We start from the raw sequence: 144,179 nt of genomic DNA, 5'->3' as shown, positions 1-144,179 counted from the left end.
AGGGGAATGACATGTCCTTATTTTCCATCCCTGTTCATTTGTGACAGGTGCCATTCCAAGTAACTTGCAAAATAAATTCTGAAAATTGTATGGAATATGTCTAGGATATCTTTTTCATGAAATAAAAAGTTCTCTGTGTCATGAATGGTGAAAGAGAAGAGGATCTATGGAAACTATAAACTTGTAAAGAAACTATCTTCTATGTTGATGAATTTTGTTTCCAAGTGTTTCACAAGACAACAATGGGGTGATCAGGAAGACCACCCAGGTGGATTCATATCAGAGAACTTACACATAGCAAACTGACTGGGGAATAACAATGGACTTTGAACACTTCAGTGGCAAAACCTTCTCTTGATGGTGAAAAGAATAAACTAGATTTTTAATCTAATACAGAGAGGTTTAACCTGAAATTCGACTCCTAGTAATAAATCCAAAACAACTGAAAGCAGAAACTCAAACAGATATTTGTACACCCATATTCACAGCAGCATTATTCACAATAGCCAAAAGGTGGAAACAACCCAAATGTCCATCAATGGATGAATGGATTACAAAATGTGGTATATACACATAATAGGATATTATTCAGCCATAAAAAGAATGAAATTTTTATATATGCTACAACATAGCTGGACCTTAAAAATATCATGTTTAGTAAAATAAGCCAGACACAGAAAGACAAATATTGCATGATTTCACTTATGTGAGGTGCCTAGCTAGAACTGGCAAATTCATAGACAGAAAGTATAATGGAAGTTAACAAGGGCTGGGGCGTGAAGAAAAGTTACTGTTTAATGGATACAGAGTTTTTATTCAGGAAGATGAAAATGTTTTGGATATAGATAGTAATGATAGTTATACAACACTGTCAATCTATTTAATGCCACTGAATTATGCACTTACAAACGGTTAAAGTGATAAATATTATGTTGTATATATTATACCATAATGTGTTTTAAAAAAGAAATTTTATCAATATCACCATAAAAAGATTTAGAGTCTATATAATGTGGAGACAGTTAAGCTAGGACTATAAATTACAACAAAATGAGGTATTACAGGAGTTTTCAAACGTTTTAAAATTAATGGAGGGGCGCCTGGGTGGCTCAGTCGTTAAGCGTCTGCCTTCGGCTCAGGTCATGATCCCAGGGTCCTGGGATCGAGCCCTGCATTGGGCTCCCTACTCCGTGGGAAGCCTGCTTCTCCCTCTCCCACTCCCCCTGCTTGTGTTCCCTCTCTCGCTGTGTCTCTGTCAAATAAATAAAATCTTTAAAAAATTAAATTAAATTAATGGACGCTTGAAGAATCTTCTGGAAGCTATGAAACCCCTCTCTAAGGGAAAAAAAAAACACACTGTTGTGTACAATTTGAGGGACAGGGATTATGTACTTCCACGACACCAGTCACAGGAGACTCAACAAGAGTCTAATGCCCCCTACTGAGGATGTCAGTTGCCTTTCACTGAAGGAAGGGAAATCTCACTGGCATGGTATCGCCAACTTCAGCTGCAGGTCTAGAAAAACTCTGAAATCACAGATGGAATAACAGAACAGAAGGACACCATTATCAGTCCAAAAGCTCATGGACCCATGAGAGCAATTTCAGTATTGTCTAAACTAAATGCCTTTCTAACAACCTCAGATCACGAATGGTGAATGGTAATACAAAGGATAAAGAATTAAACAGTATGACTTCACTCATTAAAATATAGAGTCATGTTAATAAGCTATTGCATTCATCTTTTGGGTTTTGTTTTTTGTGTTTTGTGTTTTTTAAGGAAAACTTAATAACATCCTTTCTGAATGAAAAGAGGTTTTTGTATCCGGTTGTAATTTGGAAAGGAACAACTAAAATTATACATTTCAGAGAAATAAACACCCTTTCATTACTGGTCACAAAGTTCTATTTTTACATTACTAGTTAAGGCTTACTATTCTCTCTGAAATTTCTTGTACTGGCAGCACTTTTATGCATTTAGTAAAAATTGGTACTTCATAATCCTGGGATGTAAAGTGTAACAAATTCAAAAAGTTTTAAATAATAATTTTGTTTGTTTCTAGCTCTCAGTGATTAAATATTCAGCTTCGATGTTCTATGTTGACTTATTCTCAACAAATTCAAATAATAAAAGCATTTAAGTGCAAACTATTGCTACCGCATTTCTAATAAAGGTATAAATCAGCACCTACCGATGAAAAGAACAAGAAAAAGAATAATGAAAAGCCATGTGAATTGTGTATTTAAACTTTTAAGATAAATACTGGATCCCTTTGAGATTTTTGTGAATATAGAGTGCCACAAAGTCAAATGACACATGTAATTAAGTCTAACTTAGTAATAGTCCTTGACCATTCCCAAATCTAAATATAATTCAGTGTTTTATTCTAAGTTCATATTCATCCTACCATATAATCTAACAAATTCAGCCTGACAGAGTTTTCCATAACGACATCCCCCCCTTAGGCACAACATCCCATTTTCATTGCCCTGCTGATCTCATTTCCTCTTATCTGTATTTAAGACTTTCCCTCCTGAATTAAAACAAAGGCCATAGGAAAGATGGGCTAAGAAACACTTTTAAGGCTTTCCACCACACTCTGTTTAGAATTCAGTCGGTGTATAGTCAACCAAGATTTACTCTATTTCCACAAGAGTAATGCTTTTTACTGTGGTGATAACTAGAAATAAATGTGATTATTTAAAGATTTGTTTAAACCCTTTTAAATTTATATCTTTTTTTTAGATTTTTATTTTTTTTATTTATTTGAGAGAGAGAGCGAATGAGAGATAGAGAAAATGAGAGGGAAGAGGGTCAGAGGGAGAAGCAGACTCCCCGCCGAGCAGGGAGCCCGACGCGGGACTCGATCCTGGGACTCCAGGATCATGACCTGAGATGAAGGCAGTTGCCCAACCAACTGAGCCACCCAGGTGCCCTAAATTTATATCTTTTTTATAAGCCATAATTGTACTATGGTCTATAAATCTTTGGATAATTTGATAAGTGGTACAATTGAGCAGCATGCTCCAAAAGGTAGCATGTGTATTGCCACTGATGTGCAAGATGATTTTACATGGGCAATTGTTAGATTTTTATAATAGTTATATTTTTATTTTTATGTTTTTCTCATATCTATTGCAAATAACACTGCATCTCCATTTATAGCAGAAATAGAACGTTTCCTTTTTGAATAGTTTTATTTAAGTTAAGAATGGATATGTGTGAAAGAAAGCTATTAAGTAAAGATTACAGGTACACTGTTACAGCAAAAATTGGGAAAACGGTACAAAAGAGGAATATACACTGTATGGAGGCATAAGGAAAGGAATAATCAACTGTGCTTGAGCCCAAAATGAATTCCCTTCGAGGGAATTCCCTAAGAGGACAAGAAAAGAGGAAAAGCATTCCAGAAAAAGGGGACTATGTACAAAGACTCTGACATGAGCTCTACCTTTGGTATATGTGAGCGCTGGTGGGTTCATGTGGCTGGTGGGGATGAATGAAAGCCTGTGAGGCAGAGAGGCAGCAAGGTAGCAAATAACAAAAGACCTACTTTGCTGTCCTAAAATTAATATGCACTTTTAAATTAATGTAGAAAATGGGAATCCACTGACGGATTTTAAGTGAGAAGTAACAGGCTGATTTGTGTTGTAAAAGAGAGCTTGGAATCCAGAGAAAGGCAAGGAGACCATGAGAGAGATTTGTTAGACAGCACTGTGGAGGCATAAAGGAAAAGATCAGGAGACCACACTCAAACTACATATTCCAGTTATAAGATAAACAAGTCACGGGAATGGAAAGTACAGCAAAGGGAATATAGTCAATGAAATACTATTGTGTGGTGACCCCTTGTCATGGTGAGCATGGTGTAATGTATGTAAGGTCGATTCAGTACGCTATACACCTGAAACTAATACAACATATTTCAACTATATTTCAATAAGAAAAAAAACTACACACAAAATATTTCTGAATGACAAGGGTAACATAAAAATCCTTAAAAGGCAAGTGGTAGAGTAGAAGGAAAACCTTTTAACATCATCCCAGAAAAGGTTCATATGCTTAATACATAAAGAGCAACCCCAACTCAATAGAAATTATTTAAATTTTATTACATCATGAAAAAATCATGAGAACAGGTAATTCACATAAAACATGTTTCAATTCACATAAAAAACAGAAAAGCCTGACCAATGTATGAAAACACTGAAAGTTATTGATGATCATGAAAATATGACTTTAAGAGAATGAAGTACAGCATTTTGCCTATCAGATTGTTAAAAACTGATAATATTTAGAGTTAGAGTGCGCATAAAAGAACACTTCCATATAATGTCATATAATGTGGAACAAATAAACTGATGCAGGGAATATACCATCAATAGGTAAATGGTTTGTCTTACTCAAAGTAATTTACAGTCTTAAAATTATATTCACAAAATCTGTAAAAGAAGAAAAACGGGGATGTTAATATGGTCAGTGCCTAACCCAACCAACAGAATGTGTACCACATTTATGAAAAACACAACTCACTACTTCCCTCCTCCACAAAATAATAAATAAATTCCAGTAACTGATCTAATGTAGTGGAGGTGGTCAGGGAAAACAGAGGAGAAATCTGAGATATTTAAGAGAGTAAATTTATAGATTTTAGTGACCTGGTATGTGGGAGGTAACAAGAGGAAAGAATACATTACTGTTCCATTTTGGGCAGTTCGGTGGTATCATTCCCTCAGATAAGAAACACAAAAGAATCTTTGAGAATAAAGATAATTAGTTCATTTTGGGACCTGATAGTTTTGAGGAACCAATGGTATACTCAAATGAAAATATCCAATAAGACTTTTGAATATTTGAGTCTGGATCTCAGGAGAGTATCCAGGCTGATGATGTATTTTTCAGAGTCAGCAGGAGATGGTGAAACCCTGGCTTTGGTGAAATTACCAGGAATTTATGTATCATGAACAGAGGAGAACCAAGACAGGAGCTTTGAGAATACCAGTGAGTGAAGGGAGAACAGAGGAAGGAAGGACACTGCTATGGTTTGAATATTTGTGTCCCCCCAAGTTCAAACATTGAATCCTAACCCCCAAAGGTGATGGTGTTAGGAGGTGGGGTCTTTGAGAGGTGATTGGGTCATGAGGGTGGAGCCTTCTTGAATGGAATTAGCACGTTTATAAGAAACCCCACAGAGATCCCAGCATCTTCTACCATTTGAGGACAAAGCAAGAAGGTAAATGCTATGGATCAGGAAGAAGACTCTCAACAGAGTGCAACAGTGCCAGCACCTTGATCTTGGACCTCTAGCCTCCAGGACTGTGAGAAATAAGTTTCTGTGTTTATAAGCCCAGTCTAAGATATTTTATTGTAGTAGCCCAAACAGACCAAGACACACACCATGGAGGTGTTTGAGGGGTGACTTCTTGGACCCACACCCAGGCTCAGACAGAAAGCTTGTCCTTCCCTCAACCAACTGGCCTGGATACCAAGGCCTCAGTTCTGCCACCCCGGTGGCCAAGTGGGAGCCTAAGTCTGTGCCTACCAGCCCCTCATCACTGCTAGAAAAACGGTGTAAGTGAAGGTGAGCCAATGCATCTTCTTTGTCTGAGTTGGGGAATGTATCCTTGGTTCCAGAGGAAGAAAGAACACTGTTCCTAAGGAAAAGTCTTGGAGCTAGCAGCCACATGGGCTCTTGGCCCACAGACACCTTCTCCCCTGGATCCAGACACAACGAACCTGGCAGGGAAATAGTCATGTCTTTTTTCTCATATATTATTGAGCGATCTACGCCCTTTTGCATATACACACAAAAATAATCGTATTAGTCCAATTGGATTAGTCCAATGCATATCATTTGTAAGCCTCCTGAGAAAAGATGGAGAATACTTTCCTTTGTCTTCAGAAAATCTGATTGAAGCAGATCATACATATGTTTACAAAGGATAAAGAGCCAGATTAATTTAAGTAGGTAAAGCTACAGGGAACATTAGTCACACACATCATTCATTAACAAAAGCCATCTGAAAAAAATAGAATAAAAAATCATCAATGGCTAGCTGAAATTCAGTAAGATATACTCTGATCCATACTCTTTACTTAGCAAATCTCAAGGTAAACTTATTTATAAAATCAAATCTTATTCTGCTATCCTTTCACAGAAAATCTCAGGGTAGATTTAGTTATAAAAATCAGTCTAGTGAAAGAAAAAATAATTAAACATATTGAAAATTAAGTATAAGTTTAGAAAGTATGAAGTAGTATGAGTAACAGAAATGAAATCAAATATTTTGACCACTCTTTATCTATTCTTTTTTTCCTGTTCTTAAAAATAAAAACCAATTTTTTATGGATCCCCAATTCATTATTTGCTGTTAAGTAAAACCGAAAAATTAACGTGTCGGCATGAAAACCAGTGTCTCACCTAGCTCTTTTAATAAATTCTAGTAAAAACCATAACTATGGAATCTTGAATTTGCTGGGTCTTTGGGTAGGACTCTAAAATCTTTTATAACACAGGGATATTTGTTGTAATGTTCTTTATTATAATGGTACTTAACATATGTTTCAATTCTTCATGAAAAATAAGATTATTCTTTACCTAGGAACATACTGAAATTCCATGACTAATTAATTATACATTATTTTTTCTCAGAACACAGATACAGAATATTTTAACCCCGCTGAACCCAAGAACCCCTGCAATACTGCTAAATTTCAAGAAGGGAAGACAATGGATTTTCATCTATGCTGGATGACATTTAAAATGTCTGTGTCCTCTCTGCCTTCCAAATACATATGGCTCACAACATGAAAGAAAGGAATCAGAAAAGAAATAAAGAGTAAGGGGAAAAAATTGAGGCCGGATGACAGGCTCATTAAAATGTGCAGAAAGCATCTCTGACTCCCTCGAGAAAGCTGTTATCGTGCAATAATCACATTGACGAACATGGAAAGAGTGGACTCCGGCAGGGGCCTTATATTGCACCCAAGAAGTTGGTGATTATATCCTGGAAATGTGACCCCCGTGAAAGCCTGGCTGCTTTGTTGCTTAATAGAGTTCACAGAAAATGCTTGTCTCCAAAATGAGATTTCTCCCCCATTCACTGTGCAGCCAGGGAGTCTTGACAGGATGAGCAGGGGGCCATTTCTCCTAATCAAGGTGGGGGGGGAGGGGGAGGGTGGCGCGAGAACCCCTGGGGGCAGAAGATTGTAAGCAATCAAGCTCAACGTTGCAGGGAAGAGCTCTTGCCTTCTGCTCAGTTGTCAAGTGGTCATAAAGGAAGGGTTAAGGAAGCTGCTAGAATTTGGCAGACATAAGGGATAATAGGTTAGATGGACCCATTTTTCTTAGCAATTATCCCATTTCCATCTCTGAGGCTAGGAGAAATATTCTCTTGCTGCCTAAGCAGCCTATCTATGTATACTGCTTAGCTCTAATTAGAATCTTTGTTAGTCTTTCCATTTTCTCACCCTGTTAATTCAAAAATCTTAGGTATATTTTAATCTGAAGGCACTGAATGGAACGTTTTCCCTCAATGCAGCTGGAATGTGAGACAATGGGAAGGACAATGCGGCGGGGGGGGGGGGGGGTAGTGAAAGGAAATAGTATGGTCGGGGCCACAGGTGAGGGAGGCCTTTGGAAAACCCCAACTCTGGGTTTGTAAACAGGGACGCATTCCCACATCATGATGACTTCTGGTTTAAACACGATTTTTTTTTTTTAATGAAAAGGCAAATAGCAAAAAAATGTGTACTTTGTGATTCCTTTAATATTTGCTAATGTATATACTTGTATGTTTTCTTTACATATGAATGTAAATGCATTAAAAAAACCCAGAAAATTATACTCTGCTATTAATGGTAACTATTTCTAGGGTGTCAGTGGGATTAGAGGGCAAGAGTGAAAAGAGACCAACTCTTTAATCATGAACACAGTTCTTCAATGTTTGGAATATTCCCACAGGAATGCATTCATGTGTTATCTGTGTAAACTAATAAGTACTTTTCAAAAGACAGGGGGGTGGGGAATGTGGTTGGTCTATGATTAGATCTGGACATGGATGTGGAATAAAATTTTATCATAAATTCAAGGATTTCCAGACACAACTATAACCGAAGGATATTCTAAAATGAATATTCACACCAGGGAGGTTCTGTCCCCATCAAAATGTTCTTCGAAGTTAGGTCAGAGACCGCCAAGTGCTTGAAGGTCACAGGTCTTAGATATGTGTTTATCAAAATAATGTCTTCCTTGGAATCCCCCAAAATGTTCCTGACACAGTATTACAAGAGTTCTTCAAATGGTTCCTATCTCTGTAAGTAACATGACAACCCCACCAAAGTGTGAAAATTAAGGCCCAACCTTAACATACTGATTGAGTTACCACCAGAACTGGTGTGATCTCCCTGTTGTGGGGGCACACCCTATGTATTAGAGATTGAAAAAAAGAAAGTAAATTGAAATGTCATGTTTTTTTCATACCGAAACGTTTACAAGCCTAAGGACTGGCACAATATGGTGTAGTTCAGGACACATCCTGGGAATTCGGGAACAGCTCACTTCCTAACATAAGACTAAAAACTGCCTAACAAATCTCATATAACACTTGGAAATGCAAGCCAAGAAGCCAAATGAAAATATTTTTGATTGTGGGTTTTCAGCCTGAGCTCTGGTTTTAGTGCACCCTGGAGTCAGTAACTTCCCCCAAATGTTTCTGTTTGTTAGAGGTAGGCTTGCTTCGATGCAGTGATGTGGGGTTGGGTGGCAAATGAGTCAGGAAATGTTCAAAATGAAAGTCAGGCATTCAGTCACTCACATCATCCTCTCTCCAATTTCAAGAGGCTGGTTCATACCATGCCACGTGCAGCTTCTAGAACAGAGGGCCAAATTGGCCCAAATGTCTAAAATCCTTTTAGTTGAATCCATTATACTAATATCTGACAATTATGAACTAAGTCTCATTTAACATGCTTGGACGCTCTCTCTTAAAAGGCAATAATTACTGAAAAGAGTGAGTTGTATAAACCTGTTTCCCAGCACGTTGGTTGACAAGACACCCCACTGGTTATAATGCAACCATCAAGCAGAGCTTTTTATATTTAATGTTGAACAAATTATCCTTCATAAATGGCAGATTGAGGATTCTCACTGTCAATCTTGCTTTCCATCCAGCTACATTTCCATTTCACAGAACATCTTGAATCTAGCTGAGGGAGGTCCCTAAAAATATAGAGCAAAAATAAATGCACAAGGAAGAAGTCTAATAAGAACCTCTCTGCTAAGTCAATAACGGTTAGGTATTTTTTGGTGAAAACTCCCTCAAAGGGTGACTTCCAAAACCCTGCGATCAGTGTGTGCCTCTGCATCCACGGCAAGAATATCAAGAGGAATAGGGTTGGGAAGACTTGTGTTTGCGCCATATGAAGTGCCTTACATTGCAAAAATATATAGAATATAAAGCTGCAAGGCATTGTTAAAAGTCATCTAATCTGACCCACTGTGGAAATTTCCATTCAAATGGAAATTTAAACTCCATGGGATTACTCTTCATAATGGGTCATTCAAGGTCTCCTGAAAGGAATCCTTTGCATTGCTGGGCAGCTCATTCCCCAAGTTCTTAATCATGAGCCACAACCTATAGACTTTTTTTCTATTTTTTTCATATTAAAAATATAATGTATTATTTGTTTCAGGGGTACAGGTCTGTGATTCGTCAGTCTTATATAATACCCAGTGCTCATTACAACACATACCCTCCCCAATGTCCATCACCCAGTTACCCCATCCCTCATCCCCCTCCGCTCTAGCAATCCTGTTTGTTTCCTAAGATTAATAGTCTCTTATGGTTTGTCTCCCTCTCTGGTTTCATCTTGTTTCATTTTTATTTCTACGCATTTCCCCCTCCAGAGAAAGATCTGATTTTGCACCACAAACCTTCCCTGCTAAAATATAAAATTGTATGATCCCCCTTAAAAATGTTTTAAATCATGACATCACTTTATGAGGAATAAGATAAAAAGTAATTTTAAATGACTCTTCCATTTTATATGAGGATATTATTAAACATTCTGTTAGAAAGTTTGTTTTATTATAATCAGGAATACAGAGCAAACATGCAAAGATAAACTTATTTTTCCCTATTTATCAAGTTCTATAAATAATGTAATTTACTTTAATCATGCGAAAAAATGCATTCAAGTTATTCTGTACGTAGTTTCCAAAAGAATGCATCTTGAACTGAAGATTAAATTTTAAGTATCTGTTTTAATATCAAGAATATTGTTTACTAGGCACTGGAGATGAAGAATATGAAGAATGTAGAATGATGAAGAATCAGTCTCCACCCCATAGATGTTGATTCGGTTGTTCAAGAATGATGCTCTACTGCTGATATCTTGTGAAATCTACTCAAAGGATTTTATTGCAGATCAAGTTGACAACCACCAGTCATTGGTGATAAGGTCACTCTGAATGAAATGCAGGTTAAAACTGTTCACCCACAAGACATTTGAAATACCTATACCTGACAAAGAACACATAACGCGAGTATACAAAGAACGATTACAGACTTTTTTTAAAGAAGGAAACCCCATTAAAAATGTGCAAAATCTTGGACAGGCACTTCATAAAAGAGAATATCCAAATGACAAATTAAAAAAAGGTCTTTGTTTTCATTAGTCATCACAGGAATGCAAATTAAACACATTGTAATACCAGACACCAGACACCCACCAGAATGGCTCACATGAGCAAGCCAGACAATATCAAGTCTTGTCTAGGATGAAGAGCAACTGGAATTCTCCTATGCTGCCAATGGCAGTGTAACTAGGTATAAATTCTTTGACAGATGGTTTGGCAGCATCAGCTAAACCTGAATATATCTATACCCAGAGGCAGTTCCTCTTCTAGGTACACTACATTCAAAAGAAATATGTACATATCTTCACCATAAGACATGTAGAAGAATATTATTCTACTATTCATACTAGTCAAAAACTGGAAACAACCAAGTCCCTCAGCTGTAGAAAGGCTAAATAAACTAAAATATATTCACACAAAGGGATACTATATAGCAACAGGAATGCAAAAACTATTGCTACCTCCCAAAATATAAATAAATCTCACAATGTTGAGCCCAAGTAAGGTACAAAATGAATATAATCTGTATGATTCAATTTTATGAAATGCAAAAACAGGCAAAGTGAATCAACAGTGTTAGAAGTCAGATAGTAGTTAAGTCTGGGGAGAGATAGTGACTAGAAGTGAGCATAAAGGGGCTTCTGAGATGTTGGGGTGTTTTTTGGGGGGGCTGGTCACCTGAGTTTGTTCACTTTTTGGAAACTGACACTAATGATCTTATACTTTCGGAATGTAGTCATATTTCAAAAATTTTTAAAAATTACTCAACATCAAAAATAATAGGGGCACCTGGGTGGCTCAGTCGGTTGAGCATCCAAATCTTGGTTTTGGCTCAGGTCATGATCTCAGGATTCTGGGATCAAGCCCCGTGATGGGCTCCACGCTCAGTGTGGAGTCTGCTCCAGAGTCCCTCTCCCTCCTCATCTGTCCCTCCCCTGCTTGCACACGCACACTCTCTTTCTTTCTTCCCCCCACCACCTCTCTAAAATAAATAAATAAATAAAATCCTAAAAAAATAGTAATCTCTTATTAGGACAGCATTTTGTAATTTGCAAGCTGTTTTCACATGTTGTCCCATTCAATTCTCTCTTTAATTAACTGACTCATTTATTCACCAAAATTTATTATATCTCATATGTGCAAGGGGCTGTGCTAGGTGGTGCAAGCAATACAAAGCCTACTAAGACATGGTTATTGGCCTCTAGGAGCTTACAGGACTAAAAATTTGAAGAGAAATACATTGTGAGGCAAAATTAGCAGCAATAGTTTATCGTCTCCTACATACTAGGCACTATGTATTACCTACATTCTCTCACATTTAACAACTTCAAAAAAATATTCTAATATTGTATTTATTTTCTTCTGTAAAGATTTAGTACTGTATGAAGGAAACTATAATGAGATTTTCTGGGAAAAGAAAAGAAATTTGCTTCCAGAGTCCATGTCTAGAGGGGCAAATATAAAGTATAAGCATGCTGACCTGCTCTCTTCAGTGATTTCACCAACTAGTTCAGAGGACCAGAGGATGAATTAAATTGATTCACAGGCACAGAAATATAACTACAAATTCCATGCCAATATTTGTTTCCTTTATTTCACATGGCAACATCTAAGAGGGACTGTGTATTAATTTAAATTTATTTCCTAAAACCTAAGAAACTTAAACATTTCAAATAAAGTACCAGTCTGAAAAAAATATGAGCAAAGCCTTAATGGTGGACTGTGAGGGTAAGTTGGCATAAGTATTTCCAAGAAAAGTTTAATGCTTCCATTTCATAGAATGTGGGCTTTACAAATGAACAAATCTCCCATGAGTTCATGTCTAGGAATATATGTGACACTTCATATCAGTGACATAGCATGATAAATAGCACTTTTGAGAGCATGTGAATATATCTTACAGGATTAATCCTGTACAACCTATGGAATTTTACAGATTCCCAATTCAGTAGCTTTTGTTTGACATTTAAGTTTTTTTTTTAAATTTGTTCCATGGTAACATTTTGTTGACTTTATCCATATTTGGTCCATTCTCAAAATAGACATCTTTCATTATTGGCTTAGTCCAACACCTTGAAACAGAATGGCAGCCAATAAATCTCACCATATGAAATTATCTGCTGTAACTAAATCATTCACTCAAACTTTATTGTGTCATGTTGCAGGTGCTGTGTTCCAGGCCCTGTGCTAGGCACAGAGAAAGCAGCTGAGTAACTGTAGGCCACTCTATAGGAGCAGGGCAGCTTGGAGTGGTCATACCTTGGAATACTCATACCTGTGAAGAATGAACACAATGTTCCAGGCACTGTGCTTAGCACTAGGTGTTATAAGAATGAATGAGACAAGGCTCCTACCTCAGAAAAGCTCACAGTCCTTGGAAGTGAGAAGCATATAAGTGCACATGCTGGAGGATAAGTATATCCTAAAAGAGGTATGAACTGAATGCTATGGCTGGAGAGGAAGCCACGTGTTCTGCATTATAAAAATCAGAAAGTTTCAAAGAAGCAATAGATGAGTTGGTGGTGAAGGCAAGGAAACTACATATGAAAAGTATAGAGGAATCATCCACTCCCTCTTTCCAAGTTCCTATTTCAATTCATAAATTGGGACTTCAATCCTCTTAGAGATCTTGGGAAGATTCCTTTGATCTCTCACTCATTCCACCCTAGATGAAACCAGAGATGATGGGATTGATAAGACTGGGGAGCCTCAGTTCATGTGCTTACTTCCCACAGGCAGCAACAATATTCCACCAAGGTATGCCAGCTCCAGGTTTCCCGGGCCCCTGTAGGAGGCCTGCAATTATCCAGCTGCTTCATCCATGACCAGCTAGGTAGGCTCAGGACACTGGATCCAAGCTGCCTCTTCCTAGTTTGCTTTACTCATACTAAAGTTGATTTATTGATCCTTGCCTCCTATGACTCTTCAGTTGTTTCAGAATCTAGAAAGGAGAATTGATCTCCTCTTCAAATGACTCTCAAATCCCAATACAAAGGTATTTCATTGTTTCTGAGTTTGATGTGTAACAAAAATGGTGGGAAATGGATAGAGGAAATGATGGGGAACATAGAATTGGAGAGGGAGTTGGAAAACGGATTGTGAGGGATAGTTTATATCATGGCAAGGAAAATTTACTTTATCTTGTTAGCAATTAGGAGACTACAGGAATCCTCAAGCAAGGTAATAAGAGGATCAGATTTCTTTTGAACATATTAACTCTAGTAGTAAAATGATGGATTAGTAACAGTTCCAATATACTGTTTATGATGACATAGAGTCAATGAGTTATTGGTATGCTATACAGCACAACCTCTAAGCATAAGAAAGACTTGAGTTTAAATTCCTACTCTGCAGTTAGCTATGTAACCTTGGCCCAGCTTTCAATTTAAGTTTAATCACCGTCTATGTGGACAGTACCTAGCTCATAGTGTTGATTGGAAGGTTAATTAAATGAAAAATTAGATGCATACAGTAAGCAATGAATAATGTTGGTTTTTATTAGTCCTCTAAGATTTGAGATCCTCGTTGTCATATCCAATGTACAACATCTAGGGTAATAATTGGTGCGGCAGTGCTTCTCAACTTCAGCCCATGTTGTCCATCAAAATGAATAAAGAAACTTTGGAAAGTATTTATGCTGAGGCCACACCACACAAGATTCTGATTCAGTCGGAGGGCCCAAGCACCTGCATATACTGTAGGTTCCACAAGTAATTCTCATGCACAGCCACAATTAAGAATACTTATTTAGGGGCGCCTGGGTGGCTCAGTTGGTTAAGTGACTGCCTTCGGCTCAGATCATGATCCTGGAGTCCCGGGATCGAGTCCCGCATCGGGCTCCCTGCTCAGCAGGGAGTCTGCTTCTCCCTCTGACCCTCCCCCCTCTCATGTGCTCTCTCTCTCTCTCTCTCTCTCTCTCTCTCTCTCATTCTCTCTCTCAAATAAATAAATAAAATCTTTAAAAAAAGAATACTTATTTAGTATATCATAGATTAAACATTACTTTCAGATTCATTAGAATGTATGCTTTGCTTATATATCATAAATAACATAGTAGTTAACTTGGAGTTTATAAATCTCTGTGCTTCAGTTTCCAAAGTCACAATATGAAGAAATAGGAATAGCATTCTTATATAGAGCCGGGACTTTACCTAAAGATAATAATGCATGCATCTAAGACCAGGAAAGCCAAGGTATATTCAAATGAAGGGATTCAGGTGAAGTGATAAAAAAAAAAAAAAGCAACCATATTGCTTAGTCCATAATTCAAACACACAAATAAGTTAGAGGTCAGACATTGCAGTAAGTCAGAAACCAAGAAGAAAAGGAAAAATCAATGCCTGCAAGGGAGGTCAGAGCAAACAGCAGGTGAGTGCAGAGACAAGAAGATATAGAAGAACTGAAGATTCCCAAAGCTGGAAGGCAAGGCAAAAGGAACTCAGGCAGGTCAACAGGAACCAGGTGACCTACAAGTAAAAAGAGAAGAAAAGATGCCAGGTACCAACAAAAAGGAGAGTTTGATTTTAAGGCAACCTCCAGTCCCTGGCAGGAAGGCTTTTATACTTTCTGCTGCAATACGAACCAGTCTAGGACTGTAGGTGGAAGCAAGTAAATGCATAAAAACAGAGGAGGTGAAGCTTCTAGGGGAGCAGGAACAGCACAAGATCTCTGGTGAATAATACTAGATAACTACAAAGATATAAAAATACTCACAAACAATATTTGTATTAAGTACTACTAAAACATGATTTTATATTCAAAAAACTGTGACAAATGACTGAAAAATATGAAAAAGAGTAATGTGACTTAAAAAGAAAAATGAAACACAAAGAGTAACTTCTTTCATCCATTCATTCATTCATTCAGCTGAATATCAATTACTGAATGCCTTCAATTGTCAAGCCCTGTGCTAGGCACTGGATATCAGGACAAAAACAGAGTCTCCAAGGATCTTACTGTCTAGCAGGAGTAACAAAGAATTATTACAGTGTGATGCATGAAGTCCTATGAGAGAGTTAACATTAGGGTGCCAGGAAAGACATCCCAAGGAGAAGCTTTGAAAAGTTCACAGGAATTAGAGAGAATGTAATCTCCTGTGAATGAGTAGCACAAGCAAGGACAAGCTGGCAAGAGAGGGCAAGGCATGTTTGAAGATTCAGAAGTAATTCAATATGGCTAGAGCATATGTTGTGAGGTTGGGAAAGCTGCGGCTGGAGAGACAGACTGGGGACCTCTAAATGAAAGGCCACAGTAAAATATTTGTATTTTATCCAAAATATAATACTCTCTGACTTCTAATAATTTTATGTAATATATTCAAGTATCTGCAACAGAAAATGGAACATGAAGTAGAAAACCAAATAACACATATGAATTCAGACATGCAATTATCCATGCATTGTCAGATAAGGATTCTGGTTAAGAATGAGCTGGTTCAGACCAGTTCTAAAAATACAAGGGAGCCCCTCTTTAGGGATTTAGCTCCAAATGTTTACATCAAAATTTATTTTGTCTGTTCCAGGATTTGGTATTTAAAAAATCATCTTAAAATCTATAAAGATTACATCAAGGTCTATAGACAAATCTAACTTTATTACATATGAATTTTTTAAAAATAAATATAAACTTACAACATCTCTGAAAATGAAGGAAGGGTAGAATAAAGAGTGATCACATCAAACAAGAAGGAAGTGTTGATTTAAATACAAAGTGGTTAGAGATTCCTGTTTTTTGGTAGCCATACACTCTCAACCATTTGAGGATATGATGTCAGTGTAGGGAGCAGTCCCAGTGAAGACCTTAAGGAAATTTATTTAGGGATTTTATACCTTTTTCTACCCAAATATCCACCAAATCAATTTTTTTCCTATTCTTAGCTTGGTGGAAATAATATACCACTCAGTGGTTTCAAAATATTACAAATTTAAGATGTGCAAATTCCACTGGGCTCCCTGCCCTGACCAGCACATCTTAGCCAACTCCCTTTCTCATTTCCCTCAGCAGCTGTGCCAAACACATCTTTGCCTAAGTTTTCTTACTCACTTGCAGCAAACTTCCTTGTTACTACTCACTGGATGTAGGAACTGAGTAGGAGAGGTTACACACACAGTTGACTGACGATTGTGAGATCAGTGGACAGCCAAGAAAACACCCACATTTAAGAGGTAACTGGATGATGGTCTTAGAGAGGACTGAAAAGAAGAGGACAAAAAATTAGGAGGTGACCAGAGGTTGTGGCATTACGAAATTCAAACAGAATCAAAGGCCACTGAGAGGTCAAATATGTTAAGGGCCAAAGAGTCCACTGAGTATGGCAATACAATGATCATGGTAAGTAGTGACTTTATTTCAAATAATTTCAGTGGGGTGACAAGAATTGAAAACAGGTTGTAGTGGGCTGAACAGCAAATGAGAGTGTTAAAGAGGAAAAAGCAAGTGCATACTACTCTTTCAAGAGGGTCGTCTGTGAAATAGGGATGTGTCATGACTGATATAGAGGGCTGGAGGACGAAAGGAAGGTTTCATCGTGGCTATGGCACTGGTGGTGATGCTGGTGGGGTAGTGGAGGAGGTGGCAGAAGGGATGGTACTGATGACAGATATGAAGGTGGTGGTGGTCTCGGAGGTGATGAAGATGGTAGTGGTGGCAGAGACAGAGAAGGTGCTGGTGAAGATGCTGGTGGGAGGTGCTGGTTTAAGTGATGGTACAGGAGGTGATGGTGGTGGTAGTGGTGATTGTAGAAATGGAAATAGTAGTTTTAAATAAAGAGAGTACTTGAGCATGTTTATCCACTAAGGTGAAAGAACCAGTAAGAGAAAGAGAATAAAGAAAAAAAAAAAGGATGGAGTAGGTCCCAAAGGAAAATAGACAAGGAGGTTAGAGCACAGGTGGAAGAACCGAACTGCAACACCATCTTCCATGGTTAAGGTTGCCATAATGAACTGCCTGCAGCTCTCCAAGTGTGTCATGGACTTGTATGCTGCGCTGCCTTTATACTGGAGATATTCCCTTAGCCTAGAACATCCTTTCTACCTCTTGTCCTCTCTATATTCTATTTTTTCTTAAAAAAATAGAAAAAAAAAGTCTTCCAGGAAGACTTTTCTAATCCACTCCCCAGTTTCATAGGATGCCTGTTCTCTGGGCTTCCATAATACACACTCATGGTCCATCACAGGACTTTTCATAACATGTTGTAATCATTTTAATCTCCAGTAGAATTTAAGATCCATGAAAGCAAACATTGTGTTTCATTAGACTTTCATTTATGAATTCAACAAAATTGACATAGCACTACTACTACTAATAAAAATCTATTGAGCTCTGACCAAATGCCAAGCAATAGAGAATGAATTTCAACCCACCTGCTTTTGTGAATAAAGTTTTATTGGAACACAGCCACACCCATTCATTTTTATATTGTCTATGGCTGCTTTCTCACTACATTGGCAAATTGAGTAGTTGAGACAGAGAATATATGGTCTACAGAGCCTAAAATTTCATTATCTGACCCTTTACAGAAAGTTTTCCAGCCCCTGGTTTAACAAATAGAAATACAATAGTAAATCAACCCTGTGTCATAGGAATCTATACTTCAGTGGGAGACACAAGCAATTATCATGCAATGTTACATGTATTTTGATAGTAGAAATTAAAATTGCTATTGGAGCACTTATGTTTTAATCCAAACTTTGCAGGATCAGGGTTTTTGCACTAGCACTGGCTGGCATACTAGTAGATGCTCTATAAGTGAACTGATTTTTGTTGAAGGGAAGAATTCATTCAGGACATGAAATACTTGAGCAAGATGCTAAGAGATAAGAGTTGAGACACTCTTCCAAAAGACTACTGGTATTTCTACTACAGGGAACTAAACCCTCAATTATCACATTGTAAAGCCTAAATTATCCAAATCTTTCAGACTTGGATCCTGTTCCAAAGAGGTGAGACTCCAGCTGGGGCCCCCCCAAGCAATAAAATAAAAAATCTGATTCTGGTGTCCAGTCTGCAGGGCTGACTGTAACACTTGCTAACGGCTGGGAGAACTATGTAGTCTTTATATTGTTCTTTCAACTTCTTTCCCAAGACTTTATTGTGTCTTTTTAATGTTAAAGCCTAGCTAAAAAGATGACCTTAATATCCTCTTGTTTCTCTTTATTTTACATATACACATACACTCACAGTCTTATGTTATACTCAACATTGTTTCACAAATAATACATACATCTATACATATACACACACAATACATATATACACACAGCCCACACATCTTTCATACATATAATGGAATCTCATATCTCTAAAAAAATATGTGCAGAACTCAAATCTAATGCATCCATACTTATATATAAATTTATCCTACATCAGAGATGGCAAATAGGTTCTACTGAAAGGTCAGTGACAATTAATCACAGAGGCTGCACTAGGTTGAGAAAGTTTGGGAGGCAACTTCTGAGCACATAAGAAGTAGAGGACTATAATTCTTCAGTGACACTGGTCTTGGATACCAGAGGTGAAATGGTGGACATGAGTCAACTTATTTGCCACCGCTGACACTTAAGGATGTCATATTCATAAAGTTCTTAAATATACTCTTGCCCCAAGCTTACCACATGTAAATGGACAGTGACTGGCTCTCCCAAGAACTGAGACAGGTGGAAAAGTTCTTGATGGGGATGACCTTGATGGAGAAAATAAGAATAATAATAACTTACTTCTGCAAAGCACTTTACTGATTTCAAAGTATCCTCATGGGTGTTATCTCATTGAATCTCTGCAATTTTCTTTATTTATAGATTACAAAGCCCAAGTCAGTAGAGCTCAGCAGTTGCTCATTCATGGTCATGTGGAAATTTTGGCAGAAACTTAACACAGAAGGTTTGACTCCCAGCTGTGATACTTTCAGGGACAAAAGGCAGCATCCCAGGTAATTGGAGGTAGCACACTGCTCTGAGGTAAGAGTGAGCAGGTGTTACCACACATTATTTTACTCATTCATGTAGTCAACATGTAGTCTTACTGTATGCAGGACACAATCACGAAGATTATGAGAGTGGTTTGAAAAGTTATGACAAGATGTTCTGAAGAAAAAATGTTATATACAAGGCAAGAACTTACTACAACATTACAAGTGTTAAAACAAATAGTCAATTAATAAATACATATCTATCACCTCCCATGGGCCAGGCACCGTGCTAGGTGCCAGAGATACAAATAAGAACAAAAAAGTCCCTAATGTGGGGTGTCTTGATGGCTCAGTTGGTTAAGCATCTGCCTTCGGTTCAGGTCAAGATCGCAGAACCCTGGGATTGAGCCCCGCATCAGGCTCCCTGCTCATCGGGGAGCCTGCTTCTCCCCCTCTCTCTGCCCCTCCCCCTGCTTGTTCTCTCTCTCTCTCTCTCTCTCTCTCTATATATATATATATATATATATATATATATGGAAAATAAATAAATAAATAAAATCTTTTTAAAAAAAATCCCTAATGCTAAGGAGCTCACAGGCATTTTTTTCTTAGTTCCCTAAATTAATTCCCATTCTAATAATTTGATTTCCATACAAATCACCTGTGTTAATGTGTTAAACCTGAGAATTTTTGTCAAGTGGGCTCCAAAAACCTGAACTTTTAATAAGTTCCAAAATATCCCTGATGCAAGTACTATTCACTATGAAATTCATTACTAACCCTTCCAAAGAGCCACATAGGCCGCATAAAATGTAGGAACCTGGTTTCTGGTCTGCTAGTCTCCAAAAGAATGAATACCTGAGGCGTTCTTCCATCCAGGCCTCCATGTTCAGTGCCAGTTTGAAATATTCTGTATGCTGAAAACATGAATTCCATAAACCTCATCAAGTTGCTGATGATGTTCTATATCTGCTCCTGTATCTCTATCTATGCAGGTGTATATAAGCATACTGTGCAAAATACACTGGTGCTTTAACATAGTTCAATAGCTTTTGAATAACCTTTCTAACTATAGCTGAATGAAAATAAAATGCCCCAACCACAACCCTATGCTCCTATATGCATCATCAGCAAGCTGGGGGCTACCCTAATCTTTTCAGACCCATATCTTAGACACTTGCTAATTTGTTACATATTTTCCCCTTACAAATTATCTTGATTCCCTACTGTCCTGATTTACCTTGCATAAAATTGTTGAAGACATTCATTTTAATTTGATATAAACCTACTCCCTTGCATGAAATCATGGCACTGTGCATGAGTATCCATATTTTTAGCAAACAATTACATCATGTGGCCATATGATGTAATACTATAAAGCTGTTAAAATAATTGTGTAGCAGAATAATAGACAGAATTATGAATGATATTCTGTGGAAAAATTAAGTTGCAGAATAAGAAATCTCACTTTAACATAAAATACATATACATATATCATACATATGTGTACATATAAAACACATATATTCTTTAAGGGGCGCCTGGGTGGCTCAGTCTTTTAAACATCTGCCATGGCTCAGCATAATGTTAAAGTCATGATCTCAGGGTCCGGGGATCGAGCCCCACGTCGGGTTCCCTGCTTGGTTGGGAGCCTGCTTCTCCCTCTCCCTCTCACCCTCCCTCTCCCTCTGCCCCTCCCCCCAACCTCCTCCCCCTCCTTGCGCACATGTGCTGTCTCAAATAAATAAATAGAATCATTTTAAAAAATTAAAATAAAAAAATAAAATACATGTATTCCTTGAAAACGTAGGAATATTTCTCATAATGGCTACCTCAGATAATAAGATAATAAGTGATTATTATTTTTCTGGGTTTTTTGCATTTATATATTTTCTTAAATTTTCTACAATGTGCTACTTTGTGATCAGAAAAAGGTATTATTTAGCAAGACAGTATATTCAGTATGCTTCTATTCTTTTTTAAAAGTTATGCAAGAATAACATGCACACAAATATTATTAGTATTTATCTTTGAGTGAGAGATTACAAATGATTTTTTTCTTCTTGGTGCCTTTCTTCATTTTTAATTTTCTATAACATGCATGTATGGTTTTACTTTTAAAAGTAAAACAGAACTACAAAAAAATCCAGAGCTGGATTAACAGAAATTATCCTCAAAAGGTAGAACGTTAAGTCATTGTAAAACCTGGATATTTGGGGGCATTATGGGCCTTTTCTTATTACAGACTTCACCTTGAGAAACACTTTACCTGAAATCTATCATCTCTAGCCTCATTATTTCTTCCTCTAAAAGAATTTTTACCCAAAAACAACTTCCTTTGGCACATTATAGCAACTGTTACCAGTATAATAAATACAGAATATTGTGAAAGCAACGAAAGATAAATTTTCTAACACCCCATAAAAATTTAAAAATAAGCAAAAATAGGCTATCAAAAGAATTTTGATAAGAAAATCTAAATTGAGTGATGGTTTTATGTATATATCTTAAAATAGAAATATGAAGCCATCATCATGTAAGTTCAGCTCAGAAGTTGGGATTATTTGGACACCTAACACACTACTGAAAACCCATTTCTGCAGGGGAGCTGGTAGCCTCATCACAACAGTTCCTGAAACGGATTTGAGGCACACATTTGGGCCTTAATAAAAGGAGTAACAGTGTGGTCATGAACACTTTCATTTTAAAATGGGAGACATGACTCTAGCCTCAAAATGAGAAAAGATTCCCTATCCCCTTTGACAGAACACTGTTGGCTATGGTAACAGCCCACTTGCCTATGGCTGAGCAGCTTTGGATGGCTTTGAGCGGACAAGCGAAGACATGTTTGAATCACCTTGCTCACACAGCAACCTGACCAAAAAGCCCTTTACATAAAAACAAATTATCCACTTTTTTTTTTTTTTTTTTTTTAACCCCATGGCTTGGAGGCAGTCTATGTGGTGAAGACTCTCAAATGTGTATCTCCAGCTTGGACCTCTCCTTTGAGCTCAGACTTCCATTCCACAGCTCCATGTGGAGGCCTGATCACTATTTGACATTTCATATGCCCAAAACAGAATTAATCATTTCTCCCATCTCCATCACAACCACATCCTGCCCCATCCACTCAGTTATTCAGATCAGAAACCTTGGAATCATTACCACACTGCCTATTTTAACTTCTTTTAAACATTTGTCAGTGCCTGTTTGTTCACATACCTTTCATCAGACTCTCTCCATTAGAGTATCAGTTCTTTCAGGGAAGGAATGCAATCTGTTCTGTTCACCACTACATTCCCAGCATCTAAAATAGTGTCTGACATACAGTAGGTACTCAATACCATTTACCACCTCTGTGACTCATGGACCTCCTTTTCTCCATCAGTAAAGTATACTAAGATTAACTACTTCTTAAGAAAAGTGTAAAATTAAATTAAATGATGTAAATTTGTGCCAGGTATACAGTATACACTCAGCAAATGAGAACTCCTCCTCACCCTGGTAACTTGGAGGAGTAACATATCAATCTAATCACACTTTCACAAACAAGCCTTAAGGAAATGGAAAGAGAAAAAGGAAAACTAAAATAGGTCGAGAATAGAGTATTGGATAAAGGTTGCAAATTACTAAATTAATTATAGACAGGTACTAGCTGTACATATTTTGATAAAAGCAGCAAAAAACTAGACTTCAAATATTCTTAGCACAAGAAAATTACACTTTAGGCCCTGAAAAGAAAAGCTTGCATTTCTTTGTCAATACTTTAACTGAATTCATTTTCCTATAACTTGGGAGTTTCTTGTGGGACCATGTGGCTTCTGGGCACCCATTGAATTCTCCCACCTGTGAGCTGGTTATTTAATATCCTCAGGTCTAGAGAAATAAAAGAATTTTCTCTAGTCTATTTTTTTTAAAGATTTTATTTATTTATTCATAAGAGACAGACAGACAGAGAGGCAGAGGGAGAAGCAGGCTCCCCGCTGAGCAGGGAGCCCGATACGGGACTCGATCCCAGGACCCTGGGATCATGACCCAAGTCGAAGGCAGACGCTTAACCATCTGAGCCACCCAGGTGCCCGAATTTTCTCTAGTCTAATCCAAATCTAGAATCTAGGAAAAAACAACTGGGTAAGGAAGACGATTTTTTTTAGTAGCCATGAAGAATGCCCTGGCTTGCAAACATATGAGTTTTGAGAAGGACTTTTGTGCCAGACAAAAGAAACAGAGAACTCAAGAACTGAAAAGCATGATTAATGCAACATCTCAAAGGCTGCATTAGATTATCTTTTAAAATCTCTTTGATCTCCAAGACTCTATAAACCTCCCCGTTTAAACCTTCCTTTTAAAATGAATTCTACAGTTTCTACAATTATCCTTTATTCTTGCAGTATGTCCGGGAAAGCTTGAGTTCAGTAGTTGGTGCTTGATAACTGTCTAGAGATATTTCCTGTGTTTTTACCCTCAGAGGGTCATCTTACAGAAGATGCATTATAGAGGGATGTATACTGATAATGAGTAGAAACTAAGCTCCTATGGACAAGCACCTCATTTTGTTCCACGGCAGCCCGTACTAGGCCCATTCTGATGAAAACCATTCCTGAAAGGATTTTCCTCTCTCTTCTTCCCACCTTCCAGTCCCCTTGAGACTCCCCACTTAGAAACTCCACATCAGTACCATATCCACCCTTCCCTCTTCCCCACTTTCCCACCCTTTGTCCCCACTCTCCATCATTCCATTTTACCTCACATGTGTGTACACACACACACTCCCTAAGGCTTCAGAATAAAAATTTAATAACTTTTCCGTCCAAATAGGTGGGAATCCCTGTTTTAAAGGAGGTTGTAAACCTGCAAGGGCATGAGACTGGTTATCTTTAACTCAATAGTCCTATATTTCCATGGCACCTTCCAGGCACTTCTCTTTTTAGCTTCACAACAATCTTGTAAAGAACTAAGAGGGATTCAATGGGAAGAATGCAGGAATGTCTGATGCAGAAGGCCTGGAAGCCTGGATTATGAGGAGAAGGAAGAGAAAAAAACAAATTTCTAGGATACTGTCCCAAAAGACCATAAGCCATCAGGTGAAGAATATGCTGGTACAGACAGCAGTTTTGACAAGAAGCGGCAGATTTATCTTTGTTGCAGGTCGAAGGAGGCTTACACCACTGATAGGACCTTAAATGGAGGTGAAGAGGGTGGGGTCACAGGGTACAAACTACCATCTAGTAAAGTCAAGATTTGGCGAAAGAAGAATTTCTGCTTTGATGGGGTTCCATGATGTTACGAAGCTTCATTTTTCAAGAAGAAGGGGCTTTCCAAGACTTAGAAAATATAAGAGAGAAGGAATCTTAAAGTCTGAGCCTTATGATCCGACAGAAATAGAAGATAAACCAAAGGAAAATGAGCTGAGACAACAGAATAAAATGTTTCATGCATTTCACGTTTGCCAAGTAATGTGAGACTGCGTTTCAACTGTATAGAGTTCTCTCACACAGAAATAGAAGGCTGTTCCACTTTAAACTGCGTGTGTGCTAAACTCTAGTGAAAATGGTGAGAAAGGGAGCCAGGGAAAGGAGAAAGCAGTCAGGGTAAGGACCACCGGGATGGTACTCTCCAGAAGCACTCTTCTGTGAAGAAAGCTCCCTTCAGGGGTAAAAATGAAGACTGATCTAAGAGTAAGTAAATAAGGTAACAAGAAACTCACCAAGAAAAGCCCTTAGCCAAACTGAGGGGCTGCCCTTTGACCCTCAGCTATGGCAGGACAGAATGATGAAATCAGTTTGATCATGAGACTCTTCAGTAAACTGAATGTTCTGGATGGGGCTACATGGGGCTCTGGCAATTCTGAGTAAAGTGTCTCCCCACCAATTTCTTCAAACCTACCTTCCCAGAAAAACAGGTAGAGGGGCTGATGAATTAGTTTTGCATTTGTACTAACAAATTAAAACGGTTTTCTTCCCAGTCTTTAAGGTTTCCTTCAACCTTACCTAAAGTCAATACAAATTATATCTATCTTGCACTTGTTATTAAAGATGTCTGGAGTGTTATTAAAAAAAAAAAAAAAAACCCAGACGCTATTACCACCTTAGAGTTAGAAAGTGAATAGCCACGTTTATCCCCAGAATCAGGAAGTTCAACAGAGACACCTTGTTTAGAAGAGGCGTCCAAGGTCACTGGTGAAGTCGGAAAGAGCTTGTGGCTTCAGGTAAGTCTTCGTCCCCAGTTTTGAGCAGTGTCTCCTTAGCTGTCCCCAGACGACAGGCTGTGGTCGCGAGAGGGACTTTCCCAGAGAGAGACTGTCCTAAAGGGCAGCTCGGGTCCACGCTGCGGTTTTCAATGGTTTGCATCTCCTCACGGGGACAGGGAATGGTTTCCTGGGGTGGGTGAAGACCGCGAGGCGGACGCCAGCCCCGGCTCGCAGCTGATCTGGGATCCCGGCGGGCGCGAGAAGGAGGTTGTGCAAGCAGACCCTCCGGCCCTCAGCCGTTTCCCTCAAGCCGCGGGAACCCGGGCCTCTACAGTGCGCCGTCCCCGCCCCAAGTGGCTCCGGGACAGAGGTGCGACACAATCCGCTCGTCTCTGGAGCCCCGGACGGAGCCCGCAGGTCGCGAACCCCGGAAGCAGGCCCCGTGCGCCCCCGGCGCGCGGCCCTCACGACGCTCACGTCCCGGCGCCCCACCTCCCGGCGCCGACCCTTTTGGTCCCCGCCCTTCTCCTCGCGACGTCCGCAGCTCCTGCGGCTGCCGAACCCGCTCCTGAGGCCCAGGGGCCGCGGACACCGAGAGCGCGGGCGGCCAAGGCACCACGTGTCCCGCCCAGGCTGGCGCGGGCAGAGCGGGCCGGGCCCGGCTCCTGGAGCCTGAGCGCCCGCCGGCGGCGGCGCCGGGCCGCGTGCGCACCCGACCCCGGCCCAGCCGGGCCCCGGCCTCCCGGGCGCGCGTGGATGCCTCCTCCTGGATGGCGCGATGGGCCCCTTCTGGAAGAGAGAGGGTAAGAGCGGGCGTCTTTGCGGGGTCCAGTGTCAGCACCCGCGGGCACAGGAGGGCGACTAGCCCTCTTGGGTCCAAGGAGAGCGGAGAAGGATACTCCAGACCAGCGTGGGTGAGGTGGGGTATCAAGATGCTCGGGGGGCCCACAGAAGGAGGTCTTGGAAGATGGGGACTCTCAGCAGAATAGAGGTGACAGTGTCCCAGGTTGACTGGTCATTGAGGTGGTTGGGCTAGATTCCTTGTCACAGCAGGCAAGGCTGACCAGGCCATAGGTTTTGGATCTCCCTTTACTAATTGTCCTCCGGAGTTGAGCTTGGAAATGGTGCCTTTTGATAAGGAAGGTTCAGTAAAGAATTGGTGTTACCGAAAAAGAAAGCAAGCCTCGGTAGATCTCTCCAAAGACGTGGATGGCCCAAAGTCCCCAGACGACACTTTTCAAGTTTCTGCTTCCTTGGGGATTTTTCATACAGATTATTCGAGGTGAAGAGGGAGGACCGAATTTTCTTCAGTATGTTGTTGAAGGGCTCAGCTGATGCGCTCAAAACGTCCTCAAACAGGGTGGCATCAACAGGTGCGAATTAAGATGAATAAATTGTAGACAAAGAGATCGGTAAGCTTAAAATGGTGCATGGGAAGAGATTCTTAAAGCTTTAAATGGAAGGAGTCACTTGGGAAAAACTGCTTTTCCTGTTGTTTTTATCCTGTTCTATAGTGTGGAGCAAGGAGTGATCTCTAAGAAAGCCGGAAACTCCACTGCTAAGTTCTTTGCAGGTCCTCTGGCACTGACCCCAGACCCTGGGCAGCAGAAGCAAAGAGCTGCTTGTGTCTCAATCTCCTTTCTCAGAAAAGGGCTAAATGTGAACCCCAAGGTCCAGAATCTTCAACTTAAAGTTTCTGCTGCAGCACTGCCCACCCAGATGCATGGCTAGGCACATTTTAGGGATGTTTGCTTCATTTTCTCCAAAGGGTGCCCTTGGGAGCAAAGGGAGTCAAGTAATCCCAGTGCCAAGTTTTCTCCACCTGTACCTTTGGAAGAACAGTAGCCCCTGTCCGCTTGAGAGATGGGTCCAAGTCAGATCATGTTTTTATTTGCTTCAGATTTTAGAGCAGCAGTATATTTTCATAATGCAGCTTTTGGTTACTTAAGTTGTTTGACAATGACATTATTTTAATGCAGAATACATTTAAATACATTCAGTCCTTATTGATCTCCACATATTTAAATACTTTCTTAACTTGCTTTGCATTTAATAATCTTTAAAGTAATATCATGATTGAGAACAATAATTACAGGAGTTGTTAAATGCTGGTGCCCTAAAAAAAAAAAAAAATTAGAGTCCAAACCCATTTTTACAGATGAGTTACTGAGACTAGAGAGTGAGTTGTCCAAGGACATGAATTAGCCAGTGGCAAACTTAGAACCAGCCACCTCCTAACACCCAGTCCTGCGGTTTTCCCATATTTTAGTAAAAATATGTAAGGGCTAAGCATAAATGAGTAATTTTATAAACTAGTGATTGGCAGGTCTTAGAGATGGGGTGAAGAGGTCTGTGATTTTAAAGACGTGTCATGAAGGAGATCTTTGGGATGATGGAATAGCTGTGTATCTTGACTGTGATGATAGTTATATGAATCTGCACGTGTGATAAAATATCAGTTACGCACACACATTGGACTAATGTCAGCCTCCTAGATTTCATATTATACTGTCGTTATGTAAAATACAGTCATTGGGGGAAACTGAGTGAAGGATATATGGACTTCTATACTATCTTAGCAACTTCCTATGAATCTATAATTATCTCAAAATAAAAAGTCGCTTTTTAAAGTAATTTTGTAAGTACTTCAAAATCCAACATTGACTATTTTGTTAACTCTGAGTGGTACACAAAATACCTTGCTTTGCTGTATATGCTATTTTAAGTATGTGATAACAAACTAATGCCTGCATGTTTGCTCATTTGATATTTTAAAAAACATGTGCACTCCTAAGGTATATCTGCTCACGCTAGGTTATCAGTATATCCTGGAGATACTAAACAGCATCTTCGCAAGAGATAGCAATTTGAGGTAATTTACTTAAGATTTTGGAAAATAGAAGAAAGTGTCTCCTTTAAATAGTTATTGTGCTAATATAACAGTCAGGTGTTTTTCTTTCATTTTTTTTTTTTTTTTGCATGAAAATACTGAGGTCTTAGGTCTACAGTTGGTCTTTCCTCTTCTTAGCAGGATGTTTTCTGTGTTTCAGGTGATTAAATGGATAGATATCACTACGCAGAAGTGATGGGAGGACATAGGCTTCCTTTAGAAAGAAACTGTTAGTCGTAATGACTTTATTCTTTACGAGAATTTAGGAATGTAAATTTATTAAAATATTTGAAAAGTTTTTTGTGGATTTTTAGAGCTCCCTCATCAATTCCAGGGTGAGGTTTCTCTTATAGGGTTCACCACCAATGGCAAAAGCCCTAGAACACATTCCAAAGGAGATGGAAAACTAAATCTTTGGTGGTCCTGTAGACTGAGGTCCTTGTAGATCATGGCAAAGGAAAGGAAGTTTCTTGTATACACACTTCTGACCAAAGAAATATCATTCTCTGAGGTGCCTGAGTAGCTCACTTGGTTGAGCGACCGATTCTTGATTTCAGCTCAGTTCATGATCTCGGGTCGTGAGCTCGAGCCCTGCATAGGGCTCAGGGGGGAGTCTGCCTGAGATTCTCTCTCTGTCCCTCCCTCTGCCCCTCCCCCTGTGCATGCTGACTCGTGCTCTCTCTCTCAAATAAATAAATCTTAAAAAAAAAAAGAAAGAACTATCATTCTCCGTGAGAGGAGGAAATATTTCCAGAACTTCAGTTACTCTAGTACACTTCACAATTTCTACCATTTCTAAATACAAATTGTACTACTATTTACTTATTTACCAAAATTTATATTGACACACTGTTTTTTGTTGTTTTTTTTTTTTTTTTACTTAGCCTTCATCTAGGGAATAATATCCATGAAATACCAAGTTTTATGTGTTAGTTATATTTCTTCCAACACATACAAATAAATGTAAAGATTTGAAAGAGACCTATCCATGAACCACTTAAAATCATCCTGGGTACCACCAGTGGTACACTCAGGACGCAGGAGCACTATACAGTGGCAAAGCTTCAGGAGTCACTCAGGTAGTAGTGAGGGAGGCAAGCCCAGCTCCACAGAGCAGCTCGTGATCAGTGGTATAATGGAGAGAGAACTAGGTTGCTTCCACAGCCTAGGAGCCATTTCAAAAATGGCCTATTATCCCTTCTAGAAAAAACAATTTTCATTAAGCTTTTTAAATAATATACTATTCCTAAAAGTACTCTCATTCTTTATTGGAGTGAAGCATCTCAGCAAGTATATTTATAAAGCTCTGTAGAAACTAAAAGCAATATTTGGTTTTTCTTTCTATAATTTATGGTAATGACTTTACAGGTTGTCTCTCGGGCTTAATCACCAAGTCGTATGAATGTGGGCTTTTTCAGTCTCTCTCAGAGTAGGTTAACTCAGTTTACATGAACTATAAGGCATTTGGTTTGGCATAGAAATCCCCTTGAAAAACATCATGGATGAAAAAACCTTTGCATTCTTCAAGTGAATTCTAAAAACTATATGAGAAAAGAAGGGTAGATGAGTATGAAAGGACCAAAACAGCATTCCTAAAAATGCTTTTAAGGAGCTTTAACTCCTTGGGCTTCTGCTGGTTCCAAAATGAATTTTACAGCCATCAAACTTAAGTGAGAATATCCACTCATCAAAAGAGAAGACAGGAGCGCCTGGCTGGCTGAGTTGGTGGAGCATGCAGCTCTTGATTTCCGGGTTGTGGGTTTGAGCCCCCCCGTTGAATGCAGAGATTACTTAAAACTAAAATCTTAAAAAAAAAAAGGAAAAGACAAACATTTACTGTAACAACATGTGGCTTACAAAGGCATTCTTCAGAGCTGTGATTCCTTTTTATTTAAATAATCTATTTGCAAGCATTAAAAGGATTGGTTGCTTTGTTTTTAACTTTGTTTCTCAAGAAATATTAGCATGCCTCATGGACAGTTGAAAAATATCTTCCTAGACCTTACCTACCACAAAATCCATATTTGAGAGAAAAAAAAATGTTCATTTTTTGACTATGATGGAATTGATATAAGGGGAAATTAACTGAGTCACAACCTAAATCCCCCAGTTATTTCTGACCTTTGTTTCAAAAAAATCTAAGTTATTTACAAAATCAAATCGGATTATTTTTAATACATGGTAATTTCAAGAAATATTTTCTTGGGGTGTCTGGTTGGCTCAGTAGGTGGAGCACGTGACTCTTGATCTCGGATGTAGGTTCAAGCCCCACGTTGGGTGTAGAGATTACTTAAAAAAAATAATCTTTAAAAAAATATTTTCTTTATCCTATTATCAATACAAATAGAAAAGCAAGAAGTTGGATGAGGACAGAATCATTCATAGGTCTATCACTAGACCACCTCATTTTGGAATTATAGTTGGCCACAGCCTGAAGAGATTTAAAAACAAAGACAAGATGTTTTTCCTTAAGGAGGATGATACTGTTGTTGGAACAATCACTGCCAGGTGACAGATGATTTCATCCTCTTCTCTAACTTATTTAAGTTTTTGAAAAGCTAATCAAAGATAATGGAGGACGTTGGGGCTGCTGAGTCAGCAAAGTATTCAACATGTTGGTGCATGTGGCATACAACTATGTATATATACATACCTGTTGACTCTGTATTCCATCTGGTTTAGCATTTTGCCCCAGCAAAGTGTCAATTGTGTAATGAATATTTTATAAAGAAAATGTAAATGAATGAATAAATGCATTAGGTAACAACACCTATTTGTCACAGTGTAATGTGCTGTTCACCCAAAGTAACTTCATGTCCTATGCTAAATGCATAGGAAATCTCCAGTATAAAGTCAGCCCACAGGGTGCCTGGGTGGCTCAGTTGGTTAAGTGACTGCCTTCGGCTTGGGTCATGATCCCGGAGTTCCAGGATCGAGTCCCACGTCGGGCTCCCTGCTCAGCAGGGAGTCTGCTTCTCCCTCTGACGCTATCCCCTCTTGGGCTCTCTCTCTCACTCTTTCTCTCTCTCAAATAAATAAATAAAATCTTAAAAAATAAATAAAATAAAGTTAGTCTACAAAGAGCACATTTATAGAGTGCTTATATAATTTAATGTCCATACCGGGAAAATATAGAATGCAGACTCCACAGAACAGAGATTTTTGTTTCTATTGTATTCCCAGCACCTAGAGCAATGCTTGGCAATATTAGGTTTTTAATAAATATTTTCAAACGAATGAGTGAATAAAAGAATACATGTATATATATATACACATAAGCATATTTACATTTATGAGAAATTATTAGCATTAAATTCAAAATTCAGCTCTAGGTTATTTTTCCATATGATCTTGTGAGTTGCCAAATTGTGGTTAAGGTGAATTCTTCTAGGATAAGGGCCGTCCATTTCATCATTGGAAAGATCTAATTATCCCTATATTGAGATTAAATTTGAACTCAACTAATTGGAATGTCTTTATTGTCACCCAACCAGAAATTCTTAATAATGCTATCATGCGAAACCTGCCAGATTCCTCACTGAGGTCCATATGTTTTGCCACGTGTCCCAAGTTGGCAGTTTATGCGCCAGATTCAGTCTGCAGATACATTTCGTTTTGTTTTAAAAACCAGGGGAGTATTCACTAATAAAAAGTTGCAGTTAGAATTTTTCTTAATCAAGAGGCTTTACAAAGAAATCCCTTATTTCTGGTTTCCCTGGAAAATAAATAATAAAGTTAGAGCTGAGTAGTGGTAGCTGAGCACAATCTCTTTTCTTCACAGTGCCCATTACCATTCTACTTGATAGTACACTGGGCCATTTAGCTTATTTGTGTTAATTACTTTGACTAAATAAGCTTCTAAGTTTGTGACTTCTGTCCTAACTATTTCTCAGGTTTACTAGTCTTAACCCCATCAAAACAAAACAAAAAAATGAAGCTAGGCTTGCCCCAGTTTGGAGCCCAAGCTGATTTCTAAGTAATACATTTGCTGTCCTAAGAGCTCATAGACCATCTTTTAATTAATTTGTGCCAGAATATTGCCTGATTTTTTTTAAAGATTTTATTTATTTATTTGACAGAGAGAGCGAGAGAGCACAAGCAGGGGGAGCAGTAGAAGGAGAGGGAGAAGCAGGCTTCCCGCTGAGCAAGGAGCCTGATGCAGGGCTCAATGCGGGGCTCAATCCCAGGACCCTGGGATCATGACCCAAGCTGAAGGCAGACTCTTAACTGTCTGAGCCACCCAGGCGCCCCTATTGCCTGATGTTTCATTCAGTCTCACCAATGTTTTAGAGACTGTTTAATTTTTGAAACTCAGAACTATATGCTTCTTTTCTAAATTTGTACCCTTTTGGCATCTCTCCCTATCTCCAAGATTCTTAAAAGACATTAATAGTGTTACCATAATCCTGTTTGTAAAAGGTGAAATTATAAAGCCTAGGACATAATTTGTCTGTCAAATGAACTAAATACCTTCAGAGAAACTAGTAACATCACTTGGCCTGAGCTTTAGTCTCCTTTGCCAAGTTTTATTCTATCCTTTTTAGTTTGGAGATCATTTGACATGATAGAGAAGTAGAAGAGTAGGTACAAAGTTCTATTTTCTCTTAGTCACCTATTATTAATAAATGAACTGCAACAAGTAATGATTTTATACTTTTCTTTCTCCAAGCGTAATTGAAATGAATATTGTTTTCATTCTTAATATTTTTGGAAGTCAGAGTTCAAAATTAGATTCTGGTCCTCCTGAACCATAGTTTTGCTGTACCAGATGTTCTTGGACCAGAGCTGTGGATTTTTCAATTTTTCACATTAATAATAGTACTTATTATCATAATATCTAACTCGGATTTTAAATTAATTAAACACCATTATTTTGTGTGATGCATGGTGAGATTACAAAATAATGTATATATAAAAATACATACCAAAATATCCTGAAAAAACACTCCAAAGTTGAATTTGTAAGATGAATACAGAAGGGGGAGAAAGTGACAAGTTATCTACTTGTCTGAAACTATGGAATAAAATATTAACTTAATCTCAGAAGTGCACATATTTTCTTATTCCCTGAAGAAAACTGCAAACCTTTGGTGACCCAACCAAAGACAGTTACCTGAGTTTAAAACCATAAAAGCCAATTTAAGTTCAACTTACTAATAGTGAGCATTTCTTTCCCAAGGGCATAGCTGACATCTTTTGTAGTACAAATGAAGAATGGGGTAGAAGGTAATATTAACCTGTCCTCTCCCTTCTTCCTTGATTTCACCTGTGCCCAGGGAAACTCAATTCATAATTTCTTCAATTTCACACCATTAATACACATTAAGTTAACTCTAAAAGGTAGAGTATAATAGTCTGAGTGAGTAGGAGCCATTAAACCTAATGACACTTAAATGCATTTATCACAGTGATGCATGTCTTTAGGAAGGCCATTATGTTTTTCCGTAAGATAGAAGGGGTTTGAAAGTATAAACTTTATATTATCTAGCTGAACATTCTTTTGTATTCATTTGATCCTTAAAACATATTAAGATGGAAGATGGCTACTATAAAGTTATTTCTTACATTTTAACCTAAGGGGAACGTTTCCTGTAGGTCTCAAGAGTAAGGCTGAGTGCTTTGGGTCCTTTGTCCATGGTGCTGAAATTGGCTCTTCCCTCGGTGGCCCCACTACAGGGTCAGATAGAGCAGGGGCGGGGTAAGGGGGGTAATTGATGTTTGTCCCAATTAATGACTTATAAGAATACAAATAAGGATTAGAAATTAATGTATTGTTCAACTTTATAATCAGCTTAGCAAGAAAATTTGCACACACGTCAAGTTTGTGTATTTGAATAATGTGCAACGTGGAGGCTGAAATAGCAAATATTTGTTTTTAACCCATTTGAAATACAGCTTGGGAATTTTCGTCATTTTGCTCCTACATGTCCTTATTCATTAAGATATACCAACATCAGTAATATTTAACAGTTGTCAATTTCTATTTGTTTTCCCAACACTCTTCATTTTGGCTTTTCTTAGGCCCTATTATAATAATAATGCTTTCTCGTTGATTTGCTTTATATTCTTCCAGTACAATGAAAAACAGCATTAATCACGGATCTGTACTTCTGAAACAAATAATGCAATATATGTTAAGAAAAAAAAAAGAAGAAGAAGATAGCAGGAGGGGAAGAATGAAGGGGAGTAAGTCGGAGGGGGAGACGAACCATGAGAGACCATGGACTCTGAAAAACAAACTGAGGGTTCTAGAGGGGAGGGGGGTAGAGGGATGGGTTAGCCTGGTGATGGGTATTAAAGAGGGCACATTCTGCGTGGAGCAGTGGGTGTTATGCACAAACAATGAATCATGGAACACTACATCAAAAATTAATGATGTAATGTATGGTGATTAACATAACAATAAAAAATTATTAAAAAAAGAAAAACAGCATTAAAAATTATGTGAAATTAAACTTCTTACTTTAAACATATGTTAACACATGAATAAGGTACACTGTTAGGTTTTGTTTCCTCTTCATGGCCTTAACTTTCTTAAAACCTTTTTTTATCCCATTATGCTATGCCTTGATCTATATTTCACTGTCCTAAGGAGATTTTTTTCTTTTTACACTACCTGCTTTTATCTGCCAGTAAAAATTTTGCACACCAAGGAGAAGAAAGAGGTAAAAAAATTCAGAGGCACATCTTTTGCTTCCTTGGTGGACATTTACAAAAAGTGGGAAATTTCTTTTCTCAATGTCCCCAGTATATCTTTTAAGGAGATCAGGTAACGTTCATGTTACCACAGATTTCCAACTGTTCAGATTTACTAGTCCACAAGGGAGGTTCCATCTCTTGGACTTATTTTTTCCTCCTCAGGATATTTAAACTGGAATCTTTGTCAGACTACATTGGCATTCCCTGAATAAGCAGGAATATAGAGTGCAACTTTAGCATTAGCATCTGCCTAGAACAAAGGGAGGTGACCAGAAGCACCACCTGCCAGTCTCTAGTTTCCCTTTCGGGGGTAGCCACAGTCATTTTAATTCTTGCATTCATTTAAACAAGTCTCCAACCATTGGCTCCAGAACTGAAGCCTGATATAGCTCTTTATATTTGCCTGAGCCAGTGATTTTTTTTATTACTTCCCCTTCTCAGTAGGTAAGTTTGCTTTTGGTGATGAGGGAGGAATATTGGTTTTGTGAAGGGGTTATATTTTTGTCAGAGATTTGTCATAAAAATTAAGGAAGATGTGGTTAACTAAACCACATTTTATAAAATGTCACTGATTTTTCCAGAAAAGTCTAGTTTTGGAGATGGAAGGCATCAGGAGGAAATTTAAGTTTCCAAGTGAGCATTTAAACAGCAAAGATTTATATCTTGATTTATGATTACTGCAAAAAAATTACAAATCATGTATTATAAAAATTTAATTTGTCATTTTGGTAGAAGGTAGCATTCCTTTTATCAAGCCATATAAAGCCATACTTCTGTGTTATTCACTACGAGTATCTCTGATCTGGTTGACAAGGAGAGAACTGCTAACTACAGTGGCATTTGGCCATTCCCACACTTGCCAACTAGATAGCTGTTGAGTGAGTAATTGAGTTTCAGTGAGTTTCTATCCACGGTTTATTCCAGACTTGATAATTTTATACTGCAGGCTTTGCTTTAGAGTGTAACTGAAAAATAATGCTCTTGATCTAGAAGCATTTTAATTAAACTAATTTGAGTGTGATTTGTTAGTTGTTTAGAGGTTGTTCAAATCGAATGCTTCTGAAGCCTATGAGACTTTATACATGCACAAATTAGGACTAAAATGTCCTCTCTGCTGTTAAGTAGAAGTGCTGTATTATTTATTGCTAAACTATCTAGTATGTAGATTTTCAAAAGTAGCTGCCATGAACTTAATAGTCTAGTTTACAAGTTGATGGAGACTCTTGCAGGTGAAACTGGGTTTAAATATAGCTCCTTTCTTAGGGGCTCTGATCCATGTTGAGTGGATGGAGCCATTAAGTGGATGCCAGTTGAACTCCCACCTCAGCAAGGGGGAAAAGGGTTGTTGCCTGCTGCCCTATGGCAGCTTTCTCTCCATTAAGGTGTATACTGTTTTTGCAGAAGTTCAGAAAGCTATCCCAAAGTGATGGTTATTATTGTTAGTAGCCGAGGGATCTCATTGCTAACTAATAACAGAGAGATGTCCCTAATTCCCACACTCACCTGGTGCCCCCAAACTCATCTTATTTGAGGTCACATGGGTGAAAGAGCAAAGCAATTGTAAAAGAACAGTGCCCTTGTTGTGGATGGAAACTAAGAGCAATGTTTTCTAACCTTACCTTCACATTACAATCACATGATGGGTCCCAGGCATCAATATTTTTAGTTTCCCAGGTAATTCTAAGGTTTAGTCAAGGTTGAGAACCACTGCCTTAGAAAGAATTATTTCCCTGCATAATTTTTACACGTCCTTTCCAGCTGCTCTCCCCTCTACCCCAGACAACAATATCAGTTACTAGAGTGGGTTATCTACTTGTGAGAGAAGTAGGGAAGTATCAAGATTAATCCAGCAATCTTGAGTTGCAAGGAATGATGAATGAAATTCATAGGGGGGGCAAACATATTTAGCTTTAGGGGCACCTGGTTGGCTCAGTTGGTTAAGCATCTGCCTTTGGTCAGGTCATGATCTCAGGGTCCTGGGATGGAACCTGCATCAGCCTCCCTGCTCAGTGGAGAACCTGCTTCTCCCTCTGCCTCTGCCCCTCTCCCCTGCTCATTCTCTCGCTCTCTCTCTCGCTCTCCCTCTATGTCAAATAAATAAAATCTTTAAAAAAAACGTATTTAGCTTTAAGATGTAAAGCAAGATGTTTTATCTAAATGCTGATGTATATGGAGTCAGGTATGGAAAAGTAAAATGTAAAAGGGTGTTTAATTTTACTTTTCTATATCTCAACATATCTATAACTAAATATAAAAAGTAGTGTTTGAATTATTCAGCAATGCTTATCACACTTCTCCTGTCCCTGAGACTTGTCTCATCCTGAAGTTTGGGCAACACCGGAGCCAGTTTCCTCATCTAGATCAAATGGCTAGATTACTACTTTACTTAGAGAGTTACTCTAAGGGTTAATGGGATAATGCATGTTAAGATGTCTAGCATGATACCTGATGCACAGTTAATGCTTGATCTAAGTTAGTTTTCCCCTTCCTTCTTCAGCCAATTAATTTTAACATTAAAATAATCCAGGTTAACCTTCAGGCAAGGGGTATGAACAAGCTATTATGTCCCATATATTACGTTAATTCCTCCTTTGTTTTTTAAAATGGATTAATTCGGAGCTTTGCCTGGAATATGATGTGTATTTCTTTGTAATTCATTTCAAAATAATTTAAGAAATTCAAAGTAACTAAGAAATCATGCAGAATATGCAAGATTAATTAATTTGCCTAAATGTTAAGAGAAATGACTAAAAAAAATCCTTATTTTTAAATGCTGCAGAAATCATTTAAAATTGAGTTGTCTCATTGTTAATTGAAAAGTTGTCAGGGATTAATTTGTAGATATTATCTTTAAAGTGTCTTAAGATCTTTTAGTTTTATGAACATTCTCATTTATTGACACAAGTTCTTTAAAAAGCTTCCAACTCAAATCTTAACTCATTTATATATACCACTTGCTTCTTTCCAACCAAATATATATTTCTTGCTCTTTTTTTATCTCCCTTAACAGAGAGAGAATGAGAGAGAGAGAGAGAGAGATTTTTCCACAATGTACACTCTAGGATCTTAGCCAGTTTAAATGTTGATAACTGCTGCCAAAGCAATCCACTGAATGCCAAATTGACACGTTCTTAATTATACAAAAACTCCCATTCCCTGTTGGGTGCCATGTCCAAGCTCAATTTATTAAGAAAATATTTAAATCATTTTTAGTCAGACAACCTCTGGACATCAAGCTATAAATCTCAATACAGAAATTACTTATGCTTTTTCTATTTCAGTTGAATTCTTGCTAATTTATATTTTGTGTGTAAAAAACCTGATGCTGTGCCGTGAACTTGGAGTTAGGCAGCTCCCATTGATATTGAGACCCCAGATTCTGAATTGCTCAACTACAGTTTATGAAATGCACAGCAACCTTAAAATTACTTGTGTTTGTTATGTTCTTTCTAATAATGATAATCAACTACATGATAATTTATTAATGTCAGCAAATGTTTTCCTGAGAAAATAACTGAGAATCTATATCAAGTATGTGCAGAAGTGAGGTGCAGGAAAAGGTGCTTCTAAAATTCATTTTTATTTCTTTGTTTTCTTTTTAATATTTCATTTATTACTGAGATTAGATGATTCAGGGAAAATATAATCTGATATTAAGGAAAAAAATTTCCATTCCTCTTCTTAAATTACATAGTATATTTTAGCACCCACTTTATTAGTTCATTTTGACTTTATAAATGAGTTTTTCAAAAGGTTTACACTAATAACTCCTTTTTAATTCAAGCAGAGGAGGAACACAGTATGCTCATTTTTATGATGAAATATTTATAAAGTACCCACACCATCTTCAGTGCATATTAATTAACTCACAGGCCTAAACAAGAAGAATGAGTCCATTTTATAGAAGGAAAATAAATGACATTAGTCCTTCCAAAATACATGAGAGATTGTTGTATTTTCATATTTCTGAAACACATAGAACAAAACTAGTTTGAAACTTTTCAAATGCTGTAATTACTCAAAGTATTTTAGGGTAAAGTGCTGTTGGCCTAATTGATGTGGCCAAAAATTAAATTCCAGTGGAACAGGAACACACTGGAGCATTGCTGTAAGAATATATCTAGGAAAGCCCTCTGCTGTCTTCTTGAGCTTCCCTCCAGCCCCCACTGAAAGAGACCCTTGAGGTTTAGGCTGAGTGTACTCCTCAGAGGACACATCTGAGAGAATTCTCCATGTGTATATATTCCTTCTATCTCTAATGCTATGAATAATGAATAAGAAGCTTATGAAATATGCACTCACATAGACTTCCTCTCTTTTTTAAAAAAAAAATACTATGCCATACCCATAATGAGGAGAAAACCTAAGAAACCTGAGATAAAATTTATCTTGAACTTATATGACTTCACCATAAAGAATGGTTTTCTGCATATAAATTTGAATCCACTCTATCAAAAAGAATTGTTATGGGGGGGAAAAAACCCAACACTACCTATTTGAAATCAGGAATTTCATGCCTAATTACTATGCTATGAATTGCAAAGAGCAAGTAGCTTCATCTAGATTTATAATTTGAGAGGTGTTATCTCAGTCAGTCCTTTAAAAAGAACCTGTAGATTCTTTTATCCCTTAGAACACAAAGAGGAACAATTCTGTATTGAGATTCCCTTTGATACCTACATAAACTAAACCAAACTCTCTCTCTTTCTCTATGTCTCTCTTCCCCCCATCTCTCTCTCTCTGTCTCTCTTTCCTTTCCTTAGAGAAAAATAGAAACAAAGAAAATTATGTTATACCCAGGATGATATTATATATAAGAAAGGGAAGGAGGGAAGGAGGAAGGGAGAAGAAAAGGAAGGAAGGAATCAGTGTTGTTTGGTAAAAACTGATATCCTGGCAGAGATAAGGCAAATGTTTTTTAATTTAAAATATTATTTGAAGATATATTTAGGGGCACCTTGGTGGCTCAGTCAGTTAAGCATCAGACTCTTTATTTTGGCGCAGGTCATGATCTCAGGGTCTGGGATCCAGCCCCAAGTCAGGGTCCCTACTCAGAGGGGAACCTGCTTGTCTCCCTCTTCCTCTGCCCCACCCACTCTCTCTCTCAAATAAATAAATCTTTTAAAAAAAGATATATTTAAACACTGATGATAGACGTGAACCACCATTTATATACTCATTCAGTAGTACTCACAAAACCAAAAGATAATTACACAATAGACTCCTTTAAAACAGTATTGTAGGAAAAACATCATCATAAGGGTCAAAAGGCATTTAGAAATTAAATGAGCCAGTATACATGGAAATGATTAATTAAGATATATAAGATTAACTAAGATATATAAGATAATGTGTTTAAAGTTGTATTTTTCTGGGATTCTCTTTTTGTAAACATGAAGTCTGAATTTTAAAATTTCTTTAAAGCAAAATGTTACCTTTTTCATGTTCAGTTTTGATGTTTTTATTGGTACATTGGTGCAAACATACATATGTCATAGATAATAACAATATAATTTCTACATCATGGAAATTAATGTATTTATTAGAATTCTGTTCAAAATTCTATTATCCCTAATCTTTCCTTCATTTGGCCTAAGCCCATTAATTCTTTACATTTATATTGCAAATAAAAGTACCTGTGATGAACAGTCCATCATTATTAAGGACTTGGACAGCATAAGCGTGCATGAATTTCCCATGTTTTACACGTGTAACTAGAATCCAGTCTCAGTCAATAGTACTTACAAAAAGACAGTTGAAATCAAGGCATAAGCACTGATTTAAGCTAACAAATGCATGTCCTTCATATAGAAACTTTAAAATCAATGGATGTGGTCTTCTCTGTTATGAATGTATGGTCTCTGGCTGCCTTGCAGTCTCTGGAACAGGTTGGGGAAGAGGAGTGGGATGGGGAGAGAATAACCCCAAAGAAACTTTTCATTGGTAGAATTTCAAACTCGCGCTCCAGAAATCAAAACATAGTGTTTGAATAAAAACCTCACATGGTATTAAATCAGAAATGACAATAAGATGTTTTCCACTTGAAATTCAACACATTGATATGTTTTATATAATAATACTCTATGAATGTAATTGACTGAATCAGATTTTACAGGTATTTATGCCAGGGCCAATAATTATCATCAATCTCAGAGACCAGTTGCTTTATAGAGAAATTAAATAAGTCAGGGAAATAAGCCTGCATTTCTCCTGCCTGGTAAAAATTTTGCTGTTTTCAATGTCTCCCCTTTCATACGCACTCAAATATTTGACATGTGGTTGGATCTCAGTCCATTTGTACCTAAAATCTAATGTAATTGAGTTAAATACACATATTTATTATTTCCTCACAAAATACACATAATCAAAATGAAGGGGAATTTCAAGTTATAAATTATTGAGCTTGAGCTACCAGCACAGTCTTTTTCACTGTGACTCTTTTGAAGGACTCTCCTATTTGAAAATAAAACATTTATCATTTAGTGTTGCCCTGACTCAGTCATCTTGAGAACCTCTAAAATATATTCATCTCTGCCAGCAATGGTCTGAAAGACCAGGATACTATTTTGCTGTTTAAAATGATACCTTGAAGAATATGTGTTTTGGCTTCACTTTTCTTGTCAAAAATTATGGCGTGATACCCCCTCAAAATCACTCTTATCCCCTATTCTCCTCACACTTGTACATACCTGCAAAAGGGGCATGATCACACTGACTGCTGGGTTGAAGTTTGAAAGAAAGCATGCAAGGTAAATAACAGCAACAACAATAATAATAAAATTCAAGTTATCTTTGAAAATTATTTAAATTGTTCATAAGTTCACTATTCATCCAATTTCCTTCTAGCCTCAGAACAAGTCACTTTCCGTTAGTTAAAAACCAGGTGAATGTTGGCTTATAATTAGAACCCTCGTATAAAAGCATTTGTATCTCTAAACACTAGAAACGCATGTGGCTCAGTGAGATGTGAGAATGAGAAAAATAACAGATTCACATCTCTTATTTAAAAAACAATATTTTTCTACAGTTTGATACCATTTTTATAAAGCTCAAAAACAAGTAATATTAAACGACATATTGTTTATATTTTTAGGCCTAAATTGACTCCCAGGCCTAAGCTGGAAAATGCTTCACTATTAAAAATCTCCCTCTCTCCCTCTCTATCAAATTGAATAGTTGAATTTGATTAATTTAAATGAGAATACGACAAGACTTGACTGTTTTGCCAAAAAGTCCATTAGCCTTCTGGAATTATAAGGCTTATGGTGTCAGGCCAGCTCTCATTAAGAGTTGCCCAGGAAGCAGCAACACACACACAATGAACTTGAGCCTTGGCATTAAAAAGAGGTGAATTTGAATGCCATTTCTACCAGGTACATCAGTTTGGACAAGTTACTTCAACAATTCAAGCTTCAGTTTCCTTAATTATCAGATGTAGGTCATAATACCCACCTCAAGCCACTATTAAGGGTTAAATGAGAGAATTTTCATTAAGCCTACTACAATGTCTACCAATAAATGGTAGCTATTGATATTATCAGTGATTAGGAGGGTTCTTTAAGGTTGGGTTTTTTTTTTTTTAACTATTACTTTTTTTTTTTTTTAACAAACCAGCAGAGGGTAGTAGAGAACAAATAGTTTGTATACATTGTTCCAGGTGCTGTCTCTATGAAATTACCATGTTTTTGTCCTCATAATATATCTGCCTGTCTGTTCTGTCATTTCAAAGTAAATGTAAAAGCTTGAAAACATGAAATATGTTTTTACTATTCTTAAATAGCCAAATTTTACATATGACAAGGAATAGGCTGTACTCTAAGATGCTTCATTCCTGAACTATTTTAAAGGAGATAGAGAAATATACATCTTGCTTTGAAGTGTTTTATTCATACATGGTATTTTATGTAGTTGGAAATGTTTTAGGTACTAATTAAAACATGAATTACTGCATCTTCTTTGTGGTACTACTGAAGAATACCAAATTGATGGTAGTGAAGTTTTAGTGCTCTTCTTGTTTATTTAAGGAGTACAGGTCATAATAAAAACAATTTCAATATACACCCTTGAAATATATCTAAGGAGTTTTAAGCTGCTACATTTTTTCACTGTTGCACATAGCAATTGATTATATATGAAAGTCAACATATCATAATGATATATATATACCAATATGATATTATGAAGATATACCAATTCCTGGTAAAAATGAGGTTGGGTATTTAAATTTAAATTAGAGGGCAGACTAAAACAAGATCATTGAGATTGAGAAGGTGGGACACAAGAGAATAGTATATGAGACTAATCTATTTTCCAAAGTTGCAAGCTCTTAAGAAAAGCAGATATAGATAATAATATATTAATGGGTTTGTACTCTGAACCTAGAGCTCTAGTATAATTTTAAATCTATAATTTTTAGACTTGGAAGAGCACAGTGGTTCTCAATCAGGGATAGTTTTGTACACCCGGGGACATTTAGCAATGTCTGGAGAAATTTTTGATTTGTCAAGACCAGGGTGAGGGCAGGTGTGGGGGTTGTGCTGCTAGCATCTGGTGAGTGGAGGCTGGAGATGCAGGGCACAGTGCACAGGACAGCCCCCCACAACAAAGAATTATCCGGGCCAATATGTTAATAATGCTGATGCTCAGAAACCTTGGAATAAAGCCATGAACTTTCAAAGACTATGCTGTATTGTTGGCTATTTTCCATTTCTATTCCATGTCCACATTGGTCGTTTAGAGAAGAGCTCTGGGCTCAGAAGCACAGCAGTTGCCTAGGCGCTCATCTTCCCTTTTTAAAGCAGACAGATTTTCCAGAGCTTCCATTTAAAGGATGTGCCATATTCACTCAGTGTCTGACGGGGATTAAATGTGCTTTTGGAAACTTAGCAAGAAATGTACAAGCTCTCAGTAAAGAGAATTTGTAGAAAACAAAAACAGAAGAGCAGGTTTCTAGTTTTTCTTCCCCCAAATGGCCTTAGTGGATTCAAAAATGGGAAGTGTGAATAACACTGCTTTGTATTTTAAGTTGAAGCATTTGGAAGTATTGGTATAATGCCTTCAGGACATGAAATCTTAAGTTACATGATCACTTATTTAGAAATGTGATGAAGTGTGAAGAAATTGTACCAGCAGGAGGAATCATTTAAAATTCTAAAAACCTGAAAAATAGTTTCATAGAACATGTATATGGTTACAAATCAGCTGGCATATATAGTAGAGACTTTGCATTTAACTGTCACAAATCCACTAACTTTTCTTGACTTATTAATAGTTCAAAGCCAAAAGAGAGCAAGAAGGTAATTTATTTACATTAATTAGCTGATTTGAAGAGAATGTAGAGTTTTTCACTTTTAATCTATAATTACACCTAAATTGCCTATATCAAATTCAGCTAAAAAAATAAAACATAAATTTCAAAAACCAAGAAAGCAAATGTGTCTTACTAATTTAAAGAGTTTAAAACTTTCAGTCACGGTCAGTGTTATTAGAAAACTATCCAAATTGACTTTTATTCAACTAATTTATCCTAATAGTAGATCTGTTCTATCCAATATTCTAATGTTACATACGTGGCCAAAAAGAGAAAAATCCCAATAATTTTTATGTTGATTATATGTTGATATGACAATATTTTGGATATGTTGGGTTGAATAAAATATACTGTTAAGTTAACCTATTTCTTTTTACTACTTTAATGTTACTGCTAGAAAATTTAAAGGTAGTTTGTAGCTCATTATTTTTATTGGACAGCACTGGCCTAGACCCTTCAAGTTTTAATTAAGTAATCACTTTCATGATCCAATAAGCACTTTAGAAATTATGGTTATATGAGAGAAAATGTATACATAATTTGCTAATCATTCTATGTAGCATCATTTACATAGTGTTAACCTCCCATTTCCTCATTTCTATCCTGCAGGAACCTTCTGCTTCCCCCAAAGAGGTTCTTCCAAACCTCCCTTGAACACCTCAAATGCTCTCTCCTCTGTTTTTCCTCTCACAATGTGCCCATTGTCTGGGATGCCTCCCCTCCTCATCTTCACCTCAGTCTTCAAAATCTAACTCAAAATACTACATTTTCATAGTGGTTTTTCCCAACTGCGAGTGGTGTCATTCCTAAATTATTCAGCATTTACTCTGTACTGGCCTTTCCTGAAGTGTGTTACTTCTAATGCTGGGACTGCCGTAGTAGTATTTTCTAAGGGAAAAAAAGTTACCATGGTCAAAGGAGTTAGGGAAATACTGAATTAAACAGTCAAATTATTCTCTACTTCAGGATTTCTTAGGGCCCCTAATAGTTTAATCTGGATTGAGAACTTTTAAAGAGCCACTTGATGTAGAGCATTTTCCAGTCCTTTTTTCTTTTTCTTTTTTTTTTTTTTTAGAGATTATTTATGAGAGAGAGAGAGCAGAGGAAGGGGCAGAGGGAAAGAATCTCAAGCAGACTCCCTGCTGAGCTTGGAGCCTCACACTGCTCAGCTGGATCTTAACAACCCTGAGATCATGATCAAGAGACGCTTTACCGACTGACCCTCCCAGTCCTTTTTGACAATGGAGTGCATTTTTTTTCCTCCACGCATTTCACAGGATGGAGTTACTAGAAACACACCTTGAGAAATAATGCATATACCATTGATCAGCACATACTCTTCTTTTTTTTATTTTATTTTATTATGTTATGTTAATCACCATACATTACATCATTAGTTATTGATGTAGTGTTCCAAGATTCATTGTTTGTGTATAACACCCAGTGCTCCATTCAATACGTGCCCTCTTCAATACCCATCACCAGGTTAACCCATCCCCCACCCCTCTCCCCTCTAGAGGGTCTAAGAACCCTCAGTTTGTTTCTCAGAGTCCATAGTCTCTAGGCTGTCATTGAAAATAGAAGGAAAGATAAAAACCTTCCAGGACAAACAAAAACTAAAGGAATTTGCAAACACAAAACCAGCCCTACAAGAAATATTGAAAGGGGTCCTCTAAGCAAAGAAAGAGCCTAAAAGTAACATAGACCAGAAAGGAACACAGACAATACACAGTAACAGTCACCTTATAGGCAATACAATGGCACTAAATTCATATCTTTCAATAGTTACCCTGAATGTAAATGGGCTAAATGCCCCAATCAAAACACAGGCTATCAGATTGGATACAAAAACAAGACCCATCGATACGCTGTCTGCAAGAGACTCATTTTAGACCCAAAGACACCTCCAGATTGAAAGTGAGGGGGTGGAAAACCATTTACCATGCTAATGGACACCAAAAGAAAGCTGGGGTGGCAATCCTTATACTAGACAAATTAGATTTTAGATTTTTTTTATTTATTTATTTGAGAGAGAGAGAATGAGAGATAGAGAGCACGAGAGGGAAGAGGGTCAGAGGGAGAAGCAGACTCCCCTCCAAGCAGGGAGCCCGATATGGGACTCGATCCCGGGACTCCAGGATCATGACCCGAGCCGAAGGCAGTCGCTTAACCAACTGAGCCACCCAGGCGCCCGACAAATTAGATTTTAAACCAAAGACTATAATAAGAGATGAGGAAGGACACTACATCATACTTAAAGAGTCTATCCAACAAAATCTAACAATTGTAACTATCTATGCCCCTAACATGGGAGCAGCCAATTATATAAGCCAATTAATAACAAAAGCAAAGAAACACATTGACAACAATACAATAATAGTGGGGTACTTTAACACCCCCCTCACTGAAATGGATAGATCATCTAAGCAAAAGATCAACAAGGAAATAAAGACTTTAAATGATACGCATACACTGGACCAAATGGACTTCACAGATATATTCAGAACATTCTATACCAAAGCAACAGAATATACATTCTTCTCCAATGCCCATGGAACATTCTCCAGAACAGATCACATCCTAGGTCACAAATCAGGTCTCAACCAGTACAAAAGATTGGGATCATTCCCTGCATATTTTCAGACCATAATGCTTTGAAACTAGAACTCAGTCACAAGAGGAAAGTCAGAAAGAACTCAAATACATGGAGGCTAAAGAGCATCCTACTAAAGAATGAATGGGTCAACCAGAAAATTAAAGAAGAATTAAAAAAATTCATGGAAACCAATGAAAATGAAAACACAACTGTTCAAAATCTTTGGGATGCAGCAAAGGCAGTCCTAAGAGGAAAGTATATAGCAATACAAGCCTTTCTCAAGAAACAAGAAAGGTCTCAAATATACAACCTAACCCTACACCTAAAGGAGCTGGAGAAAGAATAGCAAATAAAACCTAAACCCAGCAGGAGAAGAGAAATAATAAAGATCAGAGCAGAAATCAATGAAATAGAAACTGAAAGAACAGAAGAACAAATCAATGAAAATAGGAGCTGGTTTCTTTGAAAGAATTAACAAGATTGATAAACCCCTGGCCGGACTTATGAAAAAGAAAAGAGAAATGGAAAGAGGAGAGATCACAACCAACACCAAAGAAATACAAACAATTATAAGAACATATTATGAGCAATTATATGCCAGCAAATTAGATAATCTGGAAGAAATGGATGCATTCCTAGAGATGTATCCACTACCAAAACTGAACCAGGAAGAAATAGAAAACCTGAACAGACCTATAACCACTAAGGAAATTGAAGCAGTCATCAAAAACCTCCCAACAAACAAAAGCCCAGGGCCAGATGGCTTCCCAGGGGAATTCTATCAGACATTTAAAGAAGAATTAATACCTATTCTTCTGAAACTGTTCCAAAAAATAGAAATGGAAGGAAAACTTCCAAACTCATTCTATGAGGCCAGCATTGCCTTGATCCCAACTCCAGACAAAGACCCCATCAAAAAGGAGAATTACGGACCAATATCCTTGATGAACATGGATGCAAAAATTCTCACCAAAATACTAGCCAAGAGGATCCAACAGTACATTAAAAGGATTATTCACCACAACCAAGTGGGATTTATCCCTGGGCTGCAAGGTTGGTTCAACATCCTCAGCTCAGTCAATGTGATACAATACATTAACAAAAGAAAGAACAAGAACCATATGATCCTCTCAATAGATGCAGAAAAAGCATTTGACAAAGCACATACTCTTCTGTGTTTTTTTTCTCTTGATTTGAGCCATTATGTAAACTATATACCTTTACTTGAGTGCTCAAATTTTTATTTCTTGTTTCTTAACTTATACTGTATATGATTTTTCAAAGCCAGAAATAATTTTGGTCAACAGTATGCAAAATTATGAATTACTTGTTGATTTAGCTTAATATATTAAGTGATCATACAGTATTAGTACTGTTTGTGATAATAGCAATACTAAGTGGACATTACAGTAAGCCAAACCCTATAGTTCTTACTTTCAAATTTAAACTCTAATCAGTGGTAAGAGTATAGGACATTCTGCAACATATTCATGGGGAAAACCATCAGCAGCACTAAACAGAGTCAATAAGTACCTCAGTTATTTCTTTGAGGGCAAAAGGGGTAAATTACAAAATATAAACTGGAGGTCAAATGGAAGATTAGAAAACGAGAGTGAAAAAGAGAATTTTAAAAGTGTACTAGGGCGAAGGAAAGACAGAGTTGAATAATAAAGTACCACCAGAAATATTTTAATTAAATGACACTTAAAAAATAAAAACCTCTATCAAATATTGGTTGTCATATATTAACTCTAATTTATTTTTTCAAAAATATGCACTCAGTGACTAAATTCCAAAGTGTAACTGATTTATTACAATTATAGTACATTCAAATCCCACGCATGGGTGTCTCAGTCAGTTAAGTGTCTGCCTTCGGCTCAAGGTCATAATCCCAGGGTCCTGAGATAGAGTCCTGAGTGGGGCTCCCGGCTTAGCAGGGAGCCTGCTTCTCCCTCTACCCCTCCCCCTGCTCATGTTCTCTCTCTCTCTCTCTCTGACAAAAATAAATAAATTTTAAAAATGTGTATGTACTGTGGAAAGAGCCAAGATGTCCATCGTCAGATGAATGGATAAAGAAGATGTGGTGTGTGTGTATATATATATATATATATATATATATTTATATATACACACACAACGGAATATTATGCAGCCATCAAAAAGAATGAAATCTTGGGCACCTGGGTGGCTCAGTTGGTTGAGCGACTGCCTTCAGCTCAGGTCATGATCCTGGAGTCCCAGGGTCAAGTCCCGCATCAGGCTCCCTGCTCAGCAGGGAGTCTGCTTCTCCCTCTGACCCTCTTCCCTCTCGTGCTCTCTCTCTAACATTCTCTCTCTCAAATAAATAAATAAAATCTTTAAAAAAAAAGAATGAAATCTTGCCATTTGCAACGATGTGGAAAGAACTGGAGGGTATTATGCTGAGTGAAATAAGTCAATCAGAGAAAGACATGTATCATATGACCTCACTGATAGGAGGAATTCTTAATCTCAGGAGACAAACAGGGTTGCTGGAGTGGTGGGGGTGGGAGGGATGGGGTGGCTGGGTGATAGACATTGGGGAGGGTATGTGCTATGGTGAGCACTGTGAATTGTGCAAAACTGTTGAATCACAGATCCGTACCTCTGAAGCAAATAATGCAACATATGTTAAGAAAAAAGAAAAAGAAGAAGATAGCAGGAGGGGAAGAATGAAGGGGAGTAAATCGGAGGGGGAGACAAACCATGAGAGACGATGGACTCTGAAAAACAAACTGAAGCTTCTAGAGGGGAGGGGTGCAGGGGGATGGGTTAGCCTGGTGATGGGTATTAAAGAGGGCACGTTCTGCATGGAGCACTAGGTGTTATATGCAAACGATGAATCATGGAACACTACATCAAAAACTAATGATGTAATGTATGGTGAGTAACATAACATAATAAAATATAAATAAAAAAATGTATATGTACATGCAAATCAAAATGACAATATTTAAGCCAGTTATAAGGGTTAAATGTGATAGATGGTACCTAGGAAATGTCACATTAAGTTTGACCCAGAGACAGTCCTACCTATTTCATCCTTTATTGTCCCTATAAAAGTCAGTCCTATCTCTGCCCTATTCCCTTGTTTTTATTAATATACTTTTCTAAACTTGAAAAGTTTAGACTTTTCAAGTTTAGAAAAACTTCTAAACTCCTCAAGTAAAATATGAGTTAAGGGGACAGAGAAGAAACTGTCTTATGTCTTTCTATATTTCTGGTTCCTAGTACAATTCACTTAATATTTGCAGAATCCCTGACATCAGCATTAAATGTTGTGTTGAAGAAGAGGGTTGCTGTTTTCTTGATTTCCACCTCACAATTCAAGAGCATATGTGAAGATCTGTTTCCCTTAATAACCCATGAGAAATATCTTCCATGACTTTTTCTATATTGTAAATGTTTTAATCAACTGATCAACAAGTGTGTATTTATAATCTGTTTACTGTGTTTGGGGCCAGATGCCTTGTGAAGGTAAAAAGAAAGTAAACTATCTGCTTCCTTTGAATTGAAGGTTAAGAAGAAAAGACAGATAGTAGGAAACAAATGGAGAGTGAGAGTGAAGTTCTGTGGGACATACACTTCAGTTCAGAAAAGGGGAACTGAAAGTAGGCCTTGATAACCAAGGAACTTGGCAAAGTAAAGCCAACTTTGAAGGCTGTTAAAGCCAGAAGCATGTTTTACATTATGCTCTGGTAGACATCAGAGAGCCCATGAGGAGTTTTGAGAAGAAAGTCCACAAGATGAGTCCTCTGGTAAGATGAGACTCACACAGCCCAGTCTGGGAACAGATTAGAACAGGGAGAGGCAGCAGAAGGAAGACCACATCAGAGACTTGGTTTTAGCCTAAGTTGGAAGAATGCATGTCTTCCTAGGGCAGTGGCCATGGAACTAGGCCAGGAGCAGCTTTTGAGAGGAACACAGGTAGGATTTGGTGACTTACTTAAAGATGTGGGTGAGATGGTCAAAAATGACCCCAGGGTTTTGAGCACACATAAAAAAATAAGTTAATGTTTTTGAGCATTTGCTCTGTGCCAGTGTTTTGTGTGCTTTGCATGGATTTTCCTGAGTTTCATGATGCATTTATTGATGTAAGTACAAATATTTCCCCTGTTTTATAGGTGATGAAACAAATTCATATAGGAAATATAACTTGAGCGGAAATTTTAATCCAGGCAGCCTAGATTCAAATCCCATGCTCTTCACATCTAGGCTAGTCTCTATCTCATGTCCTAAAGAAATGAGGGTGACATAAATAAGTTTGGGATGAGGAGCTAACTTGAAGAGAATAAGAAATAATGACTTATATTTGAAACAAAGTCTGGACTTGGGACAACAATATTTGCAAGTAGATGTGTCCAGGTAAGATTTGGAGATGAAAGCCCTCAGCTTTCAGATCTAAATTTGACAGTACGTGTCACAGAGATTTCAAAAGTTCTCTAGAGAAGAGAATACATCAAAGATATCAAAGACTGCATTTTTGCATAGATATTATTTCTCATAGGTAATGAATTTGGTAAGCATGCATATTGGTTATTTCATTTTATATGACCCTAGACCAGTTCTCTACAAACTTCTTTGGTCACATACCCCTAAGACACAATTTTTGAGCCTATGCCCTTATGTATGTAATGTATTCTCCATTATTTTCACTTGATAATGTAGCTAATGATGAGTTTATACTGGGAGAAGAGGCAGCTCCATTCTTTTCTTGTCTGTTTCTCCTTGCACTATGAACAGGAACTTCAATCTGCAGTTCTTCTGCAGACTACTTTTTAAATCCATTTGTTTGTTGAGTTAAAACTATTCTCTATTATCCAGGCACATGTGAACTGCACTCTGTTACAACCCTAGATCTCTCACTCATATTGCATTTTTACAGAGTTGGCACCAAAGATCTGATTTAGGAACTAAATTAGGGTACTGGTTTCATTCCACATGTTAAATATCATGATTTTTTTTATTTGCAAATTGCCATGCTAGCATTTTCACACCCGTAATTTCTTTAGCTGTCCTCTACCTGACCAGGGAACTTCTCAGCACCTTGGAGACCACTGACTTTGTCTTAACTTCTCAAGGGCCAAAAGGTGCTTCCTCCATTGTCTTCTTCTAGCACCTGCTGAGTAGACGGGTATGAGAGCACTGTAACTGCACACTTCTGTCCAAAATGCACTTGGGCTTTTCCTTCCTGAATTAGAGGCCTTGGAGATTTTAGTCACTTCATGCAACATCATCACTTTTTTTTTTTTTTTTTTTTTACCATTTTTGTTTCCCTTTTTCCTTATAATCACTTTAGCTTCAACCTTCTCCTGTTTTATCTTATGGTTCTTGGAATATGATGTCAAGAATTTCATAATTATTTTCAGAGTAAGCCCCCATAGATTGGTATGTGGATGGATCTATAGTCTCTATACGTTTCCAGAATTTCCTTTGAGAATACCCAGAAATTCATGTCTTTTTCAGTTCCACTCACTGTGAAATGAGTACCTCCCTTTTATTTATCAAAAGTTAAAGTAGTAACAGAGTCAGAACTTCTCAAAAAATATTTGCTCAGTGAGAAATAATTGGGAGATTAGAGTCAAATGATAATGTCAAAAATATTTACTAATCCTTGTCAGGTGAGTAGAAAATAATATCAAGTAATATGTCTTTTTTTATTAGGTTATTGCTTTTACCTTATTTTTAATTTCTATTTTTTTTGTTGATCATTTTATTGTTTTCTTTAGTCTTGAATTAAAGGTTTTCCTATGCTTGGGCAGATAATCTCACAGATAGGCTGGCCATGCTACACTTGGAAATATATTCTCATTTGAGCCATAGAAAATAAACCTTAACATTGAAAAATGGTAAGTGTGAAAATTCAGATGTCAGACAATAGCTGGGAACCCCAATTGGATTATTTGAAATAAGACACAATCCTGACATAGTTAAGTACACAGTCCAGAAAGTGTCTGATATACTCATCTTTCCAATATATATAAATAATTAAACAGATGTTAAAATAACTTGTAACTTCTACCATAGTTCTGATGGAAGCCATTTATTATAACTGTCAATGGAAAAAAGTTGAAGAATTTATAAATAACTATAGACCAGATTTCTTCCTAGCCTAACAAGAACAAGAGCATTTACTTTTTGATTTGCAAACAAAAAATATGGTTTTGGTTTTACTTTAAACTCAAAATCAGTGTGGAAAGATATCTATTTCTTACTGAAATAAATGAAGCCAAATGGATATTGCCACAAGTTGGCTCAGAATTAGGTCTATTTTAGTCATTTCATCAGAGCTGTTTGGCTAATTGGCTAATTGGCTGCTTGATTCATACACATTCAAGTTGATATAGGAGCAGAATTAACTTCTTTGTCCTTTCCATGCAGCATTTGTATTTTCACATGACAGATGTACTTAAGATCTTAGCAGTATAATTTTTTAAACCGACTTGGAAACAGTTTTACAAGAACACCCACTTCTGTTTCTGAAACAATTTAATAATAGTAAATATATATTTCTCCTTTCTCTTACTGGCAGTCACTGGATTGCACCTATTTACAGGGAACTGCAAAAGGGCTATAAGATTTGGAAGAGAGGGGAAGAAAAACTAAGTGAAGAACAGCAGAAGAGAACAACAGAATGGCACTTAGTGTGGGAAGAGTTTAAACGTGGCAGGCAGAAGTCAAGAGCCCCTGTGAACCTGGCAATGGAGCTATGGTTGATAAAATGTATTGTTCTCTGTGTACAAAAGAAAAAATTCAAATTAGGCTACTGTGAAATACAGCGCTGCTTTTGTCAACAACATTCTGGGTTCCTCATTGAAAAAGGACAGCGTAAGGACGTAGGCAGTGAAATGCAACAAAGAGCTATCAGCTTTGAAAAGTCCCTACCCTGTTACATTGGAGAACTTGAATTTGACGGTCATGAATAGAAGTCTTACAGGTGCTGGGGCAGACAAGAGGCAGCACATTGTCACGTTGTTTGCTGTTGCCTACACAATAGCTGAACTGGAAATTCCCTTGGCTAATTTTCTCTCATTGTCCAACTAGAAGTCCTCACGGAGCAGACTTGGGGCAAGACTACCCTGCTGAAAGTAAACGTAAGGCTCACCCACATCATTGGAAAAGCCGTCAAACATGATCTAACGATCACTGTTCAGCAAACCCAGTACTTTTCCATCCTTATTAATGGGTCTGAAAACACAAAGGTTAATGCCTATGAAATGAGGTATATGTTCTATATGGGTAAGACTCCCTTGCCAAATGTTAAATTATTGAGCTTAAACGAGGCCAAGCAGATGAATTCAGAAGGTTTGAAGAATAATTCTTAACACAGTCTCAAAACTTGGAGTAGATATAAAAACAAATGTATTAATGTAATGGATGATGCTATTAGCTCTAATTTCTAAATGAAGAGAGAAGTTTCTGACCTGCTCAAGCAGGAAATGCCTTTCCTACTTCCACTACCTTGTCTTTACCACTTAGAGAGCTAGCAGCTGTGAACACATTGAAAACACTGGCTTTGTTGACATTTTTGCCACACTTCTCTTTATAACTTACATCAGACAGCCCCTGTTTGTCTTTGTGAATTAAAGACTTCGGCAGAATTTGTGGAAGACTAGCAACACTAAAGAAAGAATGAGATGCACTAGTTACAACATAAAAAAACAGGTAGGCAGAGCCCTCATTTCCTGTGTTAGTGCCTCGGTTTATTTCTTTTTAACATTTATTTATTTATTTTGAGAGAGAGAAAGTGCACGTGTGAGTGAGGAGAGGGGCAAGAGGGAGAGGATCTCGAGTAGACTCCCGGCTGAGCCTGATGCGGGACTCAATCTCATGACCCATGAGATCATGACCTGAGCTGAAACCAAGAGTTAGATGCTTAACCAAGTGAGCCACCCAAGCGCCTCTGTGCCTCAGTTTAAAAGCATGAGAAGATCACAAGTCCAGTCCTACAAGTGAGAATCCAGGGCTACCTAAAGATATTGACTAGTCTAAAATTTGTCCTACATTTTCTACTTATCATTGAGATATTAGACCTATTCTCCAAATAGTGCTGTCTTCCAGAGGGACAGTGTGATTGGCTTTTTGTCACATCATTTCTTGAGAAGTGCTGCCTTACCTAGGAGGATCAAGAAAGGGATCTTATATGGTGCACTCAGTGATTTACTCATGAATGCAGTAAGAAACACAAAAGTAGCATCTTTCAGTAGAATCTGACTAAATGGAGGATAGCATTGTGATTAAAAATTTTAGGGAAAGAGCCCTCATTTATATTAATGCAATTCAAAATTGTGTGTATCACATTTTGGGGGGCTCCATAAAGAAGCTGCACCTCAGTGTTTAAAATTATTGGATGTAAAACTATGACCCACAAATGAGCAAGACTTAAATATGCAAAGAACTCAAAGTGTTTATTAATCCCTTTGAAGGACTACTACAATTAAATCGTGGATGCTTCCCAGTTGGCTAGAGAATGGGATTGCTCAAAGGTTTCAGGTTGAAAAGCCTCCCACAGCTCTCTAGGCCAGAAATTTGGCAGTGACAGTGAAAAACTACAAAGACAAATTCCCAAATATTTATCATATGATTTGTATTCTGCAGTCATTTCCAGTTTCAATGGCAACAGTGGAGAGGAAAGGATGAAGTCAGATTACAGGACTAAAATGCTTGAGAAGGGGCTTGAATATCTAATGCACATTTCTGCAGAAGGCCCAGAGTCAGGACTATGTAACCACGGACCTGCTGTGAACCTTTCCTTACTAAAGCTCACCAGAACAAACAAATTACCTTTTGGCAAAAGACCCTCAGAAAACCTGTTTTGAAGGAGAACCATATTCTTCTAATTAAAAAAAATGAAGAAGCAGAATTTTCTACTCAAACTCCCTCTGTAAATCACCATTATCTCTATTTGTAAATTATGGAGAAGTGGCTGGTTTGTAGTAAAGTGTAATAATAGAGCTACTCTGGCAAAATAGAATGAAGAAGTGAGTACATTTCTTGGCATTAAGGGGTTATTGTGTGTCTATTTAGTTTTTAATGTTCATAGAAACAGCAGTGCTCTATGGAAAAGGAATTCAAGGGATTCAGCCAAGGGAAAGAAAGACTTGCTTGCTTGATTTTCACTTGACCACGTTTCTTAATTATGGAGAAAAAAATACACATATGTCCTGTATTAATAAATAGCAATATTTTGTCATGTTTATGTTTGCATTTTTATTTTCACTTTATCTTCACATATAGTTTAAAGGTAGAAATTGAAGTTATTTAATATTTTTAAAAACATTTTTTATTTATGTATTCGAGAGAGCAGAGTGTGTGTGGGGGGAGCAGAGGTAGAGGGACAGGTGGACTTTGTACTGAACACAGAGCCCAACTCGGGGCTCGATCTCATGACCCTGAGATAATGACCTGAGCTGAAACCAAGAGTCAGATATTTAACTGACTGAGCCACCCAAGTGCCCCTTGATGTTATTAATATTAAGTAGGCCTTGCCATTATCCTGTAAGTGTTAAAATGATCATATTTTATGTCATTATTTAGAAATTGCCCAAAAGGATGCAGCATGGCTTAATAGTTGGGTGGAGTTCATTATTCTGCCTTTATTCCGCATGGCATAAAACATGTCCAAACACTGCTGAGGGCACAGAGTAAAATTTAAAAATCACACCTATTCCTACTACCAAGCCAAACTACTTAAATGTCCCCTAATATTTACCAGAGTTCTTGGTACCTACCAAGGAAAGGCTCAGTTAATATTTGAATAAATAAAATCAGTTACTTGTAAATAGTCTGAAATTCACAGGATAGGATTTGTGGCAATAAAAGTATAATTCTGCAAGCAGTTCTTAGGTGAGCATTACAGAAACTGCCTAATTATTATTTGCTTCATCTCCATTGTGATATTTAAAAATTATATCATTTCATATATCTGTTATTGCATAATTAAGAACCAAAAATGAAGAACAGAAGATTCTTAAGTCTGTATTTATTCCCCATTTGCAACATTTCGTCGTACTTTCATAGAGGTGTTTCTGAATTTAGAACTCCATGCAAAGAACTACAGCCTTAACATAGGCAGAAAAAGAATAGTAATTTATACGCAGAAATTACAGGTGTTTACTATGAGAAATGCAAGCATATTGGTTTTAACAAACTCACACTTCTATACTTAGCATCTCAAGCATTAGGAAATCAGCTGCTCTCAAGTGTATTTAAAAAGGGTTGGTAGTGGGGCACCTGGGTGGTTCAGTCAGTTGAGTGTCTGTCTTCAGCTCAGGTCATGATCTCAGGGTCCTGGGATTGAGCCCTGAGTCCAGCTCTCTGCTCAGCGAGGAGCCTGATTCTCCCTTTCACTCTCCCTCTGTGCTCTGTCTCTCTCAAATAAATAAATAAAATCTTAAAAAAAAAAAAAAGGAGTATGGAGTGTTCTAATATTGTCTTGCCCCAGTAACTATTTATTATAAATTTTCCAAGTTTCAAAATAGATCTACTGAAGTCATATGTACAATTGAAAAAGTTACACATTTTTCTGAGTTTATTATAACAAAAAATACAGCAGTGCAACCATATGAGTATTTAAAAATATAAATGCCAGTGTCTTTTTAAAAATTAAATTCTCATCTAGAATTATTTTCTATTTTAATACTAAAAGTCAAGTAAGTGGTAGGGGAAAACAGGAGGAAAAACTATAACAAGGAGTCATGGGAATACTTTTCCAAAGAGTGTTCTTTGAATTCTCACTCAAGAGAAGTGAGTCTATTAGAATAATGAAGCTAAGATTAATATTTTATAATAAATAGGATGAAACATATGTATTTTCTCTGGCAGAAGCTTTTCAAGTTACACCAATTTGGAAGTCATTATTTCACTTGATCATTAAAAAATTCTTTTAAATTGCTCTTCAATTCATGTTATTAGCCCAAAAGCTAACACAGCTTCTGTGTTCATCTTATCTTTAATATCGCTTTATCTTTCCCTAATACTATACATCCCTACAGTTACAGCAGAAAGCATTTTCAAAGCCAGAAATCATTGTCTTCTGTCTCACACTTGAGACCAGAGTAAATTCATGACTCTTACAAGTCATATTTTCCAATAAGCCTGTCTGGAGGGCAGTGGGAATCAGATATTTGTGGTGGGAGGTGGAGGTTGGAGATGAGGAAGTGTTCTAGGTAGAGAAACAACATTTGTGAAAGTCAAAGGTAGGATACAAGGATTAGATTATGAGAGACCTTGTAAACCATACGTTTAGTGTATTAATGTTATCTTCAGGGCAATGGTGAACACTGAATGGCTTCTTCTGGGTCAGGGAATTGCACCATGGGGTAGAGGGTGGTCGAATTTGCACTTTAAAGAGATCACTCTGACTACTGTTTAAAAATGTGCTCAAGGGGAACAAGTCTGTAGGCCAGATTAGAAATCCAGGTAGGAAGAGATGCAGAGAAATGAACATGTTTTAGAGATAATTAAGAGGTAGAACAGATTTGACTTAGGTTCCAATTAGTTGTAAAGGTGAGGGAGAGAGATGATCTCCCAGTGTCACCCAGCTTCCCAGATCTCTAAGACGATAGCATTTATTAACTTAGAGAACACAGAAGGAAGATTAGCTTTTCGAGGAACTATGATAGATTCAGTTTGGAATACAGTGAGTTTGTGGACGCTCTGGGATCTGAAAGTCGATATCTGAATGGATTATGGCATAGTCATGGAATAGAGATGATGTGAATTTCTAAAATTTATGGAAGATCTGCCTATCGGTAGTAATTGAAGCAATTGAAAGATATTACCTCCGGAGGAAAGGTAGGATGAAAACATGAGAGAGTCAAGGCTAGAAACTGAGGAACGTGAACATTTAAGGAATGGCCAGAAAGGATACAGAGAAATGGGAAAAAACAGGAGGGCTGAGGTACAGAAGGAAAGCAATGTTCAGAAGGGTGGGAATGTTTATCTCAAAGGTTGATGAGTGAAGATTAAGATAAAAACTAACCATGAGATTAAACCATATGGAGGTAATTTTTTTTACATTGGGCCTGAGCTTTTGATAGGATGGTGGGTACACGTACATGAGTAGATTGGGTTGGGTGAAGGGGCAGGGAGAGTGCGAGATATGTGAACATAGATTCTTTTTCAGAAGTTTGATGATGAATGGGGAGAAGCAACTGGGTAGTACTAGAGAGCTATGAGAGTTTAAGAGAGTCGTTTATTTAGTTGGGAAAGAACTCAGCATGTTTAAATGATGTGAACTCTGATAGAAAACTAACAGGTTTTCTTGTTAAAGGTAACAAAAAAAAAATATCTAATGATCACAGTGAACATTTACTAAGTGCTTAATATACACTAGACAGTCTTCCAAGTTCTTCACATATATTAACTCTTCCTATGTTCACAATAACCCTATGAGATAGGTACTGTGATTATTCCATTTTACAGATAAAGAAATAGAAACCTGGAGTCTTGGAAGGACTAATGGATGGTATAACTTTCTTTAAGAGGTGGAAAGGGTGGGATCCAAAGCCCAAGTAAAGGAATTACCCTTGTACAGAAGAGGGATAACTTCCATTCTAAAGGACCAGAAATAGAGAGGATGGGGTGGAAGCAGATGAATTTGTAGGTTTGTAGGCAAGAGACTGAGTTATCTTAATAGCTTTTATTTTATGTCAATCAGGAGATAAGGGCATGGCATTGCATGAGGGTGGAGCTGGTAGGCTGGTAGATTGGAGGTGTGGGGGTTTCAAGTAGACCCCGTGGAGAATAGGAGAGCATGCTAACAAAGGGGCATACAATGATTGCCAGACAGCACCGTGGTCCCCCTGCAGCCGGACAACAAGTGCTAGTGTGTCATCCACCCTCAGGTATGTGAGGCATACCTAAAGCTCAGCTTCGGGGCAGAGGAGAGGTAGTGCTGTTCAGAGTATCCAAGAAAGGTCCAGAAGTCTTGGCCTGGAGTCCACCATGAAGTCAGAAGATCTTGGAGGCAAACCAAGCAGGTAGAGTGTGTGGAGAAGGGCAGGGAAGAAGTGAGGGGTGTAGATCCATTTGATAGGCACTTACTTGCACCTTCTTCAGAACTGGAGTTTAATTAGGAATCGATTGTGTCCAAAGATTAAAAAAAAAAAAAAAGGGAATGGGTTGTGTCCAAAATTATAAGATCTATTTTCTAATCTTTGAAAGATGTATAGGAACTCTATACTTCCTGCTTAATTTTTCTGTAAACCTAAAACTCAAAAAATATGGAATCTAATAATTTAAGAAACAGATCTGGAAATACAGACAGTAAGGACTATCTGAATATGACTTACAAATATGACTTGACTTTGCTTGTCTACTACAGTGGCTCAGGAGATAAAAAGAAGAAAAGCATTCTGAACCATTATCTATCACACTACAAAGCACATACATATTATCACATGCCCACTGAATATTGAGTCTAGTCATTGGTATTCAGTTATGTGTAGCCTTAAACTTTGAAAATTTTCTGAAAGTGATGAAAATTTGAATAAGGACACTGTTAAGGTTTTTTTTTGTTGTTGTTGTTGTTTTTTAATTTTTTTATTGTTATGTTAATCACCATATATTACATCATTAGTTTTTGGTGCAGTGTTCCATGATTCATTGTTTGTTCATAACACCCAGTGCTCCATGCAGAACGTGCCCTCCTCAATACCCATCACCAGGCTAACCCATCCCCCTACCCCCCTCCCCTCTAGAACCCTCAGTTTGTTTTTCAGAGTCCATCATCTCTCATGGTTCGTCTCCCCCTCTGACATACTCCCCTTTTCTTCCTCTCCTGTTATCTTCTTCTTTTTCTTAAGGTTTTTTGTGAAGACTGACTTGCAAACTAAAAGAACTTTACCTGTCAGGAGAAAAATTCACTAATGCACCAATAGGTGGCAGTATAACATGGTGTTCTTGAAATTTTAAATAATACTACTAATTAAAATATTGATTGAAGCACCAGGTATGTGCTTGATGCTGTATTAGGTAATCAGAACTCTGAGACAAAGCCCTTTCTTCCAGATGGTGACAGTCAGACAGTAAAGATTTAAGGGGAAACCTAAAGCTTCTCTCTGTATCAATCCATCATAGGCCAGTATGTAGGGCAGCAGGTCTCTCAAAGTAAGAAGGGTTGGGGGTGGCAGGGAGAAGGTCAAGGAAAGGGAGGGAAGGGGAAGAGAGGAGACAGAAAAGAACAGAAGGGAAAAAGAGAAAGGAACTCTAAAGCAGCCAAAATTATAAAAGGACCTACTCATCCCTTGAAATTCATTTCACAATTCACCCCTGGAAGCCTCAGACCCCAAACTAATTTGGACATTGGCAAGCCCTCAGGGCATTCATCTATCAGGATGCTAACACAATGAGTAGTGTAACAGCCAATGGCCATGCCCATGTCTCTATTGGACTGTGAGATACTTGAGGACAGGAAACACTGTCTTTTAATATTCTGGAAACAGTGCCTGAGCCAGTACCTGGCTCAGAATAGGAACAAAATAAACACTAATGGATAGATGGATGGATGATAGGTATCAGGCTATTTATCATGGCTTCTACCTTTTTAATCTTACTTTGGGAAGAAAAGTCCTGTCAATATCTTTTCCCATGGAAAATCCACTTTCTATCTCATAAGTCACCTGGGGAAAAACTTAATAAAAGTTAAAATAAAAATCTTCCAGATAAGGAGATTATGAAAAAAGCAAGCAGGAGGTAGAAATGGTGGTTGATCCTGAGAAAGAGAAGGTATGTATTAAGCTCTGCCATGTGCCGACATAAATGATAGGCTTTGCTTGTATTCTTATCTAATCCTTACAACAGTATTATGAAGTAATTACTGTTATTAAGTCCATTTTATAGGTGAGAAAATGAGGATCAGAGAAGTTAATTTTCCCAAAGACATTAACTGGTAGAAAATAACCTTCCAACCAACCTTCCTTCCTCACACCCCCCTCCCTCCCCCGTCCCTCCCTCTCTCCTTCCCCCCTCCCTCCCTCCCTCCTTTCCTTCCTTCCTTCCTTCCTTCCTTCCTTCCATTTTTTCTTCCTTCCTTCTCCTTTTAATTAACATGCACTTATCATATGCTGAATCCTAGAGGGATTAAACAGTTTGTCTAAGCTTTCCCAGTCAGAAAGAGGCAAAGAAGGACTCACCAGCCTATGGGATATGACAATCCATATTCTTTATTAAACTACTTTTTTTTAGAACAGATGTCTTTGCAGACTTCTGGGAACTCATTTCACTTTCTTGTTGTCCCTTGAATCAGCATCACATTGTAGGAGGCCACTAGCTGGGCTTCTATTTGAAAGGGACACAGATGTTTTTCTACCAGCCTCTGAGTTGAGGTCGTTTGTCAAGCTTGAATTTGCTATTCTCTAGCATACCACTGGCAACTCTTCTGAAACATTTGGCTGGTCCAGTAAACACTAGGGCCAGGAACCTGGGAAGCTACCCTTGAGCTTCTGAGTTTCTGGCTGCAGCCGCAGCTGTTTGTCAACAGTGGTAAGGAGGACCAAGAGCCTCATATCCTTGCCCAATCAGAGGAAAACAGAGGTAACTTCTGGGAAAACAGTGGGCATGGGAGCTTACCACAGCCATCCAGAAATAGCCAGATATGATGGCATCAAGAGGCCCCAAGTGAGAATTTTATTCTTATTTTAACAGTTTTGTTTTTGATGCTCAGTAGCCTGAAAGCAAATACACAAAGATGCTAACAGAAGGAGTATGGATAATTGATGTTAGGGCAAGGAGATGATGATTAGTTTTTTTTTCCCAAAATTTTGATGACATGGTTTTTGTATTCTTTAAAAAGAAAATACTAAAGCTATCTTTTTTAAAAGTACTTTTTTTCTTCTTTGATGAAACAGTATTCTAGAAATAGCTAAAGAAGACACAGGCAGATGAAAGAACATCCCAAATTCTTGATTTATTCTTATACAGATTTTTCTGCAGTGTATTAGAAATTTAGCAGAGACTAAATTTACTCATTAGGTCACAGGATTTCAGGTGATGAGGGAAGAGGGTTCACAGCAATGACCTAGGAGGTGGAAATAAAGCAACCCCTTCCCCCACCCCACTCCGAAAGTCCAACTGGCTTGGTGCTTCTTGGTTTCCCTTGGACTCCTGCAGCTGCATCATAGCAGTTGGCCGCTAGGGGCGCTCTGTCCCATTGTGCAATACTGCTCTTGCCCTTTGAGTAGACAATCTCAAAATCCCCCCTCCTCCCATCTTTTAGTAGAAATAAAAGCAAAATTACAAAAAATAAATAAGTAAAAATAAGAAGAAGAGCATTTACTAGAAAGATGAGCATAAAACAAGTACAAAATCTTGGAAATAAATGATATAATGGAGAATAGATTCTTCTAATGTAACTCAAATCTAGCCGCAGATCTCCTTTCTGGGAACACATTATAAACTTCTTTTCTAAACTGAGACTGGTGTGGATGCTGAATCAATCCTTCAGAGCCTCTAACCTGGGCTACCTGCTGTGCCCCTGCTGCATGTGAAAAGAGTCTCAGCCTCATCTTCTCTTTAGGTAACTCTCCCACTGGGCTCAGGCAGCTTTTAACCACCCTATGCTTCTCATGCTTCTGGTCTCTTGGTCTCCTAAGAATGGAAGGTGATTTGCCCTCAGCCCAGAATTCAGCCTCTAGATTTAGGCCTTCCTATGCCTACCTTACAGATAACTTTCTTTGCCCTTTCTACAAGTCCATAAGACCCACACATCTTACTGTCTTTCTAGTCATTTGAAGCTTTTCATTGGGTGAATGTCAAGACTCAATTTCCCCTATCCAGATGGCAAACTTTACACTCATACTTTCCAGAGTATCTTAGTTTCAGTCATTCTAACCTACTGCCCCAATAAGTATACACGTACTTGTTCAACCACGTGTTCCCAATTTGTTCAATATAATCCCATCCCTATGTCTTTGGCTAGTATCTCCCCCTATTCTCAAAAGTGGGCAAAAGGCCACAAACAGCAGATGGCATTTGAGGAGGACTACCTCATGTTTGCTCCCCCATCAGGCCAGTGGAAGACTGTATCCATATCATCCTTTCAAGCCCCAAGCCTCAGCCTCTTCCTGTTTACCTGGACTTTCCCTTAATTCCTGTTCTTCACCTGAAAGATGCATCTGACTTAAGACTCATTTGCAGAGCAGAGATAACTGACACACTCTGAACCTGGCCTTGCCTCAGGTTACCCACTCCCCTTTCTGTCCCACGTACTCTCTGGGCTCCCTCCTCAGGGAGTGACCTTGCAGAATTCTACTCATTACAGTTTTAACATCAAAATCCCTTAACCATATAGTAACAATAACACACATACAGTAAGAGGAGGATTGATCACTCACACGCTTCTAAGGGAAAATGGGCAGCTCTCTCCCTGGTAAGAAAAATATGAGTCTCCACCCCACCACAAAAAATCCCAGGATGCCCCAGAATGCAGTTTCTTCTCCTCATGACGTGTTGTAAAGCACGTCAGCTGCTCCTTGTTGCTGTGCAGATCACCCAACATCGGGTCACTGAGACAGAAGGCAGCGCTAGCTCACACAGCTGATAGGATTAGGAGATGGTGCTTTGTCAGCCTTGACTGAGTCGAGAGAAGCCCTCAGCATACGCAGGTGAGCTGTGAGAGACAGAGTGGATGTGGGGGGCTGTGATGGGTCTCGGTTGTATGGTGCAGACGTTTTCTCTTTGCAATGCATTCGTGTGTATTATCTTTTCTGTTAAGTTTGCAGTCTGCTGGTGGGGGGGGTTCCTAGTGATAAAAAACCTGTCCTTTATCATATCTGATTTCAGGGATTGGCCACATGCACCTCACAGGATTTTTGTGAGGCTCAAATGAGATTATATGTGTGAAAGAGCTCTGAAAATATAAAGTTTTGTGTAAATGAAAGCTATTATTCATTTAATTATAAATGTCACATAAAGAATTAGATAATATATCCCAAATTTGGGGGCATAATTACCTGTACACACTCCTTTTCCCCCAATCTATAAGACCCTATCTCCCATTCCTTCCGAGGCGCGGGCAGGGATGTTATTTATAATCTTGAAAGGTTCTAGCCTTCTAAAGCAGTTGATATTCTCTAAAAACCAGCATTACATTCATTTCTAAAGGAAAAACCGCAAAATTACAAAACAAGACAGGAAAATAAGTAAGTAGAAATGGAAAATGATGCATGAGAATATTTTAAAAGATGAAAGATGAATATAATACACTATATTAGATTATATCTCTTTGATGGTATAATCCAAACGTTATAAGACATTATTCTTAATGACATGAGAAACACTTAAATGAAATTAAAGGCGGCATAGATATTATCATTTGTAAAACTTGCCTTTTAGAACAGCAGAAAAACAGGCTTGGGTTCCAAAAGTACAGAGCTAAGAGCGGTTAGAGCACTAAATCATCAGCCTTTCCCTTGGCGGGGTTGCTATGGTGACAGCAGGGCTACCACACAGCCTCTCACTGCCTGCACTTCTGCAGTAGAAGCTCTCACTGAACACATGTTGGATTTTTTAGGCACACACCCCATCATCAAATACAAAGACATATTGGAAGCAGCTTTATGAGTCATTTGCAAAACAGAAGTTGTGTCTCTTTCCTTCATCCTGTACTGATGGGCCCCTTATGGGGTTATAGAATTCAGTCATTCATGCATTCGTTCCTTTGACTGTTGTATATTGAGTGCCTACTGTATGACAGGACCTGTACTAGGCGCTACCTATGATCCCTGGTGGAGACAGAAAGATAAATAGGGAATTCTGATACAAGATCATAACAGCTCTCCTGGGGTACATTAAAAACAGGTGTCCTGGAAATATGTAAGGACTGACCTTGGGGGATCAAGGGAGGTTTCCTGGAAGAAGCTGTCTCTAAAATGAAACTTATGTATCTTTAGGAGTGGAATAGGATTAAGGGGAGTGAGCTGCAAGAAAAGCTCTACACAGAGGGACCAGCATGTGAACAGTCTAGAGGAAAAAGTAAACGTGATACCTCCAGAGAACTGAAAGTTCTACAGTTTGAGTGTTATCCATGTGCATGGAGAGGCAGAGTTGCCAAGGGGTGGAGGGTAGGGATGGATTGGGGGAGGGATGGGTAGACAAGAAGTGGTAATAAATGAGCTCAGAGAGGTAAACAAGACCAGATCATGAAAGGCCTCTGTGCCATATGCAGGAGTTTGAATACTACTTGGAGGACAACTGAGAAGTCACTAATGAGTTTTAATGAAGAAACGTGGCTTGATCTGGCCATTCTGAAAGGCCTTGTGGAAAAATTTAAAAACTGTCAAGAAAGGAAGAAGAGGCAAGATTGGAAGCAAGACAACTCCAGTTAGACCACTACTGCAATAATCTGGGATGTTTGTGGTTTAGACTCTAAAGGAAGATTGTAGAGTTGTTGAACAGTGGACATAAGTAATCAGATTCAAGATATTATTACTAGAGTGGCATGGAGATAACTTGTTGGTTTCTGTTATGTGGGGGCCACATGAGGGAGATGAAAAAGTCTAGAATGACTCTGAGGTTTTTTGTTGTTGTTTTTAAGGTTTTATTTATTTATTTGACAGAGAGAGACACAGTGAGAGAGGGAACACAAGCAGGGGGAGTGGGAGAGGGAGAAGCAGGCTTCCTGCTGAGCAGGGAGTCCGATGCAGGGCTGGATCCCAGGACGCTGGGATCGTGACCTGAGCCGAAGGTAGACGCTTAACGACCGAGCCACCCAGGCGCCCCGACTCTGAGGTTCTGACCGGGTGTTTCTATTCTTAGGCCCCCAGATTCAATTCTCAGTTCTCAGTAGGTAAGTCAGAAGCACTTTTTGGCCCCTAACAGTCCATTCCTGTGTCATATGTCCTTGGGCTCCTAATTCTGGAAATAATAGACTGTAGGAATCATCCTGGACCATCACTTTCCTGAAGTCCTTATCTAAGACAGTGCGGGTATAGAAAGTATGAATTAATCGCCCCTCCCTCCAAATAAAGAATTCTAAGATTACCAAGCTCATTGCTTAAGAATTCTAAGTAGATTGAAAAGGCATAAAGATGTATGGGATAAAATTTCCTTAGGGATATAGGAAAAAGGCAAATTGATTTCACTAATCCTCTGATTTCAGGCTCTCTCTTGCTCATGCTGCTTATTCCTAGATTTGAGATTTGAGGACTCAGAAAAATGCTGTTTGGAGGACAAATGGGGATGGTGGTGGTTCAAATACAATTTTCAAGGATTACAGTCCTCCCACGTACAACGCTGGGTGTAAGGATCAGACTGTTTCCTGTCCACATTGCTGCTTAGAATATCCTCCAATTCTGAGTGAAGGACATCTAAGTTATATATGTTGAGTTCCATCATTAGATAAGATTATATCAGGTGTTGTAAATAAGGCCCATGACCCAGCTGATGATCTCTATTTTAACTTCTCAGTTGGCTGGGTTTTTGAGCTTTTTTGAACAAATTTGCCTCACAAATGCTTTTTCTGCCTGTCATGTAAGAGGCCTCAGCAAATATTGAAGGAGTGCCCTGGGTGTGACTCAATGACCCCTTGTAAAGTTCTGTTCAATAAACTGGGTACAGCTGTTTTGTTTTCCCCATCTAATCCTCACAGGTACCTTTGAGGTAGATATTATTATTATTTTCCCTCAGTTTAACAAGCATAAACTTGAAGTTCACAGAGGTCAAGAACTTTATGGTAAAGGCACTCAGCTGGGAGGGAGTAGAGTGCTGCCTTGCACCCGGGTTTCTGAGTTCAAGTGTAGTGCCCTTCCCCTAGCAGTGTGCCTGGAGCTCATTCCCAGCTGCTGCAGGGCAGAGATGGAGAAAAGGCTGCCCTGGATCTTAAAACAGCCTGGCTTCCCCAAGCCCTTGGGAAGCAGCCTCGTCGTTCTTTTCCTGGCCCTTCTGATGCAAATCCCCCAAGGAGAATCGGCCTTTGAGATCCCTGAACGAGATGCTGTGTCAGTCCTGCAGCATTAAGGTTGCAAGCATTGGCTTGGCTGCGGTTCGGGTGCAGGGGAACCCGCCCCACCTCTCTCAGGCGAGGTAATTGTGGGGAGCCGACTGTTGACTTAAAACCGAGATGGCAGGGAGGGGCCGCGGGGGAAAAACTTTCTCCATTTTGGCCCTCAGTGATGTCGCAGCTTTTCTCCGCTCTCCTATCAGACGTGCGCCCCCCTTCAAATCGGACCCCAGGTGCCAAAGAGAGGGGGTCGGGCACTTGCCGGCTGGAGATGCTCACAGCCCGGGCCTGCCCCCTCGGTGTCGGGCTCAGCAGAGAGGGAGGGGCGCGCGGCGCTAGGGGGAAGTGCCAGCCGCGAGACCGGGCGGGCGGGCCCGACGAGTCACCCGGGGGTCCGGCAGGTGAGGGAGGTGGCGGGGAGGCGGCAGCGCCCGGGGAGCGGCGGCGGGCCGCGGCGGCGGCACCACGTGTCCGGCCGGGGCGGGGCGGCCGGGCGCGCCCTCGGAGCGGAGAGAGCGGCAGTGGGGGCGGCGGCGGCGGCGGCGGCGTGTCGGCCCCGCAGCAGCCGCCGCCTGCAGCCCGCGCGGGCTCAGCGCAGTGTCCTCGCTCCTGTGCCCGCAGGTGCCTCCTCCTGGACGGCGGCAGCGGCGGCGCGGGGACCCGGCGGGCAGCAGAGCGATGGGACCCCTTCGAGAGACCAAGGTAAGGAGGGCACGTCGTGCGGGCGCGGCTGACAGCGTCCGTGGGCGCGGGAGAGCTGGGGGGAGGGAAGGTGGGCACTGCGGGGCGATGGGCGAGCCAGGTGAGGGCTGGAGGGGTGGCGTTCAGAGTCGCGGGGAATGGGGACAGGGAGGTGGTGGGGGACCCTGGGAGGGTAGAGGGGCATTTGCTCAGGTGATGAGACCCAGGAGATGGGAAGATGGTAGTGGAGGAAAAGATTTGAGGGGTTGACATGAGGATTAAAAGATTGACTTTGGAGGGTTAATCCATCTCCTGAAATTGGGGATTTGGGATCTGGCTCTCAAATGATGTCCAGTGTGTGATGTGAATAAAAAGGATTTGGTGTTCTGGTGACTGAGAAATAAGGTCCCCCTGCATGTCAGCGACCCAGCATTGGTTCAGGGTCTGCGGTGTGCTGAGAGTGGCTGACGTGGGATACCTGCTGGGTGACTGATGTGCCGAACAAATCCCGAGGCTGGGTGCGGCTTTCGCCCTGGATGGGGTGGATGCCTGAGCGACCTTAGGAGCTCCCCGCGGCTGAGGCTTTCCCTTCAGTTCCTGCACTGTGCAGACCTCGTGAGGTGTTGACTTTGGCAGCGACCCTTCCTGGTAAGCCTCGTGAAAATGGGCAGGAGGTCATGTTTCCAAATAGTGTTTGTTACCCAATCCAAACGCCTTTTTCAGTTGCAGAGGTTGGAGGGAGCGGTGAGTTTTTTGCAAAGAGCTCCTCCTAGGAATCCATTTTAATAAGGCAGGGTGGTGGTGACCCCGAAAAACACGACTTAAGGCTTGCTCTGCTTCTAGATGATATGCCTTGTTACCTAAGCTTTTAGTCTCAGTTTCCTCATCTGTAAATAGGGATTTAAGTTAGTGTCTTCTCTGTGGCCTGGGTTGTAAAGGTCAAATGGGATAATGGTTGGGAAAGCACTTTAAAAATTAGAAAACCTTGCCAAAATATTACTTTCTATGCATTTTTAAAACCAAGGCATCGCCCTCTGTGTTTAATGCCGTGTTTTTAAGGAGAGAGAGAAAACTCTCTTCTCCTGGGTGTCCTGTAAGGAAAACAAAAGCTAAACATGATGTAAAAGGTGGAGCCATCTTACTGGGTATTGGATTTTTGTTTGCTTTTCTGTTGGCAACAAGCCTTGTGTACCAGGATATTAATAAATAATTAAGATCCTGGCCGGAAGAGGAGGGATTTGAAAGATAAGTCTGCATGATCTATCAGGAAAGAATTGTTCCAGGTATAGTGTTCTACTTTGTGAGCAGACCGGAAAGCAGAAATCAGATTGTCACAGCTAATTCAGGGAAAGCAAAATGGAAGTCTAGAGGAAATCAACTAATAAGCCAGAGTGTGCTGTGAGTAATAAAGAAAACCAGCGGAAGCTTGAATGTGAGAGAAAAAGCCAGAGTGGGGAGGTGAGTTAGGAATTGCATGGGTGAATGGAATGGCTTTCCTGCTAATGGGTGGAAGTGTGTGTGTGTGCACGTGTGTGTGCGCACGCTCACCCATGTTCAAGTATGTGCTCTTCAGTAGATTGGAAGGATTAGCTCGGTGGCAGAGTTTTGATGTTCGTTTAAGCTACTGAGATAAGGACTGCTCTGTGAAGATTCAATATTCAGAAATGTGATTTCTTAGATGCTGAGCCCAGAAGGAACAAACAGGAGGAGTTAAGAGGGGGGGAAACAAGTTTCCGTTTGTTTTCTTTTTAATGTCCAATTTTGAGAAGGAGCAGAGAGTGCAGCATCATGAGAAGGAGATTACCCGAAGCCGCATTCCCCGTTTGATTCTTCGGCCCCATCTGCCCCAGCAACAGCACAAAGTGTCCCCAGCTTCTGAGTCTCCCTTCTCTGAGGAAGAGAGCAGAGAGTTCAATGCCGGCAGCTCTGGGCGCTCAGCGAGGACCATAAGCAGCAACAGCTTCTGCTCAGGTATAGTACCCCTGGAAGCCACACAATCAAGAAGTGTGTGCTCTGCTGGTGCACTGTGAATGGACTGGGGTGCGCCCTTTAGAGCCTAGATCTACACTTCCACTATTAGGATGAATTGTCTGAAGATGCACCTTTTTGGCCCTTTTGACCTTCACATGGTTCAACCCTAATGGAAATTTGCACCTGTTTTTCTATGTTATTCTAGTTTATAATTTACCACATGAAACTAACTTGTTTCTATGACTGTTTAGAAAACGATTCCTTTGTTAAATCTGGGAAATGTGTTAGCTTGCGTTTTTATAATAGCAACCTTTATAAACCTGTGTACTTCTGATTATAGAATCCCCAAAGACAAAACACCTCCTAATGAATGAGGTCAGGATCCAGGAGGCTTATCTCCCAGGGCGAGCCTGACCTTGTCGTTTAGAGGAAAAGAGCAGAGGCTTTGTAATCTGCCACACCTGAGCTGGAACCCCTGACCTTTTCACCATTTACAAGCTGAATGACCTTGGGCAAGTGGCTTAACCTCCTTCAGCCTCAGTTGTTACATCCATAAAATGGGATGATAACACCTACCTTGTACAGTTGCTGTAGTGTTGAATGAGACCTAAAGGTAATCCTAGTACAGTGCCTGACATAGAGGCGCTTAATACATGATGGTTCTTAAAAAAAATGAACTAGGGATGTCACTTTTGGCACACGATTAAGGAAGTTTCCTTAAAGTTGTGAGCACATTTGGTAAAGGCACAAACCTCTTCATAGCTTCTCAAGGTGCCACCGTTATCAAAGACAGAGCCTATTACAACCCATTAAAGCACATGACTTGGACTGACTTGTATTCTTTGAGAAGTATTAGAAAATTGGGTAAAATTTAAAAGAGTGACTATCTTGTGAGTAATGAAGAATGTTTCATAGTGGATAATTTTTAGGGCTTATTTAGGGAAAATGTAATTAGAAGGTTTATGTATGTGAAGGGACATGTGAATCAAGATGTTGTGATTAATTTTCTAATTTAGCAGGATACAATATCCCATTATTTTTAGTATCAATATATTTTTCAGGGTTCTTTTAAGTGCAGCTTTGGATTTCTTACATAATTTCATGGAATAATTCTATCCCATGCATAAATTGTACATTAGAAATACTATGCTGCTAATTATTTTTCTCCGTAAAGCCTCAGATTTTCTGCTTGATTCTGAAAAAGAATTCTATCCAAATATTTAAAGTTTGTTTCTTGCCATTTGGATTATATGAATCTAGTTTAAAATGAAGACCCACTGATGGTTTGCTTGATACTCTTGCAAAAAGAAAACACAAAGGTACCTAGAACCTGGAAACATGTTTGCTGAAGGCAGTGCTGTTTGCTTTAACTCCATTTTGGGGCTCAGGGATCACTCTGTTTGCGTGTGGACGAACCCAGGGGACATCATTTCCAACTGATATCCTTTGTTTACATAACTCCATTCCACATTTATTCCCGATATTTTCTCCATATAGTCATTTTCTCTGTGACTGACTTCAGGGTGAGTAGTGTTAGAAGAAAAAAAAATGGTCAAAACAAAAGAAAAACTCCACATATATTTTAGAAAATACATTAGGCAAACCAAGAAAATTATTAATTTTGGTTATGAGTCACTCTTTCCAAGACCCATTCCTGGATGATCGCTCCTTCCCAGGAGACCTGTCTCCCACTAAGGCCATAATGCTGTACATGAAAATCGAAAGGAGATATTGATCCTTCTGCCATTAACTAGCTGAGAATTGAGTGGCAGAAGCATCTAATTATGGACGTCCATAAACCTGTCTTTCCATCTTTAGCCTCGCATCCAGTCTCTGGGTAGGAGTCCCTCTGTTCCTAGGCCTCATCTTTCTGTGTTGGTGCTTCCACAAGGTTTTGGTCGGTGCCTTTCCTTCTTTGCCTTCCTTTCCTACGGAGCCCCCCCACCCAAGACCCCACGACAGCTTTGAGTGCTGCGCTGACTAAAATTGACAGGAACCCCCTTTGGGGGCATGTTAATGATGCTTTAGGAGGTCAGTTGGTGGATGGGAAATAAATGGGCTTGGGACTATGGGGAGCATTAAAGCTGTAGGCAGTGAGGTAGAGAATGTACAACATGTCCAACCAGCAGGGGGAAATAGCTGGTTTTAATCCAGCCACTTTAACACTGAGGCGAGAGTATGTGTTGGCTGCTTAATCGTGGCATTTAAGTTAGAGACCAAGGCACATGCAAACATTAAAAATGCCATCCTCTGCTAGGACTAAACTAAAATAATTTAGCGATCTTCTGTAGCTTCATAGCCTTACAAGTGATCATTCTGCATTAGCTTGTGTTCTTTATAAATCATCACGTTCAGTAATGCAAAAGGTGACATGCAGAGTTAGGGGGGAGTCTTACAATCAGGTAGTGAAATTATGGAGGAATATGATGCAATTTAATTTGAATATTACATTTTCACAACTGCAAACTGGAGACTCTTTCCCCAAATTTGTATCAAAGGCATTAATTGGGAAGAGCATCGTATGTTCTAAGATACTCAGTTTTTAGAAGAAGGATGTGGTGAGTTTACATGAAATTAAATTTACCTAATATAAAGAATTATCCTTTACTTTGAGAGTCTGGCTTTCCTATCCTTTATATGTTATATTATATTATATTTTTATTTTATAATGTTATAACAAAAGTCAGGATGGTGGATGGTGTTTAAACTTGAGCAAAACAAATGACAGTTCTACGTTGGTGTGTTCTCCACATCTACCTTACGTTTTTCTTTTAATTTTACTGATCTGTGAAATTAAAAGATCAGGAATTGTGTATTTTCAAAGTGACCTGTCCATTTTTGCGTACTCTCTCCATCCTTCCCCCACTTCACTGCCTTCCCCTTATTTTCCCCCGGGAGTCTTGACAAGGAACATTTAATGACTTGATATTCTATATGCTAATTTGTATGTTGTATCTCCCTCATTTCAGAGAAAGGAGTTGTGTGTGACCTTTTGCAATTCATTTGGGGTGTATCCCCAAAGAGCGTTTCTTTTAATAGCTTCTTATTAACAGATTTCTTTGAAGATATGCCTGTGTTTTGTGCATTTCATCGGCACGTACGTTTTGTACTCCGACATCAGTCTCCCGATAAAACAGTCTATCCTTTACAGTTTGTATTTGGTCTTAGTCACTGTGACCTTTATTGGACACAGTTAAGTTTATATGGTATTGGAAGCCAGGCCCTATTCTGTGTGCATGTCAAGTAAAATATTATATATTCTTGGTAAATATTAACTAAAGTTTAAAAAAAAAAGAATACATAAGGAAGTACAGTTAACAGTAAGTCAATAGAAACAAAACATGCTTTCATGTCCCCTCTTTTATTTTTTAAGTTTATTTATTTTTAAAGAGAGGGAGAGAGAGCGCGAGCGAGCAGGGGGAGGGGCAGAGGGAGAAGGAGAGAATTTCAAGCAGACTGCCCGCTGAGCGCGGAGCCCACTACAGGGCTCCATCCCACAACCCTGAGATCTTGACCTGAACCGAATTCAGAAAGTTGTACACTTAAACGACTGAGCCACCCAGGTGCCCCCCCCCGACTTTTATTTTCAAACAGTTTTTGTAACCAGTGGCTCAGAATACCAACACTGCGTCTTCCTTCCCCCAACCCTTCTGCCCTGTTGTTTCTTGTTTTAACACACCATGAGAAGTGATAAAACCCGTATTTGTGATTTGTGTCCTGGGTGTGGCCCATTGAATTAGTCCTCTTGTCCATTCTTCACCCCTCTCTTTGTTGGTAGTGAATTCTGTTTGTCACCTACCGTGATGGTAGGGTCAGCCACTCTTGGAAAAGCCCAGGACCTGCATAAGTCAGTCCCCTCCATCAGTCACTTGACATGGTTAGCAGCATGCTGTGCATTCCTCCCTGCTGAGCTGAGGTAATAATTACCCCTTGCAGCTGGGAGGCAGATGGATTGCCGGGTTTTACTCTAGTTCTCCTTGGGGTGCCTTGTAAACATGGCAGGTGGAATGAACTATGGGTAGAGAACACTGGTAGTTTTATGGGAGACCAGTGATTTCTCAGAGTTACTTCTATGTTGCTAAGGTGCACACACAGATACATAGGCAAGTTTGTGACTTAACCCATTAAACACATGTACCGGGTCAGTACACTAACCGGTCAGATTCTAAGATTCTCTGCCGTTGAATCCCGAGCAAGGTGTTTGTGGAAAGTATTTTGGGTTTTATAGTGGCTGGGAAAAAATCCTTCTTAGAGTGCCAATGACCTAGAGGTAATCATTGTTGCTGTTTGTGGGAAGAATAATTAAGGCAAATTACAACCTGACCAGTGCCCTGCTGCGACATGACAATACCTCCAAAAATTTGCCAGGCCTTGCCAAACAGAAATATTTCCTCTTTGCCTTTGTCCCGTTGCAGAAACTTGGCATCTGGATAGAGTAAGCCTTTGAACGTAATAATCAGAATGGAGATGAACTGCTTCAACTAAAATGAGCTGTAATACTGAATTACACTGTAATTGAATGATTGCCAACCTGCTGTGAAGAAAAAAAAACAAAAACCCTAAGACTTTAGTATCATTTTAATGAGTAGGGGACCCAGGCACTGTTGTGTAATATATGTTTCAAGTGCTTAGCTGCCTCAGCCGCAGAAATAAGTACCTAATGATATAGGTTACAAATGAAGGATACATGGGCAATATTTCTTTGTGGAGGATGTGGTGACTGCAATTAAGAGGGCAAGAGCAAAATTTTTTGCCATTTAATAACAAATACTTAGCAGCAGGGACAGTGAATGGTAATCATGATGGAATTGGACCATGCCTGAGAGCAGATTACGGTACTTAACATGAAAATCTTTTATGTTCTAAAATACTAAAGATTGTCCTAAAATAATCTGAATTGTTTCTCAATTCCAGAGAATGGTGTTTGTCCACTTTTGAATCCTCAGGAAAACTTGTTTAAAATGCAGATACCTTGGCCCCACCCTAACCTATTATCACAGAATGGGAGGACCCAGGAATCTGTATTTTATAGGCTTTCCAGATGACTCTTGTGCCTCATGAAGTCTGAGCCTCAGTGGCCTGTGTGGGTTTGGGAATTTTGGATGAGGGCTCTGAAGGGTATGCCCCAGTGGCATCACAAGATGAAGAAAGATCAAAGATGATAGAAGTGATGGCCAGCCAAGGTGTTTAAACTCAGGGCATGGGGCAAGGAAATTACCTCCACATTCCCTAGAAATGATAGCTTCTCACCCTGTATTTACAATTCCCATGTCATTAGTCTTAGCATTAATATTCTTTATATCTACATTATTGGTGTAACTTGTGTCCAAGTGGTAGACGAGTAAAAGGGGAGAAGAAAGCATTTTCTTCCTTTATTTTCCTATATAATCCTCTCTCTCTCTGGATTTACCATCTCTAGCATACTTCTCTTTTGCATTTACTCTCTTTGGTACTAGGGTGATTTGGGGTACACTGGAAGCAGGTGTACTGGGTCCACTCTTGGTGAGTACCCAGTGGACTCACTGAAAAAGAAAAAAGAGGAACTGTAGCCTGGGAGGAACAGGAAATTCGCCCTTTTTGCAAGCTTCCACAAAAATGTAGTATCCAGTAAGCATTTATTAAATGCCTGCTGAGGATCAGAATTGTGCTAAAGCCATGATAATGAATAAAACAGAGATTGAAAAATCAATTACTGCCTGAAGCCTGGTGCCAAGACTAAGCGGGATAATACATCTTTAGATGCGATTCCCACACGACTACCTTTACTCACCTGTGTTGGTTTTCTGACCCTTTTATCTATGCTCACACTGCACACACTTCTTCCTTATAATCTGAGTTCATCGCTCCATTTATTATCAACATTGGCCTCTCACATTTCATAAACCCAAACATTCAAAGAAGTAACATTAGTTAGTGTGGTGTAGTGGATAAACTTGAGCCTTGACATCATAGACCTGAGTTAAAAGCACGAAATGAGATTAGCAAGGCAGGCCAGGCCACGTCAGGAAGGGTTTTATATGTTGTGCTAACCCAATCCGTGAGATCAAGGATCTATACAGAAACTAGACTAGTAGTATGGAGAGTGAGGCCATCTGAATAGACGACAAAAGAGGGGACTTTGGAACTGGACAGCATGTGCTCCTTCTAACAATACTCAAAATTTTAAGAATTCAGGTTTTTCACTAACTCTGCCAGCTAAGTACCATGCATAAATAGCCGAATGTGGCTCATGGGCTGCCATTTTGCAATTCCTAAAGATCTTGCAGCGTCATGGAAGGGTTTTCAGCAAGAAAGAGTTGTGACTGGATTTAGAATTTAGAAAAATCTTTCTGACTATGTGTTGGACAGTAGAAGGAAGGAAGCAGGCATGATGGCAAGGGGCCTGCCTGGTTTGAAGGCCATTGTGGCAGTCTAGTTAAAGACCCTAAAATGATATGGGAGAGGATTTGGGGGCTAGAACATATGGGTCTTAGTCACCAGTTGCAAGGAGAAAGGGCAGGAAAGAGTTATATCTAAATTTCTCCACTGGATGAACACAAATGGAGCAGCAGGGCTGGGGAGAAGGACACTGAGTAAGATTACGGAGCTCAGATTAAGCTATGTGGCATTTGAGATAAAGAGTAAGGTCTGGAGCTCCAAAGAGAAGTCAGAGATGTTGGTAGCTCAAGTCCGGGGAGTTGGTAATATTACCCGAGGGCAGTGCCTGGAGAAAGATTAGAGGCCCAAGGCTAGACCTCCAAGACAAAGCAAGAGTAGACAGAAAAAGGAAATCAAGACACCCAAGAAAGAGTTCAGAGAGGAAGGAGGGGAGTCGGGAATGACAGTGTCTCTAATCCTAAGGGAAGAGTTTCAAGACGAAAATAGCCATCAGCTTCTGATGTCACAGCAAGATTAAGGACTAAGGACGGGGTGCACTAAAAAGTGTTCAAGGGTAAAAAACCACAGGTTATCAGTGATCTTAGGCAGAAACAGTACCAGAAAATCATAGGGATGGAATCCAAACTGTATCAAGCTGAGATGTGAATGGGAGGTGACTAAATAGAGTGTAGACAACTTTATAAAACAAACTTAACTGGGGTGGGAAAGAGGAAATAGAAAGGATGAATACCTACCATTTACATCAACATGGTTGGAACTGGAGGGGATTCTGCTAAGTGAAATAAGTCAATCAGAGAAAGACAATTATCATATGGTTTCACCCATATGTGGAATATAAGAAATAGGCACCGTTTACCATTTACTTCGACATGGATGGAAATGGAAAGGATTATGCTAAGTGAAATAAGTCAATCAGAGAAAGACAATTATCATATGGTTTCACCTATATGTGGAATATAAGAAATAGAGCAGAGAATCATATGGGAAAGGAGAAAAAACTGGGAAGAAATCAGAGAGGGAGCCAAACCATCAGAGACTCTTGACTCTGGGAAACAAGCTGAGGGTTGTAGATAGGGAGGTGGGTAGGGGGATGGGGTAAGTGGGTGATGGGCATTAAGGAGGGTACGTGATGTGATGAGCACTGGGTGTTATACACAACTAATCATTGACTACTACACCAAAAAAAAAAAAACAACAAGTGTTGCATTTATAATAAAGATAGGGCTTTTATCAAATGACAGGTGTTTTGATAAAGATTTTAGGCTGAGGGAAAATGGACAAGAAAGAAAAAAAGACACACACACATTGGGGGCAGGGAGGGAGAGAGAGAGAGAGAGAGATTAAGGGAGAATAGAAAAGTGTTAACTTTTTAACAAGACTCAGGTGGACCCAAAAAGACCTGTATAGGAAGAAAAGAAAGGCTGGATTTAAATATAGGTAAGTGTCAGGTCAGGGTACGTAGCTGAAGGATACATTTCACAGTTAGGTTAGGTGCCCCTTGACGCTTCCTCTGTCATACCACATGACCAACCTGGTTTTTAAATTTGATATTTAGTTACCTGAATCCCCAGTAGACTGTAAGCCTCATGAAGGCAGGCACAGTATATTTCCCTGCACTATACCAGACGTATAGCAGTTGCTTAATAAGTATTCATTGAAATCTGGTAGAAGGCATAATTATGAGAACAGGACAAGTATTTTTATCCATTTAATAAAATTTATTGAGAGCAGGTTCTGTGTTAGTAGTTGGGAGAATAAAACAACTAGAACAGTACCCAATATTCAACTTAACAGGCTTATTAAATGAAAGAAACATTCCTGTCCTTGAGAGTTCAGCGTCTCTAAATGTCAAAAAGAGTAATCTCTATAATAGAACCATGACTCCAGTGCTGTGGGTAGCTAGAAGAGAGATCTCTTGCTAGGAAAATCAGAAAATGCTCCACTCATGAATTGGCAGTTGCAAGCCCTGAGAAAAACCAGCAGCCCAGTTTGGAGTCAAGAAGGAACTTAGCCCAAAGCCACACACCCACATTTCCCAGGACTACAACTGGACAGGAGCCACCACCCCACCCTACTGGGGTGGTATTGAGAAAGCACCAGTCTCCTCCCACTGACCCAGGGGAGACCAGGTGCACTTCAGGTATGCAAGGCTGCTGAGTAAGCCTGTATTGGCAGGTGGCTTTGCAGGCCCCGGGCACACTAACCGCTCCACACGTCCCCTGCCGCTCAGCTTGGCCGTCTCCCGCTTCGGGGATACAGTGCAGGAGAGAGATGCCTGCCCCAGCTGCTCCTCACACAGCTAGACAGTCAGAGTGCCCCAGTCTGGGGTTACATCCTCTGGCTGACTGCTCTCTTTTCTTTAATTTTTATTTGCATATGGTTGACATATCATGTTACATTAGTTTCAAGCGTACAACATAGTAGTTCAGCAACTCTGTACCTTATGCTATGCTCACAAGTGTAGCTACCATCTGTCACTATGCAGTGCTGCTACAATACCATCGATTACATTCCCTGTGCTGGACCTTTTATCCCTGTGACTTGTTCATTCCATAACTGGCAGCCTATAGCTCCCACTGCCCTTCACCATTTTTCCCATCCCCCCATGACCTCCCCTCTGGCAACCACCAGTTTGTTCTCTGTATTTGTAAGTCTGAATGACGGCCCTCTATTTTTAGGGAACCCAGACCAAGCTTTGCAGTGCATACCAGTGCTCAGCTGTGGGCTCATCCAGCACTCACCCCCATCCCTGCAGAAACTCATCCTTCAGGCTTTTCCCTGCTCAGTGTGAATTTTCCTGGGGCCCCTCCTCTCTCCTGGCTGGCTCAGGCTTTATTCTGTCTTCTTTTGTTTGGGTGCTCTTACAGTTAGCATTCCTCGAAGACACCAAACTGACCCTCAGAATTCTTGGGTCTGTGGACCCTAACCCACCCTTCTATTTATTCTGAGGTGTTTGTGAGAATTATATTTTTAACGCTAATTATTGTATCTTTTTAAACTCAAAAGTAATAAAAATATGCAAATGCAAACACATTGAGTGGATGTAATCACACTTACAGGATTTATTTTGTTTAGCTTTTTGCCAAAGTGAGATCATGCTATATTGATCTGTGATCCTTTCTGTTTATTTGTTAAATGAATATTTATTGAACATCTGTTGTGGGCAGGGCACTATCCCAGGAGCTGATCTAGAGAGATGGACAATCGTGACAGAACTTTTGCCCTCCAGGAATGTGTATCCAGGTAGTACCTGTACGTGTCCTTGCTTGTCAGCACAGAGAGGTCCCCTCACTTGTTGTGATGATGGCACGTATTTCACCCTAGAGAGGGCCATCACATATTCGGCCATTCTCCTGCAGATGGACATTTTGTCTATGGGGCTAACCTTCAAAATTCAGAATCTTATTTTATGAATATCACTGGAATTAGACTGTTATGTGAGCATATTTCTCTTTCTCTGTTCCCTTTTTTAAACAAATACCATGATACACATATATTACCTAAAACAATTATTTTTTTCAAATAGAAAAAACCCAAATGTAGCAATTGCAGGAACTATGAGTATTGTTTTTTCCTTAACTTTCTTCCATTTGTATCCCTTATTCCTTCTTGACTATCACTGTGTTCAAATTCTCAATGTGAGAAAAATAGAACAGAAAGGGAAAATATTTACATTGCTACAAGACAGCTAACTAGTTCAGGTGTCCGTAGAGTGGTTTGCAGTGTCCTTGTTATAAAGTTTTCAAGAGATTACGAGATAGCTTCTTGGTCTGTGTCTTTGTCTCTCTCTCCTCTTTCCTTCTGACCCTGCTAGTTCTCCTTCCGTCTCCCCATCTCCCTCTCCCATCTTCTCCCATCAAGGAACCTAAAAAATAAATAAATAACTGAGTCTTTAGGAAGGCATGGCTTAGACATTGCAGATAAACTAATATTGCTAAGGAGAGAAAAGGCCACATGTATTAGTTTCATGCTTATTTTGGAAAGATCATAACCTTACAAAGGACAGAGCAAGAGAAATGGAAGCTTGCGGGACAGATTCCCTCCCCACAGCCCCTGCCAGGCGCACTTGTCTTGGGGCAGTGACACAGCCACCCTCTTCCCGAGTTTCCACACCAGCTCCTCCCTCACCAGAACTCCTCCAGAGATTCTTTCCTCGCACTACATTCACTAGTTGGACCAAGATGTTTTCCTCTCCAAATTCCTTCCCCTCTGGCTGCTAACACAAATCAAACTTGAAGCTTGGTTAAAAAAAAAAAAACAAAAAACACCACTAGGGGCGCCTGGGTGGCTCAGTTGGTTAAGCGACTGCCTTCGGCTCAGGTCATGGTCCCAGGGTCCTGGAATCGAGTCCTGCATTGGGCTCCCTGCTCAGCGGGAAGCCTGCTTCTCCCTCTCCCACTCCCCCTGCTCGTGTTCCCTCTCTCGCTGTCTCTCTCTCTCTGTCAATTAAATAAATAAAATCTTAAAAAAAAAATACAAATAGAGGCCTTTGTTTCCAAGACAGCATGTGTCCTGTGAAGAAATGGAGACTTACCTCCCTTCACTTTGCGTCTTCCTCTATTGCTGAGGCCTGTGCCAACATGACGTAAGAGAGCACTCGAAGCTCCAAAATAGCTCAGAAACCCCAGGAATGTTTACATGTGAGATGATTATTTTGTCTCCAAGAAACCAGGGAGACATTCATTAAATAATTACTCCTCTCTCCATTTTTATAGATGTAGGTGACAAGTCTTGGAGGAAGGGTTTCATTTGCATTCCTTCCCCAACTCATTTCCATCAGCTCACACATGCAATCACTCGCGTATACACACCCTTAAAAGAAAATAAGCTGCCTTTGACCTCTCATCTCCTTGTGCCTGCCATCATGTTTCTCTGCTTCTCTTCACAGCAAAACTCCATCATTTGCCCTTGTCAAGCATGTGGGTGACCAAACTAGCAGATCTTTCCCTTGTCTGCCTTCATTTTCTTGACTTCTCAGCAGCACTCAACACAATTGAACAGGCCTTTACCTTAGGAAGGATTTTCCTCCTCAGCCTCTGTGGTCCCAACTCTTAGAGGTTCAAGGGGCGCCTGGGTGGCTCAGTCGTTAAACCAACTCTTAGAGGTTCCTCCTGCTTCTGAAGTCACTCCTTGGGCACCAATGCTGGCTCCCGCACTCTCCCTGTCCCCACAGTATCACATTACCCTCTTCTCCTCCTGGCCTCCCCAATGGTGGCCATCTTTAAATTGCTCAGCTGTTGGTTGGTGATGTTCCCAGCCTGTACCCTGAGCTTCCATCTCTCACATCCAACTGCCTACTTGATATCTTCAAGGTCCTTGTTAATTTGTGCTTCAAATTTAACATATCAAAAACAATTTTTTTAGAGAGAGAGCATGAGGTGGGGGAAGGGCAGAGAGAGAGGGGGAGAGAGAATCTCAAGCAGACCCACACTCAGCACAGACCCTGATGCGGGGCTTGGTCTTACAACCCTGAGATCATGACCTGAGCTGAAGTCAAGAGTCAGTCACTTAACTGACTGAGCCAGCCAGGCGCCCCTCAAAAACAGAATTCTTGGCTTCAGCCCCTACACACTCAGAAACCCATTTTTTTCTAACTCAGAAATGACCACCATGGGCCAGTTGCTTATGCAAGAAACCTTAAAGACATCCTTGATCTCCCTATTTTTCACTATCATGAGTTAAATGCTTTGGATTATTTTTCCAAAATATATCCGAAATCCATCTACTTTCTTCAATTTTCCCTGTCACACCACTGTCATCTCTGATTTCCACGATGGCAGGGGCCTCTGCACATTTATTGGCTTCAGCTCGTTCATTCCCAAACCGCAGCACAGTGCTTAAGAAGGAAGCTTTGGAGTTAGGCTGTTTGGATTCTTATCATGGCTCAACCGCTTACTGCCGCCCCAGGCGGGTGGCGTAAACATTCGTACTAGTTTTATATGCCCTCTGCAAAGCAAGATGGTACTAGTGCCCGTCTCAAAGGGGTATTGGACTCCGTTAATTAAGACCTGTGTTAAGTGTCTGGAACATGCCTGGTACTCAGTAGGCACTCAGTAAATATTAGCCAGATATACTATCACTACTACAGTCTCTTCTCCCACAAACCAAATTGTTGTCATCTGCTTAATGCACATTATGGCTTCTGTCGCACTTAACATAAACTTAGGATTCCTGGTCTAAGGTCCTGCATGTGCTCCGGCGTCTACGTCCCTTCAGCCTCATCAGTCCTCTCTCCCTCTCAGCCTTCCGAGCCTCCTTTCAGTTTCCTCAATGCACCAAACTCCTTGTTGTTCCTTCTGCCTGAAGTTCTTTTCCTTGCCTTTTCCATGATCGGTTCCTTCTCATTTTTTGGGTCTCAGCTCAGATTACCTCCTCAGGGCCTTCCATGACAACCTGTCTAAAGAAGTACCTTCCCACCCCCCACCTAGCTAGTCCATATAATATTACCCAGTTTGTTTCATTAATGGTACATCACAATCAAATATCTTCTGTATGTATTTCTTGTTTTACTTGCTTATTAACTGTCTCTTTCCACCACCAGAATGTAAACTTCTTCAGGACAAGGCTCTTAGGGAGTCTTGATCATCATCATATCCCTAATATCTAGAAGGCTATCTGGTACATAATAAGAAATTAGTAATTAATTGTGGAAAGAATTGATGGGTGGGGGGCAGGTGGAGTGGATGTATGGATGGATGGTTGGATGAATGGACAGATGGATGGATGGATGGATGGATAGGCTTCTTGCACTTCAACATTTACTATTGGGTAGTGTCACATTGCACAATACTAAAGCAAAATTAGCGTAGAGCCTTGTAGACTTGTGAATTCTCGCTCCAAAAAGATGCTAAAATTAGGTAAAGGATAAGAAGTTCAGATTTTCCTGTTCAAAACCTAGAATACAAAATTTTCTAAATGGCAAGCATTATATGGTTACTGTGTTGAAGCAAGAATATTGGAAAACTAGAACCAGGTAGAATTTCTTGCCTCAAATTTTTGTGGCCTGTTTATTATGGGATGGCTTCTTTCTAACAGCTTCCTTTGTCTGTTTTTAATTTGAGCCATTCCAGAATTGCTGCTGTTTCCTCTTGGAACAAACATAGGTAGAAAATTTTAGAAAGAAACTAGCTTGCAGTGGTGAAAAAAACGGACTTTAGAGTCCGGCAAACCTGAGTATGAATCTTGAGTCAGTTACTTAGTAGCTATGTGATTGTGGAATCCTTAACCTCTCTGAGCTTCAGTTGTCTCACCTATAAAATAAAATATTATTAAAAATTAGTGTTGGACGCCTGGGTGGCTCAGTTGTTTAAGCGACTGCCTTTGGCTCAGGTCATGATCCCAGAGTCCTGGGATCGGGTCCCGCCTGGGGCTCCCAGCTCAGCGGGGAGCCTGCTTCTCCCTCTGACCCTCTCCCCTCTCATGCTTTTTCTCTCTCTCTCTCTCAAACAAATAAATAACATCTTTAAAATAAATTTTTTAAAAAAATAAAATAAAAATTAATGTTAAGTGATAGCTACTAATAAACATCACTTTTCTTATTTTACCTACATCCTTTCAGTGCATTTGAATGGTTTGTGGTAAGAATTTCACCAGATTCAGATTAACCATGAGTTTAAGCTGTGACATTTTATGTCTCTATCAGACTGTCTTGAGAAATGTCAGTATCTGGAGCAGAAAGAATACAAATACCTATACCAGTGTTTGGCACATAGTAGATAATAAATATTTGTTGAATGGTTGAATAAGTAGTCTGTATTATGCTTTGGTCATTCAAGAGAATCAACTAGATTTCCCTATAGTTTAAAGTGATGTTTCCTTAGAATAGCAATGATTTTGTCCTCCAAATTATGCAACTGAACATTGAACAGCATCAAACCATAACTGAATGTTTCAAGACATTATGGCACAAAACCACGTTTTCTTCTCCATGATGTTATTTTTAAGTACATCTTCTGGAATTGTTTAGTTCAGCATTTTGGAAAACAAATGAGTTCTGAGATCTAAATTCAAAAGTGAACCAGAAGTTTTAGAAATGTTTCTTGGACTTTGAAGAAATATTGTATTTGTAATCTTTAGAACCTCGTGTTTTATTCTTGTATGTAATTGGTGCAAGGATGTTGAAGTGGAGACTTGGTCATCATAATTGCCACCAAAAGTTTGATGACACTGATTGGTAGGCACTTAAGTGCCTACATAGGGAAATTATGTAATACACACATGCACACACACACACGCACATACACTTTGGGCAATCTTAATATTTTAAAATGTGGATTTTAAATGTATATATACACAAAAGCATATACATATTCACTTTGCAAAAACTATTCATTGCTTTCAAAATTTTATCAAAAAAGCATTGCAAAGTAATGTGGAAAGAATAGACTTCTTAAAATTAAAAAAAATAATAAAGTTAGTATTTAACCTCACACTGCATTTTAAAATGAATTCCAGATGGATTAAACTTATTTATTTATTTAGATTGTATTTGTTTATTCGTTTGCGAGAGAGACAGAGAGGGAGAGAGAGAAAGAGAGCACAAGCAGGGGGAGCGGCAGGCAGAGGGAGAGGGAGAAGCAGCCTTCCTGCTGAGCTGGGAGCCTGATGTGGGGCTCCATCCCAGGACCTGGAGATCATGACCTGAGCCGAAGGCAGCTGCTTAACCATTTGAGCCACCCAGGAGCCTGAGATGGATTAAATTTATATGAAGAGTGAAACTATAAATATCTAGAAGAAAGTATAAGTAAATATTTAATTGATTTTAGAGTGAAGGATATTCTAAGTATTAAAACATTGGAAAAAATCACCAAGGAAAATATGGAGAGATTTGACAACTAGAAATAGAAAAAGGTTTAAATGTCAAAACATAAATAAAATATAAAAAAAAGTCAAAACATTATAAATTAAAAACAAACGAACTCAGTGAAACATAATGCTTTTCATATATAAGGATTTCTTACAGATCGGTAAGAAATCCTTAATATCTTAGTAGAAAAATTGTCAAACTAACAATTCATAGAATAAGCAAAAAAGGCCAGCACACCTATGAAAGACATTAAGCCTCACTAATAATTACATATGTGCAAACTAAAACATCAAAAATATATTTTTCATTATTAAGTTGGCAAAAATGCAAACAAATAGTATTCAATATTGGCAGGACTTTTCTAAGTGGGATACTGTCATTCAATAATAAGAATTTAAGTTGTCTCAAACTTCTTTGAAGGCTTAGTAATTCCACTTGGGATATACATTCCATGGGATAATAAAAAATTTGACCAAAGATTTATTTTTTTATTTTTTATTTTTATTTTTTGAGAGAGCGAGCTCGCATGCATGTAAGCGGAGCGAGGTGGGCAGCGGGAGAGGAAGAGAGAGAATCTTAAGCAGGCTGCACACCCAGCATGTGAGCCCAACATGGGGCTTGATCTTGTGACACTGAGATCATGACCTGTGCTGAAATCAATTAACTGACTGAGCCACCCAGTCACCTAAAGATTTGTTTTTAAAAAATGTTATTAAAACAATTTCAATAATAGGACAACATTGGAAACAACCTAAGAAATGCTACAAGATGGAATTGATTTTTAGGTGATATGTTTATAATCTATTTTAAAAATTGCTCATTAAAATGTTTTTTGAGAAATTAAATAAAATGAATCTTTTTAAAACATACTCAAAAACAGAATATTACAATGAATTCCCATATACTGCTTTTGTCCAGATTAAGTAATGACAGGATATCATCATATTTGCTACATCTATTCCTTTTTTTTTTTTTAGTTTGCTGAAGCATTTTAAAAAGCAAATCTCCAGACATCATGTCATTTCATATCCATCTACACACCTCAGCCTGCATTTCTTTAAAAACTGGACATTTTCTTACATAATCATAGTGCCATTTTCATTACTACACAATTAACATAATTCCTTGGTATGATAGAGAACATGGAAATAACCCCAGTTGTCTTGAAGGTGTCCGTTTGCTTCCTCATAGCATTTAACCCAGAGGCCGAGAAACTTTTTCGGTACAAAATAGTAAATATTTACAACTTTGCTAGCTGATGATCTGTGTCACAATTATTCAACTCTGCCCTTGTAGCTTGATAGCCACAGTGGACAATATCTAAAGGATTCAACATGGCTGTGTTCCAATAACATTCTGTCTACAAAAGTGGGCAGCAAGCAGAATTTGCCTGCAGGTTGCGGCTTGCCAGCCCCTGATTTGACTCATTACTCTCTATTCTCTATATATTTTAGAAGGTGGACATTGGCTTTAAAGCTTGGTTAGATGCAGGGGAAATTTTTATGGCAAGAATACTTCATGGGGAACGCTGAGTGTTTCATGTGGCATCCCATCAGAAGGTACATAATGTCCGTTATCCCACCCTTGGTGATGCTGAGAATGGGTGCACATGGGTAAGGCCTGAGCCCTTCACTGTAAATTCTCTATCAGACTATTGTCTAATGGTTCTATCCATTATGTGGTTCTCTAAATCAATTATTTCATTAGAAATAATTTCAAAATAGTAACTTTCTGTTTCCCTTATTCCATCTATTTTCATTAACCAGATGCTTCCGTAAGGAAGAACTTTGTAACATCAATGAAGGGTTTCAGTTATACTGAAACATAGTTTGTATAGGAATGGTTTTTCAATCAGGACTTACCCTAGTTCTTTCTTTCCTTTTAATTACCAAATTTCAATACAAAGAATTGGTCCCTGGGCCACTGCCAATGAGCTCCAGTGCTTTGGGATTCTTTTAGGTGGAAAGGGTCTTTCTTTCCTTCTTTAGTTTCACTTTTTTGTATGACCATGGCTCACAGATTTTTTTTGGGGGGGGGGGGGATATCCAGTGGTTATCAGTCAGTTGCATTAGTTGTTTGTTTTCTCTGATGCTCAAATTATTCCATCTTTGGCAATGTGGGCCCTTTTGTGTTGGCTCCTGTCAGTCTTTAATAGCTTCTTTCTTTATAGCCTAAGTTCCACAGGAAAGTGCTCAGTAACAGAGTAATGAAACCGAATATACTGTATGTTGAAGCAAAGCAAAAAGCAAGTGAGCAAGTAAACCATATGCATAATTAAAAAATCAAGACGTAGGCTGGATTGTTCAATATTTTTTCTGGGTACCACAGTTTTAGGAAACTGTTGTCCTTTTATTTTCTCTTTCCTTCTTTATACTCTTTTGCATTCTATCTAGATCCTCTGCATTAAGAATTATTACTTTGATAATATCAAAGATTAAGTTAAAATTTTAACAACCCCAACAGATTTCCTTTAATTCAGCAAGTTCCTTTAGTGCATTTAAAATAAGATACAAATTATTTTAAAAGATACATCTTTTTTCAGAATTGTAAGTAGAGTAATTGTCCAATTATTAACTATATCCCATATTCTCAAAGAGCTTGTAAAGAGAGAGGAAAAATAGATTAAAAAACATTTTTTTAACCACCTCCAGGCTACAAAATTATAATAGATGCCTATTTCTCTCATCTGTCCTTACAGACTTTAACCTTTTTATTCCTTAACAACAATTTGGAAACTATTTAGTAGGTACATTTCTTACAGCACTTGAGATGGGCCACAACTTCTGGGATTTCCTGGATCTGTGAGTATTCTTTCTGTACCCTTCATCCTGTGTGTTGACAGATTCAAAGCAAATGAACAACAAGAACAAAATAACCTATCCCTTGGTGTAAATCAAGGAGGAAATGTGAATTAGTCTCCTTCCCTATAGATGGTGATCAAAAATAGCCTTAATAAGGGTCAGTTTTACCCGTGTTCCACCAGGGACCATCCTGGGCCCATTGAAGTGGGATTTAAAAATTAATGACCCCAGAAGGAAGTTATCCTATATTTTCAGACGGATCACAACGTATATAACATGAAACGTGGTCCTGTTTTATTTTATTTATTTATTTATTTTTAAAGATTTTTTTTTTTAATTTATTTGAGAGAGAGAGAGAGAGAGAGATCACAAGCAGGGGGAGGGGCAGAAGGAGAGGGAGAAGTGGACTCCCTGCTGCGCAGGACCTCAAGATCATGACCAGAACCTAAGGTAGATGCTTAGCCGACTGAGCTACCCAGGCACCCCTGTTCTATGTTTTTTTTTTTAATGAAGTTATACTGACCATGAATAATGAAGAAGTGTAAAAGCTCAATTATGTAAGCACTGAGGGAGGGTGTGTGTGTGTGTGTGTGTATATTTTAAAAGAAAAACTCTTCTCTCTCCAGGGACTGACAGTCTTCCACATGCTCTTCCTAAAGCCTTGCAGCAAAACTTCCCTCTGCCAAAACCAGGCTGAAATGTTCATGTTTTTCTCAGGCATTTTTCTGGAAATTTGAAACACTCCACACTTTTTGGGTAGATCATTCAGGATTTCTGTCATTTCCTGCCCTGAAATAGTTTCCTCATGGTGTCCTATTAGAATTTTTTGTAATTGATAATTTCTTTATACTAACATAATAAAAGCCATAATTACAAATATTGTAGTTATAAATCTATGGATTCCACAGGACAAATTGAGCTAGTAGCAACAGGAAACAGAAGGCATACTCAAAGGGTTTAACCGAAGTGGGTTTAATAAATAAATCTGTTTTGTGTTTTTTTTTTTAAGATTTTATTTGACGGAGGGAGAGAGAACAAGCAGGGAGAGCTTCAGGCAGAAGGAGAGGGAGAAGCAGGCTTCCTGCTGAGCAGGGAGCCCGATGCGGGGCTCGATCCCAGGACCCTGGGATCATGACCTGAGTCGGAGGCAGACACTTAACCGACTGAGCCACCCAGGCACCCCAATAAATCTGTTTAATATGTGCTTGATCCACATGTAGTTTGGCACATAGTAAGATTAGACATGAGTAACCAAGGAGCATCAACTTGGCTTTAGTCTTCTTAGAATCTTGGAGTAAATGTGAAGGAAACATATTTTACATAGAATTTTGGGAAGGAGTATTGCTTTCATCTGGACTAGCAGTTTGCTTCCAGCTGTGACCATGAAGTTGAAAAGGTGGAGGAGAAGGGAAGGGGAGGGAAAGGGGGAAAGAAGCCTTAAACAAGACTTGCTGGAAAAAATGACCACTTTTTCAGTGCCGCACAGAGGAAAATACCTCAGGTGTCACAGGCTACCAGATGACTCCCTGGTCCATGAACCTTTGTTGCCTTTGCTCGGGTCTTACTTTGCATAAGTTAAAGTTTGTTCTCTCTAGTAGGAAAATCAATGCCCTTTCCTTTCCAAACTAGATACCTTTGTTCGTGTTGATCTCATCAGACGAAACAAGGTGAATACCCCAAACTAGATACCTTTGTTAGTGTTGATCTCATCAGACAAGACAAGGTGAATACCCCAAACTTCTCTGATAACTCACCGATTTTCTTGAGTATGGATTTGTTTTAAGAAGCTTGCCGGTTTGCGTTGTAAGTGATATTTACCCAACTCCTTTGCTTATTTATAAGCTCCATCTGTATGGGGGCTGGGTATAATGCCTGTGGGCTGAGTCAATGCCAAGACTTAGCTTAACCAATGAAAGATTATGTCTGTATTCCCCTTGTTTCTCCCTCAATATGAAGCACGATATTAGACAGTTAAGAGATGTTGGGGGAACACGTTTATGTAGTGATTCAGATGCTGTACGAGGTACTGAAAGTTAGATTTTATTTAGGTCTTCATCTTCTCAGTCCCTTCCCCTGGAGATACTAGCTGTAAATATTGATGACTTGTGAAACACATATTCCAGGTAAAAAAAAATTTCTGCTACCTTCCCTAAACTGCCACTATTCTAAATAATTCCGGGTCCCAATTTTTAACCAGACCCTAGCACTTAATTCTTGACATTATTAGTACTGAAAACTTGGCTTATACATATTCCTTCTCATTTAACTCTGGCAAAATGATAGTAGAACCAACAAAGCACATTTGCTTTCTATTTAGTTAAATTATAATCTTGACAGTGTTTCTCAATACTGGAAATTGATTTTGTCCCCTTGAGTCTGAGTGTTTTCAAGAAAGATTTCTTTTTAGGTTAGAGACTCTGAAGCACAGACTTTTATTTATTTGGACCATCTCTCTTTCAAAAGAAGTAATTTATGGAAGTGACTCATAAGGAAATAATTCTAAAGGCAATGGATAATTTCGAATGATTAGACTGCGTTTGCTTGGGTTTATCTGCTTGGGGATCAGAATCAAGAAAGAGCCCCTCCTGAGGTGATGTTCAGGCCTCTGAGCCTTGTAAGAATGCTGGAATCTGTCTGAGCAATTAGCAGCTTTGCCCCTTTAGAGGGGAGCTGGGCTTTCTTTGGGTTGCAGCATGGGACATGCAAATGTCACAGAAAGGCAGGGAAAATAAGCGATGAAAGAGCTGAGCAGTAACCGCCAGGAGGGGCTCTTAGCCCCCTCCTTCATGGCCAGAGTTTCTTCCGGAGTTTGGTAAGGACAGGGGACTCTAAGTGAGCAGCAAAGGCAGAAGGCATGAGCAGGGCACTAAAAACTACTCGCTTCCAGAAATGCGTCAGTGAGGTCCTGTGGATACTAATATGTCCAACAGGAAAAAAAACAAGAAGAAGAATATTCAGAGAAATGAATCATTTTACCAGTGCCAAGTTCACTTTGTTCCAGAAACTGGGGCTATTTCATAATAAAATCTGAAATGAAAGCCAAAAATGAAGCAATGGCCATGATTTTTTTAGATGGATTCTAGTCATCTTTATTCAGGCAACCAGTATATTTTATTCATGCCTAGTTCTGTTTCTGTCTTTATTAAAGCTGTGGAGTTGAAGAGAGCCTTTCACAGATGGCAATTTTTCTTCCTTTAATATTCATAAAAGTGTAATAGTCCTAAAAGGTATTAGTACTAAAAGTCTCTGGGTTTTTTGTTGTTTTTTTGTTGTTTTTTTTTTTGTCTAATGAGTTACTAAAGTAGCTCTGCCATCAAAATATTTCTGTATAATAAAGAATTATTTAGTAATGAATATTTACCACTAATTGACTATTTGGAGGAGACAGACTTTAAGTAATATTGATTTACTTTAAATCCCCATACAATTCTCATCAAAGTATAAATGAATTAACCAACCATCATGAATATTTAATAAATATGAAAAGCATTTATAGGAGGTCAGCGGTATGACTTTCCTGTTTGCCTCATAAGCATCTACTCAGGTCACTTCCTATCATGCATATTAGCTTATAATAATGACCGTAGTAATAACCTATAACTTGAAAACTAAGGGAATATTTCTAATTTGAATATCATTTTCATTTTATCAGTTTATCCCAGACAGCAAGATACTGGATTGATATATTTTGGGGTGGGTATGTATGCTAATAAAACAGGATACTTAATAAAAAAAAAAAAAAACTTTTTTCCTGCTCCCTTGAACTTCAAAAGCCAGATCTCTTATCTATTAAACTCTGTTAACCAGTTGATGGGCCAAGTGATCAAAAACTGGGTGTGGTCAATAATATTCAAGTAACTATTTTTTCCTAACACAAACAACTCTGAAGAGTTGTATGTGTTTACTCACAGTAATGCCCTTGGTTTGCTGTGGTGAACTCTTTATTACTAACTGCATCAAAAAAATCTACGAACAATTTTGACCCAAAAATATACTCCCTGAAGTGTTAAAACAGACAAACCTTTAAGTGTTGGCATGAAAGTTACAGAAATATTTGTGGTCCAAAAAGCTTAGAAGGTTTTGCTTTAAGATATGTTTTACGATACCCATTATTTTCTTTGTTAACAAAATTGGCCAAAATATGGAAAATAAACGGCGAGGCATCCGCAGGCGTCTACCCAGGTCCTCATAAGCAAAGTACGTTTTGTGTGAGTGCGCGTCTGCATGGCTTCTCTTTGCCATCATTGATTTCCTCCTCATTAAACACTTACTGAATCCTGTCTTCCAGATGACACAGGCTGTCCTAGCAGCCAGTCAGTGTCTCCCGTAAAGACGCCCTCTGATACTGGAAACAGCCCTGTTGGCTTTTGCCCTGGAAGTGATGAAGACTTTTCCAGAAAGAAATGCACAGTTGGAATGGTTGGTGAAGGAAGCATCCAGTCATCTCGATATAAGAAGGAACCAAAGTCAGGCCTTGTAAAGCCAGGTAAACGCACTCACTCTTCATACTTTTCTCAGAACAGTTATGACTGGAGTGATTTCACATTTGAAATGAAAAGCCTGTATATCAGGACAGGGAATACAGTACTGATGCTGTTTCAGTACCCAGAAACATCTCCCTTTTTTTAGGGAGGTAGGGCAGAGAGTGGAATGTTTTCTGTACTGATGGTTAATAATTGAATAAGACAGGGATGTATGTGCATTATAGAGGCATAGAAAAGGAGCAAAGTTGGAGACATGTAAAGTGGATGGTCTAACAGACATTTAAACTATGTAATTCTAGCATAAATTTTACTAAGAAATTACTTGGTACTGTCTAAAGTGCCCACAGATTATGAAAAGAACAGGTTATCTTGATGGGAATCTATAGGTGAGCAGACTGACTAACCTAGTGATTTTATTTGCTTTTAAAGAATTAAATATGAGTATGATGTTATATGTATACATATAGATGTTCAACAGTTACAAAATATAAGACGAAATGGAGATTTTTGTTGCATAAGATACCATGAACGCCAGAAAATGTCAATTCCCAGAATTGGCAGTATATAAATAAATATTTTATATCCCAGAAATGTATGCAGTATATGAGCAAGTATAGTTTTAATAAAACTAAAGTTATAACTTTTAAGTAAAAGACCCTGAGCGTTGACATTGAGAGACAGCCTGTATATTGCATTATTTTCTTCAATACCCACAGTTAATGCTGTACGTACTTATGAGCCTGAAAGGACAGATTAATGACTTTCATGAGTCCTCATTCCTTAACGTTTGTCTTCTCATTTTTTTGGTGATGGTATCATTGTGCAAGGAGCTATAGACGGTTTTTTTTCAATGGAGCCAAGGCTTGGTCCTGTGTCCTCTTGCATCTCTGTCTGCTTTTGTTTTTCCTGAATAATTGATTTGCACAGCATATCTTAATGGATTATTCTTCATCTTGCTTTTGGTCAACCAAAGACAATGTTGTCTAGTCTCAGGGTAAAACTTAAACTGTGTGAGAAGGAAATCCCCTCGTTCCTAGGCTCCTGATAAACGGTAGTCATGATGAATTTGTGAACAGTCCTTTGCTTTGAAATAATATGAAAAAGAAAGGGAATGATACACAGTGGGGAAGCCAGCATATAAAAGAGAAAAATGGTTATTGTAAAAAGGGTGTTGGATACCTTCAATACCTGAGACGGAGACAGTGAGTTAAAGAGTATCATGTGATTAGAGCCAACAAATAAACCATTACCTGTGTACCCAAGAACGAGAATTGCCTCCTTCCCTCCTTCAGCTCAGTGGTTCTTTTTTAAATTGAGATACAATTCACATACCATAAAATTTACCCTTTTAAAGTATACAATTCACTGGTTTGTAGTATATTCAAAATTATAGTTTTGAAAAAGTTTATTCAAAAAAATCTAATTTCAGAACATTTTTATCATCCCACAAAAGAAGCCCCTTGCCCATTAGCCCCTCTCCACTCTCCCTTCCTCCCAGTCCCTGGCAACCACTAACCTCTCTCTCTGTGGACCTGCCCAGTCTGGACATCCCATAGACATGGAATCGTACAGTATGTGGCCTTTCATATTTGGCTTCTTTCACTTAGCATAATGTTTTCAGAGTTCATCAATGTAGCATGCATTTGAATTTCATTCATTTTTATGGCTCCATATTATTCCCTTGTATGGCTGTACCACACATTAAAATGGACTTTTTTTTTTTTTTTTTGAGCAGTTTTAGGTTTACATGACAACGGAATGGAGAGTACAGAGAGTTCTCACATACCTCTCCAGCACTGCTACCTCCAGCTTTTTCTTTATTAACATCTTGTCTTGGTGTGGTTATACCCCCCATTTTGTTTATCCATTCACAGATGATGGACATTTGTGTTGTTTCTTCTTCTTGGCTCTTACGAATAATGATGCTGTGAACAACCATGGAAAAGTTTTTTGTGAATATGCTTTCAGTTCTCTTGGGTATATGCCTAGGTAAGAGATTGATGAGTCATATGGTAACCACGCTGAACTCTTTGAGGAACTGCCAGACTTTTCCAAAATGACTGCACCATGTTACATTCCCACCAGCAACGTATGAGGGTTCCACTTTCTCCTCATCCTTGTTGACGGCTGTTACTGTCTTTTTTATTATACTTATTCTCGTGAGTGTGAGCTGGTATTTCATAGTGTTTTGATTTACATTTCCTCGATGGCTGATGACAATGAGCATCTTTTCATGTGCTTATGGGCCATTTGTACATGTTCTTTGGAAAAATCTTCTCAATTTTCTTTTAACCTGAGAGTACTCACCAGTAGAATCTGTTTCTCTAACATATGGGATGTAAGTTTAGGAGCAGGAGCCTTGTCATCCCCTTTCTATTCCTACCACACAGAGTCCAGTGCATTGTGGGGGCTCGACAGCAAAGGTAGGCTGTGGGATTGAAAAGATAAAATGGTGCGGGAAAGAATGCCAGCTTCATGAATTGCAAAGAAAGTGTGACTTCACTGTGCAGGTATTGTAGGGTTTGAATGCAACTTAAAATTATTTCATTTTGGTTTCCCACGCCCCACCTCCCGCCTTATTCCAAAAACATTTTACAGTGGTGACAATACAAAGGAAGCAGGGACACAGGAGACAGGTATGGTGCAGCAAGAACAAACTAAGATTAAATGGAAGTTAAGATTATCATTGCCCTTCCTTGTTTCAATAATCATAAGAGGAATAATCAAATGTTAACATAAGGCTTAAAACCCTTTGTGTGTGTGCAGAATTCACACTGAGCAAGTCCTTAATCCTACAGTAGGTACTCAACTTGCTAAGGATCAGCCACTTGTCTTGCTGAGCATGTTTAAGGCCTTAGGTCATCCTGAAGAAAATGTAGACAAAAAATGAAGGGAGGGAGGAAAGAAGGAAGGAAGAATGGAAAAATGGGAGAAAACAAGAACAGTTCTTTGTGTTGTTTTAATTCATGGATCCTTTGAGAATCATGAAGGCCATGAAACCATGCTCTGGAAAAATACCCATACGCACAAAATATCACTTACTATTTCTGAGGTTTTTTGGACCTCCTTTCTTAGAAATTATGAATCCTAACTTAATGACCCTTGCCCAGAGGCAGAACCTGAAACATCACTTTTGTCAAACACCAACTTTTGTCACCAGAATTCTGATTTCCTTGCTCATAAGCATACATATCACCTAAGCAGCCTTTACCACGCGGTGTTTTTATTTATTTGCATTTAACCAAGGTCGAAGGGATCCCTAAAGCTTCTTTCTTAGTTGCCTAAAATTCCTAATGTCATCAATGAAAAAGTTGCTCGAGCTTTTGAGGAGGACCCAGTTCTGTACAGTAAGCTCTTTGTAGAAAAATCTGCACCATGACATATAGTTCTCTGAACTTTCAGCAGAATAGATCTGTCAGTCTCATAAATATGAAGAGAGGAAATCCTGGAAATGAGGCCCCCAGATGACTCCACAATTTATAAAATGCAGAGACATCATCTGTTAAACCACAAGAAGATAATGCTCTCAGGTTAAAATGTTCTCCCTCCTCCCCAGCCCCAAGTGACCGGCTCCCCTCAGCCCAAACCCATCCTCGGCTCTCTGTGTGCGCTCTACTTTTTTTAAAATAAATCAACTCGTTAGAACCAATACCAGTTTATTAAAATAGCAAGTAATTAGTGTCTCTTATACGGATGTTCTGGGCCTCTTCAACGTTAAATAACCCAAGCCCATTTAATTTTAGATCCGTTGTTCTAGATTCTGGAAAACTGCTCTTCACCTCAAAAAGGAGTTCTTGAAATGCCCCTTTAGTCATTCAGATAAAGAGCTAAGATGCTCACTGAGCATCTGATGCAGAAGGAGAAGGAAGATCTGTCACAGGATGCTGGGAAAAGCTTAGGAAGGTGGGCTGAGCAAGTCTGCACCTTGCCAACTGGGCACCATGTGCACACAGCGTGCGAGACCTTCCTTCCTCAGGCAGGGCCTCAGGCAGGGCTTGTTCAGGAGCTTCTCAGAGGTGGTGAGCCTTCTGTCACTTTGGCTTCCATCACTTAATGCCTATGCAGATTTAATTAAAAATTGCCACCAAAGAGCGAAAGAAAACATCCCTACGGTCCAGCTGGATAATGGCTTTGCATTTTCATGGTTTCCTTTTATCTACCAGTCAATTCAGGAAACACTCAAGACGGAATTTCCAGAGCCTGATACGGTGCCTGTCATAAACTTGGTGTCCAGTAAATACTTAAATGAGAAACACAGTGTATACCATATACAAGGAATTGTGTTTGGCATGGGAAGAGCGTCGGAGAGACAGGGCAAAGAAGACCTCAGGGTCAGCCCTGCGTTTAGGGAGCTTATAACGGAAGCAGAATACCGTGTGATAAATTTGGCCTATGGTGCCGATCAGGAGGAAAGGAATGAAGGCATTCCGTCTGGGAGCTCTGAGGAATCCACAGTGGAAACAATCCTTCTCCCAGGTGCAGTTTGGTCAAGTTTGGTCTGCAGTCTTCCTGACGTTCCCACCCAGACCTGCAAGGCCTGACTGCATTACTGCACCAGTACATTAAATGACATTCCTGGGCCTCCTTTAATGTGGGTTTACTACTTGGTGTAGCTTAGTCCAGGGAAGAAAAAGACCTGGTGTCATTATTTTACAGAAGGAAATACTGAATTCTTTCTCCACAAGGCTTGATGGAGAGCTGGGGAAACAATTACATGATTTAAACAAATAATCGGAAGACAAGAAAGGGAGAAAAAAAACACCGGCTGATCGAGGAGACAGATAAAGAGCAAATGGTTAGGGTCACTATAATTTAAAAGAAATCCACTTTTAGAAACTGAAATGTTGAAATATGTCACTGTGTGCCATCAACATTCAAACTAAGATAGTATTCCCTTGTCATCTGACACCACCGGGCTAAGGCAATTGGAGACCTGGCCAGATGAACTATAATAACCTCACAACAAGAACAGAGGCCTGGTTACTTTTTAAAAAGGCTATTTCCCACATTCAAAGGCATATGCTAGGCATATGCCTAGAAGGCACCAACTAGGTTAGCAGTTAATCGACACTGGTTCCTGTTGTAGATGGAGGCTCTTTCTCACACGGCAGATAGCTACAGATGTTCTTGTGCTTATCACGAGCTTGCTTTCACTTCCGAGTTAGTCACGTGAGATCAAAGAGAGCTAGACAACTTACCTGAGAGAAACCATTCTTAAAATCACATGAGCTACCTAGAGGGGAGTTGAGAGCGGAGACATGCACAGCTTCTTCCCCAGGTTACTCAGCTTGGCTTGTCCTTGGGGGGAAAAGTGTGTGTCAGAGCCACCAGACTCCGGTGTCCAACATACTAGGTTCAAATCTTCATGCCGCCACTTTATAACCATGTGTTCTTCAACTGCTTGTTATCTTCCCGAAACCTCGTATGCAGCATCTGTAGAATGGGTTGTTTCGAAGATCAAATAAACTAACGAATGTAAAGTGCCCATTGTTAGACCTGCCACAGAATAATTCCTCAGTAAATGTTCATAGTGGTCCTTTGTAGCTCCTAAAATATACGTCACAAATTCCATGCACTTTCTTTACAAGGAAACCCTTTAAAACTCTCATGCAGAACCTGTGTTTATTTGAAACAGCATTCTAGCATGTCCTGGGCTCCTAATTCACATAAAATGGGAGCAGTGTTTGCTCCAGGAGGACACTGACAACAGTATGAAGTGACGGCTGATGGCTTGACAACGAAGAGATGGGAAAATATGAAAGAGCACAAAAAAGACCGCTAAAAAGCACAGTGGCCTCTAAGTGTTTAAGTGCTTTGTAGCACTTTGTGCAGTAATTAATGTTCTAGAAACAGACTGAGTCATTGTGATGGTGGAGTCGGCAGAAACTGATGAGTCTGAGGGCAGAAAAATGTCTCAAGCATTTTAGAAATATTTTCATAGAGTGGAAAAAATTAAAATTTTAGTGCTAAAAGATTTTGGTTCTATGGAAACTTCCAGCCTTCTTGGCAAGGTGGTATTTTTCTAATAGCTTATAATTACAATCAAAGGTCTTGCAGCAGCATAGCCCAGCCTCAAATAAAGGCTGTAATGTATTTTAGATACTGAAAACCTTATGAAAATATCTGGAAGGGCATATTGGATGTAATTGTGGGGCTTGAATAAGTCTCTGAAATTGGATTTAAAAATTTTTTAGCTAGAGGTGCCTGGATGGCTCACGCCCTAGAGCATGCGACTCCTGATCTAAGGGTTGTGAGTTCAAGCCCCACGTTGGGTGTAGAGATTACTTAAAAAAAATAAAATCTTTTTTTAAAAAAATTTTTAGCAAACATTTATGGAGCGCTAACTGTCCCCAGCAAAAGTCCAAGCATGTCACTCTTTAATCCTAACATCCATGGGAGAAAAGGATACCCTTGTCCCCTGTGTTACAGATAGAAAAACTCAGGCACAGAGAAGTTAAGTAACTTATCCAGGGTGGCACAGCTTGTAAGCAGATTTTAAACAGAGCAGTCTTGCTACTATCTCTTAACCGTGGCACTGGTTGTAAAGTCTGCCTTCAAAGGAATAATTTTAATTACAATAAGGGAGCATGACAATTGAGAAAGATGTGATGAATAAGACGGAAATTATTTTTCTTTAATGTCTGTAGAGCCCTAAAAATTCTTACTAATATTCATAAATTAGCTGATATAGCCCATATGTAGATTATGCCAGCTGTTGCTGATAACAAAGTCAATGAACCTCAGTGTAACTTCAATAAAAGTCCACAGAATTGAACACATAAGACTGTTTCGGGGCAGATCAATAAACTCTGAGGATATGAACATCAGAGGAATGATAAGGTCTTCAGTGTTCTCCACTTAATCATACACTAGTCCTTTCCTACTTGTCAAGATGTTTATTGTGCTACCCTGCATATCATGAATACTTTCCTAAGCAGAGATCATTAGACTTTGTCAATTTAAACAAGAGCTTTTGCATTTATACTGAAATGGGTCTCTGAAACTTTTCTTCCCCCAAGCGAAAGAATGTTCACCAAGGATAATGCCGAGAATGTTTTGTGGTGGACTGTTGTACAATCTATCACTTCTCCCCAACAGACACCAGACCAGTAAAATAAAGCTTAAATGTGATGAGTGGACTGAAGGGTTTACCTTTAAGGCAGGGTTACATATTTACTCCATGCCTTTGTCCCATCTGTGCTTTTCATGGTGCACCCGATCAATGTAATGGTGCCAAATGGTCCGTTAATGGTTTTTGCCTAAGAATTAGTGAATTATAATCCTCTTCTTCCCAAAGGTGACTGCCATCCAAATTCTGGGTCTGGTAGGATTTATTGCATGTACAGTGTTCTAAGCCACTGGTTTGGGGGCCTGCCAAATGCTTACTAAGTGCTCTAACGTATTGAGAACGAAGCATTACTGGTCTCCCATACATGGCAGACGTTCCAGCAGACCACACACCCACCGTGAAACATATTTATCGACTGCCAACATAAGAGAAATAAACCTAGAAACTTATTTTATACGTAAACTTGGAAACCAAGAGTTATAAATCATGCAGACATATGCTTTAGATTGGACCTTTTTTTTTCTTTTTCCTTTTCCTTTTTAAGAGTTTATTTATTTATTTGACAGGGAGAGACACAGCCAGAGAGGGAACACAAGCAGGGGGAGCAGCAGAGGGAGAGGGAGAAGCAGGCTTCCCGCCGAGCAGGGAGCCCCGATGCGGGACTTGATCCCAGGACCCTGGGATCATGACCTGAGCCGAAGGCAGACGCCCAACAACTGAGCCACCCAGGCCCCCACAGATTGGACCCTTTTTTTTTTTTTTTGTACTAATTGAGGTGGGTTTATCGAAGAGACTGTCTGCATGCAATGGGCATAATTAAGGGAATCCAACAAGGCATGGTGAAATGCTTGGCCCTGGCAACAGCTTGGAGCCATTCCCATATCCTCAAGGGCTGAGGGGAGGGTACAGTTGCCCAGAACACAGAGGGAGAAAATTCTGAGGCCATGTGTGAAGCAGCTGTGCACTTTGGTAGAGGAATGAAGCCCCGGACAGGAAAAGAGCCAGAGTGGTAAATACCCTGACCTCTCTGTTTTCTTTGCTGGTATAATTTGTTGGGTGGCCTTTTGGTTTACAGCAGGGTTATTGACAAAAAGTTATGTGTTGAACCACATAGTGTGTTCGTTTGGGTAATTCACTACATTAACATTTTCTACCCCCTAAGCTCGTATCTGATAGCAGCCAAGGATGCAGGTCATGGTTAACTGAGGTATGGCTTCAGGAACCTGGCTGTGGTGCGCTTATACTTGGAGATGCACAGGCTGGAATGTTTATGGCATTGTGGAAAGGTGATGTCCGTGCCCTAGTCTAAGTGAAGGAAAGGAAGGAAACACTCACTTTATCACATATAAGAGGTTTCTGTTAAACCTAGGTTTGAATCCTGGCTGTACATTGACTAGCTTGCTTTCTTTCATTCGTTCGTTCATTCATTCATTCATTCATTCATTCATTCATTCATTCAACTAACAGTTATTAAGCATTTACTCTGTGCTGACGCCGTTGCCCCAGGCATTAAGGATAGAGGGAAGAAACAGACAAGATACCTGTTCGCATGGAGTCTGCCTTCAACATGGGGAGAGGGCTGATAGACAAGCAGACAAACAAGATGAGTTCAGATAATGACAAGCAAAGCAAGATAATGCTATATAGACAGTGACTGGGGATGAGGCAAGGGAGTGTCTGGGGCAATTACATTTGAGCTGAGAACTTAGCATATTCCTTCCTGTTTAGGGAGGGTTGTAAGGGGTGGGTGGGGCAGTGAGTTGAGAAGGTAAAGAGGGGTAGCAGGTGAGGTCTGTATTGTTAGAGTACTGGAAAGCCATTGGAGGGTTTTTAAGAATAGAGACATAATTTAAGGTAAATATTCGAGATCCTTCCGGCTGCTCTGTGGAGCTTGGATTATCAGGAAGCAGGTACACTGCATTTAGATGGCCAACCTAAGAAGGAGGCAGTGGAGACAGAGAAAAGTATAGAGATACAGTGTATATGACCGAATAAAATGTCCCCCCCGTTTCCCTAATGATAATAAAAAAGTTTTGTTTCATTTGCTAGCTCGAGTAAATCTTTAGGGATATGGATGAAATAGTATCTGATGGGTTTTTTAGTTTGTTATCTTAGTTAAATGTACTTAATTATACTATATTGTTAATTTAGAAACATTGATTTTTTTTTAAGAATTATTTATTTGAGAGAGAGCATGGGAGTGGTGGGAGGAGGGGCAGAGGGAGAGGGAGAGGAGAGAATTCCAAACAGACTCCCCACTGAGTGCAGAGCCCAATGGGGGGCTCCGTCTCACAACCCTGAGTTCAGGACCTGAGCTGAAATCAAGAGTCGGACGCTTAACTGACTGAGCCACCCAGGCGCCCCTACAAACATTGATTTTTGTATTCATGGTTAATATAAAATTTTTTATTCAGTTGTTCTCACCCCTAGAGCTACTTTTCAACTCATCTGACTTTTCTAAAGCACATCATTTTCACTTTCATCCAATTTGTTTGATATGAAGCAATTTTGAATCCATGTCTGGTGCTCTCGTTGGACATTTTTTTAAGCCTACAAGTGTTGTGAGGGTAGCAGTTAAGTTACTGTAAAAAAAAAAAAAAAAAAAAAAAAAAAAACCTCTAAAATGCAGAGGTTAAAACCAGACAGAAGTTTGTCTTTTGCTAAACAAAAGGTATTTGTGTGATCCAGGCTGGTAGGCAGCTATGTCAGGTTGGCTGTCATCCACCAGGCAGTGGGAAGGGGGAAAGGGACCAAGGGGCACTCAGTCATTTTAAGGTCAGGACACGGAAGTCATTTGCAATTATATCCCAGGACCTTTAGTCAAATAGGCAGCTGTTACGGCGGAAGAAGGGGAGAATGAAGGTAGACACTGGAGGATAACCTGCAGGTTGTCACAGCATCCGCTGTGCAGCACAGGGACAGCTGGTTTTTCTGTTTTCCTGTGGATCTGTATAAATATCCTTCACTATCTGAAGCTACTTGGTTCTTGAGTTCAGTTTGCAAGGGATACGGGTTTTTGTGACCTGTACAATTTAACCATCGACTATATTGCTATTTAAAATGTTCTTTTAAAGGCTGGAAGAGTCCGAGGGGTTACAAAATCTGTTTTGTTTTGTTTTTTTTATTTTCTTGGCCTCCTTCGTTTTAAACAATCTCATCAGTTGACCTCCAAAGACAGCCCAAACTGCACAGATTGAGGTCAATTCTGACTGATGTCTCTTTTTCAAATGGCACTTTTTGTTCAAAGAAGGTAATTATGAGCAAGAGCTCTGTAATAAGAGGCTTTGGAAAGACTCTAATATATGGAGTTTCTTCTTTTCTGAGAGGTAATTGTGGGAGGAGGGTTACATCACTTTATATTTAGACACTGAATAGGGTGGACCAGGCCACCTGCAGAGCTGTGGGGGAAGAGAAGTTAGTGGGCAGAAGAGTTTCTTTTGTAACATAAAAAAATATCTTTTCTTTTTCTTTGTAATATGGAGGAATAATTAATACTTGGCTTTTGCAGGTTACTGTGAGAATCATAAAATGTGGGGTATATAGCAAAGCATATGCATACTGCACACACTAGGAGGCCAACATGCACATCAAGTATCTTTGCAAAAAGCATTGTTAGTACTGTGTTTGTAGTGATGGTGTTTGCCTGGTAGACAGTATGTGTTCAATCATTGATCCCTGGCATCATTGCTATTAAATAAGAAGTGGGGAAATTTTACCAGTTAGCACAGCTTCAGAGATAAATATGTACATCATGTATCTTTGCAAAAACCAGTGTCAGTATTTGGCAGGAAGCTGCGTTTGTAGTGATGGTGTTTGCCTGGTAGACAGTATGTGCTCCATAAATGATTACTGGCATTATTGCTATTAAATAAGAAATGGGGAAAGTTGACATATAGCACGTATTAAGGCATTTGAATGTCCACTCACCATCTCCTCTGCATTGGTCTGGTTTTATCACAGATGCCTCTTTTGTAAGAATTGTTCTGATATAATGGAGGGTTTTGGTGGAAGCTTAATAAATGTGTTTACTCTAAGCAAACCCATTTGGAAGGACTATGCTGAGGTTGTCCCAGAGAGTCCTTGATTCCCTTTTCTCCCTTCAGAACAACAGATCTCTCCTGTTTCTCTCTCTCGGGCAGCACTGTGAAGTGCCTTGCATATTTAAGTAGCTGGAATTCATGGACTACACCAAGCATTTTTTTTCCCCAAAGCTTCACATGCTTGCCATTAAATTTAGGAATGTGTGGGGTTTTGCAGTGATTTCTTCCTTGCCCATTGGGATATTACCATTGTAGAAAGCCCAAGCGTTTAGCTCCAACATTGTCAGAGGATTAGCCCTGACTGTTGTGTAGGCATTTCCTTCTATTTGACAGTTTGGTATTTCTTTAAATGCTTTGTGTCCATTCATGAGGGCGATGGTTTCATTTGAAATGCTGCAGTCACCAGGGAGAAGCTCCTCTGCTCTTCCCTGATAGGCCAGGCATCCCTCTGCCTCCTGTTGCTATGGTGCCCAGCAGAGTAACTTCCTTGCCCTGCACATGGAGGAGGTTCTGTCTCCATGGATACCCCACTCTGAGACTGTACTCCGTGGAGAGATGAGCTGCTCATACTGTATTTCTGCACAAGACATACCCCCAGCCTGTGGCGGGAGGCTGTTTGCAGAGGAGTGTTTGCCATGAAAGTCTACGGAGCTAACCTTCTAAGTAAGTAGCATTAGTCACAGTAAGTAAATAATTATATCGAATCACAGAGGGTATGGTCTTTGTGTATGGATGTGTGTGTAAAGTTAGTTGTGGCAGGCTAAAAATGTAGACTGAAAACAAATTTTCAACTCTGCCTCTCAGATATTCTGAATGCAAAGTCTGTAACTAAACTTTTTAAACACACACACACACACACACACACACATCTATTGTTTTAAATACCCCTTGTCACCTGTGAGTCTGCGCAATTTAAAGCCAAAACGAGAAAAATTGACCGTGGACTTTTACATTTTAGAATGCTCATCTAACTCTGAGCATTGCATGCTGTGTTTGTAAATGCAAAGCCTGGCCTTTACTCAGTCCTGTGCTATGGGAATAGATGATCGCAACCACAATTAATGCTAATTGGCACCGTACATAGTTGCAGCAGGCCTCTGTGTAGGCCGAGATGCGATGTATTTATTATCAAGAGAGAGCTTGCTCATGTGCTCATGTCTGCCGGTTCATGGAAATTATTCAGAGCACATCTCTGACCAGTTTTAATTTACTTTTCTCACGTAGCATCGAGTAGAAATTCTGAAACTCTTCGTGTTCATGGAATTGGGATGTGGAAGAGTGTTCTTTTTTTTTATTAACTGATTTGATCTAACACTTCCTCTTTACTCTGCATTCCAAGAACATACGGGTTGGGTTTGCAGTGTTGTAAAACACATGAGTCATCTTAAAGCGATTTTCATCTGGTGGGCAAATGATTAATGCCTGTGGTGTTGAAATTAATTAGTGGAAACAAAGAAAGACTTTACATATGGTAAGCCTAACTGTAGTTCAATAGCTTTGAAATTGTGTAAAATTTAGATTTTTAGACTATCCACAGTCGATAGCAGCATCAGGCAGCTCTAAACAAAAAGCACAACACGTGTTATGTGGTATAAGGGAAATTCAGTTTCATTCACCTATAAGAGTGAGCACAGAATATCATGCTAGATTGTAAGTTTCTCTTATTTTTCTATACTATGACCGACCATTCAGCAAAGGACAACTGTTAGTCATGCCTCAATTTTAACTGCCCAAAATGGTGAAAAGGTACCACCCTTTTAGAATGTGAAATGGACCGTGTGTGACTTGTCTGCATCTGACTTTGTCACTGAGGTCAGGCTTTAGGTCATTGCCTCAATATTTTATAAATATAATTTCCAACTTTCAAAGGAACAACAGACAAATAAGGGGGCATGATGAGCTCGGTTGTGATCATGGTTTTGGAGACATGGAAACAATGTTGATGACACTTTTCCTGATGTTTTTCAGCCAACTGGTAGCATAAGGCCCCATTTCCCCATCCCAATATGTCTGCGATAAATTCTCCTGCCCATCTCTGAAAACCAGCATAATGTAGGATTTTTTTCCACCTCAAAATGGGTGAATCCCCTCTCTAAGACTGTTTTCTCATCTGTAGAGTGGAATAATAATAGCGCCTGTGACATAAAGCTGTTCTGAAAATTCAGTGACGTAATCAATGGCACATGGCAAACAAAAAATACTAGCTGTTGTCTTACAGTTCCTGTGAGCATCACCGTCACCATTTTTGCAGTGCTCTGTAGTTAAGGAAGGCTATAGCTCAGAGCCTGCACAATTCTTTAGTTTGGTTCCATTCAGCCTATCAAATCTTCTATCAAATACTTACTACTAAGAACCTAACTATGTGCTTGGTATTCTGCTGGGAATTATGGCATTCAGTGTACATAATGATGTGCCTAACAAAATGTGAGATGTATGTAATTGTTTTCTCTTTTCCAATGCATGCCTTTCTCTTTTTGTTAAATGGTTACACATACATATAATCAAATGTTTACCCACTCATTTTGCTGCCACTAATGGATATGGTAGCATTCCATAATGGATTTGTTAGATAAAAGGGATTAAGCCGTAGCATAAGTTGTTAATATTTATAATAAATTAAAAATGTGATGACAGTTAAAAATCTAGGTTCAAAGTTTAAGCTCACTTCCTTTCCTGAAAGGATTTCCGTTCAGAGTGCAGCAAATGACATACTTTGAAAAGAGACCAGATTCATTAAGTTGAAAGTTTGGGGAGTGATGGGAGAGGAAATGATTGATTAATCTGTATAAAAATAGGCCCCATGCTGGGATTTTTCCTTTTGCACTAATCCTGTGTGACATCTGAGCCAATATATATATATATATATATATATATATATATATATATATATACATATATATATATACATAAAGCCCTATGCGCAGAGCCTGCTGGTGCTGATTTTAAAAACGCATGAGGAGTTGACCTAAATTACATTTTGCAACTTTATTTTTATTTTTATGTCATTTTCATTTTCCATTTCTTCTTTCTGGCATATCCTCTCTTTCCATCTGTTTGCCCTGGAAAGAACGTGGCGTGTGGAACAAGGACTATACCAATTCACTTGAATGGAAAAAAGGGGAAGACATTTTTATGATGTGATTTAAAATGAGCTCTCTGGAGTTTGGGAACTTGAGAATCAACGTATGTCCAAATAGATACCTAATATATTATGCTAAACATAATTTCATAGGCAGTATCACTCAGATAACGTAGCTAGAATAAGCCTTCTGTTGTAATGCTTCAAGGCAAACAGTAAATCCATAGCAACATCCCTGCCAACATGGTGACCTTTTATCTGTACCGTGCTGGTCTGTGACCAAAACAATGCCCCGCTTTCTTTTCCATTGTTATCGGTCACGCAGTCCCATGCTCTGTGATGCACAGTTTGTTGAGTGTTCGGTAGGCACTTGGTGCATCAGGCATGAGTTGGGGGTCCCATCCTTTTGTTGACCTCTGAGGAGCATTTTGAGCTCCCCGTTCTGTTTGCTGAGTCCTTTTTCAGCAGAGGGAGTTGGTGGTGGTTTCAGAGAGAGGGATGCTTCCTTGGCTTGTGGGGCAGCAGCACGGTTCAGGGAAACTGGATCTTCCTAAGTGTTTGGCTTCTTGTACTCACCCCTGTGGCTGAGATAGGCAGGCTCTGCAAGCCTCTGCCAGGAAGATCTGATTTCTGCCGAGACTATGGGCGGGCCTGACTGTTCTTGAGAGATGAAGGCTATGCCTGAACCTGATACAGCCTGACATCCAATGCTTTCCCCCTCAGTTAAGGGAAGAAGGGAAGGATCCAGGCCACAGGCTGAGAAGCTCTAGGGCATACGGAGCAGTGGGTTAGGATCTGTAAGTGTCGTACCCTGCCAAGCCTCGCTTACCAGGGATTGTAAAGCAGTTTTGTCTGTATAAAGCTGGGGCATTCTTGAATTTTCCATGGGAGTCTCCAGCTTTTCATTTTCACCCTTCCCTTTTCGCTTCAGTCTCAGCCACCACTTAACAGAACTGAACCAGTAATGCTACTCATTTGTTTTTCCAACAAGTAGTTATTGATGAGCCAGGAAGTGAGCCAGGTACTGGGATGTAATAGTAAACATGGGGCCCCCTGTAACAAGTGTAACATGTTCCTGGGGGAAGTGCAGGGTCCCATGAGTGTGCAGAGGAGGACTGTGGAACCCAGACTTTGGGAGTCTGGAAGGCATGGGGGGGGTGGAAACTGTACTGACACTTACAAAGGGTTAAACCAAGCTCTTACATGCAAAGACACTTTGGTATCTGAATTTCACATGCCATTGCTATTAATTTAAATACTATGTACTCCCTTAGAGTTTTTTTTATTTCTATTGTTATGGTAACCATGTTGTATTTAATAATTATTTTTTAGATGGCTCTTTCTTCTGCTGGGGTGTGAGCCTTTCTAGAACACGGACGATGTTTTCTTTCTTCCCTTATCATTTTATTATCTTTTATTTTAAATTCATTTTAGCTGCTTCCCTATTTCTTTTTAATATTATGTATACAGTGTGATGCATACAAGAATATATTACACACATGTAAGCCGTTCACTATAATAATAAGAAGGCAAATATTTGTGACCCACCTTCCACTTTTATAATTACCACCCCCAAAGCTGCCTGGGTGATCTCCCAGATCCCATTCTCTGCCTCCCCCAGAGGTGACCGCTATATTGAAATGTGTTTTATAATTTCCTTGCACTTTAAAAACAATCTTACTTACCATCTTAAGTATGTGTCCCTAAAAATATACTGGAGACACAAGGGTAAAGTTTAAAAGTCCTGAAGCCATGTTTTCTTTGCTTTTATGGTCTCCATAATTAGCACAGTGCCTAGAACTTAGTCCTCCCTAGATGTTTGTGAATGAATGGATATGCCCCAGAGCCCAGAGGATATTCGTTTGATGCTGTATGTCAGGGAGATACTGGAATTCAACTTTTGTGAGCTTGTTCCTTTAAAGCCTTGTTAGTTTTACCTCTTTGGGGTGCTTATAGATGCAGACTACAGAAATTAATTACATACTATTTTAATTGTTTGGGGATGTTTTCAGACTACCGTTTCCTACTTATCATACACACTGTTTTACCACCAAGCAGTTATTCTCCAGTGGTCCCAAAGAGAGTGGCCTCAGTATTTTTGTAACGGTCTGCTTTGCTTTTCCATTACATTTTGGTTTTTCAAAGAACATTGTGGGGTGAGGAGGAAAGGGACAGAGAGAAGAGAGAACACTGAGTACACTTGAATTTAAAAGTTAACTTGTGGAGGGCTGGGGGTGGGGCAGAATAGCAGGGCAAGCAAAGTGTTGGCCTGGGAATGTCTGTTCCGTGCCAGATGTCACATTGAGTTGAGATCCTGGGGAAGGTTCCATTAAACAAGTCCATGGAAATTCAGAACATAATTTGTGTGCAGAGCATAATCTAATTGTGAGTGCACTTCATTCTTTTTAAGTGCTAAAAAAAACACACACAAGAATCAGTACAGAACTTTCTCAGGGGGACGTTCAAAAGCATTTTGTTCAGAAGCTTGAAAGTGCAGATCATTTTTAACTGATAAACAATGGTGTGAGGTGAAATGCTGGAGCTTGTGGCTGGAAGCTGAGCTGGTTTGCCTTGTCTCTCTCCCCAACCTGCACCCAGCTACGAAAGGTCACAGTGGGAGCACTGCCTCCCAAGATGAAGTCCCCTCCCCAGGGCAGGTTCTCGGCTCAGCAAGGGCCTTGGACAGCCCTCTCTGGGCGAAGCGTGGGAGCTACCCACCTGCCCTGCACCTGCTCTCCTCCAAGTCAATCCTCTGATCCAGAATTCCCTCTGTTGTGCTGCCAGGCTTTCTCCTGGAAACATTTCCATGTGACATTATTACTCCCTCTGCCCGAGTCTCACTGTAGTTCCTTGAACACATGCCTGGATTAAAACAAACCCCTCTAGGCCTTCCATTTTTCCATTTGCTTCTGTTTCACCACTGTGCAGATGCCAGGAATGGCCAGAATTTACCCAGTTTATTTGTTCTATTTTATTGACATTTGTGCTTGCAAATAAAACGTATTTGCATTAAAGATTGATTGCACAGTGCTAGATTAAAATCTAGCATTGATCTTGGAGCATCTCAATCCATTCTGATTAGATTATTTAATTTTTCACATAGTCCCCAGGCAATATGAGAAACTTTTTTTTTCCTTTCATTTGACTGAGATAATTCCTGTTTGATTTGTTTTTCCACTCTGGGCAGAAAACATACATATCTTCATTCAATTGTTCTCTTACGTCAGTAACACTGCAGTCAAGCACCAAACACAAGGTGAAGGTGCTTGTTAACATTTCCTTTACTTTCTATTTTTCCTGTTTTAAATTCCTTTAAAACCTGGAGTTTTAAATGATTTTGACCCAGTGCAGTTAATTTTCTGGACCTAAGAACTCGATTCAGAACTAGAAAGGGTCTCCGCCGCCCGGGCTTTCTCCCCCCTCACTATATGACCCACCTCCTACCTGTAATAGTCACCTGCCCTGCCACAATAGCCACATAAAACATCACTGTGTTCATATCAACACCCCATTCCAAACTCCTCATGCCTCCCTCTTGCCTTCAGAGTAAATGCCCTTGGCAGAGTGTTCACATTCTTCTGCCCTCCAGGTACAATTCACCTTTGTGGCTGCTTTATCTCGTCTGATCACTGTACTCCTGCCAAACAAGGGGTTCAGTATATTCTGAATATTCCTTGTGTTTTCCTTCCTCCATGTTTCAGTTCACACCATCCCTTTCACCTGAGGTCTGCTCCTTCTGCAGCCCCGACACTTCTTCATATTCTGCCCAGAGTGGCCTCTGGTCCATGACATATCCCCTCCCTGCTTCCCCTCAGCCTCGCTGGGAGTATGTCTTCTTCCTCTGTGTTCCCTCTGGACCCCTCTGTCTGTTTTGCACTCATGGTGTCCTCTCACATCCTCCTTGTTTGTCTGTGGAGCTCATCACCTCCTGAAAGGATCTTTGAGCAGTGCACTTGTCCTTCTGCAGGCCCTCCTCCCCAGCGCCACCCCCAGGGCCTTAGCAGGTGCAAGGTTCATCGCATATTCGAAGTGGACTAAATTGAGTGTTATCATCTTGGTTTCCAGTTCTTAGATCTTTGGGAATTCTGATCACAAAGTACCAAGCAGAGAGGGTAAAAAAGAAAGCAGACTCTGGAGTCAGAGAAGCCAGCTCTGCTGTTCACTAGCTTGTGGCTTGGGGCAAACCTCATCACGCTCAGGACAGTTTCCTTGTCGACACCCTGTGTTTTTGAGAGGAAGAATTCAACAAAATAGCAGACGTAGAGTTTTTAACACATGCTGCTTTTGGCAAATAGCAGCTCGTAACGTTAGAATCCGACTCTGTCCTTTGTTGTATTAGTTATCCCTCCAAGGCCTGTGGAATCCGTAGTCTGCCATCAGCGCCATACCTTTCATGTTTTCATTCGTGTCATTAATAAAGCATGTTAAGTAGGTTAAGGACGAGCAAGGAGTCAGGTGACACATTACTGGAGATTTCCCTCGAGGTTGACAGGCAATCCATTAGTCAACATCCTCTGTGTACTGGACTGTGCCATCATCCAGTGCGCATGTCAGCCTTTTCGTAAGACTCTTAAGTGTTTGACGACATGCCTACCGAATTCCGCATCTGTGATTCATGTGGCAGCCTGCAATCCTAAATCTGTCAGAAAAGGAAGGGAGAACTATTTTTCGTACCTGGTTCTTCGTGAACTCTTGCTGGCTCCTACTTGCCCCTACGGTTTTACTGCAGATCAACGCCAAACTTGGCAGTTTGTGATTTTCAGAATTTATCTTTTTCTCTGCTTTGAATCACGTGTATACTTTTTGTCCATATCCAACCTGCTACTTCTCTTCCTTTGCAATTTCTCAAAAATTAGTGGCGTTATTTCCACAGTCAAATCTACAAGTTTTTTCAGTACCTTTTTTCTCCTCATTCAGTAAGTATTCTTCTGAGCCTACATATGTGTCAGGCACTGTGCTTGGCCTTGAGGAGATAGGGATGAATAAGACAAAGGTCTTTCCAGGCTGCATGACTTTTGCATACCAAGTTTTGGGCCGAAAACTTGAGTTTTAAGAGATTTGGGCATGTGGGATGGAGATAGGAGTGGAGGGAATATTTTGCCTACTTGTAAATAATACTATACCATCAATCCAACTGAAGAAAGAGAAAGAAGAAGGTAACTCAGAGAGCCTTTCCAGGAACCACTGCTGAATGACAAGAGTGGAGGACCTTTAATAGTGTGAATTCTGTCAAGGCTACAGCACCTACTGTGTGCTAAAGGCTGTATTAGACACTGGAATACAAGGATGAACAAGCCCTCAAGATGACGCTGTGCTGGGAAATAGCAAGCAGGCATCACACCGCAATGTGATGCATGCTTCTTAAATTCTGGGTAGGATGAGGAGCATAAAGGAGGGGCACCTAATTCCCTTCGTGAAGCAATTAAGGGTCAAGGCTGGAGACCTGAAAAACAGGTACTATTAGCCAGGCCCAGAGGGACAGGAGATTAATCCAGGTTGAGGGAGTCTGCAGAGTGTTGTGCTGCCTTCAGGAAATGGTGGTGTTTGCACCAGGTGGGGATGCAGTGGCAGCTGAAGAGATTCTGAAGGGCTTGTAAATTATGCCAGGGAGTTTGGACTTGATCTTAAGGACATGGGATGCCATTAGAGGGTTTCAACAGGGAAGTCACCTAATGAGATTTATGCTCTGGAGCATTGTGGAAGATGGAGTGCTCAGGGCCATGCCGAGCAGCTGGGACACGGTGTGGGGCTGCTTCAGTTAATTCTGGGCGAGAAATGCTGATGGCCTGGTGTGGAGCCTTCCGGACGGGAAGAAGGAGACAGAGCGCAGAGTTACTAAACAGCTCTGAGCAGATGGCTTGCAGTTTATAGTTAAATATCAAAAACAAGAGCCATTTACGATCATGTTTTTCATACTTTAGTGTGTGTAAAAGATCACCTGGGGACAGTTTGTAAAAATGTGGTTTATGGGAATGATGTCAAGAAATTTCAGTCCGCAAGTGTATTCCCAGCAAATAGCCTAGATGCCTCAGATGCAGGTGTCTTCAGACCACACCATGAAAAACCCCTTCCTATTAGATGTTTTCAAATGGCAATACTTCTTTTAAGTGCATTCACATTATGTTCACTTTTCAAAGATTGAAGATTCAATCCTGTTATCTCTGTTGAAAATACGTGAATGGCTCAACCCCAAGGGTTAATATGCTAAAAAAAAAAAAAAGGAGCAGTCTCCTTGCTAGTGTGGTCTGTGTTCACTAATTATTTGCTCCCCGTAAGGGATGCAGAGCAGAGCAGAACAGTGATAATCTTGTTAAAACCTCTGCTGCTGCAGATTGCTTGTAAATGAATTTTCAAAGGTTTCAGTGTGCCCTTTGCAAGAGCAAGCAAGCAAACATTTATGGAGAAAACCGTATTTCCCCCAATTCTTGAAGTTCCTTGCAGGTGTGCATTCTTAGTGTTTAAGGCATATTTTGATGCATTTATTATTGAGATATTTCTCAAGCCAGTATGCCTGATTTCAAATCCCAGCTGCACCGTTTATGAGCTGTGTGACCACAAGCAAGTTACCTGTGCTTTCCTTCTCTCATCTGTAAAATGAGAATAAAACTACCTGTCTCATGGGCTTGCTGTGAGGATTAAATAAGAATACATGTAAACTACTTTGCACAGCATGTGAACTTAATAGGCCATTTCTGACCATTTCTGACAGAAGTCCAGTAGTCTATAAAAACCTTATGTCACCTGTATTAGAGGTTAGTCATATAATAAACACTTTGTCTTCTTATTTAAGTCATGGTACTTTAAAAACCAACACATTTATAGTACCCATATGCAAGAATTCTTAGAGCAGTGTAAGTGTTTAGCAATACATACCGAACACATGGATAAAAGTAGGCCAATCACAACAATGATGAGTATTTCTTGTGCACTTACAGTCTTTCCCAGTTGGTCCTTTAATTCTCACAGCAATCCCATCTGCGAGGCTTGCTCCATCCCTTCTTGGAGTGAGGAACTCAGGTGCGGAGAGATTAAGGGATTGCCTGCGGTCACGTTGTCATTAAAGAAAAAGATCCGATATTTGAACTCAGAAGCTACCAATGCCAGACCCTGTTCTTATCTACCGCTCAGAGATATGGTATTGTCAGTTATGTGAAGCATGGTTAGTAACACTCAGATGGATGCCAAGTAAATTAAGATATTGACTCATCCTGAATGTGAAATGTGTGAAAATGATTCCTGAAATGTGTGCGGTGGTGTTGTACAGCTCTGTTTCAAGTCACAGTCAAGCCCTGTGCTCTGTTTCTTCAAAGTAGCCATGCAGGTATTATGCTAGGTACTCTGGGAGGGATCTCGGTCGGGGGGGTTCTTAGAGCAGTGCTTCTCCAACGTGAGTGTACAGATATCTCAAGGTCCCCTGCCTCGGAGTTGCTGACTCAGTGGGTCTGGGGTGTGGTCTGAGAATCTGCATTCCTAACAAGGTCCCAGGTGATTCCGATGCTGCTGATTTGGGACCACACTTTGAGAACCACCATCTTAGAGGAATGAGATGATTGGTGAATTTGGGAGCAGAGGGTGGTTTAAAATCTACCCCTATAATTGCCTGACCTGCTTCACAGACCTAGTTACTAACTTCACAAAGACACTTGGAAGCGCCAAATCTTCAGCTCTACCATGGAGATACTTAGATGAAAATCAAAAGATAGAAATCTTTACTTTAGCCTTAACATTTCTGAAGCAGGGTGGTGGCTTTCTGACCTAGAAACTCCTACACGGTCTCTTCCCCTTCTCCAAAACAGTGGGGTCTTTTAAAAACCCAGATATTTCCCTTACCTATGGCTCAAACCCAGCATTTGGCTTTAGAACTAGGTACTTGGCCAAGTTCTGGGCTGCGTCAAGGAAGCCCCTTGTGTCCATTAGTCCCCACCCTGGAGCAAGAATTTTCTCCCTCAGTGAGGTTAGATTCGTAAAATATGGGCCAGCTTCTCATGTTCATGGGCTGGTCTCATTGCTGAGGCTAAGGGGCAAGGTCATGGAGTAACTTAAGCAAAACCCAAAATAACATCATGGAATTCCTGATCTTTTCGGGCTAGTTGGGGTCAGAATGACCCAAGAATGAAGGATCACCTTAGGCATGTTGGATCCTAAAACTGGGATAGGATAAAGCAGAGACTCTCTTTTGATTCTCCATGACAATGAGAGGGAAAGGTATGGAAAGACAAATGATCCGTAGAGCATTTCTTTTTGCCTGTGGAATATATTACCTAAAAGTGGATTCACTCCTTTGGTTTTTTCCTTAAGGAGACTTGTGCCTCTGGAAATACAAATAGTTGCTTATCAGAATGGAAACTCTGGCTAGATGAATAACTGGAATAAACCCAGTTTCATTTTCTCATCATCAGGAGAATGAAGAAATAAATTATGCATTAAGTCATACAAGGGAATATTATATAGCAGTCAAATGAATGCACTTCAGATACGTGGAGAATCTTAGCAAAATGATTTTGAATGTAAATCACCCCAAAAGTTTATAGATATCATGGTGTCCTGCTTATTAAAAAGTGAAAGACAAAACAGAAAACAAAAAAGAATCTACTTTTTAGGAATACTTATAGATGTGATCGTTCTTTATAAAAATGAAAGCAAGGAAATGGTAAACAGAATAGAATGAGGAGGTGAATATAAGTTAGTGTCGATGTTTTCGTTTTTTTGATGGGTGGTGGTTTCTTCATTTACTCTAGTATTAAATGTAAGGAAATAAACAAAAACGTAAGTACAATAAATAAATCCGAAATAAACATGACTACTGGCTCATACAAACCAGTCAGTTAAGAACTAAAATAAAGGTAGTCTTGCATGGACCAATGATGAGAGTGTGTCAGGAACCAAGGAATTTGATTAATCCAAATCAGTGCGCCTGTGACTCATAGATTTTCTGCAGAGAAAATAATGAAAAGTGACTCTCTGGGCCCCTGCTTTGTTCCCACACAGCACTGTGACCTGAAGTCTTTGCCACTTTCTCCCATCTCTCATTTCCATTGGTCCAGTTGGTTCTTTATACACGAAGATCACTGAGGGGTATCAGTAGGCCACTGAAGATCGCAGCAGAGTCACTTCAGAAGAAACCATGGCTGTGGTATCACTGGGGTAGGAAAAACGTGTGGTTCCTCTTCTCTGATCTCCACCTCTCTCAGGTAGGGAACATGTTGACATGTTTTCTCAGAGAAGCAAAGGTAGGAATTTTAGAAAATAAAAAAGACTGTGTCCAGTATGAGAAACTTGTTGCCAGACACAAACTTTGGCGCCCGTGGCTTAGAGGGATGTTCGACTAGGGGAGCCTAGGTGGTGCATTCGGGCAAGTGTTGGATCTTGATTTCGGCTCAGGTCGTGATCTCAGGTAGTGAGATCGAGTCCTAAGTCAGGCTCCACACTCAGCGGGGAGTCTGCGTGAGACTCTATCTCCCTCTTCCTCTGCCCCTCCCCCTACACTCATGTTCTCTCTCTCTCAAATAAAGAAATAAATTTAAAAAAAAAGGAAGTTCAATTAACTGGCCCCTGAGCTGCCTTCATTGCCTCATTCCCTGCTGTCACTTCTCCCTCCAGGGCTGCTCCCTTCACCCTGGATGACTGTCTCCACTGCTCCTCATCTACGGGCTTGAAGAGTCATGGGTAGTTTTGAAAGCTAGCTAGTTCTGTGAGCCTCTTCCATGGAATCTTAATCCTTCCAACAGGAAATAATATTTCCCTTTGTTGACGTCTTTTAGAACCCAAGTTTGTGTCCCTTGCCAAGGCATTTGCCCCTTTCTCACGGCAGGATCAGTATCTCAACTGGACATCTGCTAGGGGTGCAAGGAGCTGTGGGGCATTCAAATAAGAACAGATGAAATCTTGCCTTTGCGGAACTTGTCTCCCACTGTGTGTGTGGCCCACAGCCTCTATGAGAAGGTCTCTATGATGTAGTGTGCTTCAGGCTTTCATGTGAAATTGGAGAGTTCAGTCAACATAGCCCAGAGCTGAGGATTTACTCATTAATTTATAATCTCAAAGGAGGAGGAAGAATCCTTACCACTCTCTGTCAGAACCATCTTCTATTTTCATGCTAGTTTTGTTGCTCACATCCCAGATGACAGCCTCCCCCTCACTCCTCGTTTCTCCTCCAACTCCTTTTCCCTGATTTTGGCCGCACGTGTGTTGAGACCCAGAAGTGGTTCAGAGAGGGTGGTCATAAGAAGAAAAATAAAAATAAAGGCAGTATTTTAAAGTGTTAACTGAGTGCCAGGCACTACTTTTTCATATATTAACTTACATAATTTTTCAACAACTCTATGAGATAGATACTATTATCTTTTCCCTTTTATAGAAGAAAGCAAGGCACAGAGAGGTTATGTGCCTCTGCCAAGGTCACACAGCTGTAACTGAGGCTACTAAACATATCACCTCATAAAAAGCAAAGAGAAACAACTTCACAGAGATTGAAAACAACTCTCTAAGAGAGAAACGGAGAGGGGATAGATCATTCATGAACGAAGGGGAAAGGACATCAAGATACTAGAAGTGGAGCATGGCTGAGTGCTGACAAGGTCCAGTGATGTAACTCCCTGGCAGACTGTGCCAGTATAGGAAAGGGGAAGGTCAGTGCTGCTGAGAAAGTGAAGGGAGCGGGTCCGAGTACGAGAGGCTGCTTCAGTGTAGATGTGGATTGTGGCACCCCATCACCACAGCCCTGGGTGGGGGAGCCTGTGGGTGGAGAACACATGCCGTGTGGTGTGCACCAGAGGCTGGCACACAGGGTGGGGAGGACGAGGGGGGCAGCCAAGGCTGTTAGGTCTTCGGGTCAGTTAGGAAAATGGTGCTTCTGACCGAAGTGAGGTTAAAAAAAAAATAAAATAAAACAAGGGGCCCCTGGGTGGCTCAGTCGGTTAAGCATCTGACTCTTGATTTTTGTCTCAGGTCATGATCTCAGGGTCTGGGGATCAAGCGCCCCATTGGGTTCTGCCCTCAGCCTGGAGTCTGCTTGAGCTTCTCTCCCTCTGCCCCTCCCACTGTTGAGCTCTCTCCCTCTCTCTGTCTCCCTCAAATAAATAAATAAATGAGATCTTAAAAAAAAAAATAAAACAAAAAACCATGCTCTTTTAGAGTATTGTTGCAGGTCTCTGCAGCAAGTAGTAGATTATGTCATCTCTTCCTAGCAAGTGGGTGTTTTTGTTCCATTCGTGGTCTGGAACTGCCTGCAGACAACACCACTTCACTGGGAGTGGAAGATGAGGTGACTTCAAAAAAGACTCATCCTTTCCTTTTCTCTTATACTCTGGACTTAAAGTCACAGACCTCAGTGCTAGCCCTGCTCTGACTTTTTAGTGTTGGTGGCTTGTCAGTCCCCATTTCTCTCTCTCACCCCTTCATCACCTCCTTCCTCCCCTGTTAACTCCCGCAAAATGACACCCCTGCTCTGATCCCACCCCGCCACCTCGAGGGCTGCTTTTCCCTGATTTAGGTTTTCCTGCCAGAGTGCAGGGCAGGCACTTCATTTTGGTAAACACAGGATAAACACTTCTCCTTAAATAGAAGTTGCAGGCTCTCCAGCTAGATTTTTTTAAAGGGGCAGAAAGTCAATTCAGTTCAGTGAACTTGACAAGAAATTAAGGATAAGGAACATGTAAGAGTTTGGAAAATTCTTCAGGGAGGATTTGCTTTTGGTATTACCAGGCTCCCAAAATAATCAATTAGGATGAAGTTCATGGCCACAATGGATGTAACCCTCCCCAATCCTGTTCAGTGGGAGGCAACAGGAGACGGTTGTCCCTGAGCCCACCTGCCAAAGGGTTGGTGCTCGATGCTGATTCCGCATGGAGGATGGTGCATACCTATGTGGTTTGTTTGGCGCCATTCAGCATGTCAGCCATGGATACATCGACCACACTGAAAGCAGCAAGTTAGGGCTGATGAGATAACCCAGATGGGGAGTGTGCTAGATTGTGAGGTGATTCTCTCCGCTGAATGGTATTTGACACCCCCAGCTCCAAACTGGTCAGTCCCACCTCCTTATTTTTTTTAAATATTTTTTTAAGATTTAATTTATTTAAGAGAGAGAGCACAAGCTGGGGAGAAGGGGAGAGGGAGAAGCAGACTCCCCGCTGAATAGAGAGCCCGACGTGGGGCTCCATCCCAGAACGTCAGGATCATGATCTGAGCCAAAGGCAGACGCTTAACCAGCAGAACCACCCCGACGCCCCAGTCCCTCCTCTGTAAAACGGGATTATGAGGACTTCAAACCATGGACCAACTGCTAAGTATCCTACTAGCTTTACCAACAACGTGTGCATGAGTTTGGCTGGACCTGGGCAGTTTTCAAACAACGTGTGTCTTCTCTACGTCCCTGTCTCCCCTTCCAACCCTTTGAAGATGGATTTAACCCAGGAAGGGATTTCTGGAGAGCTGTGAGGGGGCAAGCCACTCTGGAAGTTAGACTCTTCTCTTCTGAGGGCTTGGTCCTTGACAAAGGTGATGGCTGGTCCACCTCAACTTCTGCTCACTCACCTTCAACTTCCCATTGAAGAAAGTCCTTGCAATCTGACTGGACCTGGAGAAAGATTCCATGCGCTCTTTATCTTTGGAGCTCTCCTCCTTAGTGTGGTCTGTGACCACAGGCTGCATAGTCATCTGTGGTAATTATTGAAAATGCAGATTCCTGGATTACCCCCAGACCTTCTGAACTGGAATTTTTGTGAGTGTTACCCAGAAATCTGCACTAGTACTTAACTTTGCTGATGATCTTTAGGCACAGTAAGGTTTAGGAATCATTGCATTATTAATAATAATTATAGAATGAGTTTTTATGAGCCAGTCAAGCACTTCCCAAGCATTTCACTTTTCATTTATTTCAACTTCACAACAACCCTCCAAGATAGGAACTGCTATCCACCTAGAGGGGGCCTGACACATAACACATGAAAGATGCTCAATAAATTTTTGTTAAACAAATTAATCATTTATATATACATATATATACACACACACACATATATACATGTACATACATATATACATAAATAAGAAAAATAAGGCTTAGCAAGGTTAAAATCACCTGGACAAGAACACATAGCTGCTGAGAGATGAAGCCAGAGTTTATAGTGCCTTCTTTAGGGAGAGCTTGTTGGTGTGTGACTTGGCAGGCTGGCGCCTCCTTCTGGTGCTGCTGGGTAGTATGTGGCAACAGTGATAGAAGCTCCCAGAGGCACCTGATTGGCCTTGGGTTGAATTGACGGATCTCTTGTCTAGCGTTCTCTTCTTGGCCATCTCTGGTAAATTAACAGGGACACGTATTTATTTATTACTGATCAAAAGAACAGGCCCAGGGAAGCTGGGTGGTCATTCATAAAACCAAACAGCACCCATTGTCTTTCCTGTACTCTACTCAGGTTGGCCAATGCATGGTCTTAATTTTCCCTCCAGGTGATGCAGAGGGAGACTAGATATATCCTGGGTTCCTGTCAGAAATGTTCACTTCCCCCTGCTTTCTTGAAGTTTCTTTATGCCCGCTTTGTTTATCATTTCTTTCATCTGCTTTCTTGGTTGGCAAGTGTATTCCCTGTATTTCCACCAAGACAGGTAGTTGAGCCAGCCCAAGATAAAGGAGTGAACAAATGGAGATAGCTTTGACCCTCTCAGTCCCCCTGGGCCTCGTCTCCCATGTTCCCTCCCTTCCTGTTTCAGACCTTCAAAGCTACCTGGCTCAGGAGAGTGTCCTTTGGTAAGAAGAGATTTTTGGAGGAGGCCATGGAGAGTTTGTTTTAGGACCACAGGTTTTTTTAGACATAGTCTATTGTACATGCACACACACACACACACACACACACACACACACAGATTAAAAAATAGAAACATACCCTCCACTGACAAATGGCTGAAGGAAAACTCTTTTGTAAAGAGTGTAAAAATGTTTGACTTAAGTAGGATAAGGCATTTTGTATTGTGGGGCTTTTTAAGGGAAAGATGTTTAAAAGCTCTCCTCTGGTCTTCAAGCCACTGTCCCAGTAGTTCTAACTAGAAATTATAACAGCTAACATAGATTGAGTGCTTGCTGTGTGCCAAGCACCATTCTAAGTTCTTGGCATGCTTCACCTAATTCCTGCAATCCCTTAACAATACTTACTGTTAATATCTTCGTCTCCATTTTGCGGATATGGAAACTAAGGCAGAGGGAGGGTAAATAATTTGCCTAAGCCTTTACAGAGTTAGTAGAAGAGGCATGATTCAAACCCAAGTGATGGGACTCCAAAGCCCTCTTAATACTACATTAAACGGTGTGATTGTTTTTACTATAAAATGCTTTTTCTTTAAAAAATTTAGATCTTTTTCAAAGAAAAAATCAATTGTCCGTAATTTTAGTGTATCCTATTTTTTTTTAAAAGAAGAGTAATATGCACATGGTTAGAAAAGCCAAATGGCTCAGAAAGATATAAAATGAAGATGAGGGTCTCTTTAGATCCCCACTGTCCCATTCCCAAGGGAAACCACTATTAACAGGTCTTTTTTTATCCCTCAATAAAAAATGTCCTATGCATGTAGCCAGTTATATATTATTTAAAGATTTATTTATGAAGAAGCCAACATGCCACACCCACTATTCTGCATCTTGTTTTTCTTATCTAGCAACAGGGCTTCGACATGTTTTCACTCCAGCACGCACAGGTTCATGTCACTCCTTGTCATGATAGGTATTCTCCTAGGTGGACTGTACCACCTGACTTCAGCAGTCGTCGTTGATGGGCACTTAGGTTGTTTGTTTGATGCTCATGTGCGGGAGAAATTTCTCCTCACACTCTTGCTAACTCTTATCAGAGTATTTTTCTCAAAACTTCAACAGAACTAGTATTCTCAAACTTAGATTTTTAAATTTTTTGCCAATCTGGTAACTGAAAAAATCTCCTTGTTTACATTTACATTTTTAGTGCTATATATGAGATTGAATGGCTATTCATATGTATTGGTCATTTATTTTTCTTTATCTGCCATCTGCCTGTTCATGTCCTTTGCCCATTTCTCTGTTAGTTTTTTTTTTTCTAATTTGTATGAGTTTTTGGTAAATTAAGGAGATTGGCCCTTTGTGTGCCATATGTTATAAATATTTTCTTTCAGTTTATTATTTGTCTTTGACTGCTGTTTTCCCATAAGCAGTTTTGCTGTTATATAGTCAGATTTTTCAATATAAAACTATTCTCCAAATACTTTAAATATGAACTTCCTTTTGTTTTTAATTTTATATATATATATATATATGCGCTTTTAAGCTTATGGTGGTTCTCCATCCATTGAACATCAATCATAATGAAGATAAATCCTTTCTGAAATTACAAAACAAATGAAAATGATATTTAGTTTTTCAGAAAGACCTCTGTTCTGAAATGCAAGAAAACCTGTGTATAAATTTTCCATCAGTTTATTGATCTTTTGATCAAATATTCCTTTCCTAAGATAAATACCTATAGGGGTTTTAGAGAATAGTTTGCAGAAACTAAAACAAAAAATCCCGTTTAGTTTGTGAAGCATTTATTGGATTCACCGGCTGGGTGCTCCAGAGCTTCGCAGTTAAGAGTCTGTTCTACCTAATCTACTTTAGAGAAGCTTTTTTTTTTTTTTTTTTGGTAAATAGTGTCTTCTGTAATTACATGTGTCCACTGCCCCAGCTGCTCCTTAATAGCTCTGCTTGGCTTCTGTGGAAATGGCTCCTCTCCTCCCTAGAGACCTTTAAATAAAAGATCTGTGTGTCTGTGTGTGTGTTGGGGGAGGGAGGAGGATGAAGGGATAGGGAACTATGTTTTTGTTTTTGTTTTTTCCTTTTTTAATTTGCTGCCTCTATTTGAGGTGGGGATGTAGGTGGCCAACCTGAATTAATTTGATAGCTTTGTGGTGACAAAGGATAAAGGAAGGTTTGGGGTTGCTACAATCAGTGGTTTAGAATGGCTTAACACAGCTTAGTAGACTCTGTTTTCAGAGGCTTGTGATGTTCTGATGTCTGAGGACTCCATAGTCTCCTGAGAGCAAAAAATAATAATGTCCTAAGAGACGAGATCGCAGGCAGTGTCTCAAAAAAATAAGTCCGGTTATCAGTTTTGGCACATACCCTTTTTCTTTCCAACTTTCCTTCCTTCTCTAATTCCTGGCCTTACTATCACATGCACAGAATGCTTATTACCCTAACGTTATGAAAACGAGTCATGCCTCGCAAGAGAATACAGCAGTACTACAAGCAAAAGCCACCAGATCTTCTGGAGGCCAGGGAGCAGAGCTCACTGGTTGGAGAATGCCTTTTGCTGTAGGACGTGTAGTCACCAAGACATGGGCATCATGAGGTAAAGGTCATCAAGTTCATCCGCCCCATTCAGTCCTGGATGAATGTCCCGTTCCACCAACACCAGCAGCTGATCGGAGACAATACTGATGAGGATAACTTAGGCATTTAAAACTGCCTTCAGCTGTTCAAACACAAGTCTACAACGGCCAAATATTGTGTCCTGTGCTCTTTTGGAATATTCTCGGTGACATCAGAGATTTGCATTCAGGTATCTACACACAGCACATGGAGGCAAACATGTTCTTTAGCACAAAAACTGCTTAGGCTAATGCCATCCGAAAATACATATAAGGCAATATATGTTAAATTTCTTGAAATTGAGCATATCCTTTGGCTTAAACAGTCTTTGAGGCATTTATTCTAAAGAATAGCAGACAAGGGGGCATGCGGGTGGCTCAGTTGGTTAAGCGTCTGCCTTCGGCTCAGGTCATGATTTCAGGGGCCTGGGATCGAGCCCTGCATCAAGCCCTGCGTCAGACTCCCGGCTCAGCGGGGAGTCTTCTTGGCCTTGGTACAAGTCTTGCCTCCACTTCTTGATAGTTGTATCTCCTTGTGCATATCAGTCAACTTCTCTGCCTCATCTGTAATAGGGACTGATAATTGTCCCTACCTCACAGGGTCTGTACTATCATGAGAAATAAATAAGTTAATATGTAAATATGCTTAGGATGTTTTCTGGCAATACTGTTTGTTACTAATAATAGAAAAATTGAACATAGCCTATATACTCATTGATTTAATAAAACACAATGTAGGGGCACCTGGGTGGCTCAGTCGGTTAGGCATCTGACTCTTGGTTTCCTCTCAGGTCATGATCTCAGGGTTGTGGGATCCAGCTCTGCTTCATACTCCACACTCAGTGCAGAGTCTGCTTGAGTTTCTCTCTCCCTCTCCCTCTGCCCCTCCCCTTGCTCTCTCTCTCTCCCAAATAAATAAATCTTAAAAATATATATGTCTAAAAGCACCCAAATGTAGTATATTTTGAAAATATTCACATATTAAAAGAAAAGCAATTAGGTTACATAGTAATGTATTAACTAGGAATGCTGAGTAATTATATACCAAAAGGTTAACTTTAGTTATTTTTTGGTGATGGAATAATAGACTACATTTTATCCTACAGATCATTGCTATTTTATAAATTTTCTACAAAGGAACTGTGTAATAAAAGTTGTCTTTTTAACCCCTGCAGAAGAGTAACGGCTAACGTTTATTGAGAACTTACAAGGGATCAGGTGCTTTATATGTATGTGTGTGTGTGTGTGCATGTGTTTGTATACATGCACACACACGTTCCTTGCTTACAATAACCTTAAGAGGCAGAATCCATGATTATCATCTCCATGTAACAAATTTAGAAACAGAAGTGCAGAAAGGTGAAGTAACTTGCCTAAAGGCCCCCCCATCTAGTGAGTGGTAGTGGTGGGATTTGAACCCATGCTGTCTGACGCAGGGCCTGTGTTTTTAGGTTAGGTACTGTCTTTGTATGATTTGAATAATACAGATGAGCATTGAGCTACAGCCCCCACAGCAATAACCTAGTTGCACACACTGTTTAAAGGAAATGAATAGAGAGTGCCTCTCCTTCCCTGAGTCTTTGTTGCCAGCTGATAAACGGGGGGCTTTCAGATCTCCAGTCTTCCTCTTAGTTACCATGCTTAGTAAATGGTAAGCGTATGTATATCAGATGATGTAGTACAATTGACATTTCTGTGTATCCCCTAAAAAGAGTGTATTGACTTTACCTTGCATTAACCAAACTGGAAATATATTTTAAAACATAGCAAAGTGAAATGGCATAAGTAGCATAGACGTTTTTCTCTATCCTATGACTCAGTCCTGATTGCCACCACTGGGTACCCTGAATGAGTCTTCTAACCTCTTTCAGAAGGTAAGTTAGAGAAGTATAGGAACAAACTTGGGCCCAGCCCATACATAAGAGTCAATACGTCGAGTTCCAGCAGCAATAAAGTGTAGAGCAAACTTGTCCCTTCAGTTCAGGGTACATACTTAGCACAGATCAAAGGCATCCTGAGGAAACAATGGATTTTCAGCAGTTGTCTGGTCTGTTTCTGTTCTAGAATTTCTGTTTTTATTCAGGCAGTTAAGTTATAATTGATGGGGTTTTGCGTTTCTTTTAAGAAATGAAAATTGAGTGTTTCAGAGTCATAATCTTACGCTAGAAAATAATATCTCAAACCTGCTGGCTGCAACCACTGCATGTATTTTTTGAAAATTGTCTGCCTTTATCACCTAATAACCAACCTGACAATTTACTAGCAGACGAGGCTGGTGGAATTAGGCTAGGCTGTCAGGACTAGCATATTGCTGGATAGCACTACCAATCTTGAATCCTTGCGATTGTAAAATACTACAGTTTAGCCAGTGCATTACTCAGAGGCAACTAATTACAGTCGGGGAGCTCATTACAACATTAGACAGAGTGTCTGAAATCCGGAAGGAATAGCCACTCTCAGTCCTGATAAACTGCCACCCTAATTCTCCCGGAATTCTTCTGGGAATTAGGATTCACTGCTGTCATCTGTGCTAAGGGGTCATTTTTGTTGTCTTTCCCAGAAGAGGCTGAACTTCCAGAGAGGTCCTGGGAGCCAGGGAAGGGATTTTTCTCTCTCTGCCTCTCCATTGTCTTTTCTTCTAGCAAAACTAATACAGCCTGTCAGTGAGAGGATCTGTTCACCAGTGGGCGGGTCTGGCTGCATCTTGTACCAATGGGTCATCTTGGGCGTTAGGGAGATGGGAGTACATAGTGTATGCAGGAACCTCCCTGGTGCCCCTCTTTCTTCCCACTGCGTTCCTGAGGACGCAGCATGGTATGGGGAGAAGTGGCATGGAGACTTGGTCCTGACCAGGATTTGTCCCCCACAAGCCTTGGACATCTGTCATCTTGGTTTTGATTTCTTCAGTAGTAGAATAGCGAGATTAATGTCTGCCTTACAGAGTTGTCAAGATTAACAGATACAAAGAATAGAAAATATGTCCTAGAGGGCCTGGTGCCTAGTAGGCACTCAATAAATAGTTATTATTGTGATGATAATTATTGTTCACTGCTTGTTAGAAACTCAAAGGATTTAGATTGTTCCTATTTTCCTCAACCCAGAAATGTGAGCTGGCTCTGGGTTCTAGACCAGAAGAGTCACAAACTGTTGTAGGAGTTGAGAGAGAAGGTCAAATAAAATCATATACCTAGATTAATTTTCCAAGAGCATATGGAATTTTACCTTTTAAAAAAAAGCCTCTCTTCCTTCTTCCCACTTGTTCTCTTTGGCCTCTTCCACACTCCTTCACTCCCCCAGGCAATCCATGGAATAGTTCTATTATTACCGTTTCAGAACGATGTATTTTTTTTGTTAGAAATGAATTTGTATTAATTATTCTGCCACACAGCATGTTTCTAATTACATAACGATCTGTAGTCTGTACCCCAAATGTAATGCGATTTTTGTAAACTAATGAACAACCTCCCTCCCCCTCCCCGCAACTAAAATGTCACATACCACGATATCCCACAGTTTCCATCTCTGTCGCTGCCTGTTTGGAAATGTTCAATTCCGGCTTTTCGTGAAGGTTGTGTTCTTACTAGAAAAACAGCGGCCGCAGTCAGAGCAGCTCACCAGACCGCGCCGGTGCAAGCCCTTCTCTGGGGCTCAGGCGCTCTTCCCCACCGCTTCCCACGGGCTGGTTCTCTCCAGACCCTAACGGGCCAGATTCAAGCACAGCGAGCCGACTGCAGAAGCCCCAAGACACACTGTCCCAGAAAACCGGCTTTGGGACTGACGAGCATGCTTTTCCTTCTGCCTGAAGTTTGGGTCGCCGCGCGCCTGTCGTCGAGGGAGGGCCCCGGACGCGGACGCACAGGGAGAGGCGCGCGCTTCTGCCCCCATCGCGGCCCCTGTGGATTGTCTGCCGGAAGATCGGTCTTTATGAAACCAGCCTCGCTGTGCTTCTGAGCTGTGTTTATGAAATGATGTCGTTGTTCTCGCCCCTTCTCTTGTTTGCTTTGAGGAAAAGGGCTGAGAGCCGGGAGGCTCTGGAATCCTGCACTTGCTGAGCCTAGAGTGTGCCCGTGCGGGACCCGGGGAGGGGGGCGGGGGCTGGCCAGGCAGGGAAGTGGCCTGCGTGTTCTCACGTTCCTTTCCTTCATGCCTTTCTCCACATACCCCCACCCCCCGCCCTTGTTTTTCAGGTAGTGAAGCGGATTTTAGCTCGTCGAGCAGCACGGGCAGCATTTCGGCTCCTGAGGTCCATATGTCTGCGGCGGGAAGCAAGCGGTCCTCTTTTTCACGCAAGTAGGCATCGTTTCCTGCTCTGTAATTAGTCAGAGGCTTTACACAGGTGACTTACCTGTACTTTATGCTTCTGTGGAACCACCTGGATGACTGTCAGTTCATATTTTGTTAGTATTCAGTGAGCAGGTTTTGCTTTTTATAATGATTTGCAATCGGAACTTTTCACTGTCTTACCAAGGTGCTCACAGCGCTTGGCCAGGGTGTGTCCGCCCGGGTCCCTCTCTCACCCGGTCCTTGGCTGTGTGGCCACTCATCCCTCTCTCCCTTCCGCTTCCCTCACTCACCTGTGTACTTACCTGGTATCAGGCTAGCAGTCTGCACTTCCTTCCTGCCTCCCCTTCGTGAATCTATCATCTCTTAGCCATGAAGCCTCTGACTTCACCATTTCTTTCCTCTAGCTGAGTTTGCCTTTTATCCTTGTGAAAGACATAGTGAGCCCTGACTCCTCCCAGCATTCACTTGGGGGAGGGGTGAAAAGAGAATAAAGCTCATAGACGTGGGTGGCCATGGCCATAGGAGGCATTAGCGCAGAGCCATAGGAGGCATTAGCGCAGAGTAGCTGCAGATGCGGATGCAGATACGGGCTCTAGAGCCAGGCTGCCTGGGTGTGAATGTCAGCTCTATCATCAACAGGCTGTGTGGCCCTGAGCAAGTTGCTTAACTTCTCTGTGCCTCAGTTTCCCATCTCTAAAATAGGGCAATAGTCATACCCACTTCAGAGAGTTTATTGTTAGGATTAAATTAGCTAATACGCATAAAGTGTGGGTCAGTGCTTGGAGCGTAGCAAGCATCAACAGATGTTCGCCATGGATGCTATTTGGGTTGGGAGAAGAGAGGGACTGTGAGAAATCATGAGCTATCATTCATTCACATTTGGTGGGAAAGGTTGTAAGCCCAGGATTCTCTCCTGTTATCCGTGACTTTGTTCATTCAATAAGTATTTATTGAGCATCTACTATGAGGTTCTGGAGATATGGCAGTAAACAAAACTTTGTGGAAATTATATTCATTCTAGTAGGAAAAGAAAGACAATAAATACATAATATAATTATTTTTAAAAGCACACAGAGAAAGGATATTGAGAGTAATGGGATGTCTGATATATTTTGGATAGGCTGGTTCTAGGAGACCTCTGTGATACAGTGAGCTCTGAGCCAGGGACCCGAACAATTCAATGGAGTGAGCAGCAAGACCTCTGAGGATGATTTGTCTTTAGATTTTGGGCAAATCACTTGACTTTCCTGGGCCACGGTGTCCAAGTTTGTAAAAAGAGGGTCGGACCACATAATTTTTAAGGTCCCTTCATGGAGAAAAACTGATTAGTTTCTAAAAACTTGCATTCCCAGGATTCAACAAGCAGATATTTCCCATGTCTCTTCAGTGAGCAGAACATTTAGCTGATGTTTATAAAGGGACCTCTGAGACACCCTAGTGCACAGTTTTATTGTTAAAAATAAAGCTGAAGCCAGAGAAACCTGTGACAAAAGAGTGAAGTCCACAATGAAAAAGCACAATTGTTCTATCCCCAAACACAATCTATTTTGGAAATAAAGTACCTCTGGGATCACAGAATATGAATATAAACATTTTCTGTATAAATCAGTGTGGCTTGCTGAGAATAAACCATTTATCTAACCCATTCAAGAAAATTGGCACATACCTATAGTACAAGGTATCAAAGAACAGAGAGCAAGAGAAAAAAGAAATGGCCTGTCAGAGAAGCCAATTTTATTAAGCATCTCAAAAGAATTTGTGTTTGTGGTTAAATTCCAAGGTAATGTCAACAATACTGAGTGACTTAGAGAAAATCGTCTAGTCTGGAATCCGTGGTTTCTCCAAATGACTAAAAATTGATGTTAAACATAAAATAGCTAAATAGAACTATGTGCAAATCAGATACATGCTTAATAGATGGAAAATTGGAATTGGCAGTGTTCTAGCCATTATCCTCACTTTTTTTTTTTTAATCTGGCCCAGGCACAGAGCACAGTCAGTAGATTTCTGTGATGGGATATCTCGGGCATTTCACATAATTTTTGTGTTCTACAGGACGGTGCATTGAGGACAGCTCCTAGATGGGTCGGGTATCCTTGCCAAACTTTATAATAGCTTATGATCCTTTTAAATGGCTTGCTCCTCCTATAATAAATGAATTTTCTCTGTGGAGAATTAGCTCCTGAGAGGAAGACGAGCAGGAACATTTGGTGAAGGGATGGGAAAAATAAATGACAGGTGGAGTTGGTGAGAATATTTCTGATTGGATTTTAAAAACAAAACTTAAAGATTTACAAATGATCTCTTCTTACAGAACACCAGCTCTGCTGACATCTCTGAGGAATTTTTTCTCTTTTTTTTTTTAAAGATTTATTTATTTATTTATTTTGGGGCGGGGAACAGAGGAAGAAGGAGAGTCTTAAGCAGATTCTAGACTGAGCTCAGGGTTTAATCCCAATACCCTGAGATCATGACCTGAGCCAGAACCAAGAGCTGGACATGTAACCGAATGCGCCATCCAGGCACCCCTGAGGAATTCTCTTTCTTAAACTAAAATCCTCATCTGACCAAGGGCAGATAGAAGTGAGAAGGAAAAAAAAATTTTTTGGAATTTGGATTCAGAGAGACGTGGGCTTGAGTTTATCCTCCATTATTTATTATGTACATGAGCCAGAGCCCCGAGCCTTACTGTTCTGGAAAATGGGGGTAATAAGTGGCAGCCACCTCACTGAATTAAATGAGCTAATGTATGAGTGCTTAACATGGTGCCCGGAATTTCATAAAAGGGTCGTAAATGGATATTTTCATTAGTAGTGATAAAAATAATACTGATGGACATAATGAAGATGATGACAGTGGTGATGATGATCATCTTAGTTTGCTCAGGCTGCCGTCACAAAACATCACAGACTGGGGGGCTCACACAGCAGGAACTCACCTTCTCACAATTCTGGGGGCTAGAAGTCCAAGATCCAGGTGTCAGCAGGATTGGCTTCTTTGGAAGCCTCTCTCCTTGGCTTAGTGATGGCCATCTTGTCTCTGCTTCTACAACAGAACCTTTCTCTGGGCCTCTGTCCACGTTTCCTCTTCTTATAAGGACACTAGTCGAATTGGAATAGGATTGAATTGGATTTAATTACCTTTCTTAAAAGCCATGCTTCCAAATACAGTCACATTCTTAGGGACTGGGGGTTGGGACTTCCACATTATGAATTGGGGGGGGGCACGATTCAGCCCATAACAGTAATCATGGTGATGACAATGATAGTATTGTTGCCTTGAAGTAAAGGACAACGTCGGGGGCTGGGGGAGGGGGATAGAAATTCACCTGGGCCCCTTGTAAGGTTCTCCTTCTCTTCACTTCCATTTACTGTGTTCAGGTGTGCAGGAAGGGACAGGGTCAGCAGAATTCTGTCTCCTCTGTGTGGACCGCATTCTCCTTGTCCACCACACCAAGGGGTTTAGGGTGGGCTGAGGAAAGTAGCGTGGGGTTTGCCGGAGCCCGTGTTCTCTTCCGCTGCTCAGCCCAGCACCACTGGCTGCTGGAGTTGGTTTGTCACAAAGCCATCAGCCCATCTGTTCCATATAAAGTGTCCCCTTCTCACAAAAAGGAGGCAGAGTCTATCTGGATGATTTCAAAAGGAAAGAACTTTTTCACTTTAGAATTTGGTGATGTTTCATTTATATGTGATTTACTGGGTTGACAGCTAGTTGAAATTGCATTTGATTTTAAGTAAGTGTGGTTTCAGAGCCAGGTATACGTATACCACGCACACACTCACGTTTATACGCGTTCCTCCTTGAGATGTGTCTGTTGGATGCAGCTGTAATCAAAATTGCAAAACGGAGATGGTCAAAAAGCAGTATTTTTGTATGAAAGGTATTCTTGTTCTCTTGTAATGTCATCAAGAAATATTCCTGACACCGAACTGTTATCCTATTTAAGTAATTTCAACATTCTCAGGTGGCTTCCTTACATAGCAGGTGTCAAATCTCTGGAACTAGATGAATAGGGAAGTCCAAACCAGTTGATCCTGTAATAATATCCTACAGCTGAATTGCCTTTCACATCTTATCAGATGCATTCACATGCATTCTTTGATTCACATCAACTCTGCGAGGAAGACAAGAAAGGTTATTATGGGTCCCTGTGTATTAAGTATCTTACTTGCCTAAGTTCCTAGTAAGTGGCAGTGCCAAGGCTCAGGCTCAGTTTATCCATTTAGTCGTCATTTCGGGAGCTCCCAGCATGTGCCAGGAAGCAGTGGGGACAGAACAGACTGTGCTCCTGCCCTGGGAATGCCCTCGTCTGGCGGGAAGGACACACAGTGTGGGGTTGTGATGCCACGAGATAAATTCCAGAATGGACATTTGCAGAGAGTACTAGGACCACCAAGGAGCCACATGTACGCAAGCCTAGGGAAGGAAGAAGCCAGAGAAGGCTGCTTGGAGTAGGCTCCCATTGGTCTCGAAGTCAGAAATATCCCAAGGCTTAGGGTAGGGAGCAGGAGGATGTTCTAGGCAGAAAAAATTGTAAGTTCAAAAACATAAAGGTGCTGGAGAGTGTGAGTCGTCAGGAAACCGCAAGTTGTTTGGAATTCTGGAATACAGAGGGAGAGTGGTAGAGGATGGGTTGGATGGGGAGGTGGGATTGGGCCTCGTGAGGCACTGGGGAGCCACTGAATGGCTTTGAGGACAGTGACATCCGGTTTTATTTGAGAAAGGCCACTCCAGCCAGAGAATCCGCCTCCTTGCTGAGGGGGCAAGATGACAGGCCAGGGAGCCAGGAGAGGGCTGTTAACAACATTTCAGCAGTTAAATGATAAAGGCTGTTAAGTCATTGGAGCATGGAAAGAAAAGGAAAGAAAATAGGTGGTTAAAGCTATAGGCTTGAGACGTTTGTTCTGTTCATCTGTCCTCTTTTCAGGGCAACAACCCCTTTTTCCTTATACTCCAAGTGAACTATCGCAGTTTTCTTACCTCAACATGAACCAAACCCAAACATGTTTAAGCTGAAACAGGTGTACTGGAACAGCCTTCAGAGGGAACCTCAACCAAATCAATATTTGACATGGGTTGTGCTCTTAGCAAGCATTTGAGATTAATCCAAGACCAGCTTTACGGTCAGAAACTACTTGCGCGAACGGCAGAGGGTGAGGTTGCCTGTGCTCGTGGCAGAGGAAGGAAATCTCAGGCAGGCGGGACGAGGGCTGCTCGTAAGGACAGTTTGCACTAAGTGATTATGTTGCCCTTTCAACTCTGTACAATGGCTTTCCTTAGTTGTAACTAGCCTTACGCCGGAGCCAAGCATTAGCATTTGAGCCCTGGTCGCCCCAAGCATGTGAACATTTTACATGCTTTTCTTCCAGCCGAGGTCCCCATGGGCGGAGTAATGGAGCTTCGTCATACAAGTCTGGCAACAGCCCGCCCTCCCCACGGGAGAAGGACTTTCTGTCCATGCTGTGCAGGAATCAGCTGAGTCCCGTTAACATCCATCCCAGTTACGCGCCTTCCTCCCCAAGTAGTAGCAACTCCGGCTCCTACAAAGGAAGCGACGGCAGCCCAGTCATGAGGTGAGTGCCACTCATCTCCAGCTCCTGGTTCGGAGTTTGCCCTCCTCGGTAAGTTTTCTTTCAAACACTTAAAAAAAAAAAAAAAAGGTATGCAACTCTGGAGCCTCTGCCTTACTCTGTAGTAAGTCACTTCTCTTTCCTTCCCTGCACTCAGCGAATCCTTCAAGGGCAGCTGCAGAAAGAACACAAAGCAGTTTCTGCTAAGGCTCAGCAGTCCGAGGAGTGACTGGCCAGGGAGGAAAAAATGGCACGGGGCAGTAGGAGGGACCTACGCCTTTCCCTCAGAACAGGAAAGAATCACTCTCGTGTTCACCGTTCATTCAAACATCAGATTTGTGTTAGTAGCACGTTGTGCCAGGCACCGTGTAGAGCACTGGGAATGGGACAGTGAACGGCAGAGAGGGTCCCCATGCTTACTGCCCAGAGGATACCAAAGACGTTGCTCATCTAATGACAAAAACACATTTAAGGTTGTTCTGCGAGTACCTGTTGCTGCATGTGTATTTAAGAAGTCAGGAGGGGGTCCAGCTCAGTCTGGAGGGATCAGAGGAGGCCTCTGTGAGGAAATGACATTGAAATGAAATCTGAAGGTCAAGCAAGGAATTCATTAGTCCCGGGGCAGTTGGGGGGGGGGGGCGGGGTGGGAAGGGCAGGAGGTTCTGGAAAAAAGGACCTGTGCAACCAAAGGGGCCACAACAGGAGCACTAGAAGGTTGGGAGCTGAACACAGGCCATCTTGGATGGACTGCAGGCTCATGGGGGAGCAGGGCGAGTGTAGCGGCCTGGCTGGCTCCAGAGTCAGGGAGGAAGCTGCCAGCCCTCCTCCCTCAGTCTCCTTCCTTCTGGGTGGCCATTCTCGTTCGTCAGCTCTTGTACAGCAGGGATGCCCAGCGCTTGGCCAGGCCTGAGAGGGGCTGACATTCCAGCTCAGGACGTTTTCTCGAACCCAGGGCACCTCTCTTACAAAACACACTCTGGTGACGGTGGAGTAGCCTTTTCCCTTTGGAAGAAGGAAACTTTCCTCCAGATGGGCCCCCTCACAGCGGGGATTGATCTCAGAACCATTTGAATCCAACTCCTAACCATCAGAATGTTTAGGCAGTGGCACACGGTGTGGAAAGTCAGGACGTCTCGCTCCTGGCCTTCCCTCCCGCCTGCCCCGCTCATTGTCCTCTCATCTAACAGTGTGTTACTCTGAACCCACAGGCAGGACCGTGCACAATTGTGCATTATTTTGTATGAGGTCATTCCTAAGCCATAGAAAATCCTCCCTCTCCACTGTCTCCACCCTTTCCACAAACACCCTCTGCACGGTCTCTCAAGTAATGCGCAGTCCTAAGATGGGCAGGTAGATTCCAGTCGCCCTTCCCAAGTGAAGCACATGTTATTGAGGTTTAAGACCCCAGTGCACAGCCGCCATCCCTTCTCAAGCTGTTAGCTGTGTCTTAACTTTTTTTTTTTTTACAGAAGACGTAACATTTCATTGCTTGGATTATTTCAGGCGCTCTGGAAGGTACATGTCTTGTGGTGAAAATCATGGTGTCAAGCCCCCAAATCCAGAGCAATATTTGACTCCTCTGCAGCAGAAAGAGGTCACAGTGAGGCACCTAAAGACCAAGCTGAAGGAATCTGAGCGCCGACTTCATGAAAGGTGAATCTGCAGTCCTTTCACCCTGATTTAGGATGGTTTCTTTTTCCGTAAAGTGAAATACAAGTCCACACTCTAGAGAAATAGAAAAAAAGAAAAATGATCTCATTGAATTTTTGCCAAATTCCCTAAATCAGTCTTTCAAAAGAGCCCTTTCGTATTCCTGAGTGATTTGGTGTTTCAGGAGTTCAGGGGACCCTCTCAGGTTAGAGGGGGCCCCGTGCTTTTTCTGGGTGTGTACAGCTTTGACATGAAGCGTTGGGTGTGTGCGGTGGCTATTTTTAAATGGCAGGAACACTCGCAGGAACAATCCCATACTTCCAGCAGAAAGGGTCACACACAGGGACCCCTATTAAGCCCTGTTTATCTCTCTGAGAGCGTGGATGACCATGTGTATTGTGATTCCTGCAAGCTATTTCTGTGCTGAAGGAAGAGGTTCATTATTCTTGGCTAAGTGTTAAGGTAAAAAAACAAAAACCAAAAAACAGCCCATGCTTGCAAGATCTTATCTCGGAGAGAAAAGACCTTTGACATCTTGGGGCAGGCCAGATTTTCTGCTTAATGATTTTCTCCTGGAACATTTTGGGAGAGCCAGATAGAGCTCTGACCAGGGTAGCTGTGAACTCAGGGTGAGGATAGTATGAGTCAGACCTTACTTTCTGGAAGTCTTTGTTTATGATTTGAGAATCTACCGGAGGGTTTGAGCACTCATGGCAGGGAAGCATGGTAAGGCAATGAACTGGAGAACACTCAGATCTAAACTAAGAGAAGCAAAACTGACACCATCCTTCATATATACCAGGATCCTCACTGCCTGGTCTTCATATCCACTGAGAATATGAGGACTTATATTTATATCGACTGTGAAGAAATGATATGTCAGGAAGAATTGTTCGACAAAGATCTTGAGATAGGGTCCCGTGAAGGACCTAAAACAGTGGGATGGATTTTCTTCAGTGTAGGATGGATCCCACATCCTCTTGCCTTGAGAAGAGACAGAATAATCAACTTTTCACACAGTCTTTGCAACATGCAGCATTTTCTAATTTAAAAAAAATTTCAGATTATTATATGATCAGAACAATGCTGCAGGCCATAACTTAACCCGTCTGCCTTCTGTCTGTGATGGGTAATTAAAAGTGAAACGAACTTTCCTTCCATGAAGTGTAGACATAGGAAAGGGTAGGCTATGGGTGTATAAGCAGGCAAAGAAGCTCTAATGCGATCTCGTAACAAATTTTCAAATATTAGGTACTGAATAGAGGATGATTCTTATACTTAGACTACTGCCTGACAGTGAGCACTCAGAAAGAAAGCAAACAGTTGCATTTTTGATTCTGAGTCTAGTTATTATCATTTTTGCTATTTTACAATTAAGGGGGGGCAGTTCCTGGCTAATACCTGTGAGAGAAAAACTCAGTAGTGATTTAGCCTCTGCGTTTCAAGGGGAAGAGTACAGGCTCTCGGCCGTGCGGCGGCAGGGCCGTCTGCGCGGTGGAAAGCCGCCCTTTCCCTTAGCCGCGCGGTGTCTTCTCGCCGCAGGGAAAGCGAGATCATGGAGCTCAAGTCCCAGCTGGCCCGCATGAGGGAAGACTGGATTGAGGAAGAGTGCCACCGCGTGGAGGCCCAGCTGGCCCTGAAGGAAGCCAGGAAAGAGATCAAACAGCTCAGACAGGTCATCGAAACGATGAGGAGCAGCTTGGCTGATAAAGATAAAGGCATTCAGAAGTATTTTGTGGACATAAACATCCAAAACAAGAAGCTGGAGTCTCTACTTCAGAGCATGGAGATGGCGCACAGCGGCTCTCTGAGGGACGAACTGTGCCTGGACTTCCCGTGCGATTCCCCGGAGAAAAGCTTCGCCCCCAGCACCCCTTTTGGCAAGATGGCGGATGGGCTGGCTCTGGAGGCGCAGGTCATGGAGGAAGGGGCTGGCAGCGAGCTGCTGGTGGGAGATAGTATGGCCGACGGCACGGATCTGTTTGATGGGATGGTGACGGCCACCGCCGCCGCCGCCACCATCACCACCACCACCACCACCGAGGCCCCCGACCTGGAGCTTCTTCGTTCAGCCCCTGGGGCCCAGGCCCTCGAGCTCCTCCCCCTGGCCGTGGGCCAGGAAGAGGCCAGAGCGCTGGTGGAGCGGGCCGTGCAGACCGACGTGGTGCCCTACAGCCCTGCGGTCTCGGAGCTCATTCGGCATGTGCTCAAGCTCCAGGACCCCTGTCCCTCGGGCTCAGCCTCGCCTGAGGAGTCCGGGGCTGACTCGACACAAAGCTTCCCCGAGTCCGTCTCCGCACTCCTGGTTGATCTAACGCCAAGAAATCCCAACTCCGCCATCCTTTTGTCTCCCGGGGAGACGCCATCGGCCGCGGTGGGTCCGGAAGCCCCTGCAAACCGCTTCATGAGAGAGCTGGATTTTGCAGGCTCCACGGAGGAGAGACCAGACGGCGTCCGCCCGCTGCCCCGGGGGGCCGTCGGGAGGCAGTACTGGAGCAGCAGCTTCCTGGTGGATCTCCTGGCCGTGGCTGCCCCGGTGGTGCCCACGGTTCTGTGGGCATTCAGTACTCAGAGGGGGGCGACCGATCCCGTCTACAACATCGGAGCGCTGCTGCGGGGCTGCTGTGTGGTCGCCCTGCATTCGCTTCGCCGCCGCGCCTCCCACGGCAAGACCTGAAGAGAAGTTGGCCCGTGGGGCGTGCTGCCAGGCGGGGAGACAGCGGGTCGACCTGGGGCGGTCTCTAGTCTGTCGTTTTGCTCCTCGGTATTTGATTTGCACTATATTTAGTTGACACCTGTTCACTGTTTAAAACCGGAGGTATCTTCAAAGGCATGGAGACTTGGTTCAAGTTAAATGTCCCACCAGTGGTAGAGAAAGCATGCTCCTGACCCTGCCGTGTCGTCCGAGGTACCCGTGCTTATATCCTAGTGGTTCAGGAAGAGAAAATGCGGAGTTTGCACTTTCAAGACAGCTTCTGTAAGGCTGGCATGTTAGCTCCTTGCTTTGCTTTGTGCCGTTTTAAAATGTGTAATTGTTACAGCATTCCAATGGTCTTGTGCACAGCAGGGGACTGTAACCAAAAATAAAACTGCATTCGTGTAATTGGTTTGAAGAAGTCTTGAATAGCTCCTTAGTGTCTTACTTGGGGTTGATAAGGTTTGAGTGTTTGCAGTTTTTTACTAAATGTAGCTCCAGAGTCGGAAAATGGCGTGTTTGTTCCTAAACCTGTTAATTGATGGAACTGTATGTAAGTTTACAATGTATTAACTTATTTTTTGCTTATTATATAGCGTTTTATTGGAAATTGTTTGTAACCACACACTTCAGCATGATGAAAATAAAGATTAGTGTTTCCATTTAAATAAATGTTTTATCCTCCTATAAAATAATTATCTGTTTAGTTTTACTCCTATATATGGTAAGAAAGACTAAATGGCTAGATCCTTTCTTCTTTGTCAGTAGGGGTCTATAAAAATGGAATTAACTTAAGAAATGAGAAAGGGGGAAAATTATTAAAGAAATGGGAGGGTTTCCTACTGTCTTTAAAAAAACATTGCTTCTGAATAAAAGTAGCTTTGATTGTTTGCTCTGAAATTACCCATACACTTGTTTGTTCATATATTTATTCGCTAAGGATGTGTTGAGTATTTGCAAAAAAAGTTGGGTTGCATGAAGGATACAGAGAGGGAGAACATGCTAATACCATGTGCTTTGTCCCCTTGGAATAATAGGGTGAGGGTGGGTGGCTGGGAAGGACGAGATAATATGTGATTTATATTACCTTATTTATTCCTCACACCAACTTTGTGAGGTGGGTATTATTCTGTTTTACAGATAAGGGAGCTAAACCCCAAAGAGGTAAACCACTCACAATTCCATGGTTTACCTTAGAAGCCAGGATTTCAAAGTGTCTGCAAAGCAAATGTTTTTTCCACTGTAAAGGGAAAAAGAGACAAGACTATCCTAAGTTTGCACCCAGAAACTCTCCTTGTCTAGCACTTACCACCTTTAAACATACTGTATTTTTACTTGATTTACTTGTCTTGATTATTGCCCATCTCTCCCACTAAAGTATTAGGTTTCTGAGGGCAGGGATCTGTGTCCTGTTTTGTTCACAGATGTATGTCAAGAACTTAGAACAGTATGTGGCACATAGTAGGGGTTCTAAAAATAGCCTTTGAATGAATTCATCCAACAAATACTTACTGGGTGCTAGGCACTTTACCAGATCAGCCATCAATACTAAAGGAGGCAGACAAGGCTTCTGCCCTCAGGGAGCTTAGGTTCTGTCTGTAAAAGCCCCAGAACATGCCTACAAATGAAGATCATTTTAGATGAAGGTAAGTACTTCCGAGCAAATAAAGTGTTTTGAACAAGAGTGACAGGGGTAAAGGTAAGGAACAAATCTCTCAAGAATAAGTAACACTAGTACTAATGGATTAAAAAGAGCCAGGTATGTGAAGATACGGGGGTAAAATGTTGCAAAAAGAACAGATGCAAAGGCCCTGAGTCAGAAAAGGGCGGGTCATGTTACTGGGGCAACAAGGAGGCCAGGGTGGCGCCACTGGAGTGGAGTAAGAAGTGTGGGAGGCGGGCTAGTGGAGAAGTCCACAAGAGGCTAGTGCATATGGGGCCATGTAAACCACGCTAGGGTTGGTCTGAATTGATCCCTAGTGCAGTGATAAATGTGAACGGACTTTAAACAGGACAATGATATGATCTGTGGTTTTTTTTTACTTTTTACTTTTTTTTTTTCAAACTATGGCTGCCGTGTGTAGGATGTATTGTAAGCGGGAAGGAGTGGGTGCAGGGAGACCACTGTAATAGTCTGGATGAGTGATTATGACAACTTGGAGGTGGAAGTGGACCTAGAGATTAAGTTGAATAAAGATACAACTTGAAGACCAAACTGAGGTGATTTGTAGAGAGATTGGATGTGGGGAGGCGATGCAGTAGAGTTTAAGGAAGAGAGAAATTAAGGATGACTCTCAGGTTTTTACTTGAGCACCTGGGTCAATGGTGGTGCCATTTACTGAGAATGGAAAGAGAAACACGTTTAGGAGAATAATTTTGAGACGAGTGAATATCTATGTGGAAATGTCGAGTAATTGCATATATGAATGTGAAACCACAGGCATTGTCAGGGCTAGAGTCATAAAATTGGGGTTCTTCAGCATTTATATACTATTTAAAATCACGAATTGGATGAAATCATCCAGAGAGTGGAAAGAAGGGAAGAAAGCCAAAGACAGACCCAGGGCACGCCCACATTCAGATAGAGATAGAGGATAGAGAACCAACAAAACAAGCTGGGAAGAGTCAGTCCAAAGGTAGAAGAACCCGGGGAAGGCGGTATTGTGAAAACCAAGAGAGGGCAGTGATTTAAGAGTGGAGTGGTCAACTGTGTGGAAATCCAATCAAGAAGCTGAGTAACACAAGAACAGATACATGCCCACTGGCTTTGACGAAGTCTTAGCAACTGTCAAGATCCTTTCCTTTGGAGAAGTGGAGATGGAAGCCAGTTGAAGTGGGTTAGAGAGTGAATGGAGGAGGAAAAGTAGAAATCAATGTGTACTGTTAATTTTTTTTTTTTAAGTTTTACTGAAAGGGAGCAGGGACGTTGGTGGTAATTATAAGGGAATATGAGTTACAAGTGTTTATTTTTCAATATGGAGAGGAGATAGAACGTGTCTGTGTGCTTTTGTAGTTGAGCAATGGAGGAAAAGAAATTATTAACCCAGGGGAGGAAGGATTCGTGGAGGGAGGGAAGCGCTTGGGAAGATGAGAAGGGATGGGACGTCCATTGGGTACGAGGATGTAGGTGTGGAGAGAGGTGGTTTGTCTCTGATAGGGCGTTTCTTCTCCTGGAGTTCACACGTGCCTCAGGACACACATGGCCACTTAGCACACTGTAGAGCAATTTGGCCGAAATGGAAGGGAAACTCTTTCTGGAGGTGAATAACCGGAAATGTCCCAAAATAATGAGCAGCGCTGACTCAGGTCCCTTCCTGTAGTCCAGCCCCAGCCTCGACCAATACCTCGATGCCGTTATCTTCCTTACGGTCCCTCCTTGGGTCTATTTTTGGTCGTTGCAAAATTAAAGCATTTTTCCCTTAAGAAAAAATGTAAGCTTGTTTTCGGGATCCCCTATTCCTCCAGAAATGAATATAACACACAAACTCAGAGCTGTTCTTCATCAATTCAAGATGGATGGAAAGATGGGCTCTGGTGAAGAAGAATTCTCCATGAACCACAAATATTTATGTTGATTATCAAATTAGAGACAGCTGATCACAAACAGTGAATTGCTTTGTCATAATGATCTGTATCCCTCTTTCACTAAACCAGAAGATGCAAACAAAATGACCTCATCTGAAACATGGGACGCTGCATGTCCTTTCCACACTGAAACAAATGTGTGCAAAGGTGAAGCGGGAGATCCTGGACCCTTTGTTCTGTTTTTCTTTTCCTCGCCCTCAGCCTCCCCGCCCTTCCTCCTCCTTCTTCAGGGTTTCAGTGTGTATAGTCTGTGGAAAATTACTGCTTTTATTCAGAGCAGCCTCTCACAAATGAGTCCCTTGGAGTAAGTAAAAGATGGAACATAGCTTGCCTTTCGGAAGCCCAAGGCGTTGGCTGGGTTTGTGGACAGGATGATCTGATCTCATAGAAGCGCTCAAAGTTGCATTCAGTAATTTGTGTGCCTGTGATGTACAAATAGGCAGGAAAATGGAAAAAGAAGAATTCCACCCTATTGAATAAATTGCTGTCCCATCAAAGCAAATGTTAAATATTTCCTACAGTTATGTGTGCAAACATTCCAATTTATAAGAAAAGATTTTTTTCCCAAAGGGATATGCTGACCTTTCCAAGTTAAGCTGTTCAGAAAGGGGGGAAAATGCATTGTACTCAGATGCCAAGCGTTTCTGACATTTGTGGCAGGAGAAAAAGGAAGTCTGTGATTTGCATCTGTCATAGGCCCTGCCTAAGTAGTGCTTAGGTCTGATATGTTTTCCTCTTGAGGACTTTTCATTTTAAAGGTTTAGGGGCAGTTTCCAATTTCCAATTTGGCTCAGTGAGCAGTTCTACAAACTTCATCTATTCCCCATCTTACCAGGCAAAGTGTGCACAATGAACCAGTAACGTAGGAAATCAAAACTAATGGTTTTTAGCAATCAAATCTTGAAAGAATGTCAAACTCCCAGTTGTCCCAAACACACACAATTAGAAAGTCCACATAGAATAAGACAGGTGGATACCAGGTAAGATTTTTAAGCCATTGGAAGACATGCTCTGCTGCGACTACTGATTCTCGGGCAGTCACAATGGCTGTGATGGCTGATGGTTACAACCGTCATTCCAAACAATTATTAAAATCCCAAAAAGATTGGAATGCTACTCATAAGGGTTTGTATTAAAAGATTCAATACTTCGGGCGCCTGGGTGGCTCGGTCGGTTAAGCGTCTGCCTTCGGCTCAGGTCATGATCTCAGGGTCCTGGATTGAGCCCCGCCTCGGGCTCCCTGCTCAGTGGGGAGCCTGCTTCTCCCTCTGCCTGCCGCTCCCCCAGCTTGTGCTCTCTTGCTCTCTCTGATAATAAATAAAATCTTAAAAAAAAAAAAAAAGATTGGAATACTTCAGTACTGTTAAGTTTTGTAAAAGGTGTATCTCTTTTAAAAGACGTTTTCCACGTAAAAATCCCCATACATAAGTCACATAAAAGTGAAGTTTGGGCACGGGGGCACCAGGTCCAGAGCCCTGCCATTCGCCTCCCTCTCGTCCCCTGCAGCGGTCTCAGCATCACCTCTGAGAACAGCTAAGAAACCAGCTCACTACATATCGGGTGCTTTGAAAACTGCCAGTCACCTGCAGGGTGACTCCCGGTCCCTAGGACTAGTATTCTGGGCAATGCTAAAGAGCTTGATCCTCTACTGTCCTGAACGGATGAATGCTTCGTGGAAGTGTTTTCTAATCTTTCCTCACACAAGTTTGTTTGCCAGTGATCTGCTGGTTTAACTGTGAGGAGGCTCTCGCTCCCGAGCTCGTATTAGCACCTGGGACTCTGAGGATGCACAAGGATGCTGGCTGGAGCACCCCGTCTGGCTCCCTTGTGAATGTGCTGAAAGGCAGGCATCCTACACCGCTGCTCTTCGCTGCCCTAGAGTTCCTCCCCATGGTGATCTTATCTGACCCACCATCAGGGATAGTTTCACTCTCATTCCCTGAAGGTGTTTGATCAAAGTGATTTTGAGTAACTTTGAAAAATTACATTTTTGCCAGACTGGAGTTGTAATGAACTGGAGTATGAAAACCATTAACAACAACTGCAATGTTTCTCCAATCTGATGGTGCAGTAAGGCCCTCCCTCCCCTTCCTTGCAATCAGATAGCTCACAGTGTTTGAAATGGTCTGCCAGCCTTACTTTCTACAGTAAACAATAGGTGCTGGCATTTTAAACTGACCTTTCATTCTTCTGAACCAGCACATTATTTCTGGCTTGTTGGTTATATAGAGAAAACGAACGACGAAAGCAGTCTTAATAATTTTCACATCTCCCACTGAAAGCAGTCCATGGAAAAATGTCTTAAAAATGATGACCCATGTAATTACCTTGCTCCACGAGGGTTCCTTCTAATCAAGACAGATTGACAGTTATGAGGTTCAGATGTGCTGTGAAGCTTCAAAAAGAAATAAAAAGCACCTGTATTCTTGTGTACTTTAAACTTAAATGAAGCAAGTGAAATATATCTGTAGCCTTACGTACATCTTCATTTACCACTAAAAAAAGTCAAAAACCTTTTTAAAAATTTAT

At 40.4% G+C, this 144,179-nt stretch overlaps 1 protein-coding gene across 8 annotated transcripts; it reads left to right on the top strand.

Moving 5' to 3' along the window:
• The first annotated feature begins 26,425 nt into the window (after positions 1-26,425).
• On the top strand, positions 26,426-138,483 carry SYBU (syntabulin). 8 transcript variants are annotated; one of them, XM_027587859.2, is made up of 8 exons: positions 26,426-26,538; positions 68,811-68,891; positions 70,637-70,841; positions 93,115-93,312; positions 128,054-128,156; positions 133,520-133,723; positions 135,224-135,373; positions 136,913-138,483. In XM_027587859.2, the coding sequence occupies exons 1-8, from the start codon at positions 26,506-26,508 to the stop codon at positions 138,045-138,047; spliced, it is 2,109 nt and encodes a 702-aa protein (XP_027443660.2). In that variant the 5' UTR covers positions 26,426-26,505; the 3' UTR covers positions 138,048-138,483. The 8 variants fall into 8 exon arrangements, with proteins under 8 accessions (XP_027443660.2, XP_027443732.2, XP_027443820.2 ...); XM_027587931.2 differs by having other exon boundaries at positions 26,427-26,538; positions 70,640-70,841; XM_027587957.2 differs by lacking the exon at positions 26,426-26,538 and adding an exon at positions 64,731-64,854 and having other exon boundaries at positions 70,640-70,841.
• The last annotated feature ends 5,696 nt before the right edge of the window (positions 138,484-144,179 follow it).

This window comes from Zalophus californianus, chromosome 4 (assembly GCF_009762305.2).
Source record: "Zalophus californianus isolate mZalCal1 chromosome 4, mZalCal1.pri.v2, whole genome shotgun sequence".
Lineage (NCBI taxonomy): Eukaryota > Metazoa > Chordata > Mammalia > Carnivora > Otariidae > Zalophus > Zalophus californianus.
The sequence above is the reverse complement of the archived record's forward strand: the minus strand, read 5'-3'. Positions and strand labels throughout refer to the sequence as shown.

What these genes read in the sequence shown, in the direction of transcription:
- SYBU (XM_027587859.2), top strand. Translation starts at nt 26,506, where the DNA reads ATGGCGCGATGGGCCCCTTCTGGAAGAGAGAGG. An exon ending in CCCCTTCTGGAAGAGAGAGG is followed by an intron (nt 26,539 to 68,810) that starts GTAAGAGCGGGC and finishes CTGTGCCCGCAG; the next exon opens with GTGCCTCCTCCTGGACGGCG. An exon ending in CGGTCCTCTTTTTCACGCAA is followed by an intron (nt 128,157 to 133,519) that starts GTAGGCATCGTT and finishes CTTTTCTTCCAG; the next exon opens with CCGAGGTCCCCATGGGCGGA.